This window comes from Phyllopteryx taeniolatus, chromosome 20 (assembly GCF_024500385.1).
Source record: "Phyllopteryx taeniolatus isolate TA_2022b chromosome 20, UOR_Ptae_1.2, whole genome shotgun sequence".
Classification (NCBI taxonomy): domain Eukaryota; kingdom Metazoa; phylum Chordata; class Actinopteri; order Syngnathiformes; family Syngnathidae; genus Phyllopteryx; species Phyllopteryx taeniolatus.
Genome location: NC_084521.1, coordinates 11,674,568 through 11,818,746, shown reverse-complemented (window position 1 = coordinate 11,818,746; position 144,179 = coordinate 11,674,568). Strand labels below are relative to the sequence as shown.

The window sequence follows — 144,179 nt, the reverse complement described above, 5'->3', positions numbered from 1 at the left end:
ATTTCATTTTTTAAATTTGGAAATAATTTAAGCATTCAAGAAAGAAACGCAAGAAAGGCAAGGAACTGGAGGATGGATCGGAAAAGCAACCCCTCACAACAAGGTCAAAGGAAAGATGTGCATTTTGTTTTCATACAGTGGAGCAAAACAGTATTTACTCAGCCACCAATTGTGCAAGTTCTCCCACTTAAGAAGATGAGATGCCTTTAGTTTTCATCATAGGTATACCTCACCTATGAGAGACAAAATGAGGGGAAAGAAATTCCAGAAAATCACATTGTCTGATTTTTAATGAATTTATTAGCCAGTTATGGTGGAAAATAAGCATTTGGTCACCTACAAACAAGCTTTCTGGCTCTCACAGACCTGTAACGTCTTCTTTAAGAGGCTCCTCTGTCCTCTACACGTTACCTGTGTTAATGGCACCTGTTTGAACTCATCAGTATAAAAGACACCTGTTCACAACCTTAATCTCCACTATGGCCAAGACCAAAGAGCTGTCAAAGGACACCAGAAACAAAATTAGAGACCTGGACCAGGCTGTGAAGACTGAATCTGGAATAGGTAAGCAGCTTGGTGTGAAGAAATCAAGCAATTATTAGAAAATGGAAAACATACAAGACCACTGATAATCTCCCTCAAGGAGATTGACTGACGGGTATGGTCACTGTCACATTGCCATAATTTTGCACACATCTATTGATGATTGATCCAAATTACCAAACTATTGCACCTTTTATTACTTATTTATTACTACATTTTCAACATATGTTTAAAGCAGGGGTGTCCAAACTATAGCCCATGGGGGTCATTTAGTGACATACACTAAAAATAACATTTGACACTGCCTGCAATACTATTTATAAAAAAAAAAAAAAAAAAAAAACACTACCACTAACAGTTGGTTTTGTATAGAGCTTAGATTCGCAAAGATGCAAAGACTAACTCAAATAAATGACTAAAATATTTACAAAATAGTAATTTGTTACCTGCTGTTTGTTACTAACAAAATTTCTATTCATAGCCATAGAGCTTCCCAAATTAGTGCTGACCTGATAAAAACGTTCAATATGAATACAATTAATTACTAAACTGTGCATTCAAAATGAGTTTACACACATGATTTATTTTACTTTTTTGTGTGGTAAATATCACTGGCAGTGTGTTGTCTTTTTGTTTTAAATACAGTTCACAGATTGTACTGGATCACTCATAACACGCGAGTGGTCATAACAATGTGGGATTACAGTGGTTATACCGTTTTTAAGACATTATAAAAAGTTTATATATTGAATACTTGTTAGTTAACATGTTAATGGTTACTACATTTCTGCGGGTCATTATTGAAGATACTTTAATAGGATTGCCCTTCATAAACATAAAACTTGAAGGCTGCAGTGACCCAAGCCTTTGAACTTGCCATCAAGTTTAATGATTTTAAAAAATTATGAGTAACCTATAAGAAAACTCTTTAGAAAGGTAACCTTACAGTAGTGATGCCACTATTTCCACAAGAGTTGATGATGCTGCGACTAAGATACAATAGTAACTCTTGTTAAATGGAAGGCAAACACCTTAAATATTCCAAAGATAAGCACACACATGCAGCGACAGTATCAAAAAGAGAGAGCGGCCACACAGCATACATCTTCATCTGAGTCTACTTACAAAAGGTTAGCATTCATCTTGCTCAAATCTTACCTGATAAATGCCTTAGTAACTCAATATTTCCACAGTGGGGGTGCACATTTGTCATCGTTGGGATGGCGTGCAGCATTGGCCACAGATGGGAACCCCCTCTCCCTTGTGCAGGAGATATGGGCTGCAGGTCAGACCAGATGAGCGCATGTGATGGATGACCCTGTTGGCTTGGATCTTAACCACAGAAATGTAATGTGATAACATTTTTGTACACTATAGAAAAGCTGCCGCGGAAATGCTCTTTTGCATTGAAAATAATAATAATGGCTACATTAATTGAAGTATATTAAGAGTTAACATTGACTTGTAACATACAAATTCATTCTTCTTTTGTACAACTACAGCATCAGTCCTAACCTTTTGGAGCAACAAAATAAGAATAAGTGCCTGAACATAAGCACGACTCTGCAGTATTTATGTTATTGTATAAATTGCGTCAAGTCTCGATCTGATCATGATGAAATTTCGTTGAGCTAAGAATTGTAATCTGCTCTGAAAAAGAAACATTCATATTTAAAAAATAACATGATTTCTGACATCAACTGTAGGGTTCCAATAAATTATTATTTTAACAATCGATTAATCTGGTTTTTTTTTTTCAATTAATTGATGAATTGGATTAGAAAAAACAGTTTTGATTTCCATCCCTTTATTCAAAAAGTGGGGATGATTTCAAATTGACAGTGCAGAAAATGCACAAACATGAATTGAATATGATTCAGTTAGTGGCTTGGTCCACATAATATGTCATAAAATAGGCAAAAATATTTATTATTTCCCTAAGTAATAGCAAATGTTTGCAGATGTCTTATTTTGATTAGGCACACAGATACTCAAACTGCTTTCACGGAGCACTACAGAAATCTGAGACTAACTGTTGAGAAGCTAAAATTCTGATTTGGACAATTTTGAATGAAACAATATTTCTAAGCGATTAATCAATTAATAGTTTTCGATTAACTTGACAATCGATTAGTTGTTGATTAATCGTTGCACCTCTAGATAGCTTGCATGGCTGCTTCTGGAACAGGCTCACTAGTCTTTATTGATTATGTAACTCATGATGGTAGCAGCAGAATGAATTCTGAAGTCTACAAACCCATTTTGTCTGGCAATTTACAGAAAAATGCATCAAACTAATCGGGACAAGCTTCATCTTGCAACAAGACAATGACCCAAAACAAACTGCCATTACAACAAAGGACTTCATCAGGGGGGGAAAGTGGAAGGTCTTACACTGGCCAAGTCAATCACTGGACCATAACCCAATAGAGCATGCATTTTACCTCCTGAAGAGGAGACTGAAGGGAGAACCCCCCAGAAACAAACCACAACTGTAAGAGGCTGCAGTAAAGGCGTGGAAAAGCATTTCAAATTAAGTCTGGTGAAGTTAATGGGTCGCAGGCTTGATGCAGTTATAGCAAGTAAGGGTTATGCCACCAAATATTGTTATTATTAAATGAACCTAAAGTGAATGTCTATTCCAATACTTTTGCTCACTTGAAAAGTGGGTGGGTTCAAACAAAAGGTGCTCTGTCCTAAGTTAACATATCTAGATCTAAATACCATGAAATAAAATCTTTTGTCACATATTCATCTTTTGATCTGAAACAAAAAATTATTTATTATACAACAAAAACAAAGGAATTGACCTTGCCACTCCAATACTTTTGGAGGGAACTGTACATGGCCGTTTTGAATGAAATGAAAAATAAATCTGAAAGCAATTCTTGGATTGGAACTCATTAACTTATTGCAATTATTTAATGGTGTGGGTGGTGGGCTAAGTAACATGACCTTGTAGCAAAAAAAGTCAGTGTTTCCTGTTGCAAACATGCACTCCTGAAATGCATTTGAGTTTTATATTGCTTGCGTTTAGCTTTTGACAACAAATAAAAACAATTCCAGTCTAAAACAGTCCAATTTGAGCAAGATCTTTCAAGCAAGCTACAGCAATAGGAAAACACATATCCAGACACATAAACATCAGTTCTTTATCATATGCACATTACTTGGAGGAGATGAACACTTTCTGTTTGAGTTCGAAAACATTGATATTTATAATTGCCATCTGACAAGAACTCATGCAGAGGCTGGACCCAACGGTCAGCAGGGTATGTTATTGTTGTAAAAAAAATGGTAAGAATCCCAAGCAATTTCTTTAAAAATTCAAGTACTTAAACATTGACAATGCAATATTAAAATGTAATGAAGGCCGCCTAAAAATGTTTGGAACCTTTTGAATGGCTCTGTGTTTGTCTGACTTTTTTTTATTTTAAGTGCTCTTTGAGAGGACAGAAATCAGAAGTGCCTTCGTGACAGAGGTCACCAACATCGGAAGTGCCAAGCCACCTTATCTCAAAGACGATATCTCAAACTTTAATTCATCATTGACTGACATGCACCCACTACACTTCGAGTATTACTTGCCCTCACAGAGGGCAGAAAAAATTTAATTTCCAAATTCTCTGATATGACAGCTGCTGAGGGGGAAAGTTCATTCTCTGAGGTTTACTCTCTAATAACGCAGGTGGGGCAAGGCGGGATTGTAAAGGTAAACTAAAGCAGCTGCAGCAATTTCCACCAACTTCACTCTATTTGGTTTATTTGCAGACATTTTCCTCTCTTTCTTCAGTCCCATTTTTTTTTTTAGTTGCGGCTGCCAACAACTGACCATTTCCATTTCATTCTTTCCCAGTCTGTACTTGCATGGATGTTAGGAGTGATGTGTGTTTGTGCATGCTGAAGAGACAACCTCATTTCAATAAAAAATATTTTTTATTAAATAAAAGATGAAGCCAACCTCTGATGATGATCACCTGAAATTCAGCCAGACGAGGTAGAAAACTTTGTCAAAACAACATTTTAGCAACATTTAGTTAACAAGACTGAATGCAGACAGAAAACAATAGCACTTTGTCCTTGTAAATCTAAATCAATGTGCTTAAAAGGTCAATGCTACATGTTCCATTGGTGCCACAAATAGAAATGCCCTCTTCCTCTTTAGATTATTATTTTTTTCTCTCCAAAGGATATGGTCAAATAAGGATACAAATGGTTCTGCTGGCCCACAAATTCAAGCCTTGGCATCTTGAATGAATAAAGTATGAACACAAATTGAAAAGAAAGCATTACAATGTGAACTCTGTCACAATTCAGAAAAAAATAAATCCATACTGTATTTCCTTCCATTTATTATTACAGGGCGTCCTCTGTTGACGACTGAGTTCAGTTCCTACAGCAGTGAGTCTTCTAATTACAGTAAATAGTACAAGTAAAACACTTCTAAACCATAAATCTAAAACTACAATAGAAAAAAGTAATTACAGTGGTAACGGAGCGCATCTTGTTGTGGTGCGTGACAATGTATTATTACGCAGTTGCGCTAATTAGTTTATTGCACGACGTTGGTAACCTCAAAACATCATATATCAGTACCGTTGTAAATAGAGGACCACATGTAATCAAATTAAAAAGTGTATGTTCTATAATTTTCTCCACACAAATGATACTTATATTTTTATTATATTTCAATTGCAGCTTGCTTTGTGATAAGCAGTTGTTGCTAACGTATGTGTATATGTCGTAAAGGCTTCAGTTTACCAGATACTGTGTCTGCGGCACAAGGTGGTATCAGTTATTGTATTCATATTATGGCCTCTTAGTGATGTCATATGTTTGGTCTTTTTTTTCCTAGTTTGGGAGGTCTCGAGCTCAGGCGGCATGCTTGTTTGTTCAAGTAAATGACACATGTGGCGTTTATTTGGGGCACGCAGTCTATTCAAGCAAAAGCCCATTATTGGAGGAACTACGGTAAACGTAAATGTTTTGTTTTGGCCATTTTAACAAATTCATTTTCATGAATAAATACTTTATCAACAACTATGTAAATATATTTAAAACAATACTCACCTGTAAATGGTATCATTGCTTTGCTCTTTTCTTGGCATCGTTATTGTCTTGTTTTGGCCTGGCTGATCGAGCAAATTGCTGCGATTATCAGTCAAGGGCCTTTAACATTTAATAGGTCAATGTTTACACTCATATCGAAAAGCATTTTTTCTTCTTGGCCAATACCTTAAATCATTTTTCTATAGTTATGAATATTACAATTCTAACCACTGGTGTCCTATCTACGGCGGGGGGGGGGGGGGGGGGGGGGGGTCTGCTGCAGCCCCATGTGCATTTTGTAGCGGCCCACAGCATATACTAAAATGCAAATGGCCCATGTCTTTTGCCTGCAATGTACTACTTACTGTATTTTCTAAACCCTGCAGCAAAGCAGAAGACAAAAAAGAAGTTAACCCTCATCTCTCACTTCTTTTTCCACCAATCACACATCTCTAAAATGGAATTAAAATTTCATTTCATAGCACCTTGATGAATAAAGATAATTTAGTAACAGCAGCAAATGGCAAGAATGGAGACTGTTTGCTCTGCTCTGTGTCAATGTCTGCTTAGTACAGATTTCTCTTGTTTTGGTTGTGAATGTGGAGATGTGATTCTGCTGCTGCTCAGTATAGGCGCAGATCTACAGTATTCTAGTGGGATAAAGGGCAATTGGCCACCCAAAAATCCAGAAAAATCCTTGATTTTTTTGCTTTATCCCCAGGCTGTTTTCTTTTTTAACATATCTATATAATATACTTTATATAGCACAATAGAAAATAATTGCTTTGCGTAACTTTCTTACACTGGTGGATTGGTAAATTGTCCGTAGTTGTTAATGTGTGTGCAAATGGTTGTTGGTCTATTTGTGGCCTGCGACCAATTCAGGTGTACTCCACCTCTCGCCCGAAGTCAGCTGAGATAGGTGCCAGGATCCTCACAACCCTAGTGAGGATAAGCTATTCAGAAAATGGATGGATGGAACACTGGCTAAGAGTCAAAGTGAATACTTATGTGTTTATATATAATCCCAGTTTTTTACTATAACCACCAGTTATGTACATTAGGTGGCACGCTGACCACATTGTGTACAAATGACATAATATTAGCTGCTACAACAGAGCAGTTAACATAAAGGATACAACCACGAGGGGTTTGTCGAAGAGAATATAGCCATTGGTTTCCCGCAGGGCTTTTTCAGCACTCTGCTCACTGGAAAGTCCAACAAAGGCCTGCCCTTTCATCCGGCCCTCTTTCATTAAAACCACGTCAAACCTGGTGAAGAAATGGGAAGCAGGGGACCATCGTTAGCGCTCATGGTTGCTGGACACGTTTGGAGGAAAAAATGCATCTCGTTCCTCAACTACACAAAAAAAAGCATGCATTAGCGAGCCAATTGAGGCCTAGGAAACTACAGCTAGCTACAGCTATTTTATGGGACTCCAGTAAGGCCTGAAAATACAGATGCAGGAAATGGAAAAGCTTCACATTTTCTTCCATTAAAAAACAGCCTGCTGTATCCTTAATGACACTCACGAGAGCCCTCAGCCTCAGATTTGATACTTTCGATTGCAAACTGAATGATGCTATAAAGGTAGTAGTAACCACTGCAACTGGTGGAGCACGTTTAATCCTCTCCTGTTTTACAAAATTTCTAAACTGGGTCACATACTCACATTGAACTCTTTACACTAAATATTGTAATGTAGAATTGCACTGCATGGGTGGATCTAATAGGGTGTCCCTTCATGTTGCTAAATAAGTAAACCTAGAAATGCAACTCAAAACTATAAATTTTTAAGGCAAATATTTTTATGTACATCTAGTATTGGATGTGATTACATTGTGCAGGTGTATCTGCACAAGGAGGCACGTGCGCTATTGCACTTAAAATACATTTTATAAACTTTACGTGACATCTCAGCAGGTAAAAATTGCAAAAAAATAAAATTAAATAAAAATTGTATTCAACATTTTGGTATGGACAAATTTGCATTTTGTCACAAAAAAACAATTGTGCTCCATTAAAATTGTGACTTAACATTTTTTTATATTAATATTGTGCAGACTTTTTAATAAAAACCACTGTGAATGCTAAGCAAACCAGACCAATGTAATGGAATGTGCAAAGTATTGTTTTTTAATTTGGCCTGGACCAGAGTTACAGATTACAAGAGTGAACACAACCTAAGAGTGTGGTGCTCAACCCAACAAAAACTCAGTTTGAGGTCCTGGGTGAAATATTCATTTAAAGTACTGCTGATGCACAAACAAAAAAAACATCCCTCCTGATCTGTGTGTCAGGTTGGATTCTTTTTTAATAACGTAGCACAGTGAGCATGCATTACTAGAATCTCTCGAGAGAAAGTGACAAATTGCTAGTCAAAAATAGCTGATGAATAGAAGATGGTGTAAATAAAAGAGATGGTTACAAGACTTGTTTCTTGGGCTGCCATTTTATCAAATCGGTCCTTAAAACTAATTTGTCTCTGACAGGAAAAAAGGACACTTACATGTTTCTTTCAGTTTCTGATGAGGGATCAATATATCTCCCGTAGATGTACTTTAGGTCCTGGAAGATAAATGATGAACAGAAAGACAATAAATAAAGGCTTTAGGTGCTCTGATGCAGAAGAGATAATTCTGGGTTTGTTTTACTTGACATTCAACAACGCAGCAATCTGATGACTTCTGCAATAAACACGCAACAGGACAATCACAAGAGGGTCAAGTGCCAGAAAATAACCTACTTTCTCTTCCACTTGTTTTGCGATATTCTTCACATACAGTCTGCAGGTCGGCTCGCCTGGCTCATAATTCTTAAACACCGACATCCTTTTTATCTCTGTTTTAAAAGAGGAAACGGTGAGGTTCAGGTCATATTTGAGTGTGCGTGCGTGCTTATGTTTGTTTCGTCATCTGTGTTTACCATCTCTTGAGAGACGTCCTTTCTCAAGCTCTTTTCTTGAGATGACATCCAATGGGAGATCCTGCTCTTCGTCACTGTGCTCCTCACATTGCTGGAACAAATGGATGCTGGGGTAGATCTTCCCAAATCCTTCTGCAGCCTCCATTTTGTTGTTGTGGGTAACCTCTCTGTCATCTATTTCTGAAAGATAAACTGGAGTTGAAGGAGCCAAAAATAACTTGATCATTAACTTGATGCTGACCACTAGCAACTGGATTTGAATTAGAATGTTTTTTTTGTCTTTTTTTTTTTGATCGAGCTTCCCTTAACGAAATAGAAGGACCCTCTGTGAACACAAATGGAAACTCAAAATAGAAAACTGGAAGTTCTGTAGATGCTGTGTGACGAGTTGACGGCCGGTAACCATAAATATGAATGAGCAGAAGGCGCCGTGAGTTAGGATGAAGGGCTATGAATGTTATCTGCTATGGTTAGTCGGTAACTAATGATCCATGAACTAGTTGTTTCAGTGAGTCCCAACCACTGAACCACGACAAAGCATGTCGTGAGAGATCAGGAGGTGTGCTGAGGGAAATTTTCCAATTTCAGTTAATGGTCCAAAAAATATTATTTCTTCACTACAAATAACATATCTTTGATCAGCTATGCCAGCTACTTATGGTGACAGGGAGGATATTTAATGCTCTTCCACTTCAGTATCTAAACTTATTTTGGCATATTTTTTTCATGGTGTGCCATGAGATTTTATTTAATGTTAAGTACATGCCTTTGCTCAATAAAGGTTAGGAAACACTACTAGCTTTTGTACATGCTGCTGATACTTATCTATCAAAAGCTAGCGTGATTTGGTTTACCTTTTAACACACTATTTCCTCCTAAAAAATAAACATGAGGCTTATCTGCGATGCATCTCACGCCATCTTCATTTGCCATTAAAGTTAAAGAAAGCAGGTCACTGTTTGAAAGTACAATAAAACAATGATGGATTTTTTTTTAGTTGTATGACTGTTGACAATGATATTTAAAGAATTTGCCAGAACAGTTGTAGTGTTTCTTAATCTGGGTTTGATTGAACACCAGGGGTTCGGTGAGCCAGACTCAGCAGTTCAGTGGAGGTCAAGACACAGACACACACACACAGTGCGTGTGTCCGTTCTGTTCACCCCCCTCGTATGATTCGTGACATCACACTCCGCTTGACCATCATTGTACCGTTTGTTACAACATTTTGCAACTTTATGACTTTGTGAGCTATTCTTTTTGCAGATGGTAAACAAAAAGGAAGGAAGACTGTTGTGAAAATTATGAGTGACACCTGCCAAGGTGAAGCTGCACATTTCTGAGCTTGTCTCTGTCAGGCAACAGCAAAAGGCACATTGACTGGTACTAAATATTCATTGAGCTATGCTTTTGTTTTTCGAGTGAAATTTTTTGTTGTTTGTTTTGTTGTTTTTATTCTTTGAACAGTGATTTTGTATGCAAATGATGCGTTGTTCAGTTTGTATACTAATCGAATTTGAACCAAAAAAAAAACCATTTTATTATTCCAATTACGAAGGATTTGGTGAATGCGCATATATAACTGCGGGGTTGAATACCTCCAACAAGGTTAGGAGCCACTGGTTGAAAAGCTTCATGATAGTAACAGTTGGATTCTGTAACAGATTTATTCTAATTTTAGTGATTTCCTATAGGAACCATGGTTTTGAATTTCGAACAAATCGGAGGTCAACCAGCACCTGAGTATGCATTGTGAAGTGCCACTGAATCCATTCACAATGTATATTTTACCGTTTTATTGGAATGAACATGCTTAGGTTAGGCGATGTAATGGTCATAAAATCCTAAGCAATGGTTGAGTGTCTCTCACTTTTGTTTTTACATTTTATATTGTAGGAATAAAGAAGAGACTAGAGGAGGACACAAAAGCACATGCTGTATGACATGGAATTGAAAGAACCAAACCTGCACAAGAGAAAAAGTTATTACAGATCAAGTGTGAGTGCACTAGAGTGAGGCCTTTTTTGATACTTCCGCTTATCTGTCCCCCGTTCACCCTTTCATTTAAATGGCTTGTTTATCGGACAAAACAAGACTAATCCAAAAAGCTACCTGCCGTCATTTTATTTTCCCTCCACGCCTTAAGGAAATCTGTCGTGCTTGACTTTGAGATCTGTTTTACTTCTCTGGAGTTTGCTGGAGTGTCAAGTTGTAGCAAGAGATAAGGTGTCAAAATAAATATATAAAGGAAAAAAGGGAAAGTGTACTCCCCACAACCACGCTCCACAAATGACATTTCCTCACACTGATAATGGCAACACCTTTTCAGTGTAAGCTGGCTGTTCCTCTGATATACAGTATTGCTGTTCTGACTTCCCCCACAGATAGCACAAGCACAAAACCACTCCTTGGTCGAATCTGACAGTATGAAACATCTTTACATGTCATCTAATCTTGACAGCAAATGCCTAAAAAAAATTCGCAATATGAATCCAATTTAATGGTAGTTTTCTAAATGAATATAAACACTCACTGACCATAAAATTGAACAAACCTGCATACCCCAATGAGATGCATTACAAACATGTTAATCAAATCTGTGTTTACCACAATAAAGCTCACATTAATTTTAAAAGATGACACTGTCAGAGAGGAATTCATTCAAATATGATAGTGGTTACATTGCTTTTGTGATCTGTTACTCATATACTGTACGTGTATAAATTTATCAAACACCTATTCAGTACTAAAACCAGAATAATAAACTTGTTGTTAAATGAAAAGGGCAAATAAAACATTAGCATTATTATGTTTGACGGCAGAATTTTGTATGTTGCATACCATTCTCATTAGATTGTGTCAGTATACTAGTTAATAATAGTTTTATATTTACAGTATATCAAAATGGAAACATTTTTTCAACATTTAGTCTATTAATATATTTGTTTTTTTCAAACAAATAATACTGCAGTGTAAGCTATTTGGTCAGTTGTATTTGAGTATCCAGTCTCAGTTCAACATTAAAATCAAATGTTGATAGTCAGTTTGTGGTTGATGATGAAAAGTGGCCATCCAAGGTCTGAATAGGGTAGTACAAGCCTTACTCATACCTTCATCACACTGCGTCCTACTTCCTTCCACCCTGGCTGCTACCTCTGGAACTGAAATGTGGAATTCTATTTTCTTCGGTCCGGCGGGGTGGGGCTGCTCAAACACGTCTGATGGCTGCATGACTGGAGCACTGAAGACAGCAGAGACAATCGGCACTTTCCTGAGTAGACACCTTTTAAAAAAGAACTCGCAATAAAACCCGGCTCTTGCGTGGCATTAGGGGCCCCGGATTTTCTGGGCAACGGTTCCCAGTCCTACCACATGCAGCCAGGAGACACTGGACATACATAAATTTTCTAACAGAGTTTGTGGCGTGTCGTTAAGGGAGTGTGTGCATGGGAAGTGCCTTCCTAAACCAGCACCAGGTTGTATTTGTGACAAAAAAATACTACCTTTAAGCAAATTGTGATTCTGAATGTATGTGTGAGGATATTCACGAGTGGTTCTGTTGTACCTCTGAGAGTCCGGTTTGGGCACATAGAGGAGATCCTTGATCTTGGGTTTTTTCCTCTTCGAAGAGGTTTTTGGTCTCAGGGGTCTCTTGCATGCTTGGTTGACCAGACCCATCAGACGAACAATCCTGAAGCAAAGCCAGCATTGGGAACGAGACAAGTATTCAGTATCTTCGTATATATTTATATTATTATTTATATAATATATATATATATTGTTATATATTTCTTGCTTCAAATAACCTAAGTGTGAAGTAAAAGCAAAACCTATGAATGGTACATGTTGAGTACACAATGATGTCATTTTGAGAGAAGAAATATATGCTGAAGAAAACAAGGAGTGTGCAGTTGTATTTGACAGTGATCCGTACATATTACTACCAACTACCAGTGGTCACCGTTATAAAGGAATTAGCATTACGGACACATGTGCATGGACTTCTGATTCTGCTCTTGTATGAGACGCCAACTGATTATGCAGATGTACATAATATTGTGACACCAGGGAAACACGCACAAAAAAGTCTGTCTCTAAAGTGATAATGTCCATAGGATTCACATGATGAAAACTAAAAACTAAATAGGTTATGAAAAAGGTCTCCGTAGGCTTATTTCCAAAGGATGGTAACATCCCCATAACGTGACGTCATGGGCACGCCATCTTTTTCAAGGACAATCAAGTTGTCTCAAATGTGAGCGCTTGAATTCTAACCTCTCCTTTTCTTCATCATCTCCACTCTCATATTCAGATTCTTCATCAGCTGACATCTCCATCTCTTCTGCTGGTGTAGGCGGGAGATCAGGAGGCAAGGGGGGAGGCATGGGAATCGGTGGGGCAGTAGGCAGGTGCTCAAACTGCAACAGACAATTTTTTTAAACTGACTTGGCTTACACTTTTTTTCTGAAATGTTCTCCTTCAAGATTTCACTATGACATAACTAATTGCTTGTTTAACGACAAATAATTTACATAGGCCACAAAGGCCTGACAAAACAAGCTCACCAAGGGGGGCCTGGGAGTGACTGGTCCAAATGGACATGGTAAATTCATCTTGTTCATCAGATGCAGAACCTGTTAAAAAGGTGAAGATAAAAACATTACAACAGTGAAGAGTTGTGGTTTGGTTTATGCAATACCTGCAAATATAGAAACACATAGCGCCACCAAACAGATTGCACAGCTTTTGTACTTTCCATTCCAAATGCATGGATCAAGGAGAGATTGAGGTGAGAAGTGTGAGAGAGGTGAGGAGGGGGTGCTGCTGCTGCTACAACACAACAGCGCCACCAAGACAAAAAAGCTACAAACAGCAGCATTGAAAATCCAGGTGGCTCAGCTCCTAGGGAAATGTTAAACCCATAACTCATGCTTCCCACTTCTGGTTTATTATTAACATGCGTACATTGGAATTTAAAAAGGTAAATGTTTGCTGGATGATCTTCAAACGAGGTTGGATGCAGTTCAGAGACCACATATTTTCATTTTATAATAGGTCGTCTCCCAAGGCTAACATGCAGAGACATTTTCTTTCTTACAAATTGCCACGTTTAGCATCTCTTTAAATAGCATGCATAACGCAGAATATGGAAAAATTAGCATATGCATATCGAAGGTTTACAGGGTGAGAAAATAAATATGATGCCATTTAAAAAAAAACGAAACAACGTACTTACTTGAACATAAAACTTGGGCACACAGAGGAGAGCATGTGCAATATTTGTCAACACGCTATTGGAAGGGGGTGGGTACAAATACTTCAAAGTGGGATTTGGGTGATATTTCAACCTGTAATTAACAGAGAGAAAGTTAGAAATGTATGATGAACACAAATATAAATTTTACAACTGAAAAATACTATGTATGTAATTGTAGTAACTTGGAATTTAATAATAAGTCAGAAGAAGTAACAATTGTGCAGTGATCTAACAGTATTATCTTATATATATTGTAAGGTGTGGCACGGTGAACGACTGGTTAGAGCGTCTGCCTCACAGTTCTGAGGACCGGGGTTCAATTCCCGGCCCCGCCTGTGTGGCGTTTGCATATTCTTCCCGTGCCTGCGTGGGTTTTCTCCGGGCACTCCGGTTTCCTCCCACATCCCAAAAACATGCATGGTAGGTTAAACGACAACTCTAAATTGCCCGTAGTGAGTGCGAATGGTTTGTTTGTATGTGCCCTGCGATTGGCTGGCAACCAGTTCAGGGTGTACCCCACCTCCTGCCCGATGATAGCTGGGATAGGCTCCAGCACGCCCGCGACCCTAATGAGGAGAAGCGGCTCAGAAAATGGACGGATGGATATTGTAAGGTTCAGAATGGGATAATGTCAACAAATGGCCCAAAATGTAATATTATTAACTTCATTTCTCAGATTCAATTGACATGGGTAAAATCACTATCATAAGATCAATCAATCTTCTTTATGTGGATGGTTATAAATAGAGGTTTGTGGAAAAACAGTATATTCAGTGAAGAATAATTTAATGAATTTAAAGAAATAATAGAAATAAAAAGACGCAAACCCTTTAAGCATTAGTCATTATCACAATAAAGAAATTAACCATTGTAAAACAACGAAATATGCTTTCAATGAAAAGAATGAGAAGTGTGCATTAACAGTCAGATTAAAGATTTACTCCATGCATTTAGAACAATAAAATAATAATAAAAAGTAGCAAGTAGGCGCGAGCACTCCTCAACTCCACTGAGGAGAGCATGTTGGCTGTTCAACCTCTGAGCTGAATCTGGAGGCATACTTTTGCATTAAATGTGAAGTTTACGGCGAGGATTAGTGACGTAGAGAAGTGGCTCTGCACCCCAGAAGGACAACGTTCAGCCGCACTAGCTACCCAGCCACAGCTCATAGCCGGTGCGGCGCAAGTTATCTTAGTGCCTAGCATTGCGAACGGTAGTTCCGGAGCAGCCAGGAAATCAGGGAGGATTTTATCTGTAACATCTATGCTGATTTTCTTTAGCCCATCAATGGCATGTCACATTATGTTAGCATCAAGATAGCGGACTAACTAGTTTTTTTTGTTTTGTTTTATGTGTCAGCTTGAAACAAGCACATTTGCCTCTTGATTGGAGAATTATTTGCTATTTGTCGAACTGCACACAACCAATCATAAAAAAAATAGAAAAATAACAATACCACAAAGATGCAGTACTGCAACATTCTTCACGGCAATGTATCGTACTTTTCAGTAAAAGGTACACTTCTTCTGTGAGACCCTAGACTGAACCCACGCTGCATGCACTGAAGTCAGGCGTATGCACTACTACAGCATCATTTTTTTATTCAAATGACTCGATTAATACATGGGAAAATCTGTAAAAATACTCGATTCTAAAACTATTCACTAGCTGCAGCTCTACAATGTACTGTAGATCCACCCTTTGTATCTAACTTCGTCACACTGGCACACCACCATAAACTATGAAATAAGTCTCATGCTTACCTGAAATAAATTACTTTTTGTGGAAAATTATAGCACGTTCCATTTACCCTATGTTACACAAAGAAGAAGTGTTTCGGGTGTGCCTAGTTCAAATACATCCACAGATGGGTCTCTAACTCAAACATTGTCAATAAACCTATCAGAAACATCCAAAGAAATGACATCATCATCATGAGTTTTCCCAAATTGTTTAAAGGCATAGCAATCGTACAGTATATAAACTTATGACTTGAAAGAAAGTAATGAAAAATTGCCTTAAAAAAATCCTTCTGTCATTATTCTGGCATTTAGCAAATAGAAATCATTTGCGTAATCCTAATTGACTTCAACAGGAACTGTTTAGTTTGATTTAATGTCAGACGAGGGGGGGGGAAAAAAAAAGTCTATGCGTCTTTTTATATAGTGTATGTAAACATCTGGTTTCAACTATATGTTCAACACTCACCCAAGACTTGGAGCAATGCCGGTTTCTATGAGAGAAACGTTAGGCTGCTTAGTTTCTGGTTTGTTCTGTGCTCCCTTGTCAAACTTATTACTCCTGGGAACAACAGAGACAAAGTGGTTCAGATGTCTGATTTAATTTCACTTGTATATTAAGAGAAATCTGTCCATCTAAGAACAATTGAACGTCTGAGAGTCAATGCAGTCACTTACCTATCTGACACAGGTGGATCCTTTAATACTGTGATGTTATCTTGGCCTTTTGCAAACTCCACAATAAGTTTTCGATTAAAGACCTCTAGCTGATGAAGCCGGGTAAGAGCCTTTAAGATATGTTTATCAGGTAAACATCGAGTGTCGGTGACTGAGTGGAATGGTAGTGCTTTTAAAAAAACAAGCATGGTGTGAGCATCATTATTTCCTACAGACTCACCTTTTGTGCTGCTTTTTCACTGCAAAAAGTTGCAAATGCGGTGTGTTTCTGTGGAGAGAAAAGATCAACTTAGAATGGACAAATTCATTTGAGTAAAAGGTTAAGAAAATCCCAGAGAAGCCCAACATAACCATTATTTCCCTTAACTTTAACTGTACATCTTTTATGAATCATGAGTTTGAAATAAACGACTTGAATTGAATTTAACCCACCATACGGCCAATGTTCGAGAAAACTCTGACAGACTGGGCTCCAAAATACTTGAGCAGGTCCTCCTTCTCATCCTCACTCAACTCGGCTGGTAAATGGCGGACCAACAACGTCTTGCTTCCACGCTTCTCGGTCGAGTCCATTTCTCTGAAGGTCAGCACGGCAATTAGCAACTTTACTAAACACGATAATACCTACTGTGACACAATCATTTAGGAACACTATTCCATTACTGCCACTAATCACCAATGTAGTTAAGGCAGCAACCATCATTGCAGCCAAAAAGGCTGCAGTAGTAATGTATGATTTTTTTCTTGGGAAGTCCTGCAGCCAGGAGATTGGGGTAGTGTGATAGAAAATTGTATTATGTATAATAGACTTTACACCGATTTTATCGGGCTGATCGGTATCGGCCGATATTTAGCATATTATGTTGAACGGCTTTAATGTCATAATTCGCCAATCCGATCAATGACGTAATTGATCGGCTCTGCTAAAGACATTTACTCCGCATCGCCGCGTGCACAGTATATTTGAATCCAAAAGCTAGTTGATTTTGATCTTTGTCTCATGTCTTTTGACGTAGTACTGTAAATACCTGACAGCCAATGAAGTTATTTAGAAAAGAAAAAAAACGTGTTGGCAGTGTGGGACAGACAGGCAACACGTCATTCCCGGATCAGACTAAAAGACACATTTGCTGTTTCACAATGGCACTGTCAGACTACTGCAATAAAATCTTGTATTACGTTTTTTACGATCATTGGGCTTTATCTTGTCAACTCAAATGCGACCGGATACACTCGTTACCGTGGCGACGACAACAAGAGTGGAGCGCGCCGACAGTATTATAAGGACAAAATGGGGGGAAACATGTGTTGGTGGTCACCGGTGCTCAGGACAGGAGAGGACGTTCGTTTCAGGCTTGCTTGAGGTATGTTCACGTACTTTTAATACGATACGGCTCACAAGCAGGCAATAAAATGTTATGTAGCCTAGCAAACTAGTGGTAGTACGAACGGTTGGACGTAAACATGCTGCCATTCTGTCGAATCATGCTCTAAAGTTTCGGTGTGGGTGAATAAATTTTATTAAAAATAAAGTAAATTAATTACAGTAAGTCAGCACCCATTATTTCTGTCATGTAATGTTGGTTTGACCTGACTGATTAGAATACACGATCTGACTAGAGCAGTGATTTCCAACCTTTATGGAGTCAAGGAACATATTTTACAATTGAAAAATCTCACAGCACACCAACAAACAAAAATGCCACAAAAATCGGATACATTAATCACTCTATTTAGTTCCTGCCATTTAATAGAAGACCATTCATTTGTTCTGTCTGTCACTATGCCTCAGTGGCATAAATAGAGGAACAAAGATACACTATTTATTGTAAATATAATCTTTTGAGCAATTAAATACACAAGTATATAGAGTAAATGAACAGGTCATTTAAATAGACACATTCCTCCATCTTGTGATCGGTTTTTTTTAAACTCGCGGATCGGTCCCAAAAATCCTGATCGTGTAAAGCCTAATGAATTTTGTACTTAAGGGTGTACCCCACCTCTCGCCCGCAGTTAGCTGGGATAGGCTCCAGCATACACACAACCCTAGTGAGGATAAGCAGTGTAGAAATTGGATGGATGGATAAATTATTTCAGTTGTGTCCCTTGCTTCTGTGAATTGTGGAAGAGCACCACTTAGTTTAATTAGATTTCAAGGTGACTTGCCTGTACCAATCATGTCTGTATAAAACCTGGAAGCATTAAAGTATGAACATGTACACAAAGAAGACTCACGTTTGTGTTAAGTGTGTTCTTCCATTTGATTTTGTTTCCCTGTGGTATGGTTATTGCTTTTGGATATTTGCATGTGGGGAGGTAAAAAGATTTGTGTTTGGGACCTCTCCGGGGCCAGATATCATTGAGACTACAGGACTCAACGCTGTATCTGTTACCTGACCTCTTTGCAAATATAATAAACTGGGCAAGCTCTTTTGTCTTAAAAATGTTTGTTTCGGGTATTCTCATGATTAGCGAGAGCATTTTTTCCCACAGTAAAGTTCAATATGATGTTGAATTTCAGTCACGCTACCAAAACTGCTTTGTGCCAATCATGTGAAACGAGACGTACAGGAACGAATTACATTGGATTTTTTTTGCCAGTCTGTTGCGACTACCGTCACGTTCCGTTACACGTGGGTGCTTTTATAAAACCCATATCCGAACATTAACGTTATCACAAGCTCACCTTTAGTTGGTTGTTAAGCTAGCTCCCAACTGTATCACGCTGATAGAAAATCAACTTCCGTCCTGCTCTTCTTCTGACCAAAAACGTGTGATCGGTAAACAGCATGTGCACGCCATCGCCCCCTTTGTTCGAGAATGGAATATAATGATCAGTTGTCCCTTGCTTTAATATACGGATTTCTATTAAGATGTTTGAGCATTTATTCGATTTCTTGACATGCAGCTTAAGGTCCATGTGCAAGTTACCTATTTGTCCTCACTTGTAAGACAGTTCACCGCAATAGTAGAACGACTGCGTAAAGTGATTTTCCGTAGATTTGTTGCACTATATCAATTTTAGGCTTCATTCAGACCTCACGAGCGCCATCTATTGCTAGTGGTAAGCCGTGACCGCTAAGTACACGACTTCAAATAGATTTTGTTTACAAATATAAATAAATAGTTTGTTGAACCCCTTTCCAATAACAATGAATTACATTCTATTTTATTTAACCCTGTGAGTTTCCAAATTATTCCTTATATATATATTATGTATATATCATTCTGAGTGTATTAATTATGTAATATTAGAATTTTCCACGATATTATAATTTATAATGCTCCTTGTAATACAACTTGCATCTCATAAAGTTGAAATGTGTTTTTCCTCTGACCGCCAACTTCTTTCATGAAGCATTTATGGACTTTAAGGGACATTCCAAATCAGTTTGTGAAAGATTAGACATCCAAATGTTGTGCACATTTGTCAGTGAAAGTTTATCACAACTGTTGCTTGTTCTTATGAAAAGAACATCATTCTTTGATTTGAATTTCCATCTCAGGTCACTTCACCGTCTTCAGGCAGCCGAGTCTTTTTATTGCTAATAATATGTGCCATACAAACTAGGACTCTGACTTTTTATGACATTTACATAACGTGACCAGGAAGTAAAATAAAATATATTTATGCCCTGTAAGGTATTGATGAAATAGTAAACTCGAATAGAATAGAATAGAATATAATAGAATTGAATAGAATAGCGCGACATGCAGTAATCCACCCCTCGTGCATTTCTATATTAGTGGTCTTGGAAATTGGCATTTTAAACCCTTTAATGTTACTTTTAACCACCAGGTGTCAACCTCAGCACATGAAACATCAGCAGCAGCAGACACGATGTGCTCCAGTGAGACATTTCAAGTTAATTCATGCGAAATCAAATATGATTTAATCCCATGCTCATGTAAGGGTTCGTCAATGAAAATAACACAGTGACCGCCGAATTTAGGAAAATGTACGCGGACATATCTTGTACATTCATATGATTTATTGTAATTTCCGACTGTATGACTTCTTGACACCAGAAGGCCAAGCCTTCTACTGTGAAGCCTCATGGAGGTCTTTTGGCTTCCTCTCTCCAGCCTACAGAAAACTCTGTAACACTTCTCAAGATGCCTCCAAATTCCTGGCCAAATGAAGTCTCTTCTTTGAGGAGCTACGCAAGGGCATTCCTCATCAGGGGGACACAATGCCCCCTTTCACCGTGGATTGACTCAGAAATTTCACAGGTGATGGGAGGAACCGTGGTCACTCGATCCTCCTTCTTCTTTCCAACGTAACGCATAGGAGGGAAGGGAAGAGGAGAGAGGTCGAAGGGGACTGGCTGTCTGGGAGACAGACAGAAAAAGGAGTTCACTGGAGGGTTCTGAAGCGTGACATGATTGAAACATTTCTGAGGACAAAGCTGCAGAGTCAAGGCAAAATGAGGGGAAAATATAACCTATTTAATGACAGACTAGATGGTGACAATGACGCACACATGCAGTCAGAAAAAGTGTCACAACAGAGGCTGCGGACCCGGGGGGCCACTGGGGGTACATGCCTTCACCCCCCTGCCCACACACACTTTGTGGCCTGCCTTTATTTTGCCCCTTTGCTCCTATTATAACGTATGTTTTCACACACTTTATTTATTGTACTGCACCCTAACACTGCTGATTGCTGAAAAATAAGCATAACGTGTTTTTTTTGTTTTTTTTAGATTTTAATTATGAGGCTCAAAAATGTTCTTTTTGGGATGAGAGTACAGACATCTCCATATTTTGTGCTGTTCTCGATTCCTGTAGGTGTAATGGACAGGTATCCCAACTTTTGTCCAGATAATCTATTTCATTGACCCTGTTTCCCATTGTTGGGAAAAGTATGCAATCACAAATACATTACGATAAGGGAGTTTTTGTTGTGACATCTTATTTTTTTTTAACTTTCATGTTAAGTACAGGCAGCACTGGTTAGAGCGTCTGCCTCACAGTTCTGTGGAGAGGGGTTCAATCCCCGGCCCCACCTGTGTGGAGTTTGCATATTCTCCCCGTGCCTGCGTTGGTTTTCTCCGGGCGCTCCGGTTTCCTTCCACATCCCAAAAACATGCATGGTAGGTTAACTGAAGACTCTAAATTGCCCGTAGGTGTGAATGTGAGTGCGAATGGTTGTTTGTTTGTATGTGCCCTACGATTGGCTGGCAACCAGTTCAGGGTGTACACTGCCTCCTGCCCGATGACAGCTGGGATAGGCTCCAGCACGCCCGCGACCCTGGTGAGGAGAAGCGGCTCTGAAAATGGATGGATGTTAAGTACATTATGGTCATAATAATCCATTCATCCATGGATGCCATTTTTGCATTCCTTTCTCTTCCTTATTGTTGTGTCATGAAAACTGATATTAACTGAGGCAACGGAGGCCTGCAGTTTTCTAGCTGTTGTCTCAGGTTCCTTTGTGACCTTCTGATGAGTCGTTGCTGTGCTCTTGGGCTAATTTTTGTAGGCCGGCCACTTCCAGGGAGGTTAACTGGTGTTCCATGTTGTCTCCATTTGTGCGTAATGTCTCTCACCTGTCATGTGTGTGTGTTCCGGGTTTTGTCTTCCCCCCTGTTTCACACACACCTGCTCCTGTGAGGATCTTCACCACCTGTGCCTCGTTCACTCTAATTACCTATTGTATTTAACCTCGTGTCTCATTCCCTCTCGTTGCCAGTTCGTTGTACCTTGTCGTCACGTTCCAGCATTCCTTGTTTCCACGTCCCAGACTCACAGTAAGACTTGACCCTGTTCCGATTATCGACTTTGCCTCATGTTTTTGGATACTGTTGCCTTTCTTGGATTGCCTGCCTGTGTACCGACCTATGACCGTCTATTAAACCTCTCTTTTTGGAAACTGTCCATTTGTTTTGGAGTCGTGCATTTTTGGGTCCTATCCTCTGTTCCGGTCATGACATCACCGTGGTTCGCTTGGAGTGGTAAAGCTTTCGAAATGGTTTTGTAACCCTTTTTAGACTGATCGGTGTCAGTTACTTTATTTTTTTGGATCTTGACATTTTGTTGAAGCTTTTTTGACATCTTTTGGCCAACTTCACTTTGTCAAACAGGTTTTATTTAAGTGATTTTATTTTTATTTTTTTTACTGAACAGGTCTTAAGGCAAACAGGCTTGAGTGTGTTCGGTGAAAATCAACTCAGCTTTCCCAAAAATGTGATTAGCCACAGTTAATTCTACTTACTTTTTTTTTTTTTTTTTTTTTTTTTTTTTTAAATATACAAAGGACCTGGTACTGCAACTTTGAATAGTTTTTGTTTCCTTAATATATAAAATCACAATTTAAAAACTACATTTTATGTTTACTTAGGTTATCTTTGTCTGGTATTTAAAGTTGTTGGATGATCTTAATCATTAAAGTGAGGACACTGCAAAAAGAAAAAAAAACTTTTTCACTACACTGTAAATAAGATAAGGCTTCATAATCAATCAGTTCTCTCTGCTATCAAACGCTGTGGCCGTGTTTGCTGAATGTGTTGAATCTATGCCCCGCTGAACTGGAACACAGATCTTTCTAATGCCAACACATCAGTACAAGTTTAAGCCGTAAAAATATAAAGCGTGACTAATGGTGCTAGCTCTCAAGTTAACCGGGGTTCCTCTTGGCCGACGACACCGAGCTGCACAATTGCGCCGGATGACCGCTAATGCAAACAAAGGCAGTCAAGTTCTTATGTAGTGGGGAAAGGGTGATTTATGCTAGCGACACTAATGCATCACTTTCAGCCATGCCCCCCAAAAATGGGAAAAGTGAAATGCTGAAAAACAGTTTAACGCTATACAGTATCTCCTCAAATGAGTACTAGATGGTCTTTGCACATGATTTCAGCAATTCTCTTCAAATACTCATGTAATTAGAAGCAAATCTCTGCATTCACTTTACATGGTCTTTAATAAAGGTTTTATGATCGGGACAGGACCGCGGACCAAATTATTAGCTGCTCTGTGGTTGACCAGCTTCTCTGACTGAATTATGTTGACTTCTTATTTCAGCGTTGACTGTGCATGAGTCTCAAAATGCAGTCCTATCCTACTTAACAAAATGTGGCTATTACGCAGGTGGCACACTACTGTCTTTCAGCAGTTGGCTGCATCTTTTTAAAAACCGTTTACGTTCACCACTTTTACATGTGACACGTCGCTATCTCACGCGAGCCAACTGAGGGACTTAAAAGTAACAAGTAAGGCTCTGTATTGGCAAACGTTGAAAAAGCAAACTCTGTCTCACACACGCGCACACAAACACACACACACCTACACACGCATATAAAGAAATTAAAAAAACAATTGAGTGTCACTTGTGTACATGATTTCAATAGGGGAGGTGTTTTCATTAACTGGGTTCATTTTCCCTTCATTCATTTTCAAATGTACGTACAGTATGTATCGAAAGTGTGTGTCTGATGTCAAAGGGCTGCATAAACGTTTTTATTCTAGTCCATAATACTTTCTATTTGGAGAAACAAATATTGGATGTTTATGGAACCAAATGTGTAGTCTTTCATAGTTTTAGAGAATCTCCGCCTGCTCCTTCAACAGGGTCCTGCAGTCCATTTCATGCCCCTCTGGCTTGTACAGAGGGAAGGCTACTACCCCCTAGACAGTAAACTCAGCTTGTGTCCAACCTCCAAGCTTTTAAATGGACTCTTTCACCATTTGAAGCGATGAATGTCTTGGGTATTTCCAGCAGCCTGCATGGAAACTCAAGTCCTGAATACATCATATGATCTGCAAATATACTACAGAGAAATTGTTTGTCCTGGAAGGAAACTGGTTTGCTTTCAGTGGACCATGCATTTTTAGGATTTATCATATTCAGCTCAAGCCATCCGTATTTTAGCAATAAATAGTATGTGCTATATGACCAGAGTATACAGTATGCCATATGACTTAAAAAGCAACTGGAGTCTGACTTTATGCTTTCTTAAAAAAGTATTCGAACGAGGCAGCCGCATCCCATCCTCTTCCTGCTTGTCTTTTTGACCATGTGCGTGCGAGTGTGCATTTGACAAAGCCGATGTGTCAGATTAGTGTGGAATGCCAATAAGTACTCATGTCTCAAGTCTCCACTTTGCTCGCTCACTGAACAGCTGTGATCCTCAAGCGTCAGCAGTTGTGAAGCAGAAGCATACAAGTCGCACTAATTGTTGAGTCTATATGTTAGCAAACACGGAAGTAGGGACTTTCATCGTGAAAGTTGAGACATTTTTAGCATTTGCCTACTATTTATGCTGTGGCACAGTTGGTAGATCCCTTCGGTCCCCGAAGAGTCACCGGTTCGAATGCCGCCTTTGACTGTCTGCTGTCAAAGTGTCCTTGGGTTAAACACTGAACCCTAAATTGCACCCAGTGGGCCTCTAGCCCCTTGCATGGCAGCAGCCACCCAATAGTGTAGGAATACCATGAAGGGATATATTTATTTATTGACAAAATAGCAATTTATTTACAAAAGCAGATGAGTCTTAAATAAATTATAAAAAAAAAAAATCTTCTGTAAATTAGCTCTCAGGTTGGCCATTTGGCTGTGTTCTATTTCTGCGTATGTATCAAAATTGTTTGATACATTATAATGAAAAATAATAGCATCTGTTCATCATAGAACCTTTATCAACTGTACAGGCAGAGGTGGTGCCATGGATTTGTGGCTGGTTGAAAATATTACTTTGAGCAACACTACTTAAAATAAAGAGATTAGATCATTTTAAAACGGTCCCCGTCTATGGTTGTTCCTACATATCAATTTTCTCACCCCTGTATACAGGCAATGTTTTAAGTTTAACATTCTCAAGTGTCATAGGTAGTCTAAAAAGAAGTTAACCACTGTTAATATTAAGACATAACACTTTTAAGGTTAATGATGAATGTAAGTGTAATTTGTCACACAGTGAATTTAACCCGCGGCACGGTGGGTGATTGGTTAGAGCGTCAGCCTCACAGTTCTGAGGACCCGGGTTCAATCCCCGGTCCCGCCTGTGTGGAGTTTAGATGTTCTCCCCGTGCCTGCGTGGGTTTTCTCTGGGCACGCCGGTTTCCTCCCACAACCCAAAAAACATGCATGAATTGGAGATTCTAAATTGCCCGTAGGCATGACTGTGAGTGCGAATGGTTGTTTGTTCCAATGTGCCCTGCGATTGGCTGGCAACCAGTTCAGGGTGTACCCTGCCTCCTGCCCGATGACAGCTGGGATAGGCTCCAGCACGCCCGCGACCCTAGTGAGGAGAAGCGGCTCAGAAAATGGATGGATGGATGAATTTAACCCAAAACTCATGTAACTTCTTAACATTGGTAAGTGATGATGCATATGGTTAAGATGGAGTCTTACTTTTTTAAATGTAGGTCTGATTACGTCACCTAACGTCTGGTGGATGATTTTTATATATATATTTTTTTTAAAATAAATAATAAAATAAAAAAAACACTAAAAATGCCAAAGATGACCTAAAATGTGCTCAAAGTGAATCCTTCGATGTTCACTGTAGTCTATGGGATCTATTTTCATAGACAGCACATCTGCAGAGAGGCACAAATGTTGGAGGATCCTGATTTTCGTGCAAGCGCGGGGTTTGCAACGCGTTTTTGCCAATTTGACAGAGCGGTCTGCGCCAAGCTTGGTGACGTCTGGCTGAGTTACGATTTGGTAGCACAAAAACAATCTAAAGTTACACCTGCTCAGACAACGTCTAAATCCTGGCATTGGTCTAACGCGAGTTTGGTGAATTTGATCGGGGCACAGGCTGACAGATGAGCTCTGCAAACATATTGAAAGTCACCAGCGGTATTCACCAGCTCATTTTGTACTTAATAAGAGTACCCGTTCACATTATCTGTTGCCACACCATGGCCAAAGCAGTGACAATGCTCTACTCATGCACGGATTGCTACAACTACGTATCATCCTCTTCCACACAGAGAATGGTGCTGTCTCCATCGAGACTGACAGTTGTGCCAGATATAAAGGGAATGAGAGGAGCCACTTTGATCGGTGGCGACCAATTCGGCTGTAAACAATCCCACAGTGGCGCAATCATTTAAAAAAAATTAAAATTTCAAATCAATTGTTTTAAAATGGCAATGCTTTTCACGTTACAATGACTACCTGCAGAAATAGGTTAGAAACATGTCTTTTTCCAGTATTCTAATTAAATAAAATATACACAATATTGCTTTGTTTTGATTTTTGAGGGGGGTGGGGGGGTCTTACCGTATGTGAGGAAAAAGACACAAGTTGCTGCTTAAGTTGCTTCTAATCGGTTACTTGAATTTTCATCAGGGATGGATGAAGTATTCTGATGACCATGTTCTGTAGTAAGATCATCCGCCCAGAAAACGTCTGTATCTAAAACATTCAGTCAGACCTGACGTTGAAACAGAACTATGGTATTACATGCTCGTGTAAATGTAATCCAGTTTCATTTGTGCCAAAAGATGTAAAAGCTTTGCTGCTGAAAAACATGTGAAAGCATCTGAGCTTTATATGGGCTGCAGATGTTCCATCTTTTGACAATTATCATTTCATTATAATTACATTTATCATCAGATTCTAACCGAGTTAAAGGTTTACCGCACATTCACATCCCCTTTGTGCAAGTTTCTGCTTGTGTTTTTTGCCAGACAGAATGACTCAGAAACACTGGAGGGAATAAAAGCTGTTCTACAAAAGAGGAAGGATGGGTTCAAAGCTATCGAGAATAAATGTCAATGGGAAAAATAGTTAATTACCCTGGTAAAGGGTGGATTGTCAGCGCTTTGGATTCTCAGGAAGCTCAGTACAAAATTAGACCAAACAAACATGCAAAATAATGAACGGTGATCTTTTACTGTTTTATCAGCACATCCTATTAAAATAAAAATGTACTGTGTGTGCGCGCGCAGGTTAGAGAAGCTGTGTCAACCAAGTTGAATCTGGATTTGATAGGGATAATGCATTTAGCACCAATCTAATTGTAAGATTGGAAATCCCATTCAATATGGTCATATGCTTCAGCTTACATAATGTCGATGTACTTTGCATATGATCTTTAAATCAAGATCAGAATATGTTCTAATAATAGTGTGTTGCGCTTTTTTGAAACCACATTTCACATTATTCTACAACCTTCGTTTATTAGCCTTTTTTCTGATGACGTACAGTATGTCATTAAATTGTTCAGGTGAACTTCATGTTACAGTCGGTGGGAGTACACAATACGTTACAGCACAGTATAAACTGAGAAACAAATCCATAAGGCAAGATGAAAAAATACCTGTACAGTAAGTAGGGTCTATGTCAGGGCTTGTTTTGGCTATTGGATTTTGGCTGAGTGTAACAAGGTACATAGGCCTTCACAGTCAATAGATCTTGGAACCAATCTCTCTTAGAACATCTCTATGTGGAGTTGGAATTTTTTTCCCCCATGATTGCTGGGTTTTTTCCAGGTACTCTGGTTTCCCTACTAACCCCCCAAACTGATGCATGACTCCATATTGTCCATAGTTGTGACAATGAGAGAGTGTTGCCTATATGAGTCCAGTCCAGGGTGTACTCCACCTCTCACCTGAAGTCTTCTGGGATCGTCTTCAGTCACCCGTGACCCTAATGAGGACAAGGAATATAGAAAATTAAACAGAGAACAAATACCTTTGTCCATTGCACACAATTTTGCCTTTAGCCTTTTCTCTATGAGGTGGCATGGTGGAAGACTGGTTAGCACATATGCCTCACAGTTCTGCGGACCGGGGTTCAAATCCCGTCCCCGCCTGTGTGGAGTTTGTATGTTCTCCCCGTACCCGCATGGGTTTTCTCTGGGCACTCTGGTTTCCTCATTTGTTACATTTGTGGAATTATGCCTTTCCTTTGTGGGACATCCAATTTATTTGGTTGACAAAAGCTGACACATTGTGACATCCATCCATCCATTTTCTGAGCCGCTTCTCCTCACTAGGGTCGCGGGCGTGCTGGACCCTATCCCAGCTGTCATCGGGCAGGAGGCGGGGTACACCCTGAACTGGTTGCCAGCCAATCGCTGGGCACATAGAAACAAACAGCCATTCGCATTCACAGTCATGCCTACGGGCAATTTAGAGTCTCCAATTAATGCATGTTTTTGGGATGTGGGAGGAAACCGGAGTGCCCGGAGAAAACCCACGCAGGCACGGGGAGAACATGCAAACTCCACACAGGTGGGGCCGGGGATTGAACCCGGGTCCTTAGAACTGTGAGGCTGACGCTCTAACCAGTCGGGCCACCGTGCCGCCACATTGTGACATGATGCTGAGATATTTGGGATTTCAATGGCATACATATTACACCTCAGCCTCTTTTGTGTTGTGTAATTATTAGTATTTGCAATGGTGCTAATGTTATTGGTCAGCGTATGTGTCGGCTGTACAGGAGCAGTCTCCCCTATTCACCTTGTGCGTTCTGTCCCTCTGTCTGTCCCCTAAAACCCTTTTCTGTCCGGCTGCATTTTCAAGACATCTGAAGAATTTAAAAATTTAAAAATAAGCAGAGGGAGTGGTTCAATCCCCGGCCCCGCCTGTGTGGAGTTTGCATGTTCTCCCCGTGCCTGCGTGGGTTTTGTCCAGGCACTCCGGTTTCCTCCCACATCCCAAAAACATGCATGGTAGGTTAATTGAAAACTCTATTGCCCGAATGGTTGTTTGTTTGTATGTGCCCTGCGATTGGCTGGCAACCAGTTCAGGGTGTACCCTGCCTCCTGCCCGATGATAGCTGGGATAGGCTCCAGCACGCCCGTGACCCTAGTGAGGAGAAGCGGCTCAGAAAATGGATGGCTGGATGGATAGGAACCTGCATGTGTCATTGCCGTGTCCTGTCAAATGGGTCTGTATTCGCTTCAAGGCCACTCTGTACTACTAGTGTGAAACCTAAAACCAGGCTTCATGTTGAATCATAAAGCTGCCTCTGAAGGAGTCATGATTAACAACCTGTCTGACGGCCTATTAAGATATCTGTCTTCAGACCACCAGTGCATACGCACACTAAGGCCGCCCAACATTACTTGACAGTAACCCTTCTATCTCCCCATTTAGCCTGCTTGTGTCACCCCTGCTGTAGCCGGCACTCAACCGTCTGGCCACATGAGCACACTTTGACGTGTGAGTACCAATTTTTAACGTTTTATATTTTTCTGAAAGTCTGAAAGTATTTGTTGCACAAAGTGACCAGTGTCTTTTCTCACTTGCAATTTCTCCCTACGTTTTCATACTGGGATCCTCACATACCAGATGTGAGCTTACAACTTTAAATACAGGCACATCCATTTTTATAACTGGCCCGAGGAACAGAGGAAGTGTAGTTGAAGAACTACCACATTACACAAAGGGGCAAAAAAGTGTAGTAATCAAGCTGTCCATCAGTGATCCCACAAATCACATCATGCCTCACAGCACTTCTGTGAACTTTCAGAAATCTCATTAACGTGATGTATTTGACATGTAAAGAATCATCTACTGTGGATGACTGGAGTGGAAATATCAAGAAAACAGGCAGCCAACCAAGTTTAGGACACATTAATTGAACAGCATTATACAGTATCATAGAAACTTATACAATTATCAGCTGAAGCCATCATGTTAAAATGACTTTCAGCAGCAGCGTTCTCACACAATAGGACATTCCCAAAGTTTGGGGACAAATAAACAGCTTGTGGCATGTGTGGCTGCTGGACCGCCTCTTCCTTTCATGACTTCAAAATTAGGCTGCAAAACCAGCCCTGTCAGACCTCAGTTTAAAAATCCTGCGCCGTGTGTGACAAAGACATTCTGGTTTGTGTTTGTGTGACAAATGAAAGCATACTTATAGTACAGTACGGTGCGAAAGTATAAGACAAATGTATTACCAGTATTATGTAATAATTCTTTAGAAAACAACAAGAAAAAAAGAAGGAAATTACAAAAAGCTCAGGTATTTTGCATGATCTTTATTCGTCATGTACATGTATAGCACACAGTAAAATGTACCTGAATACCATTTCTAAAACTGATTTTTGCTCAACAATGTAGTTAAAGCAGCCTGCCGCTCTCAAACTTAAATGATGGCACCAAATTAATTTAATCGAGAAAGGCACTTTTAATTAAATTAAATTTAACTAAAGGTTTGTATGCTCTGCTTGAATGACGTGAGCAACAGGCTATGTGGACGTGGTGTGAACAGGTGATTTCCCGGCTTAAGCAATGCCATGGTTCCCCACACCCGGGATGCTGGCAATGTAGTCAGCCCAAAACATGGGAACCCAGAATTCATTGTGGTGATGTTTTAACTGTAGTTGTAGAATATCAAGTTAAACATTGCTCTTTAATTTAATTTGTTCCTGTAGATATTGTTATGAGTGAGTGCATTACCTAAAGTTGGTATTTGTAAATTTATTTCATAAAACTCTTGACTGTGGCTTGTGTTTTAAACAGTGGCTTTCCAGTCATGTTCTTTGTATCCTCAAGCAATTTGGTGAATTAAGGAATGGATGACATTACTGCCACATAAAAAAAAAATCATATAGCCAATAAAGCTAACTGTGTCAGAGATGCGCAGGTGAGTAACTGTACTACACTGACCCAGACACACACAAAAAATCAAAAATCTGTACTGCACTGTGTCAGGAATAAGTGAGCTGTAATATAGCGAGGGATTACTGTATGTACAGTATATATATGAATCATTTCAGGCTTTTAGAACTCAATCACCAATCCTAACAACAGCCAACAATCCAATGAATAGCTATCATTTCTTTAGGATTTAAGATAGAATGAGCTGTACAAAAGACATCAATTGTGGTCAGGATTTGCTACATCATACAATTAATAGGACAAAATAGGGATAAGCAACCAATAAAAGACATTCAGTCCTATTGCCTGCTAATTGATGGAAGATAGCATATAATGTGTTAATGCTCAAATACTGTATGTGCATGCCCAAAAATGTATATTATCCAAAGTGTGGAAACCTTCTCTTGCTGCTACTAGACTGTGGACTGAAGTGAGAGTGAAGACTCTCCCATGTGCAGTGTGTAAACAGTGACAGACAGTAGCCGGTGACTGGCAATTGGTGACATACTTGTGAAAAGTGCTTTTCCCAGGACACCAACACTCTGAATGTATGGCTATTTACAAAATAGTACAGTGGGAATAAACGATTGACCATTATTTCACTGTACAATGAAAATATGTTTAAAGTTTTAATTTTATGTTTGGGACTTGGGTAACAGAAGACTGAGACTCGTGGAACCCCATAAGTGTATTGTCTTCAATACCTATCTAAAGGTCAAAAGGTGAACCGGTAACATGTGACAACATTGTGATAAATGGGTATAAATAAACGTATTGCAAGACTATAGTCATTTACAAGATCGGATATTAAGAGGTTTATCACTTTGTGAAAAGCTGCTCAGTCAAACAGTGGAAGAGGAAAATATTTTATACCTTACAAGTGCAATAATTATATGGATTGCACCATCTGCCTGCTGCATTGACTGTTTGTAGAAAACAGGTTGCAAAACACCCTGCGACCGACTGGCGACCAGTTCAGGGTGTAGTCCGCTTTTCGCCCAAAGTCAGCTGGGATAGGCTCCAGGGCCCCGCAACATTAACCAGGAGAAGCGGTGTTGAGAAAGGATGGATGGAGGTTGCAAAACATCACATTCTACCTCAGTATTCTCTGTCCTCCAAAGGAGTCTACCTCAACGATATAATCCAAACTCAAGTCACAAACATTCTGGAAACTACCAATTGCCTGCCACTGGGATCCGAACATCAGCTTCATAACATCCTGCCACTAACTTCTCCCTATGAATGCAGAAACAAATGGAACCTTTCTATAATGAAAGATTCACTTTGATTTTTGCCTGAATATCAGGAAAGTTACAACTCAGAATATCATATGCCATTGATTCAACTAGGGTGCCGTGGCACATTACTGTGCCCTGGGAGATCATCCCGGGTGCTACAGGAAATGATTCAATTTTACTTAATTTGTGAACAATTGCTATTAATGAATTACAAATACATCTATCTTTGCCAGCAACCTATAGTGACAGGCAATAAATCCATATATCGACCTGTTGCCATGAATACAACTAAGTAAGTCATGGCTTCTTATGAATACTTTACATCGGCTTTGTGTTCAATTAAAGAGGCCCAGATTTCACACTGAGTAACTCAATTTGTGAGTGAATTGAGGCGAGATCATCACTGTTTCAATATTCATTCTTTGTGTGCCATTTTTTCTCGTGCTGTGGTGTGAGATTTTGTAAAATGTAAAATGAGTCCTGTAAGGTTGGGACAGACCTTCAAATGAAACAAACACAGTATTAATAAATTGTAACCGAGCACAATATTTACAATCATATTATCTCCACATGAACGTTTGTTGGAGACCAGAGTTGACTTGTGATGATGGACTGATTTCTTAACTCATGCAAGGACAGGATGTTTTATTATATGACCAGACAATTCATCCCAGGAAAAGAACTCTGTTTTTATAGCTTGAGGACATAAAGGACTGCACATCTGATACTGTTTTCATTGGAAACTAAGGGCCAAGTCAGGGCTATCCCTTGCCCAGTGATCAAGCAACACAAGGAGTTACATTAACTGTCACCCCATTTGCCTCTTAAAAAAATGAGATTTATATTACATTGGGTTAATTTTTCCTCGAGGTTGTCAATCTGAACTGTATGCTTTGGTCATTTTATCATCATCCCGTTTGGGATTTTGAAACTGCAATTCATACAAAGATTTATTTACACCAGTGACTGATAATTCATAACACTATATGTACACCCGAACACTCAATTGAAATCCAACACAGAGCAGTCTCAAACATTCTGTGTAATGTATAGTGATGCTTTGGGTTAATGCAACTTCCATCTATTTTTGACTTCAGATGTCCTCGTGGGTTCAGCTGGGGCCTATCCCAGCTGGCTTTGGGTGTGAGTCGTGGTTTGCCTTGGACTGGACCATTGGAGGAAGCTGGAATACCGCTAGAAAACCCATTCAAGCATCCGGAGACCATGCTAACTCCACACAGGAGGGCCTGTGCCGACATTCAAACCCACGACCGCCTCGACTGTGAGGCAGACATGCTCACCATAATGCTCAATAACAGATGCAATTGCACCTAAAGAGGTGAAGTTTGGTATAAGATTGTCGGTGATGTGCCTAACTCCATTGTTATTGCCCTATCACCACCCCCTAACCATAATGCTCAATGTAGAAAAGTACTTCGCAGTGAAATGCACTGCATCAAACCGATGAGTGTTCATGTTTGGTATACCATCTATTGGCAAAATGTAAACAGAAAATAGACATAAATACTTGGGCTATACCTAATACTGTATGACAATCGATGCAGACATGGCAGTCTTCAGGTTTATGCTACAAAGTTAAAAATGAAGAGGCATTTACTTTTTCTTAAGGGGTACATTTATTCATGCTCTTCCCTAATAGCATAAAGTAACCCCACCCTCTCCCCCATGACTGTATAACAGCACCATTCATGTTTACCCACACATCCTTTCCATCTCAGTGTTCTTTAGGGCAGATCATTTCATTTAGCAATGACCAATAGATCCATTGATCTATTTTCATACTACTTGTTCTCATTGTAATGGCATTAGTTGGACAGCTGTAGCAACTATTTTGCCTTTACGAAATGTACAATGATATTTTTTTTAAATGACACTGAAATGACAGGGAGGTATTCATTTAACAATGTTTACCATTGTGGTGGCTCTCAACAAACTACAAAAATTAACAGTGTCAATTAAAGATGATCATTATGTTTGAAAAGGCAGACTTTTGACGTGAAATAGTGGGCTGGATTTTGGAAAAAGTTTGTTTTTTGGGGGGGGGGGGGGGGGGGGGGGGGGGGTTCAAAACAAGTCCACATGGTCAGGTCTTGCGTCTTGATGGAGATTTTAGAAAGACATTTATCACTCGGTGTGATTCCTTTGCAGCTCCTTGTTAACTTTGCGCATGTTTGTCTTTCCTCTTCCCTCAGACGCACTCTGCCGGGCGAGGCCAGGGCGCGTCGTGAGGCCGATGGGTGGACCCGCAGGAGAATTTGCAGCCCCGTGATTTGCTAATCAGGGGCTGCTTCCCTTGTCATTCCCCCCCTCTGCAAACGTAGCTCTGGTTTGTGGATTTTGCCCAGCCCTCCTGGCCGTGTACTCACCAAGTGTAGCGACTGCACTCGGTGCGTTTCGGTTAAAGCCCGACTCCCCTCACTGGGAATTAAGGGTGGGCACTGGCAAGGAGGACCGGGGGCCTCGTAGCGGCTGAGAGAAGAGGCTTAGAACTCATCACACATGGCTTATTTGTAGCACAGTTTCCATCATCACTTGGGATTGTGGAAGGGACGTCACTTAGAAATCACCTTGAAGTCGGCCCAAAGTTTCATTGACGGCTATGGAGATGCAGAGGTGGTCCACAAGGTGGAAAACGAAAAGGTGGCTTATGGATTCCTCTGTAACTGCATTTGTTACGTTAACCCTGGTTCTACAGACTACCGGTGTCTCAGCAGGTAAGAATACTGGCACCCGAACGTTAAAAAACAAATACATAAATAATTAAACAAAGCCCGACCGCCGGCACGCTGATGATGGAGATTGGGCTGTTATCAGATTGATCCGGACACTGCATGCGTTCACCTCCCGTTTAATTTGCATTTTGGAAGTTGCGACCCATTAAAACGCGTCTTTGGAGATCGGTGCGTAATGCTGAGTTGTGCGCACGTCGTTTGTCGGCTTTATCGAGGAGCGCATTACAACGCGTGGGTGGAAAATTCAAGTCATCCTCGAGCACTTGATGCTCAAGAGTGTCCGACAATTTAATATCCACTTTTAACACTTTCAACTTCTCTCTTTGTCTAATCCGAAGTCCTCTTGATGTCGGTTTTGTGAGTATCTGTCATGCTCGATTGGTTGATGTGCGCCGTGTTGCTAGTTGAGTTGTGATAATTGACTGCAGCGTGTGTATTTCTGTGTTCTGTTCATCATAATTACGATCGATCTGCAGGTGTGACAGATAGGGAGTGATGCTTTGTTCAGTAAAACCTGTCATGCTAAGAGTACAAAGCTCCGAAATGTCTGCAGGGGGCTCATTGGCCAGGCAGGTTCACCCTATCACCACACTGACCTGGTCCACACTGAAGGCCAAAAGCTGCCCCCCCACCGTGAACCCCCCCTCCCCCCCTCTGTGCCCAGCTCCTCTTCTTCTTCTTCTCAACTTTGCTCTTAGATGTTGTTGTTATTGTTTTTTTGCTCAGCCTCCTGGACAATGTGTGTCTTGTGTGGGAATGCTTCCCCTTTAAGTAGTGAGCAGTTATTTGATGATGGTCCTTGTTGCACTTCCCTATGATTTTAAAACCTTCAAAGAGCAGGCACGTATACAGGCCGAGTTGGCAGCGGTGAAGGCCACAAGTCACCGGGTTCAGAATTACCATAGGCTCTTCTACACCGACGCATTTATGGATAAGTTATCAATTTCGGCACCTTATTTTAGCTCTTGGCCTTCATATTGACTCCATAGATGTGCCAGAATTTAACACCAATGAATGTAATGGATCATTTCAAAATTCTTGAATCCGTTTCCTTTTTTAACGAACTGTTCTCGAGGCTCTCTGTCTTCGGCGGTTTTTACGACAGTCGAAGCTGTTTCTGCAGGGTGCCCTCTCCATCTAGCAGTGTACTGACACGTTTTCTCAGCCCCTGGGGCGCAAGTTCAGATGTGCATTCCACAAGACAAAGCTAGCATTTCCAGAGTCCTCTGCACATAATGTGCTCAAGCGGGAAACAACGGCTAATCAGCTCCTTGTTTTACCTTTCTTGGAGGTCTTACCGAAATACAGTCAAGAAGATTGGATCGTTTGAGTATCACTGGAATTTTCAGAAGAGCAATAATTATCTTTTATTTAAATATTCTCTGACATAATACCGTATGTATGTGTTTATATTGATATGAAGGATTATAGTAAAGTGGTTTAATGAAGCAAAATGCAAGGAAAGGTTATTTGAAAGCTGGGTCGGTCCCGCTGACGTTTCCTTGGTATAACACCTGCATAAAGCTGTCTTGTTTGAACTGACGGGATGGCGGTTTGGAAGTTTACGGAAGGCAAGAGGGAGAGTGTAGGAGAAAAGGGGATATAGACAGAGAGCCATTCTTGCTGAAGATATTATTAGAGTCTCAGGGAGCTGCAGGTGAAAAGGTCCTCCTCCATTTAAAAGCTAATTTCTGTAAAAATATGGTGGCTGGAAATGACACAGCAGTACATTCATGTTTTTGTGTGCTCGGGTCTTTTGTGTTTCTCCTGTGATGAGAACGTTAACAGCAGTCATGAAACCTGTAATGGCCATGATATTAAATTTGTCCAAAAGTGATGCGTCATATCGCAACTCCTCTTCGCCACGTGTCTAAGATTTGCATAAGGATGTCAGAGTAATAGAGGGAGTCTTGCAATTCGTCTTTCACCTCCAGCCTGTACAGAGAGTCTCCCCTTAAATGCCACCCGAGCTCTGGTGGTCGTTAAGGGTCCCTGTTTGCTTAGCCCCCAACTCGCCCTTCAATGTAAACTCACACCAGTGCATCAGCTGCACTCTTAAAATTTCTGCAAACTCATTGTGCCACCTTAATACCGTAGATAGCCGTTATTGACATTACCTCAGCACCAAAGTGTGAGGGTTGAAGACCTGCCAAATTGCCACATCTGGAACAAGCGAGCAGTGGCGTTTGAACGGAGAGCAACTCTGCAGGAGCTCACAATGACTTCCTCAGTTCACTCTCCAAAGTAAGTAGCTGGTCCATCCTCAGTTACGACCAGTTACAATTTTCAGTGATGAGATCCTTCCTCTTGACTTGAGCTGTTGTGTTCTGTGTTTGATATCTATACCAGGGGTTCCCAAACATGTTAGACTCTACAGCTTAGAAATTAGATACTACTTTCCTGGGACTCAAACTAAAAAAAAATACATCATCAAAGTGTGCCTAGTTATTACAATTACTGTACATACAGCATATTACTCTGAAAATCTATGACCCAATAAGAAAAACTGGCATGTTTTGCTCCTGGTTACTTAATGCAAACGTTTGTATGATTATGTTGGTTTGAAAGTGAAAACTCCTTTTTATTATTCAGACTCAGGGGTGACCTTATCTGGTGGTTGTTTTTAAACTTCAGATTTTGTCTGTTTTTGATGGGCCATACATCCATTTTCTATACAGCACATCCTGTTCAGGGTCACTGGAGTGATCGCTTGTCAATCACAGGGCGATTAATCCCATAACAGTCAGTTATGTGAACCACTACATGGACCAGGTCAAATATGAATAAATAAATATGCTTGGATATTGTTAGCTGGTATGCGTTTGGAGCCCAGTTTCATTCAAAATGTTTCTATTTTGACACTTTGAACAAGCTCTCTTTGTCTTACAATGTATTGCATCTGGGCAGAGTAACCATTTGAAACTTCTGAGTCGTGTGCTCAAATCTGCACAATGTGAAATAAGGATAATGTGTGTTGACGACACGTGAGGCCATGCTTTCTGTTTGAGAAGTGCTTGCATCACCCGTCATATACACTGGGATTAGATTCATGTTGAAACAAGGACTTGTGCCAAAACCACATGCTTTTCTGAAGAGAAAAGCAAAGATCCCCTTGTATTCGGCAGTTAAAAAGACCCGTACAACGATTAAACCTCCACATGCCAACCAAAAAGGGGCTACTTGGCTTTCCACCCCCTTTATAGTGAGAACGTTTGTTTGTCTGTGTGTGTATGTGTGTGTGGGTGGGGGAGGTGGGTGTCATGTCTCATGTATATTGAAAAACTCACTTGGACAAGAGAGTGTTAATATACAGGGCTGGTCTACCACTCTTATGTTGATACTGAGAGGTTGTTTTGAAGAAGAAGCAGGGTCATAGTGCTTTCACATGGGTCTCAGTGGGTATGACTGTGCGACACAGGCTCCTTTATGCGCAGGGCATCAGATGGAAGAGAATAGAAAACTCTGGGAGACCTCTTATCCAGGTAAACCTACACTGGTGCAAGAATGGAGCTCAGTTGGCACATTGTTTGTTTTGCCCTATGGGTGCCCTTGCAGTCTTTCAGGAAAGCAGGAGTGAGGCGCTTTGGGGTGTTTATGCCCCCTGAGAAATGTCTTAATTGCAATAAACTCTACAACAATATGACATTTTAAGTACAGCCGTATGTTAATGTGTGTGATATTGGCTCAATGGGACACTTTGTTTTATGATGTAGTGTAATCATAAAAGTCAGATGTGCTTCACTACGAGATGATTGTTTCTTGACTCTGACTCTCTTTTCATGGCACTGCCTTCTCATTACTCCTAGTACCACTTCAATATGAATAAATTTTTGTATTCATTATAGACTCACGCAGTGGTTTTAATCAACACAAAAAGCAAGTCCTAACTGATATTTCATTTGTGTCTCTTAACAGCACAGCCAGTGGATGTGCTAAAAGTATTAGAATTTCACAATTACCCAGAAGGAGTGACAAAAACATCAGGATTTTGCACAAACCGAAGAGCATCAAAGCCGGACGCTGCTTACAGAGTTGGCAAGCAGGTCCAGATCAGTTCCCCCACCCTGCAGCTATTCCCTGGTAAGATATACTTCTCTCTCTCATTGAAAATTTTAATGTCTCCTTCTACTTATTTCATTCGCATATATGTTGCTGTGCTCCATTGTTGATGTTTTAAATTTGATTAGAATTTTAAGCATACATTTTCTGGGAATATTTGTAAATTAATAATACATCATGACTGTGAGATGAATATTTAAAGGCAACATGTAAATCTTATCTTGTTACCATCCTGCCAATTTTTACATTTTACATTTCAATAATTCTTTTGCCATTGTTTTAACCATTGAAGTAACAAATTACCATTATGGGTATTGCATGTAACGCAGGGTTGGCACTCGAGTTCCATCCATCCATTTTCTGAGCCACTTCTCCACACTAGGGTCGCGGGCGTGCTGGAGCCTATCCCAGCTGTCATCGGGCAGGAGGCAGGGTACACCCTGAACTGGTTGCCAGCCAATCGCAGGGCACATACAAACAAACGACCATTCACACTCACAGTCATGCCTACGGGCAATTTAGAGTCTCCAATTGAGGCATGTTTTTGGGATGTGGGAGGAAACCGGAGTGCCCAGAGAAAACCCACGCAGGCACGGGGAGAACATGCAAACTACACACAGGCGGGTCCTCAGAACTGTGAGGCTGACGCTCTAACCAGTCGCCCACCGTGCCGCCGCACTCGAGTTCTATGTGGTAATTTTAACATCACTTGAACAATGACTCTAATGTTGGTCTGAGACTTTGGTGCAGTACTGTACATCATAGAAACAATAAAGGAGTAAAAAATCTAGATTAATGGAACAAAAGTAAAAAAGAATTGATCTGACACCTCACAACACTCTCGCAAACTTGTCTATCTTTACAGAAGGTGCTTTCCCTGAGGACTTCTCCATCCTAACTACAGTGCGCCCCAAGTCTGGCCTACAGTCCTTCCTGTTGTCTATTTACAATGAGCAGGGGGTCCAGCAGCTGGGGATTGAAGTAGGACGCTCACCTGTTTTCCTGTATGAGGATCAGAACGGCAAGCCAGCCCCGGAGGACTACCCTCTGTTCCGTACACTGAACCTCGCTGATGGAAAGTATGTCAAATCCCAAACATTTCCATAATCATACACAAAAACGGACCCAGAGTTGTTATGACTTTAACCTCGAGCAGAGGGAATCAGTGTGCAAGCCTGTAAGGGGTGTCAAACTTATTTTTGTTGCTGGCCACATTGTAGTTATGGCTTCCCTCGGAGGGCCGTTATGACTGTGAACCCATATAAAATATTGTCTCATAAAATGACATATACACAACAAATTGATGGATAACTAGTTTTAAAATCAGAAGCCAATAAAAAGTGTTGAACTTTTTTTACATTTATTTCAAAAAGTGGTGGTAACATGAAATGCTTGCAATATCTCAACATTATACAAGTAAAGACACCAATTTTGGTATTTTCACAAGAAACATGAAGTCGACACACATGATTTGCTTTCGCGTGCCACATAAATTGATGCTGCGGGCCGGATCTAGCCCCCGGGCCACCACTTTGACACCTGTGCTGTAAGGGGTGATGGAACGTATCAATATTAGAACGATACCCTGATAGAAGAATGCCATTACACGTTCAAGATTGCCATCACAGTCTAACTGTACTGTTGCCGAAATACTTAAACATTTTCAATTTATGGTAATAATAATTTTTAAAATCAACACGATTCAAAATGTTACCACTGGAGGGCTCATTTGAAGTATTATATCATTCGCAATTAATGGTTTGTACTCTATCGTCTAATATTCTCAATCAGTATATTGTTAATTTGTATGTTACCAAATAAATAAGGGAGGACATGCGCGTGGGTTAAGTATTCAGTTTTGGCACAAGTGAGTATGGCACAGCACAACATTGATCGTGCTTCTCCACGAAAGTGTTCATTCACTGCACAGCTATAGCATCCAGCTGAGTCACATTACGTACAACTCTTCATTCATATATATATACTGTACTTATCTTGTACATGCTGACAAAAAGTGTACAAAAGTAGATTTTCGTGCCATCGCCAACTACTGGCCTGACATGCAGATAATTTTCAGGATTGTGTGAATGGTGTTTGTGATTGTTGAGATAATATCGCCGTCTGTACAGTCATTTTATTTTCTGTACCGCTTATCCTCAGTAGGGTCGCGGGCGTGCTGAAGCCTATCGCAGCTATCTTCGGGCGAAAGGCGGGGTACACCCTGAACTGGTCGCCAGCCAATCGCAGGGCACATATAAACAAACAACCGTTCATACTCACATACACACCTAATGGCAATTTAGAGTCTTCAGTTAACCTACCGTGCATCTTTTTGGGATGGGGGAGGAAACCGGAGTACCTGGAGAAAACCCACACAGGGACAGGGAAAACATACAAACTCCACACAGGCGAGGCCGGATTTGAACCCGGGTCCTCAGAACTGTGAGGCTGATGTGCTAACCAGTTGTGCACTGTCCCGCTCCGTCTGTATATGAAATTCAAATTCCCATTTTTACGAGGCGTTGTCATGTAAACAGTCCCAGACACTTTCTGATCCCCAGTGGTTTGCTCTATTTTTTTTATAAAAGCAAGAAAACAATGTACTGTAGTTCTTCCCATTGATGCACCATAGGTGCTCATCACTGGATTATCCATCTCATCGGGGATCTTCGGGCACAGAGACAGGCGAGGGACTCTAGATTACAGGGGCACAGCAGGGGCTGCAGTGGGCAACCTGACCTCATCCATGAACTCACTGCCTCTGTTATTTTAGAGTGAGTGCTCACCCAACCAGGAACAGTGCTCATAACCTTTTAGCATAAAACTGATTATCTGCTCCCGGGTTCAGAAATCCTCAAGTTCTCACAAAGAGCTTTGCCTTAGCTGACATGAACCCTTGTGCAGGGATAAGGGGGAATAAATAAACAGAAAGGCTGGTGAGAAATGCATTATAGGTATATTGTATGATGCCTTACAGTGTTTCCAGTGTTTGTGTAAAGAAGCACATTGTCTCCATGTTACTTGACTATTTTAATTGAAGAACAGATCAATAGAATTGTTGAAACTCTGCTTGATTTGCCGTAGTTTGAAAATGACATTTTAGTTCAAATGGCACGGAAACTCAGACTTTTGGAAACAGTGACACAGACACACTTGCCCTCTTCCTAATTAGGTATTATCAGTCGAAAACCATCCTGATTTGGGACAGCAGCCCCCTTCTCGTGACCTGAAACACCATAGGCCAGTTAATGCTTGTGAAGTCTAAACATCTTTTTTAAGTAATACGTATCTCATGTTTCAGACATTTTATATACAATAGTTCTGAAATTTCTTCCCACTCCGATATAATGCAACAGTTTGTCAAAGTCGATGAAAAAACCCATTGAAGTTACCCTTTACGTATGTGTCATATAATGTGACAGGTAATCCTTCCGGCTACACAGCTAAGCCTGGAGAGTTCAGTACGGCACATTTATTTTCCTCTAAACTGTGTTGTTGGAATGTGTTTCTATGAGTCTTGTTCAAAATAAATGAACATTGTGACTACAAGATTTATGAAAGGAAATTAACTCATACATGATCAGATATGGATCTGTGCCTGTGATTAATGCCTTGTGTACTCCAGCTTGAGCTTTCATTGGTGCCAAGTCTCATCTTCCACAGAACAATGTTTTGACTGTATGCCTCCTGCTCTGGTGAGGCAGGTCTTCCTGAATCCTGACACACACTTTCCACAATGTTCACCATGTCTGTCATGCCGAGTAACCCAGAAGAAGGATTAAGTTTGGAGTTTAATGAGTGTAATCCTGTGTTAAACAGGGCCAAAGTGTGGGGGCAAGAATGTGGTCCACTGCTGCCTGGTATGCAATAGCTCTTAAGCGCAGTGGTAAATGGTCCAAAGTGGAAGGAGGTGTCATACTCACGTGTGACCCCAGTTAGCCTGTTGTAGCTCGAGATGTTCCTTACCAAAATAAATATTTTTCTTGCTTGGATGAGACTGCAATGGGAGTATACTGTATGTTTTGCTTTGAGGTATAGTCGTACTGATCTTCCATTGTTTGCTGCTGTTTTGCTTTTGAACAGGTGGCATCGTGTTGCTATTAGTGTGGAGAAAAAGACAGTCACCATTATTGTGGACTGCAAGAAGAAGATCACCAAGCCTCTCCTCAGAAGTGACCAGACCTCCATCAGCACCAATGGCATTACTGTGTTTGGCACAAGGATCCTTGATGAAGAATTTTTCCAGGTAACATTCTCAGTGCCTTCTTTCAATAATAGATTTACATTAAATCTATTCCCAAGTAAATGCGGTAGAGGGACTGTAGCTTCAATGTAGCCGGTTGTCCTGAAACGTGAATCAATCAATGATGGGAATTCTTCAACTCATATTTATTCATGTGTTTTACATCTCTGTCATATCATCAATTGGACTCCTCTTCAGTTGATAACTGCATGTGGGGTGCTTTGATTTCATGATGAGTGCATTATCATATATATTTCAGCTTCATGGCAATCTTAGGTGTGGTAAAAGGCCCAAAAGGTTCCAACAGTTAGCTACTGTTTTCTACATCACACAGAAGTCGGGAGACTGGTGTATGTTTACGAACTTGTTATTAAGAGTCACTAGTCATCTCTAGAGTAGAGAGACTACAGTATATAACAATCTGTGGCTGGGTCCTTTGCTTTTGAATGCATGTTGTCATATCTGACTATACTGTATGTCAATAGTTGGTCATACGACATTTTTGTTTGTTTGTTTAATTGATCTGTTTTGCGATGCCCATGTGGGCTGCAGGTAGACGTCTAAGAGCTTTAGCCAATGCTTCTTTCTACCCTGTAATTACAAACACTAAGGTACTGTAGAAAAGTTAAATATGCCTACTTACCGCTGGTATCTTCACTCGTGAGTTTTTTTTTTTAAATTTACTGTTAATCTGTAAAATTGCATTAGTTTGAAGCAAATTGTATGAAGTGACCAACCAATGATGTGTTGGTATTAGTTTAATGGGAAGTATTTTACATTTAAAGTGGATTGTGGCCAAATTAAAGGCAATGATCACTGTCTAAATACAACCCCAATTCCAATGAAGTTGGGTCATTGTGTTAAACATAAATAAAAACAGAATACAATGATTTGCAAAGGATGTTCGACCTATATTTAATTGAATACACTACAAAGACAAGATATTTAATGTTCAAACTGATAAACTTGATTGTTTTTAGCAAATAATCATTAACTTGGAATTTTGTGGCTGCAACACATTCCAAAAAAGCTGGGACAGGGTCATGTTTACCACTGTGTTACATCACCTTTTCTTTTAGCAACATTCAATAAACGTTTGGGAACTGAGGACACTAATTGTTGAAGCTTTGTAGGTGGAATTCTTTACCATTCTTGCTTGATGTACAGCTTCGGCTGTTCAACAGTCCGGGGTCTCCGTTGTCGTATTTTGCGCTTCATAATGCGCCACACATTTTCAATGGGAGACAGGTCTGGACTGCAGGCAGGCCAGTCAAGTACCCGCACTCTTTTACTACGAAGCCACGCTGTTGTAACACGTGCAGAATGTGGTTTGGCATTGTCTTGCTGAAATAAGCAGGGACGTCCATGAAAAAGACGGTGCTTGAATGGCAGCATATATTTCTCCAAAACCTGTATGTACCTTTCAGCATTAATGGTGCCTTTACAGATGTGTAAATTACCCATGCCATTGGCACTAACACAGCCCCATACCATCACAGATGTTGGCTTTTGAACTTTGCGTCCATAACAGTCCGGGTGGTTCTTTTCCTCTTTAGCCCGGAGGACACGACGTCCACAATTCCCAAAACAATTTGAAATTTGGACCCGTCGGACCACAGAACACTTTTCCACTTTTCATCAGTACATCTTAGATGAGCTCGGGCCCAGAGAAGCTGGCGGCGTTTCTGGGTGTTGTTGATAAATGGCTTTTGCTTTGCATAGTAGAGTTTCAAGTTGCACTTACGGATGTAGCGCCGAACTGTATTTACTGACATTGGTTTTCTGAAGTGTTCCTGAGCTCATGTGGTGATATCCTTTACACATTGATGTCGGTTTTTGATACAGTGCCGCCTGAGGGATCGAAGGTCATGGCCATTCAATGTTGGTTTTCGGCCTTGCCGCTTAAATGAAGTGATTTCTCCAGATTCTCTGAACCTTTTGATGATATTATGGACCGGAGATGATTAAATCCCTAAATTCCTTGCAATTTTACGTTGAGGAACATTGTCCTTAAACTGTTGAACTATTTTCTCACGCACTTGTTCACAAAGAGGTGAACCTCACCCAATCTTTGCTTGTGAATGACTGCGCAAACCAGGGAAGCTCCTTTTATACACAATCATGGCACCCACTTGTTCCCAATTAGCCTGTTCACCTGTGGGATGTTCCAAACAGGTGTTAGATGGGCATTCCTCAACTTTCTTAGTCTTTTTTGCCACCTGTCCCAGCTTTTTTGGAACGTGTTGCAGCCATAAAATTCTAAGTTAATGATTATTTGCTAAAAACAATGAAGTTTATTAGTTTGAACATTAAATATCTTGTCTTTGGTAGTGTATTAAATTAAATATAGGTTGAGCATGATTTGAAAATCATTGTATTCTATTTATATTTATGTTTAACACAACGTCCCAACTTCATTGGAATTGGGGTTATATAACAAGTGTCAAAAAAGTAACTGTCAATGTTGTTTTAAAGCTATGTTTTACTTTAAACTGTTTGACAAAGAGTTTAGCATTCTACTGTTGTATTGCATCTGTTTGCATACTTCCCTGCTCACATGTACCACTTATAGCACACCGCAGAATACATTTATTCTATTAGAATTATGTTGCCTATGTGACGGTTTTAAAACAAAATTTTTAAATAGGCTGCCACAGTCTGGTAACACTTTTGGGTTCATGTGAGGATAGAGGGCTGAAGAACAATTTAATAATGGAAAAGACACTCTTGGTTGTCTCTGGTGGGAAGGAAAGGTCACAGAGAGGCTATGTTTTGAGAGAGGGCTGATTTGTTTATGAGCAGCCATTATGAGGACGCCATTTTTGAAAGAATGGCTTGTATTTATGGTATGCCTTGTCATTGACATTGGGACACTCAGAGCCTTAAATATGCTGTGTTTGCTTCTATACCATTAAATAAAGGGATCCAGGCACATTTTTTGTTAAACTCTGGTTTCATAAACTGATATTCTTGCATATCTTGTCAGTTTTGATTACATTTATGAGAGGGCTGTGAAGGCAGCATCTGTAAGAAACAGTGTGTCCAGTCAGAGACTGACAAAGTGGACACGCTGAAAATAGGAGCCATAAGTCTGCCAACAGGGTCTTCGCTGTGTGGTTTTTGGAACAGGTCTCCTGTCTGTTCTCTGTCCCTGCTCTCTGCACAAATCCACAGGGCCCATTGCATGCTGGGATGTAAAGGGGAAGGAAATACCGAAGTCTTAAGCATACATACGCTTACGATGAGAAAATAAACAGTGTAACCAGTTCACTCAAACTATTTTTGTTCGTCACAAGGATTGGGGTCTGAGCCACATTTGCATTTTTATGGTGTAAATGCTAAGTGTATGGTGTACTCTAAATGGCCCCAAAATAAAATAATACTGCAGGTCAGTGGTTTTTTCTGATCAATAGAGTACTTGGTTTTCCACCTACGTGACATTTTAATCATCAACATCTGCTGTAGGTACCTCTTTTAAGGAACATTTGTTTGTACTGTACATCAAATAATATTAAAATGGCATGTATTTGCTCTCAAATTTAAACTGGCATCATATTTTGCAAACTGACCTGTATTTTGCACAGACGTCCATTCATAGCATATCTGGCCTAGGTTTGAGGTGACCACCTTTGCAAAAGAATCTGCTTCAGATGAATGGAAGTCTTTCATTCCCCGCCATCACTTCCTCATCTCCTCCCCTCCCTGCGTATTCTCCCCTTCCCGCCACCACCTCCTCCCTCTCCTCTCTCCCCACCTTGAGGCCTCCCCACCGTGCCAAAGCAATGAGACCACCTATTCATGCAAGGGTGGCATTTCTTGGCTGAACTGAAGACATTAGTATACATACCTGTCTGTTCCTTAAAAACACACTGATCCTTGCTCTCATCTGCAGAGGTAGATGGCAAATAGGTATTCCATTTCCATTGTATTAAGTGTGGCGACTTGACTAAGTGTATGTTCGGCCTTAATTTCAGTACAAATTCAGTCATGCGCTATATTCCTCCAAATAGTGTGGAAACTGCTCAAATTTGACACAGAACTATGTATTGTACCATTATTTGGAAGCACTTTAAGTTAGGAAAGAAATACATATATTTTCATATAATGAAAAACATAGCCTTCCCAAGTATTGCAGAATTGTCACTTCTCTGCTAATTAAAGTGAAGTACGTTTTATTCAAAACAATTAATAAAGTAATAACATTTTGCATAATTCACATTTGACAAGCAATGTGTATGTACATTCTTTTATTGGTGCTATTTCAAATGAGTTGTCTTTTGCTGCTCTTTGTGTCATGCCACCTCTGCTGTGGGATCAGTCACTTTAGTTACTTTGGTGTACATTGGTATTCTGTGCGCTTGCAAATCTACTATTCTGTAAAGCTCAGTCTTTCCATGTCATATGACTTGATTAAAGGATTCCATTATTAGGCCCTGAGAGGGAAGGCAATTCTAATTGCTCAAACATCGTGTGCATGTTCTCAGGAGTTTCAGGAGTGATCAGGCTATCTTATGTGTGTCTGTATCTGCCGACCTTTTAAGGGACTTGGCTAATTGTTGTATGAGGATGTCTAATCATAGCTGACTATGGTCGGACAAAAGGTTGCCCTGGGCTGACATTTAATGCAACCTGAGGCAGAGCTATGTCAAAGGACCTACTGTATGTTGATGAATGCTTGTGTTTTGATTTGGCCAGTGTTGACCAACACTTAGATTGTGATTAGATGTACAGTATGTGATATGGCCATTTTTAAGATTAAATGTAATTGAATATAGGTGTAAATGCCGTTTTTCGACGGGCTCTGCTATAGCTAACCTTTGACTGGTGCACTGTTTATTTACGGTTATATATCTGTAGGCCTTTGTTGTTATCAAGAGTTTAAAAGGCAAGTTTCACTGTGCCCATCAACGGTATCCTGAATTGTAATGTTGAATGATTTCAACAATTTTCTGTCGTATCTGAGCCCAATGGAACAGGATCAAAGCTCCAGCTAAAAGTAGGTCTTTCTTTTAGCATGGTATAACGGTGCAGCACTATGTATTTCCATTTTATAGTACTAGCAACCTGTTGTACTTCAGTCATTCCCCACACAGCCCCAAAGGATGCTGTCTGAGCAGTACTTTGCAATGCTGTAGCCAGGAGGGGCATATTTTAGGAATTCTGGCTTTACTCCAAGTTGCCAAAGGCTTTTTATCTCAGCAGTCCACCATGGAAGACAGACCCAAACCCTCGGCATAACCCTCCCCAGGTGTTACCCTGCACAAAACATCTTTTAGCATCACAGCTGCTCTCTCTAAACCCCTGCTGCCTGCCTGTCTGTCTCTGGGTTCCTCTTGGTGTTCCCTCTCCTGAGTTGGCAGTTTTTAACCTGTCTGGTCTTGATCTTGTGAATCGGCTTGGCTTTGCCAAATGGCACGGCTACAATGTTTTTTTTCCCTGGAAAGAAAGGTCAGTGTGGCAAATGGGTTTCCAAGAAGCAAGTAGATTTAATGATCACATAATTTTGTCGTTTCTTCTGCTCAACTTCCTTACAAATATGGTCACGTCACTGTAACTGCCATATTGCACATATAATTCTGTGATATAGTCCTATGATTTTGGGGAATGGCAATGATTTTGTCTGAGGGTTGAACACAATGCCACCATAGTCTATTTGTGTGCAAATGGGTGGCTCACAGAGTGGACTAATTAGAACTGACTCTAGGCCGGATTCAAGCATTCACTGTTGGTTTTAGGATGACACATGAAGTAATACACGTCAGCTTGAGTCAGGGCAAAGCTTGATCTATCTTTTCCTGTCCAATTTCCCCAAATACATACAGTTGAAACCAGAAGTTTACCTACAATATATAAAAAGACACTTGTGCTTTTTTTCCTCACTGTCTGACATGAAATCCTTTCCTGTTTTAGGTTAATTTAGGATTACCAAAATTATTTGTACTTGGTAAATGCCAGAATAATGAGTTTCTTTTGGTTCTGGTTTTTAGACAATTTTTCTCTGCTTCGACTTAGAGTCAGAAGTTTACCTACAATTCATTAATATTTGATACCTTTGACTTTGGTCATATATTTTGGATATAATGCCACAAGCTTCTCACTATAATTGGCAGTAATTCTGGCCCATTCTTCATGACTAAACTGCTGTAACTGAGCCAAGTTTGTAGGCCGCCTTGCTCGCACATGTCTTTTCAGGTCTGCTCATAAATTTCAGAAGGATTGAGATCAGGGCTTTGTGATGGCCACTCCAAAACATTGACTTTGTTACCCATAAGCCACTTTGTAACTAGTTTGGTAGTATGCTTTGGGTCATTGTCCATTTGGAAGACACATTTGAGCCCACGTTCTTTCCTCATGATGCCATCTATTTTCTGGAGGGCACCAGTCCCTGCTGTAACAAAACAACCCCATAACATGATGCTGCCACCACCGTATTTTACAATTGGGATGGTTCTCAGGCTTGCAAGCTTCCGCCTTTTTCCTCCAAACGTAACAATGCTGATTAGGGCCAAGCAGTTCAATTTGAGTTCCATCAGACCACCGGACATGTCTCCAAAATGTGTGGATTTGCGAACTGTAATCCTCCTTTTTTATGTTTCTTTCAGAGTAATTGCTTCTTCTTCTAACGTATGCGCCTTTTTATATATTGTATGTAAACTCCTGGTTTTAACTGTACACTCACCTCAAGATAGCGAGAGCTTGTCAGGCTTGCCATGGAGTTTTTACTACAGTCATGCATCTGCTTTGAAGGGTCATTTTATGTTTCAGGTCATTTGGTAAACACAGGATGTACATCTATGCCCTTTTAATAAGATTGATGCATAAATGTTGTTTTAAAAGTTAACATAGAATTTAAGAGCTTTGGCGAGAAACAAATGGAAGAGGCGCTGGTGATCCAGTCTAAACTAGTTTTCAGTCTAAAGAAGAACATCATGTCAGCTGTGGTAAACTTTGCTTTCATCCACCCTATGGCAAGTCCTCCAGACAGCATTATTCTGCTTAATGCAACACTGGCAGTGCAACAGGAGTTCAGAACTTTCAGAGATAGATTTATACCATTCCACTCACTGCAGTAGAGATACGGCAACACCTGTTGGACAACATGCTTTGTCACTGAACACATTTAGAGATGTGGTTATTTCTAGGACAAACAATCATGAGTTAGTTTCCATGGCAAAAAAAACCAAAAAAACACAAAATTTATTAGGTACTGTGTGAGAATGGGACAGAAGATAGAAAATAAATTAATTGGAAATGCTTTGTGTAATACATTCTTGCCAGTAGAATATGACTTTAATTTGTAGAATACATTGTATAACATTTTACAATATAGGTTGTTATCATTCATAAACTACAAAGGTTTCATCTATAGAAAACAAAATTAGGTGATGTCCAGATTACACTTTATATTTATCGCAGGCATTTAACTTGACTAATAAATGTACTTGACTAATAAATGTAGAATAAGATTATGTGTTTGGCATCTCCTATTTGGCAAATGAATTGCCTGACAATGCATTATGGCAGGAAAGGGTATTTTCGTTTGATACAATTTGGTTTGATTTTATGTTAGTTATTCCTAAAATGGCAATTAATACCTTAATAGCTGTATCTGTTGAGAAATAAAAAAAACATTTTTAAAATAGCATTACACCCACCCAGAGGCGCGCAGAGAGGAATTTTGAGTGTTAAACTGAAATGGTGCAAGATGTTGATGGATGGTTGAACAAAGAGACGTTCAAGGGGCTCTGCAAGTCTTAGCAAATAAATGTTTATATGAAGGTACATGTTCAGGATCCATAGATCACATTTTCATGCAGGTGGAATACATGCTCACATTCTCCTGACAAGTTACAACCTGCTTCAGTCCTCTCATTTTTAACTAACAATCATCTACTATTTGGCCCTTTCACACCAAGGGGCTGGTTTATTAAAAGTTTACACATGCAAAAATCGGTGCAAACTAGACTGCAAACAGATGTGGCCGCTGATCTACTCCCGGGCACAACTAACATTGTGTCTGCCAAACATACTAAATTGCCAAGCACATTCATTTTGCACAATGTGGGAGGAGTATTTGAAAATTTATTCATTTAGCACCCACAATGTGATTTAGCAAACCTGAGACAATCTCACTGGATGATTTTGTTTCTTTAAACATCGCATCTGAAAGGTTGCTGCAAACCAGCACGCAAAGCAGACCAGAAGAAAGGTGGTAGGGAGACCTTTTTCGCTTGTGTAAATCTTTTTTAAATGCCAACAAAAATTATCTTTCCATATCATCTATTCAGCAATGTGTGGTGAATGAAAGACTTATTTCAACAGTGGGTATCCAAAGCTCTTAATCATTGTAAAAATCAATTAATTGAACACATTGTTATTATCATTATTGTATTTTTTTAAATCAATCCACATACTGGCTTGCATGCAGCTATGGGGATAGGCAGGGTGAATGGAAATGAACGATCGTTGGATGGGATAGATAAATGAGGTCTGGAGACATATTCAAGTTGCCAGCGGTTTTCACCAACTCATTCTGTATTTAATAAGGGTACCCGCTAACCTTCAATGCTCCAGTCACTCAGGAATCGCTGCGTCCTCTTCGGCATATCGAGCCATCTCCATGCGAGACAATTTGTGCCACTTTTAAAGGGAACGAGAGAAGCCACTTCGATTGGACAGGATTGAAGTCGACTGTGATGACGCCCAGACCAGTGTGGAAGTCCCACTTTTAAATGCGCTGGGGGTACGCCTGCCCACAAAATTACCAAAACTGGGTCTAGCCCATCTCCTCGCAGAGTTGCGCCAAGTGCAGCTCTTAACTGGTTGCCCATGGCTGCCCCAACAGTAATATGTATTTGTCAATATTATAGGTATTGTGTATGTGTATGGGTGTCAATTGAATCATGTTATAATTTGCACTAGTTGTCTAAGAATAAAAAGGAAATAACTGCAGAAGAACACACAGTCACAACTGCTAATTATGTCTTGATGGCAGAACAAATATTGGTATAGTTCCTGTGTTAAACCCCCCTGCATTGTTAATAATAATAGTTTGAAATTCCTCCCTGCATCATGTGAGTTGAGTGGTGTGTGTGTGTGTGTGTGTGTGTGTCTGTGTGGGTGTGTGTCTAGCTATTTTATTTTACAAGGGCTTGTGTTTGTACTGCCAGACGCCATAACTGTAAAAGTCCAAAGAGATATCACCGATAATTTTATATTGTACCACTCCACCCAATACGTGGGAGTCTATGGGCAAGATGAGACCCGAGATCACCTCTTACATCGTCATTCAAGCTTGAAGCCTCGTCTTGTCTTGTCTGTGGAGTGTTTTTTATTTGCCAATTAAACATGAACATGAGCTAACTTGAGCATATTTTTCTCTTTTCCACAGGGGGACATCCAGCAACTTCTGATCGTTTCCGATTCCAAAGCAGCATACGACTTCTGTGAACATTACAGCCCGGACTGTGACACTCCCCACAGTGAATCCCTGCAGGCCCAGCAGCCTCAGGAAGAGGTCAGCCAACCAGGGAGGGTGGGAGTTATTCTGCAAAGTACTTATTTAGGACCATAATTTGTTTTCCTACTACAATGAAGACATTTACTTTGTTTCAGCATGTTTCACAATTTCAGCATCCACACACTTTAATTGAGTTACTTCAAAATATTTCATTTGCTTATTGCACACAAATAGTGCAAGTAGTGTTATTTGGCACTCTTGGGCCAGTGCAATACTATTATTACGTATTTGAAGCAAAATGTCGTCAAGTGTACAGTATTTATTTTCTCTGCCATGGTTCTTATCCATGCACTCATTACCAAACTATAAATAATACTGTCGATGGGTCACGGTTGAGAGGAGCATTAGTATAATTTTGTATTTATTTATTAATTTATTTATTTATTTCAGCTCACTATTCTCTGGTTGAAAGCTATCTAACCTGCTTTTCAACCAGCACCATCATTTAAATCTGTGAATGCATACAGGTCGGCCAGGTTGGCATTGCAAATAAAAATCTGTTGTTAGTTGCCTTACCTGGATAAATAAATAAATAAATAAATACACATAGATAGTTAGGCCCATTTATATATCCATTGTGTCCTTGATTTCCTGATGCATTGCACAAACCACTTCCCAAGCTGGTGTCATTTAACCTTTTCATTAATTTCCAATGAGTATTGCACACTTTATTTATTCATTTCACAAAATAGAAACAATACATGGGAAACCATATTTCGAGTTATATATACTAAATAACTAAAATATATATTATTTCATGATAGGTATGACACCTTAATTAAGTGTAATAAAAATGTTTTCAAAAGCACAATGACCGCAACTATTAGGGTGTGTTCTGTACATATTCATGTGTGTTTGCTACAAATAAGTGCTGCACTAAATACACAGCTACGTAGCATTCCACTCGTCTGTGATGTCATAGAATGTGCCCACAGTCAGCTGTCAAAGCATGCTGTTGCGTATACCTGGTTGAAGGTGTTTCCAGATGTGCGCACATGCACGTGATTGAATAGGCTCACCTGTGGACAACGGCGCAGTGTTTGGAGTCGGACTGGGAAGACCGTGTGTGTACGGCTGCAGTTAAAGTGCTAAGAGAATATCAGGTTCATCTTTTGATAATATTATAAGGAGTCATTTGGATACAAAACAGATGATAAAGCTTCATAACTCTGTCTAATGATTCTTTCTTCATTGTGATTACTTACCCCTTCTGTACTTATGAAAGCACTGACAAACTTAATTAACCACACTGCAAAAACTCAAACTCTTACCAAGAAGATTTGTTTTATTTCTAATCAAAACATATCTGATTACACTTAAAATAAGACCCATAACACTTAAAATAAGACTGATAATCTAAAAGTAACTTGTTTCAAGTAAAAGAGAAATTTGTCATAAAACAATCCAATAACATTTTTTAAAATATTTATTTCAAGTAAAAATTAGCTTGAAACAAGTGAAACCTGCCTAAAAAAAAGTTACTTTTTAGGTGATGAGTTTTATTTTAAGTGTAATCAGATTTGATTTGCATAGAAATAGGACGAATATTCTTGGTTGGCAGTGCAGTGAAGCCAATTGTAAGATGTCTACCTATGGGTGAAATGAGCAGGCAGCAGTCATTGCACAGTGGAATATGTTATTGTCATTACAGATCCATACATCAGTGTCAACTACTCACTGATCCAAACATGCATACATTGGATTGAAGAGCAATCAATGAACTGCGCTTATGATTTATTGTTTCACCATAAATCAAGCAAGATCAAACTGAGCAGCTGTGTGCACTACAAGATAATTTGGAATGTGTTCTTCCCCGCAACATACATAATTCATGTTTAGGATCTAGAATAAAATGTTGACTGGTGTTAGGATGTGATTACTTTGACAGATAAATGAGTGAATTTCATCTTTTGGTTTATTTCCTCAGTGTGGCTCTGCATGCTTCTCGTCAACTCATCTTTCGTTTATGGTTGACCTTAAAAGCCCTGAAGCGCGAAATTACATGCTTTCATTAAGAAAGCTCCATTGCAATGTGCTTAAAATGCAGCTGGCTTTGAAGTTTGCCTTTTGTATTCCTCCACTTTATGAGCTCTTAAACATCCCATCTGTTAGCATGTTTGGAGGCTGATACCAGCACAACTTGTTTCTGCATTTCACTCATCTGCTCACCACATTCAAGCCATTACCTTATTCAGTAACACCTGGTTCTTATTATTTATTTATTATTACGCAAAGAATAACTATATTCTTCCGTTACACATAATGTACTATATGGATACATGTAATGTTATCCAAAATGAAAAAAAATATATCTACTGTTTTTATTCATTGTTTTCCCACGCACAAATAATGCAATTATTTGGTTTTAACTATGTAACATGCTCGTGGCGATTGCATTAAATGCAAGATCATCTCACTCTGCATCCTTGTTGCTAACTAACGTTAACCCGTTCATTCCTTCCCTTTCTCCCTCTCTCTTTCTCCCCCTTGGTCAACATCTGTAGTACACTACTGATGATTTAGATTACTCTCAGTTCTATGATTATGCTGAGGGAGCCACTGACATCGTTCCTACTGATGATGAGTATTCTGAGCCGAAGGTAAATGAAAAAAGGAAAAGCAATGTGTCGTCTCTCTTTGTTCACAGTCCCTCTTTTGGTTTGTCTTTCGTGGTGTCTGTATCCCAATGTTTATATGCACGTTGATATTCCAATTACTGAATTTAATAAGGTTTGAGATGGGCTCCGGTAAACTGCTCTTATGCTTTCAGAAAGATTATCGTGCTCTGTTTTGATTGACACTGTTTAGTTACCTTATATGTATATCTAAAAGAAGGTGGGAATCACAAAATAACTCACAAGATTTTATCACAATATTATAGTGTTGACACAATCAATGATATACCAAAAGCAATATATCTATGACTATTATAAAATTTGAACATCCATGTAATTGAATGAATGTGTTCATATTCATTAATTGCAAATAACTTGCATGATTAAATAAATACAAAATAGTGGCAAAAAAAAGCATAGTCAAATTCGAAGCTCATACGTCCAATACATTTTTATCAGTGCGAACACAATTACTCTGAAGTATTTGATCTATCTGTTCACTCAGTACTGGTTGGAAAGTCTGCCTTATAGTTACCGCTTGGCTCGGGGCCCCCATTGTGAAAATTGCTCAGTGTTATTCCACATTCCAAAAATATGCAGCATAAGCAAAGAGTCAAAATTTACAATAGGTGTGAATGTGAGTGTGAATGGCTGTCTGTCTGTCTATATGTGCCCTGCGACTGGCTGGCGACCAGTCCAGGGTGCGCTCCGCCTTTGGGCTGCTCCCTGCCGCCGTGAACAGGATAAGCGGTGTAGAAAATGGATAGTACCATGACAAATAATGATGTGACATCATCAAAAATGCATTAAATGAAACTTGACATATTTTGACAATGGGCAGTGACAGTTTCGATATCCACTGCAAACTACAATCACGATACTATAGATTTTGCTGCATTAATACATATAGCATATTACAGAGTCAATCAAAACTGAACATTATTATCTGATTAAAGGAGCATTTGTGTTGGATCTCATTAGATTGTGCAGGTGTATTTAATAAAGCGTCCTGAAAAAAAAAACCAACTAATAAATATTGATATAACACCAAAAATAATCAATCAAATCCATAATGAATAGTTTTTTTTGGACCAGTTGTCGTGACTGTGATTTTGAGATGGTTGAGCTAAAGTTGTTAATGTGCATGTAAACATATTCAGTGTGTCAAATGTCTTTTGTCTCTTTTATGTGGCTTCAGTTTTCTCAGACTCAATCCCATTTTTGAATTCCAGCATGTCTTTAATACTATTGTTTAGAAATTGCAGCAGTCACAGAAGGAACCAACCCGGCTATTTTATTGTGCTGCAATAGCTCTAAAGATCTGCTGAAAAGCAAATATCTAAATGTGCATCCGTCCCAAAATCATAAATATGTGTGTTTCATGAACGGCGCAGTCTGTGGTTGTTGTACAGCATCTTCCATTTGTATTATAGTGCATATTCTTCTAATTACAGCCCAAGTTCTTTTTGTGTTGCATGTGGTTTGAACAATCAAGCACACGATGGGCTGTTATTGGGCTGTGATATTTGGGTTGCGAAAGACTGGACACCATTCACAGATTGTGCCTTTAAATAATTTCCACTCTTGAATGTTTGTCTTGGTGTTTGTTTTGTCGCCGTCCCCCTCTTCCAGAGAACCAAACGTAGTGTCTCCATGAAAAAGAAGAGGACCCGAAAGTCCCTCAGTAAAACTAAGGCCAAGCCCTTAAAGTTCTTGGCTACCAAAAAATCACCAGCTAAAAAGTTTGCCGCTAAGAAGAAGCGACAGATGCCAGGCTACCAAGCCACAGCGCCAGCACGACCCCGAGGCAGTTTTAGGGTAAACGATCAAGATGAGAAAAGAAACAAAACCCATCAAGATTTTGAAGAGAAAATCTGTGATGGTAGCCTGTGAGCTCCCTAACCTCTTCCGTGTAGAAGTAGCAGAGTCTGTAGTCAGCTTGGGAGGACCCCTATAGCAAATAACCACTGGTTCAAACCTTTGTGGTAACCCTTGCTTTATTCTTCTTTCCTTTTTTCAACATGACTCAGCTAAACAATGTAGGAGATTACAATACAGGCATTGACTACGGAACTGTAGATGATTCTCAGAGTCAGTCTCCCTTTGCCACGCATGGACCCAGTGAGGTAATTTTTAATCTTCATTCTCATTTTATTTTAATTTTAAAAATAGTTGAGGGGAAATGTTGTCCAGGAGGATTTTGCCCAAGTCTGGTATGGTACCTGGTATGTAAAGACACAGCTATTTCAGTGAAATTGGTGCGTCTTTTGGGTTGTGCCCTCCATTAGACAAACAGCTTCTCGGGATGCGTTGCATTCCTAAAAAACATGCAAATCTTGACGCTTGATGTCTAAAGATTTTAACCAACTCTAACTTATCTTTGGTTGGTTGTTGTTGTTAAAATCTTAATTTTAAACTATTAGACTCTGTAGGCTGTCTGGTATGATCGCCTTGCTAATATAATTCAACAAAGCGGAATACACCCTGTACATCTATTTCCCTAAAACAACTTGGGGAAAAAATGAGGTGAATACAAGCCCAATGGAAATTATTTGTTTTAAGTCTAAATTATTTTGTTGCTTTTTATTAACCACAAAAATTTAAAGTAGCGACTGATACGGCATAGTATTATTGAACAGCATATGCGCTATTTCCCATCAATGAAGAAGTTTGGTTTTACGTGTTCTGTTCAGAACTATGATCAACTAAAACCAAAGCTTCCCCACAGCCAGCTATCAACTTGCTTTGCCTACCGCAGCGTATGATGCAGTGGATGTGATTACACAGGCGCCTGCAAATCTATCATTTGGCTACCTGGATTAGTGCCAGCTAAACCTGTGTAATCACATTCTTCTTCTTGCTCTCCAAAATTGAATCCTCAAGTTGGAATGAAAGAAGTGATTGTGCCAAGTGAATGTGGTTTACAAGTCATATCCAAATTTGTGAATTTGGTTAAAATCCTGAATGATTGCGCTTTCAAAAGGACAGTTCAGACATTCATTCCAGCCTTTTTTGTTTTGGTATCAGTAAATTGTATGTGATAAGGAACAAAGGAAGGCTGGAATAGTTCTAAGTCTGTTGCGACATGTATGTATTAACACCTTTTTGACTATATATAAAGCTATAATGATAACACCTTTTGTACTTTGTAGTATTTTGGCATTTGACGTTAAAGGTGAGGATTTTTGACAATAATCCTATATAAAACCCAATAAAATCTATTTTGAATGCTCAAGGTGTTACCATTGTTATTATAGCAATATATTTGCATATACATGCTTTGATAACTTCTAAAAATAAGGTACACAGTTTGCTCAACTAACACTCTGCTGGCCATTGCTTCCTTTCTCCTTCGCTTTTGTAACAACCCAAGGCTGTGGAGGAGGATGTTGTCGGTGATTATGTCACTGAAGCCCCTCCCGTGGCTCCGGAGCCCGCCGTTGTCCCAGAAACAGCGGAAAACGTGGACACTGGTCTGGAAGCATATGACTTGAAGGAATATGATGACCTAAAGGAGTATGACTTGGGAGAGGTTGACAACAGGTTGTATGACTATGGGGCATACGATGAGTATGGCCCTGGCTCCTCTAAACCGACTGCTGCAGAGGAAGAGGAAGTGGGGCCCGGGGTGGCTGCTGAAACTGAGAGCACCGTAAGTATCCACACCCCGACTTGGAGACTGAGGGGTGTGTGCATGAGTGCACGTGTAAGGGGCTCATTCTTTCTTACAGTGCACATCTTTTCTAGTTGGCATGATTAATGAATCATTGGCATGTTGCGTGTGGAGTCGGTCCAGGCTGATGGTTTGCTGGTGATTTGATTGACCTCTAAGAGGGACGCGTGCATCTCATTGTTTGGGTTTGTCAGAACAGAATGTTTCTCTTCATAGATTCTGACGCACTCATTGCAAATGATCTCATTTGTCTTGATATCTCTCCACACCTAACCGCCGATAAGTGTATGTCAACCCACATACCAAACTAGCCCTGGCTCCTAGATCTTGGCGATAAATGATGATGAGTAATCTATCACCAAGATTTGTTTCGGCCATTGCCTCTCTGTAAAATACTCCTTGTCAATTTTATAGCGATTACGGTAGGCCATTAATTCCACTTTAAGTGGTTCAGCAACCACTAATACTTCTAAAGTGCTCTCTTTTTGTGTCTGAAGTGTTTATTATTTTTACTCTGAATCCTTGAACAGACCGACAGATCCTCAATCCTTCCGGTTGTTGTGTGATTTATTATACAATTCACCAACTAAGATGAAACTTGATAGCAGTCTCAATAGAGCTGATCAGTATAATTGTTTGGATTCCCATTCATCACTTTTGCATGGCCACTTGTTGCTAGGCAGAATTGGTAGGGCATTACCAATCACAATGACCAAATGACATGCGCCAGTCATGATTTCTGTGCTGTATCTTGGCACACTGCTACCACAAACATCAGGAAAAGACACATGGACATTTGTAACTAAGGTCCAAGGGCAGAAAAGTATTATGTGTACTTACAGTTGCACTCAATTCGACAACAAAAAAATTTAACCGGTACAACTTTGCATGACAAAATCACATTGTAAAGAAAAGAGGAGCAAGCCATTTTAGCACCATATTTTCATCTACAGACTCTATTGGTACGCTCACTTTTCCTTAATTCAAAATTGCCATAGATGGTCATACAGTATCTCTCAGGATGCTTTTAAAGTTCCTCTACACACTTAAAGAAAAGCATTATCTACTCTCCACTTCTCCACTTCCAAAGCACCCCTAAACATCACCACCAATAACCAAATCCAAATCATGTTGTGCCCAAATAAGAATGCAAATGCATATCTCCTTATTTTTCTCTGTCTTTGGGGTTTGCATGTCATCAACAACTTGTTCAAATGGGATATCGTTCTAGTTGATCGCCATTAGCCTTCCTGCACGGTGCCAGTATAGTATAGTGCATTGCTCCACTTCAAGCACATTGAGTCCACTCTTGCTCCAGATAACTAACATTTGCCTGTTTAGTCATTTCACTCCAGTGTGTTACTCTTAAATCCTCCTTCTAGGTGCCATGTATACATGACACCCAGTACACAGTCCTGATGGACCGGGCAAAATGTGTCACCTCTTTGCTGTCTTTGTTACCGCAGGTTGCTGGAGCTGGAGGAGCCTTCGGCCAAAAGGGAGAGAAGGGCGAGCCCGCTGTGATCGAACCTGTAAGCCCCTAAAATTTGGTGCTCAGGGTTTCCAATGACAGAACATTTCTTTCTGGAAAGATTTTACTCTCTCTGCTGTAATGTAAAAAATTATGAATTGAAGTAAATCTTTCTGCTGCCAGTGTTGGTGGTGTGATACAATGTTTGTTTTATAAAGGGCATGCTGATTGAAGGACCGCCAGGACCACCGGGCCCAGCTGTGAGTATATATGATTAAAAGTAAAAGAAACCAATGGACAGTTTAAAACCTGAATTGTCACGTTATGCTATTTGTCTGCTAATTTTTTTTTTTTTTTTTTTAAAGGGTCTCCCTGGTCCCTCAGGCCTACAAGGACCCCCTGGTGGTGCTGGGGATGCTGGTGACAGAGTGAGGTTTTTTTCGGGGTTTTTTTTTTTTTTTAAATGTGACTTCTGCCACCTCTTTTGACCGCTAAAGGGCCCACATTTGTCACTAAATTGGATGAAATCTTTTTTTTTTTTCTAAATTTATATGTTGCGGTGGAACCAGTTAGCACATCTGCCTCACAGTTCTGAGGACCGGGGTTCAAATCCCGGCCCCACCTGTGTGGAGTGTGCATGTTCTCCCTGTGCTTGCGTGGGTTTTCTCCGGGTACTCCGGTTTCCTCCCACATCCCAAAAACATACACGGTAGGTTGATTGAAGACTCTAAATTGCCCATAGGTGTAAATGTGAGGGCAAATGGTTGTTTATATGTGCCCTGCGATTGGCTGGTAACCAGTTCAGGGTGTACCCTGCCTCTCGCCCAAAGATAGCTGGGATAAGCTCCAGCACGCCCGCCACCCTAGTGAGGATAAGCGGTACAGAAAAGGGATCAGACTGGAAAGTTATATCAATGGGAATAGGGTTTGTGCTCTGGTTATGAATTATGCATATCGAATCATTTGCTTCCTGGACTCAGGCTGTAAAACAAACGTATGGACAAATGCACACCATCTTACTTTGGGTGTTTGTTTTGGACTGCAGACAGATGCTTAGGAATGGACGGGGTTGGTTGTGTGCAGGAGGAGGGGCAGACTCCACTAACAAACATTAGCCTCCAGCATTGACTTTCCTACCCATGTGTACAAGTGCAATTGAATAAGTAATTTAGTTTTTTGACAGAGACAATTTAAATATAGTCGCAAGACGGCATGAAACTGAAAAGAGGTTTTAGCTATTCCCAGCTACTCCAGTCTCTATTTGGACTTTTGCATTCATTATAATTTTGGGGTGCATTTACTTTCAAATTTAAAAAAAAAACACAAAACATTGATATAGATATGCAATTAGAAGGGGTTCTGTTCCCTTAAGTTCTACACCATTCAATGTCAAACTATACCGTACATAGGCATTTAATTATATTTTATAACGATTAGAGAAAAGCCTCTCATTTACTCAAAGCACCACAATTCCACTGATAAATTTCCCTCTCTTGACATTTGACATAGTTAATCATTGATTATTCTTTACATGTCATCCACTTCAGGGTCCTCCTGGTCGTGCTGGTTTGCCTGGTGCTGATGGCCTGCCTGGGCCCCCCGGTACTATGCTGATGCTGCCAGTAAGTTCGCCGAATATTAAACACTTTTAAACCAGAGTTATTTCTGTCCCACCAAATAATGAGGGACAATTAGTAACGCGCTGAGGAACCTTTTCATTCGTGTGTCTATATTTGTGTGTAACAGTTCCGCTTCGGTGGCGACGGTGAGAAGGGTCCAGTGGTGTCAGCCCAAGAAGCCCAAGCTCAGGCCATCCTTTCCCAGGCCAGAGTAAGTGGACCAGGACATAAAGAAAAAGAGTTGGAAAGATGAAGCACGCAGTAGTTTGGGGAGAGATTAGGAGAGGTATGATGGCTTTTACTGGGTTTTCAGGATTAAAAAGAGATATGCTGAGTGGGCTGAAGCGCAACAACGTAAAGAGGCCACTTGGAACAGATGGGCAGTCAGGACAGACTGTTAAAAATACCCCAAAGACTCTCAGCCTGGGGTGGCCGAAAGTGACAGGTGTAGAAAATATGTCTGCGTGGCTTCAGGGTTGGTCTTGAAGTTTAAAAACCGATACCATAGTGGAAAAAGTAGCCATAATGTGGAAATATTGGATGCATCCAAATATAGCAATTGCAGTATATTTATCAATATTTATCTTATAAATCAAATGCACAGGATATTGCATCTTGTCACGAAGGTATTTTTCCCCTATTGCAATTTAGATTCAAGGTGCACTGAAAAGGTTTTAATTAAACATGATGAAAATAAAGTTATACTGCCTTTTCATTATTGAGAATATGATGATAACTACACATTTATATTAAAAAAAAAAGTTGTGTAAAAAAATTTTTTTCTGGGGTAACATTTTATATCTATGTTTTTGAAAATGTGGTAAAAGTGGTCCAAAATACAGATTGTCTTCTGTAATTTCTATATAGATATTTAAATAATATAGTGTGGTGAATTTCATTTCATGAATTTACATTGCAGCTGGCTATGAAAGGACCCCCAGGGCCAATGGGCTTGACAGGAAGATCAGGGCCAGTGGTGAGTAACTTTTATTTGAATTATTCACACCTTTTTTTAAAACACATATTATCCCTATATTTTTTAACCTCCTTAACAAGTAAAACCCGAAAAATTATTTTCAATGAAACATGATCATGTGTTACTATTTCCATTGCACTTAAATGAGGTAATTATTGCATTTTGTGATCATTTCATCGTGTCACTGGAATCATGCATTGTGACACAGTTCAAACCAGATGATTTGTTTGTGAATGTCGTGGCATCAGCACTTTGTGGCTCGGTGACACCATGCACACCGCCTGCTTGTTACTATCTAGGTGCTGCCAGCTGCCTAGGCAGTGTACTTCTGTCCACCCCCCAGCTTCCACCTCCTCTCTGTTGGGCTTGTTGATACACGATCCACTCATTATCGACTGCAAAAAGCACACTGACGGGGCCTCTTTGAAATCTGCCTTTCACTGGCTTCAGTCCAAGTGTAATCATCAAAAATGAAGCATGCTAACATCTTGCTGTATTGTGTGTGGGTTTGAATTTGAATATTTAGACCTAAGTGTACAAAACATAGTTTTACAGCGTTTTGTGCCCTTATTTTGTTACTTCTAATGCTTTTGGAGTCTTAAGGTGTATGTATATAGAATATGCATGCAATAATGATTTAATTACATACACATTAATTAAGTAAAATAGTTTCAAATCAGTATTTACACATTTCCGGGACATTGTTCCTTCCTAACAGTCTTTTCAAGTAGACCATGTGTCAATCTTCTCGAGGCCCATACAGAGGGATTTGTTGTAGCTAAACACTGCCCCCTAGTGATGATGTTTAAACAAACCCTGCCTTTGTTGAAGAAAAGTGGTTTGGTGACGATTTTAGAGACAACTTGTTTGGTTTGTCCTATCTCCTTTCAAGGGTCTACCTGGTTCTACTGGACTGAAAGGTGATGGTGGTGATCCCGGTCCTCAGGTGAGAAGGATGTGTTTAAAAAAAAAAAAAAAAAAAAAAAAAAGTGAGTGAAAGTCCCATCCAAGGTTACTGTTGCTCACTGGGTGGTTTTCTGCAGGGGCCCCGTGGCGTCCAAGGGCCACCAGGACAAATCGGGAAAGCTGGCAAGAGGGTGAGTGAACTCAGTGACCCTGGTCCAGTCACACTGTAGTGCATGTTAGATTACCTCAGTATTTGTTTTGTGCGGAGTTGTTTGTACCTGCTGCTCAAACGCTAAGAGGATTTTTTTTTTTTTTACAACCCAACAAACATTCGCTTGACAAGCGCTTAGAAGCCCGTGCGGCCTCCAATCCTCGGATCAATAGCTGGCCTGTTTAATCTGTCTGAAAATGTCAAAGTGAGTCAGAAAGCGAATAGGGGAGGTGCTGCTCAATTTGTGTCAAACGCCTTGACCTAATTGGTTACTAATAAACATAAACCAGTTACAGACATATCACTCATAAAATCTTATTTAATTGGGCAAATGGGAGGCATTAGGTGATTTTTAATATCCTAAAAAACATACCCATTTTCAAGGATATGTTATTGGACCCACTCCCACCTTATCCTCGGAGTTTGTTCTCTGATGTCTTTTTGTAATTTTCATCACAATGAAACAATGCTTTAATGAATGTTTTCACACTCCTGCTAACTATCTGCTGGTACCCACAAGACAGAATAATTTCATTTATGCGTTCCTATAACAGAAATCATTGCTCAAACATGTTGCAATATACAATATGTTCAAGGTCTGTTCTCATGTTTCTAGGGTCGTGCCGGAGCTGACGGTGGACGTGGGATGCCCGGAGAATCAGGCAGCAAGGTACCAAATACTATTAGCAATTACAATATATTTGCAAGTTGCCAAGTTTTGCTCAAAAGCTGGTGCAACTCATAATTACGTTGCCGTGAGTTGCCGTTCTTGTGTTTTTATATAACAGGGTGACCGTGGCTTTGATGGACTCCCCGGACTGCCTGGTGAAAAAGGGCACAGGGTAAGTGCAGTTACATTTCTTTTTGTAGAATACTTTGGAATTTCTTCCCCAAAGTTTTGGTTTTTCCTTTGTAGAATCAACTTCATATGAAGGATTTGTCTATTCAAAGTAAATTATAAACCTAATATCTGTAAAATAGAATACAATATGTTCATCTATTACTTTTAAAGATTATTGGCCATCGCCGATGTTGCTCTATGAGATAATTTTCAAAAATTTAATTGAGACAACGTGTTCTAGTGACTGCTGGTAGATCCTCATCGTGTTACAATATATTTGTTAATCATAATCTGTGTATTATTTCAATTAGTAGTAAAATTCTGAAATTACAGAGTGATGGGTGAGAACCTGTAATGTCATGAAAAGCAAAAGTCTTCACATATGCCCGTGCATGAAGTTATGTTGAAATATTTTTTATTTTATTTTTTTTCATATCTTAATTGCCATTTGTAAACTGTTGAATACTTGCAAAACGTTTGCTCAACCAGTCATCCGTAATCGAATTTTAGATTCTGGATGACTTGTTAAAATTCTTATACCGTATTTCTACAGTTATGCAATGCAAATTAAATAGTAAAAATGATTAGAGGACACATATCAATTAAGGAAAAGATTTTGATTCTTAATCTCCCTCTATTTGTCAGGGTGAGCCAGGACCAATGGGACCCCCAGGTTCTTCCGGAGAGGATGGACAGAGAGTAAGTCCTTTCAATTTGTAATACACATTCTTAACAACTTGCTGGAAAGAAAGACAAAATAACACGCAAAACTGATATAAGTCATGCACTGATATTTTGAGTCACCAAACTGTGGCGTAGCGCAGGTCCGCCTTCAGGTTGCGTGAGGAGGCGGAGAAAATATGAAGGTGGGAGGCAGGCGGTCATGTTTAACCTTTCCTCCTTATGAAACTCACTACTCCGCCACTAAATACCTGTGGCTGTAAATATAGTCAACCATGCTTGGTTAACCAACATTTTGTTCTATTAATGCAGAAATGTATTTTGAACTGCTTATATCACCAATCATGAGCTAGCAAGGATGCTTTTTTTTCAGTTCAAGAAATAACTAAGGACTCTGTTTCTCCCCACAGGGCGAGGATGGAGAGATCGGGCCTAGAGGGTTGGCTGGCGAGAGTGTAAGCTTTTTTTAATATTTTTTTTTACAAGACCTAATAATCCGATATTCTGACTATTCCAAATGTCGTTGCACTTAATTCAAATGAATATGATCATGCTTTACCAAAGGTATCCACCAGGGTCACATGCTTTTCTTATCGAGTAGAAGCCATCGGTATTTTTTATTTTTGTATTTATTTTTTCAGCATCGATAACATGTGAGTTCTTCTCATTTTCTTGTAGGGCCCAAGAGGTCTACTGGGACCCCGTGGTTCTCCAGGACCCCCTGGCTCACCTGTATGTACCATCAGCTCCCCTACTATACATCATTATATCACTTCATGATATTGGTAAATGGTCTGTATTTTCCCTCATTTCTTTCTTATGTATCCCTCACAGGGTTTTGCTGGAGTTGATGGGCCTCCAGGTCCAAAAGGAAACATGGTAAGAACATAACTTTGTCTCTTTGTAACTTTGAAATGTTTCCTCTGAGTTCTTAAGGCCACATCATTTGTGACGGGAGTTGTCTTTAACTGTTTCTGTAACTCTGCGCTGTCTACGTTGGGCTGTTAACATTCCTTTGGGATTCACAGCTGTGAGGTCAGAGGTCATCCCTATGCCGCAAAAGACCTACAGAGGAGAACCGTCATTTGTTTAAGTTCTACCATGTGAGCAAGATGGTATACCATATTTTTTTTATGGCATTTGCCGTAAATAAAGATCTTAAGGATGATCTACAGGAAGAAAAGTTCACTTTAAAGCCATTAAATATATTTAAGAGCCACTTTTCCTGTGCACTTGGTGCAGTTTGTCATGATATTGAGACATTTCCACGGCAGATAAGTGCAGTCATTATTAAAATGTACTTTATTGTGGGATTCCTGAGAAGGGCAGGTTCGGTTCCATGTAAAAGAGACAAGTTTGGACTACTGTATAGAGTTGAGTGACTTTTCTAGTTATTTTCATATTTACATTCTATGCTGCACTGTTGTCAACTTTATCTTGGTGCTAGGTAAAGGTTTGGATGACACTTCCTTGCTTGATGATATTAACGTGAACAATCCAAGTGGCACTTTTTAATTTAATGCAGGCGTTGTGTTGTGTTTGCTTTGACCTCTATTCTTCATTTTGTTTAGGGACCACAAGGAGAGCCGGGACCACCGGGCCAACAGGGGATATCAGGGACTCAGGTAAACTCATTAATCACACCCTGTCTTGCAAATTTACATCAAAACAAAGCGGGTGTGTGTGTAAAAGCGTCCATAAAAGTTTTGAACCCTCGCATTTGAAGTAAAAGTAAAAGTAAAAGACATTGCCAAGCCATCCCCCTTTTCTCCCTCATTTTTGGGTTATTTTGGGGAAATGTTTTGGTGTTGATTCATTTAATAGCATCCTATTCGTGTTAGTGGAATTCCTTCAAGGGTGCCACACCCTTCTTAATCTTAACATTCTTTCACCAGCTCAACTCTTCACAGTCCCGACATCCTCCACATTGATTTTATGTGTGTTGTCATAGAAACCAAGGCTCATTTCTATGTATGTATTCACTTCATAGGGCCTTCCCGGTCCCCAAGGCCCTATTGGACCACCTGGTGAAAAAGTATGACTAATTATTTTTTTATTGTTTTTATTCAAGTATATGTGCATAATTTAACAGGGAAAATATATTTTTTAACCAATCTGGTACTAATTTTACTGTCATCCAAAATCCTCATTGTTGTGTTTTTTTTTCTCATCTGCAGGGACCCCATGGGAGGTCAGGGTTGCCTGGACTTCCGGGTGCCGACGGACCCCCTGTACGTGCTCTGGTTACCTGTATACTGTACATGCATCCAGAATACTGATATTCATGCACATACTCTGCAGCCTCCAAAATCCTGGCAATGAAAATATTGCAATTCTATTGTGATTATTTTGGACAATATAAAATTGAAAACAAGTGTAGACATCTGTTTGTTTGTCGTATGTTTGATGGCGTGCACTGTATAGGACATCTTCCCTTCACAGTTGATGGATGGTATCTCTGATTTCAATATCATCAACCGGATTGTTACAAATCTGTATGTGGATGTATGTTATTTCATTAGGGCTGTCTATCTTCTTCAAATTATCAAAAAAAGAAAAAAAAACTGAACTTGTATTGGTGTTACTTGGGCTGCACATCCATATCACTTATATTGTCCTGTGTTTTTCTCAATTCCATTGTCAGCTCTTTGTGTGGAGCTGCATGAAATTGATGAAGAACTAAATGTCACACATGTTCACATGTCTGCTGCACAATCAAATTAGACAGAAACAGAGCTGTCATGCTGTAATTTTGCCATTTTCAGATCGATCCATTTGTTCTCATTGTATGTAGAAGTCACAGAGTGGCACATCATAAAAGGTCGAACAGAAATGTGCTACCCATCTTTTTTTTTTTTTTTTTTCTTCAAAGCTGTATTATAAACCTCCATTATACCTACCGCGAGTAGGTACCAGAGTCATATGATTATTTAAACTTTTATAATGAACCGTTGTATCTGATTATGTTTTTACAGGGTCATCCTGGCAAGGAGGGTCCAGCCGGAGAGAAAGGAGCTCAAGTAGGTGCCTTTAGGAAAGCGGTGTATATACTTTTACATAGATACAATAAATACAAATATATGTCTAAAAAAAGCCATGCGGTTACGATGCAATAAAACATTTTAGGTGGATTGTATTTGAGGTGTAAATTTGCAGAGAGGCTCATTGCCTTTCTTTGTTTTTGGCCCTGACTAATGATTTTGTATTGTATTAGTAGTACTGAAGATAGTCAACCATCTGAATGAAGTTACATTTGTAGAAAAAAAAATTGCTTTAAGTCAGCCAGTTGTAATTTGAAGAAACATTCACAGTATTTGTAAACATAATGCCAGGTAGTATGATTCTATTTCTCTACCTCTGGATCAGTACATAGACTCTATCCCAAATATTTCTTTAGGATGTTTTAACAATTATCAATATTATGGTTATCTTCTTGGTTGGATAGAATATTATCCTTTGCCAAGAAAAGAAAGGATGTAAACGTGAGCCTTGTCACATTTGTAAAATAATAAGTTTTCCCAACATTTATTGAGTCAAAGCATCCATTTTACATTAGAACTCTCCTGACAAACCACTAAACAAAAAGTCACAAAGAGTATACATACTGAAATAATGATGATCTCATCTCAATTTACTCACAATTTGACTTAGTGTAAAATTTGGGCCTCTTTATTTGAACACAAAGCTATTTTTCTGTGGTATGAATGGCAACAGGTGGCTACACAGGTTTATTGTCCCTTAATTAATAAATAATAACATTTCAGAAAAATTATGTGGAATTGGATCATTTGCCGCGGCACCTTTGATGATCTCTCACTACACACTAGTTTGCAATGGCACCATGGTTGGGAACCATTGATCAAAAGTAACTTTACCAAATAACCTAATATGACAAGCCATTTTCGTATACTTATATGCAAAGCTTTGATGGACTATTATTATTCTTTCCAGGGTCCAGTGGGTTCTCAAGGTCCCATCGGCTATCCTGGGCCTCGTGGTGTCAAGGTAAGCTCCTTCAGGAATATAATAGACCAGCAATAATAGTATAATGTTCAAATAATATGAGTCAAACAAAGTCTGCATAGCTTCAGTGAATGTATTTCCTGTGCAACAGGGTGCTGATGGTGTGAGAGGGTTGAAAGGTTCAAAGGGAGAAAAGGTAAGAACGAGATACAAAATAGTTTTAATAACATGTAACTAAAGTGAGGTGAGTGAATTCTGTATTTTGGAGTTAAATACTGTGGTAGCTTTGCATTGGTGAGACAATTTTGTTAACATTTTATTATGCATCCTTAGTTTTAAAAAAGCAATGCAAAAGGATGCATGTCACAAACAAATACAACAACAGTGCTTTTGGAAGATTGTTGGAAGATGTTGAGTTTAATAACACTTTCCTGGGACTATTCATTTACACCACGAAAGTAAGCAGAGGAGACACTTCATTTACAATATATACATCAAATGTTAGCGCCGAATATACACTAATGTAGTATTTTGAAAAAAGGTTTTCAAAAGACAAGTGAGACCAAGCAGTGGGTGTATAATAGTGTAGCATTTATTTGGAAATTGAAATTGCCAACTACTGGCCTGACATGGGCATGATAGCATTTTGACAGAAAACATGTTTCGTCTTTAGCTGACTCTTTTCAAGAAATGCCCCAAAAAAAAGGTTTCTGAGGGGGATTAGACCATTGAAACAAAGTTTTAGGAGCCACCTGGTAACATATTCAGGCCACCGCTTCTGTAACTTGGACCTGTCTTTGCCCTCCTCACGTCCGCTTGAATCCTTTGAGCTATTGCCTAGTTGAGGTCAGACGATGGCCTCCTTCGGCGGAGACAAAGACTGTGTGAATGTGAAGCTGTCGTGCTCAAGGCGTCTCACTTTCACAGAGCAATTCACGTCAGCTCCAGCTGTTTGAAGTGTTTTTCATGCGTGTCGCCACGCAGAATTTAAACGAACCCATCTTTGAAGAGATGGTCACTTGAGATTGAGACTAGATTTTATTGTATAAAATACACCATCTGCCTGCGTGATTGTGTTGTTTCCATAGTGGCAGCAATGCATTTCTTCCTGAATTATTAAAGCATGCGATCCAAACCCTGAGTCTTGGGGATAAAGGTTTTGTCATGAATAAGGGATGGGCTTAACCTCATGTGTGTGTATGAGCGTATGAGGGTGTGATGGAAGAAGGCAGTTCTAAATTATCTAGCAAATAATGAATGATAATGGATAGGTGACACAAAAAATTTGTGCCAAAGAGACAGGGACTGAGTCGTGGATATACATAGAATTCGTGTGTTATTATTAATGCAAAACTTGAAGTGCAATACATTGTGTAGAATACAGAATCCATAGCATCAGTATGTCCTAAATCAATTGCTGCAGGGGAGTCAACTCAAAACCTTTGCACAGGATCACGTGATTCTGTTTTACAATATGACCTGCAGGTGGAAGCATGAATTATTCAATTGATAGAGCAAGTATCATTGGAACAGTGACTGGATATGATCACTGATATGAAATTATTTTGTGTTACGTGACGTGTTACGTGCTAGCAAAGAAGCAATGAGCAATTCTAGAAACATGCTGTAGGTTGTTTTTGTTTTGTTTTAGGGTGAAGATGGTTTCCCAGGTTTCAAAGGTGATATGGGAATCAAAGGAGACCGGGTGAGGAAAAGTTCTTCCATCTCCGAAAATGAGTCATATTAGGTGAGCATCTTGATTACTGTATTTAAATTGTATTCAAGGGTGAGGTTGGCATGTTGGGTCACCGTGGAGAGGATGGTCCTGAGGGTCCAAAGGGACGAGCTGGCCCCAACGGAGAGTCCGGTCCCATAGGTCCTGCTGGAGAAAAGGTAATATGACAGGTGTTTGTCTACATCTTTCTGAAAATTGTTTTGAGTTATTGTGCTGCTCGATATAATGATGATTTAATATTAATCAGGGTAAACTGGGAGTACCAGGATTGCCAGGATATCCAGGAAGACAAGGACCTAAGGTAAGTTAGTGTTGAAATAAATCACTCATTTTAGCATACAAGGCTAAAATCTTTACTATCAACCCCAAGCTATGTTTTTTTTTTTTTTATAATTGAGAGTCAATGCTTTTAATTTTTAAATAGAATAAAACAGAATACCTTTGTTATTATTGCAATACAACTGTACTGTGTAACAAAATGAGGGTATAAGCACCAATACAGGTAAGATAGGGGGAAAAATGAAAATGAACAATTTAACAAATATGTACAAGAGTAAGCAAATGCTGTATATTCTAAAGAGTATGTGTAGGTATAGCTTTTGTATTTCCAGGAAACGACGTGAAATGATCAAAGATTGTGTGACTCATTTGCACTTAATGTTTCCAATGTAACTTGATGTGGGCGTCATGTTATGGTAAGATGGTTTTTAATCGCCTGATCATGAAATGTGGTGTAACATACAATTATGTTCATTTGTCTTTTGTTTTACACATACACTCTGTATATTTGTGGATGTATTTCTTATATGTTCATTTAAGATGTTCTCCTCATTTCGTTAGCCTTACAGCATAATTGCCCAAATCATTTTTAACATTTTCAAATAACAAGAAAGAAAAAACAACAACTAATTCAACAAACAAGAAGAGTACACTTTTTTTTTGTTATTATTATTATTATTATTGCGATTGTGACGGTAAATTAAAAAGACTTAGGGAATTATGCTGTCAGGCTAACTATACAGTATGTTCAATTTAGTGCTGCCATGTTGACCAACTTTACTCGGATTCAGAATTTAAAGTGGCACGAAAAAGGGCCAAAAAATATCATGTAAATGCAACACACCACAGAGAATAGTAATGTTAACAAGCCTGCCAAATGTTGATGTTCAGCTCGCATCTGCGTGTGTCTTCAAAAAGTCAATACATCACTTTTTTATTTCCTCATTTTTTTTGGAAGCTTAAATCATTCACCGAACTGTTTTGTAAATTGAGGCATCCAGCGAAGACGCACTTTCGAGGTGTAGCCATCGTTAGCCTGCTAACTGCACGCTATAGTGGTAAATGGGCCTTGTTCTGGAAGCTTAGCACTGCTAACTCACAACTGAGCAGCGTCGCCAAACGAAACGAAACGACATCACTTTGTCCTTATATAGTGGGCAAGGGAACTCGAGCTAGAAAGTATACGCCCCAGCCCAGTGACATCACTCGGCTGTGTTTGAGCCCCACCCACAAAATCAGGAAAATTCTAACAGTGAAAAAGATGCTTAAGCTATATCTCAACAATTCAACACTGTATTGTTATAAGTCTTTGCATACGTTTTCAGCACTTCAAACATATTTAATGCATTTTGAAACAAAACATGGATATCTGCTTAGTGCCACTTTAACTTTAGGGGCATGGTTTTAACAGGTACCATCTAGGTAAATTCTGGGTGAAACTTTACAATAATGGATATTATTTATATTTTACATGATTCCAATTCCCAATACAGGATATAATAAAATATATCAAATAGAATAAACCCAACAAAAATCAAGATTCACATTTTGAAATTAAATCACTACAGATATGCAAGGAGTAAAGCTCATTGGTACTGATTGCCATGCTAAATTCATGTAATTGATCATGAAACATTTTAGCTGTGTGATTAATACATAATGAGTTCTCTGGTGTCCTTCTCCTGCTATTTTGACAGGGCTCCAGTGGTTTCCCTGGATTCCCAGGAGCCAATGGAGAGAAAGGTGCCAGGGTAAGAAATGCACTGTGCCCCAATGTGTCATTACAGCATCATATCTAACACAAAATAACATTCATCTTCATTCTCTTAGTGGTATTATAAGCTGAACAATGCTGGCTAGTGACAGATGAGCATTGTATCTCATCTTGTTTCATTGATGGTTTTTTTAATAGGGTGTTGCAGGCAAAGCTGGTCCAAGAGGACAGCGAGGTCCAACGGTACGTAACAATCACCCCAGGTTACCTTAATTCTCTTTATACTTGAAATATAGTACTTTTTTGTGTTTACGTTGGTTTTTCTCATGATTATTTGTTTCTTTTCAGGGTCCTCGTGGGGCTCGAGGAGCCAGAGGCCCAACAGGAAAGCCGGGCCCCAAGGTATAAGATTCAGTATTGGTCATAACATACAAGAAACTCTTCAAGGATTGTAGTAAACGGGCTACATTTTATCAACCACAGAAATGGCAACTTCAAATAATATCTGTGCAATGGAAATATTTTGGGATAAGAACATGAACACTTTTTTGGTGTTGCGTGTTGCAGGGCACATCAGGCAACGACGGTCCTCCAGGCCCGCCTGGTGAGAGAGTAAGTCCACGGTGCATGAGTCTGATCAAACACAGGGTCAAGAAAGGTGCAATTATGGCAGTAGTCTTCTATAATTGCCATTTGTTCATGATTCCTAAACTACTCCTCATTGAAAACCATTTTTGGGCAGGAATGAAAAAATATTAACATACTTTACCAACAGAATGCTGCTGCTAGTTGAATGTACTGTTACATTTAACACACATTACCTTTTACTTTTTTACCCCTTTGTTTGCTGTCGACAGAGATAGCCATAGTGCTTGGTCAATAACTTTTAGGTGGGTAATTTTGCTGTCTAAAAAAATACAGAATCAAAAAAAAGTTAATTAATCCTGCAAGCCTTGATACACATACACTTTATGTGTCGATAAAATGAAGTCTCATGAAATGTGTTGGCCAGGCAAACACACATCCAGTATCTTGCTTGGAATGAACCAATTGATTTCAAAAGTACTTTTAACTGAAGGTTATTAATATTAAAGTGAATACATTTAAAGACTTTAACTAAGTTCATGTTTGACCTCTAATTCCTCTCTCCAGTTACCTTATTTCATTTCTTTAAATAGCTCTGTATAATTCCAACCTCTTATTAAATATAGTAGTGACATATTGTAATGACACGATTAAAACTAAATGGTCTGAACTGTCTAATCCTCAATGGTCATGTTTAGGATTATTAGGAACCAAAGAATACAAATTTATTAATTTGTTTAAACAGCACATTTTGTTGCATCTTAATCTATGGATAGTTTTGTTTAAATGAAATTGTTTTATTATCTTTGTTTTGCATGAAGGAGACACATAATTTCTACATCTCTGTCATTGGTCTGACTGTTTCTATATTTACTACAGGGACCTCAAGGACCTCAGGGTCCTGTCGGCTTTCCTGGACCAAAGGGTCCACCTGTAAGTATTTTATATATACTTCACCACTGAATGTAAAACAATGTACTTGTAGGCAAATATGAATCATTTCATCACTATATTGTTTATTAGAGCACTAACCCAGCAAGATGATTTGAGAATTCCATTCACTACAGTGGTACCTAGAGCTATGTATAATTCTGTAAAAGGAACATTTGTCTAATTTAAGAAAAATGATGATTAGGAGGCAAGACCATTCCCATTAATTCTTTCAACCCTATTATAGTCACGTGGATCATTAGTTGCAATGTTCTTGTCAAGACAGATATTTCTTCTTTTGTGTGCACCATATGGTGTGCTTATAAAGCATTTATAAAATGCTGCAGTTAAACTAAAATGAATAATTTGGTGTTATTTCTTACTGATGATGATCAGTGTCTACGTCATGAATAAGAGTGTTAATTTCCTCCAAATAGGGACCACCTGGAAAGGATGGACTGCCTGGACATCCAGGCCAGCGTGGCGAGACAGTGAGTACTTCCATAATATATATTTCCATATTGCTTTCTGTATGTTATTAGACACACAGTATGGAGCAGTCATTTGTGATATATTTCCAAAATTAAGTTCTTGGTATGACAAGAGATAGTAACAATTCATATTTACACAAGAGGCTATATTTCTACCGACACGAGATTAATCCAACAATAAAAAAGCTAAGTTGGACCCTGTTGCATTTATTTGCAATGGCCCGCTCGCAGCTTTTATTCCATACTTGAAATGCATCACCAGTTGCACAAGGCTCAGAGGGCTATAAGTTTTTCTAAAAGCTTGCACATTATCTCCTCCATATGATACCTTAGGTTTCTGCTATCTGAACAACGGTATACTCTTGATTAGGATTTTTAAGGTCCTATATTTATAGTTGAAGAGCGCGCTCTGCAGGCATCCAATATGTGGATTGATTACAGCAATAAACATGCTGATGGGCGCCTAGGTGCATCAGCACAAGTTGCATTGCAGGAAGTGCATATAAAGATTTGAGTCAAGCCAAATCTCTGTTTCCACTACATGATAGTAATAAACCGGCAGCAGTAGATCATCTGTAAGGACTTGGACTTTGGAGCCGGTGCAACTGCTTTGAGTCCTGTTGCATACAACAATGTAAAAATGCAACCCTAGCTCAAGTGATGCAATATCTTTCTCTGAGGGCGCTATTTTCGTAGACAGCGCATCTGCGACGGGGCGCAAATGCTGGAGGGTCCTAATTTTCATGCAAGCGCAAGCCTCGTGTTTGCCAATTCAGCAGACCGGTTTGCGCCAAGCTGGGCGTTCAAGCGCGGCGAGGGAGTGTCCTTGGAGATCCGCCTGACGGAGTGACAATTTGGTGGCAGAAAGTCAGTCTAAAGTTGTACCTGCTCAGACCCACGTCTAACTGCCAGCACAGGCTGGACCACTGGTCTAACACAATTTTGGTGCATTTGATCGGTGTACAGGCACAGACATTGAGAGCCGCAGGCGTATTTAAGTCGCCAGCAGTTATCACCAGCTCATTCTTAAAAACCCGCGAACAATGTGTGTTGCCACACTATAGCCAATGCTCCACCCACACACAGATCGCTGCAATTATGCATTGTTCTCTTTATAAGCCTGGTTATGTACTGTTGACTTACGAGACACAATATTAGGCACACTTGCACAATCTAATGATCTGCGTCCAAAACTCTGCCTATACAAATATATGACAAGGATTAAGTTAGGATAATAGAAAGGAACAAGCTGATGCATAAAAAAAGAATAAATAAATGTGCTCGCCATTGATTTTCCCATTCATTTGTGTATGTGCTGAGGGGGCGGGACCACGGTATGTCGAGAATAATTTTCTATTCAAGAGCAGTATCGCGGTGACGTTAGAAAGCGCCTCCTATAGGAGAGGGGCTGGCGGAGTGATTCCTGAGTGCTATTCTGGCAGACTTGTATTGTAAACAGCGAGGGGAAAATGGAGGAAGTCATAATGAATGTGCTATTCCACTATCCCGAGCTTTGGGACAATAGACAAATGATATTCCGAGACTTATAGGCTTTCAAACTGCTGCCTGAAATACACTTCAAAGTACTCTTTGTGGAACTGTTGATCACGATCGAGCTTAAACTCTCCGAGATCCTGCCATGAAGTTAGCGTGGGATGCACCGTTACAATTTCTTTTTTTTTTTTTTTTTGCTGCTGCTCATCTCCTCTTCCTCTTTAAAATAAGCAAAGCCAGGCCTTTCTTTTGCAACAATGACAAATACATAATTGCCAAGGTGCTGTCTTCATCTACCAGCAGGGAAAATCCTCGTTACTTCCTTGTATGCTGTTACATCAGCACTTGCAAATATGGGCATGGTTGCACCAGGGTGCCATCATCTTTGTGTGCTACCACGGACCTTTTACCCTGTGCCTTTTACATTTGACTGTAAAAGGTTTAAATGTATATATGTGCCCTGCCATTGACTGCTGACCACTCCAGGGTGTACACAGCTACTTGCTCAAAGTCAGCTTGGATAGGCTCCACCGTACTCAAATTAAGGACAAGTGCTGCAGAAATGGATTTTGCAACCACAATCATTTTTATTTAAAAATGGGGGAAATCACAAAAGTTAGTTTGCCCTATGAAGGTGTAAAGAATGTTTAAGCATAGCCGAAGGGAATACTGCTGCATAAACCAATCAAGCATGACTGTGAACTTATTCAGCAACTTTTTTCACAACTAATTGTTCAGTACCGCCACTCCCAAGAGAACTCCTGTGTGTGTGTGTGTGTGTGTGTGTGTGTGCGTGTGTGTGTGTGTGTGTGTACACGTGTGTGAGTGTACTCCTTTATGATGACATTCAAACTGTTCTTGACAAGAATCAAACATCCTCCTGAGATTATGCAAAGTTAAAAAGGTATTTTAAAAGAGTGTGATGCTCTATCTAGGCATTGTATTGATGCTTTTAAAGAAATACATCAGAAGCACACCAGTATCAGTATGCAGCAGTATGGTGGGCTAGTGGTTATGAAGACTGAATTATCCATTGGTTTGAACGTGAGTGTGAATGTTTGTTTATGCCTTGCAATTGACTTTGTACACCCCATCCTGCCCAAAGTTAGCTGGGCTAGGCCCCAGCTCACCTGTGAACAAAATTAGGACAGATGCGATAGAAAATGGATTTACAGAGAACAGAGGATTTATGTTTTGAATTAACTATGATAAACTATTTAAGTATAGTTTGAATACCCATTGTTTATTCAGTACATTCATCCTTTTAGTCCATATGTTTATTTTTTTGTTTTTTTCTTAATTAAAATCTCTTTATTTTCTTTCAGGGTTTCCAAGGAAAAACAGGTCCACCAGGCCCAGGAGGGGTTGTCGGACCTCAGGTAAAAAAAAAGAAAAAAGTATATTAATGGATTTATATAAGATTCTCTGTAAAGTCACCTCTACTTCTTGGTCTTATGTTACAATAAATATCCTATTCAACTTTGTGATGACATTTTAGGGACCCACTGGAGAGACCGGTCCTGTTGGTGAGAGAGGGCACCCCGGACCTCCTGGTCCACCCGGAGAACAGGGTCTCCCTGGAGCTGCTGGCAAAGAGGGAGCAAAGGTAAGTCAAGACACCATACGTATATATTGGTAATCCAGTAAATTACTTTTAGACAATAGTCTGTTCCACTACTCCTAAAATTTCAGTAAAAACTTTCACATTTCTATATTAGTTAAGAATGTTAAAATATTACTTACAATTCCTGTGCATTTAATTAAGGGGTTACAGTTTGAGATTGGAACAAATTGTCCTTCCTTAGAAACCTTCTTAGGAAATAATGGAAGTATTAGAAGATTTTTCCAAATCTCAACAATTTGAAGGTTTACAGTGTCCACTGTACATCTTTGGTAACACATTGCGTATGACATGGCCAAATAGCCTGGAGAACTGTCTTATGTTCCTGGCAAAGCAATGGAATCGCAAACATCAAAAGACATCTTCGTGATTTATCTGCTGTTGCTGCTTGTATTTTCGGATGAGGTTGCTGTGTTTAAAATTTAATTATTGCATGAATATCTGAAAAGTTCCATGGGTTCCTCGGTTTCCAGGGTTCCCAACATGGGACATTCGGAGGTTACGTCGCATGGCACAAGAATGCATGCTAAGTGTGCACCGTACTTAGCGTTTTTCATTTGATCGTTTTATATTTACGGCCTGTCAGACAAATATTTACTGTAATTATGACTTAGCAATTGCATTAGAGAAGGACTATGGCGCCTTCTGACTTACATAATATTTTGGGGTTACCTCACTGTCGTAGTACTTCAATTCCGTCGTACAACAATGACCCCCAAGTACAGGGCACTGTACTAACAAAAGAGGCTGTGGCTATTGAACATTCAATACATATACAATATGTATCATTTGAAACATTCTGTTTAAAGTCTCCCCTCGGCCAACATTTGCGAGCCCATTAGAGAGAGTCAGAAGACATTTCGTAGAAACAACTGCCTTGACTTTCTGTAACACATACACTCCCTTGTGTCCCTCCTCTTTCCAGTCTTGTGCTTTCATGTTCACTCCCATCTTTCCTAAAACAGACAATCTAATCAAGTCTGTCAGCTAACTCTAAACACTTTACTACTCTCAGACCCATTTCTCTCCCTCGTTTTCATTCGGGCCTCTGGTTTAGTATGCCAGAGACACGTTGTTGAGGGCCAAGCAGCAGAGTCTAAATCCTTTTATAAGCCCCACAGGCTCTCCTGCGGCTCTGCCTCCCTGTTTGCAGCCTGTTCAATGAGAAGAACAAAGATGGAAGAAAAAAAAATCCGATTTTATGTCATTGATGAGTATGCTTCAGTGTGGCTGCAATAGTCCTGCAAAACGTCCTGTATTGTGTGTATGGGACTTTGGGATGCACAGAATTGGGTTGAAATTCAACAAATTGTTTGAAAATCAACATTATGCTGCATGTTCTTCTCCAATTCCCTGTTATAGACAGGAAACCTGGTGAGCTAGTGGTTAGCACATCTGCCTCACAGTTCTGAGGTTCAGGGTTCACATTTTGGCTCTAGGCCTGCTGTGTGGAGTTTTTTAAAATCCCAATTCATTTGATGGTTTCAAACTTTGAAAATGTATGCCAGCAATGTTATTAAAAACTCATATACAATACACAATAAGATCAGGTTAGGTGTCGCACTGTTATCCATCACTCCATATTACCAGATTCCATGTATCTTAATGATGTTCTAAAATAGATGATTGACAGCTTTCTTTGTCACGTGCATCAACTAAAGCATTACTTGCTGGGTAATACAATAACCAGAATGACCATGAAATGACATCAAAGTCCCATAAAAATATAAGCCATTACGCTACCTACAGTTAACAACATGGCATTCTCAATGAAGTCAAGATAATAATAAACTGAATTAATGGATCTTTGTCTATGTCTTGATTTGTATGTCAACTGTTTTCTAACACATAACAATGTCGTAATGAAGTATTCTTTGCAGAAAAATGTGTCAGACTTACCCCAGGATTTTTAATTGTGTGTTCAGGGAGACCCCGGACCCCAGGGTTCATCTGGTAAGGATGGTCCCCCTGGCCTCAGAGGTTTTCCAGGAGAGAGAGGTCTACCTGGTGCCACGGTAAGACTGTCACTCCACACGGACATATTCATCACTGCTTCCCTCTACCCATGTTTGCTAAGAGCAGGTGACAGAACTTTCCTTTGTAACAAATGAACCAGCACCCATCTCCAGCTATTCACTTATTTAGAGACAGGAGTTCTCACATTTAATTTTGTGTAGAGGAAATGCAAGGTGACATGTAACAAATGAAGACTTCTGCTGCTTCTGAGCTGAAAGAAGCATACAATTGATGGTGCAGTGTTTCAATAGTGTTTAATTGTTCTCTTGAAAATGTAAATGTAAAATACAGAATGCAAGTCTTCCTACAGGATTTGATATGAAATGTTGTAGTCTAGCCGGCATGGTGCATGACTGGTTAGCACATCTGCATCTCCGGGCACTCCAGTTTCCTCCCACATCCCAAAAACATACGTGGTAGTTTGATTGAAAACAAAAAATTTGTACTACTACTACTGTACTGCTGAAGGGAATAATCTACTTCCTTTTTTTTTTATCCTCAGGGTCCAGCAGGTCTGAAGGGAGGAGAGGGGCCCCAAGGGCCAACTGGTCCTGTTGTAAGTACTTTGATATCAGCGAATGCATCAACATATTTTTCACCAGGATAAGATTAATGAATAGAATAATGTGTATAGTGGGGAATATAATAACCATGGCAAAGTTTTAACAGATTTTCATCCTTTGATTGAGTTGAATTTATACTTACCATACGCCAATCTAATCTAATATTGAAGGCAACAAAGTTACACACATTTTTAGGAAACCTTGCCTGAGAAGCCTGTCTGACTACCGTCACACCAATACCATTTAATGAATGCTAGGTTTATATGGTCTCATTGCAATGAACAGAGCAGTTTTTCATGATCACATATGGTTAAATATGGCGTCTTCTGGCACACAGATGTAAAACAATCAAGTAAACACGCAACATAGACAATAGAACATCTCTAGGTAATTAAATATGTCTCAATATTGCTTTTTGCTTTTCAGTTGATGCAATATGTTCAGGTTATACTTGGTGGACTGACTGTGAATGTGACTATAATCATTGAGAATGATGGAGAACCAGTATAGTAACAAAGTATCTAACTGAATTAAAAAATATAAATAAATAACATACCATACTTACCATACTGCCATTAGCGTTTTGAAAGTTACTGTTACTTCATTTCGAACCCATGAGTAATGTACAGCTCGTATATTAATGCTAAATTGTTCAACTAAAATAATTTGATAAATCCAATTTAATGAAGACGATGAGTTCTTTCGCTGTTCAACAGTTGGCCCACCTTGCTTGTTAAACACACAGGAGAACCTGTCTTGAATTTTATTTACTCTCACATTCAATGCATTCAGTTGGACATTACATCACCATGCTTCGAAATAGTGTTGCTTTGGTGAAGCTTAAAACCGTTTTATGTGTAACATGTTTTGCTCTTGTGGAGGTTTATGTATTGAATAATTGGAAGTACTTTTAATAAGGACTTCTCCAAAGACTTAACTTCACCATTATCATCTTTTATTAATGAAAATCCAACAAACAAGACATTTAGTTTAATGCCACCACTCCTGTGCAGATCACATCAGCTTACATGATATTTTGTATGGAAAATATAAATGCTATTTGTATTCCAAATATGTGTATTGGGTATAAAAGGAGCAACCCCGAATGGCTCAGCTGTTCATAAGCAAGGATGGGGCGAGGTATGCGTGAGCAATTAGTCCAACAGTTTTAAAACAAAGTTTCTCAACGTACAATTGCAAGGAATTTATGGATGTCATCATCTACGGTCCATAGTATTATCAAAAGATTCATAGAAACTGGAGAAATCTCTGCATTTAAGCGGGCCGAAAACCAACATTGAATCCCCGTGACCTTCGATCCCTCAGGCGGCGCTGCTTTAAAAACCTGCATCATCCTGTAAAAGTATTGTCATGTGGGCTTACAAACACTTTAGAAAACCATTGCCAGTTGACATAGTTTGTCGCTACATCTACAAAACTCTACCATGCAAAGCGAAAACCATATATCAACAACACCCAGAAATGTTTCTGGGTTTCTCTGGGCCCGAGCTCACTGATATTAACTGAAGCAAAGTCGAAAAGTGTCCTGTGGTCTGACAAGTCCACATTTCAAATATTTTTGGGAAATCATGGACGTCGTTTCCTCCGGGCCAAAGAGGAAAAGGACCATCCGGCTTGCTATCAGCGGAAAATTCAAAAGCCAGCATCTATGGCGTGGTATGGGGGTGTGTTAGTGCCTATGGCATGGGTGACTGTGAAGGCACCATTAATGCTGAAAGGTATGTGCAGGCTTTTGCGGAACATACCTCTATGCTGCCATCCAAGCAATGTCTTTTACAAGCACGTCCCTGCTTAATTCAGCAAGACAATGCCAAACCACATTCTACATGTGTTACAATAGCATGGCTTAATAGTAAATGAGTGCAAGTACTAGATTGGCTAGCCAGGAGTCCAGAGCTGTCTCCCATTGAAAATGTGTGACGTATTATGACGTGCAAAATACGACAACGAAGACCCTGGACTGTTGAGCAACTGAAGTTGTACATTCAGCAAGAATGGGAAATAATTCAACCTACAAAGCTTCAGCAATTAGTGTCCTCAGTTCCAAAACACTTGTTAAGAGTTGTTAAAAGGAAAGGTCATGTAACACAGTGGTATACATGTCCCTGTTCCAGCTTTTTTGGAAAATGAGTGAATATTTGCAAAACAATTTTTTTATCAGTTTGAACATTATATACCTTGTCTTTGAAGTTTATTCAATTTAATAAAGTTTGAAAAGGATTTTCAAATCAATGTATTTTGTTTTTGTTTACGTTTTACACAATGTACCAACTACATTACAATCAGGGTTTGTATAATTGTTGATACATATGTACATATGTATTTTACCTTATTATTTTTTTACTTAGAATGTCTTCCACTCTTCGTGCAGGGTTCTCCTGGTGAAAGAGGTCCTGCTGGTTCAGCTGGTCCAATCGGCCTGTCTGGTAGACCTGGCCCTCAAGGTCCCCCAGGTCCCGCTGGAGAGAAAGGTGCACCTGTAAGTATTGTTGAACAATTATTGATACTATTGTTGAACAATTATTGACACGATTACATTCTTCCATTCTCTTTGTTCATTCGAAAATGATGCAAACTAATGTCTTGGTTTCAGGGTGAGAAAGGTCCTCAAGGCCCAGCTGGTCGTGATGGCGTCCAGGGTCCTGTGGGTCTGCCCGGACCTGCCGGACCCCAGGGTCCGCCTGGAGAGGATGGTGATAAGGTTAGTAAGCCACATCCCAGTAGTTAACACAGTTTGACTCCTTTGTTTGCCTCATAACATAGCTTAGCTCTAAACATAGTAGACAGTTCAATAACTGTCACTGGTGAAGATATTTATTTGAGACAGTTGACTGATCTTTATGTGGTAATATCCTAGGGAGAGGTTGGAGAACCGGGCCAGAAAGGAAGCAAAGCTGATAAGGGAGAACAGGTGGGTTCTGCAGGAATTATATTCACATTTACATAATCCATTGCTCATTTTTAGGTATAACTATTCATGTGTTTTTGGTTTATGTTTATTAGGGTCCTCCTGGACCTGCAGGTCTTCAAGGTCCCATCGGTGCTCCAGGTCCTGCTGTAAGTATAACTGCTTTGTCATGAATGAAACTGTCATTCTTATATATAGATCATGTTGAATCAATGTGTATTTACTATTAAATTAATGCATCTCTGACAGTGAGTAAAAACTGAGCTTTTTGATGTACTGTAATTGTAAGATGATCAATGGAAACTGTTGCTAATATTTAGGAAATCAGACACGGTGCCATAAACAAGTGATGTAAAGTGGGATACATTGTGGTCATTTAAATGTTCTTCATGTTAGTTGCCTTATATTTGTAATACATCTATATTACTGTAACGTATTATTGTACTTGTATTGTTTTGTTGTCATATTTTAAACTGTTGGTTCTCAGGGAGGTGATGGAGAGCCTGGGCCCAGGGGTCAGCAGGGCATGTTTGGACAGAAGGGTGATGAAGGAGCCAGAGGTTTCCCTGGACCACCTGGTCCCATCGGCCTGCAGGTTAGAGCCATTTATTCATATCCCTGAGTCATTGTTAGGGCAAATTCAATGTCTATAGAGTATATAATAAGGTGGTGGTAGGTTTTGGACATTGTTTAATATATCTGGAGCAAAGCATTATATATGCTTTACATAAATAATATATGGACTGAGCGGAAACACATTTTTATCCCTACATAAAATGTGCAGTGGTCTAACAAGTCTTATTTGAGACCTCATTAAATTGTTGTCATGAAATTATTGATTTAGCAAACATTGGTAAACTGTATTATACTCTGCAATGGGTTGCATTTAATTGACTTTTAATTAGGATTCATTCACTTCTTTACTGCCTTTGCATTAATTGCAGCAACTAACCTTCTCCACTCGTCTCTGTTTATCACATTAAGCATTCTGCATAATTAGACCGCTAACGATTTAATCTCAGAGGACAATTTGACACCGATGAGATGAGATCTCAGCATCGGAAGAATCTGCATGGATTACACAGAGGTTTTGTCACCCGATGAATTGACTTACATAGTTTTAGGGCACTGCACACCTCTGCAATACATGTTTTCTCAATATGTTGCTGCAAGCTATTACTCTCAAAATACTGGCATTTCCCCACTGTTGCCACAAAGGTCCGGAGGATCATATAGTGTCTATATATTGTTGTATATATTAAAGTAACCTAGTCATAATATCTACTGTACATCTGCCTATAATCAATACCTCAGTCAAATCGATTCAATTCAATGAAGTTCAAAAACCTTTTTGCATTAACATAACATTTACAGACCCTAGCAGAATTTGTGAAATATTGGAATTAAAAAAATATATATGACTGATGACCAAACAAGGACCACTCTTTATTGTAATGCTTTTTGTAATGATTTTACTTTTCTAAAATGCCTTATAGTTTAATTTGATTAATTTATTTAATTTTTATTCATAAATACAATTCAACGTGTTTCGCGTGATCCTACGTTTTTGTTTTAAGAATGGTACACATCTTAGAAATTCTGCCAGGGTATATTTTATCGATAGGGGTATAAAAATCGATCATTTTCTGAACTTTCTCCCTTTCTTCGTCTTTACTCTGCTGGTAATCAGTGACATACCGCCTTCAACGCAGACTCAATAGGCAGAGTAAGGTCACGTGGGGTGGCTTAACTTGCATGTAATTGGTCTGTACGTTTCGTCACTTCCGTAAAGCCTGTCATGCTGCGCCACTGAACCCAGCACTTTATGGAACAAAAATGAACTGTAATTCAACGCCAGAATGAGCGTGTTCTCAAAAACGTTCATCAGGCAGAAATACACATCATTCAATTCATGTTCTCCCAAAATGAGAACGAGATCATGAACTTTTCGTTCATTAAACTCGTTCAGGTACAACACTGATGATGATGAAATCAAATAAAATAAAAAAAACTTGATTAAAGAGCTATTCACAAATCAATGTAAAAAATAAAATCCCTTTTAACTAATTTCATGAAAAAGGTCCAACTTGGACTATTTGAGAAATTGCTCCGCTAAACCGTCCCTTGAAGTTACTTGAACTTTTCTGTCCCTTTTCTATCAATTAGTTATTAGGAATTAATAAATTTATTAAATGGGATTTTCTATTTATATGTGATATGACATTGTAAGATACATATTTATTTTACATCCTCAGGGGCTTCCAGGACCTCCTGGTGAGAAGGGCGAGAACGGAGATGTTGGCCCCATGGTAAAAAAAAATAAAAATAAAAAATGCGACTGCTACCTTTTATATAGTTAAATAATAATATATCTATATATTGTATATGCACAACCGTGTTCTTTTCTGTCTGTAGGGTCCTCCTGGTCCCCCTGGTCCTCGAGGTCCTCAGGGTCCAAGTGGAGCTGATGTACGTATGATTAAATTAGAACAATTCAGACCGACTAGTGGCCATGTTTGACAATTATGATATCTATACAGCTATAGCTATACAGTTATCAACAGGTGTTCTCCAAGGTAGAACTCATTTCTCTGTATTACAGGGATCCCAAGGTCCTCCAGGCGGTGTGGGTCCCGTGGGTTTAGTGGGAGAGAAGGTATGAGTCAAAACAGGATGCGGTACCCTCATTGGCACAACAAGCGTTTTAGTTCGCTGAGTCTTGTCTTTTTCCAGGGTGAACAAGGTGAGGCTGGGAACCCTGGACCACCTGGAGAGTCTGGCACTGGGGTAAGCTTTATTTTGTACACAGCAAAATGTCATGAAAAAATTGTATCGCAATACCTATATTACTAGCTCAACATAAAAGTGAATGTTTATGTGGCCGCAATTAATCAATCAATAATATTGTGGTATTTTAGTCTTATGAGTATTTTAACCCCGTCCTGTTCCAAACATACCACCAAACAAAATATTGACATTATACCCTGTGTCGCCCTAACTGCCACAGGGACCCAAAGGCGAGAGAGGAGAGAAGGGTGAGGCAGGACCTCCTGGTGCTGCCGGACCTGCTGGCGCCAAAGGACCCCCAGGAGATGATGGTCCAAAGGGTAACCCTGTAAGTATTGTCAAATGGGCTAATTGACTTATGACCTCATACATTAGACCTAAAAGACGTTTTTGATCATAATTTATGATTGCATGCTGATGCAATTGCAGTAACAGTATTGGTGACATTTTCTTTAAGACCATCATTCCCATTTTTCTTATTTGGTGGTAGCAAGGCACAATAGATGTCGAGCATGTTGCTTCAGCATCATTATATCTGATCTCTTTTCCTTCAATGACACAACTTGTTTGTCTCTCCCAAAAGGGTCCCGTTGGATTCCCAGGAGACACTGGTCCTCCCGGAGAGCCAGGTGTTGCTGTGAGTATTGAAATCCTCAGGCAAAATTCACATATTTAAAACCGATTTTGAATTATGCTTGGGGAAAAAAAATATTGATCAGGCTGTAAAACGTATTAAGTGGGGCTGATCATTTAAATTAGACAAAGTATTTGCATTTTTAAAATATCTAACGTATTTATACTCTTTAGGGCACAGACGGAGAACCAGGAGAGAAGGGAGAAGATGGTGAAACTGGTCAGGCAGTAAGTTGTTAAAACCTATAATGCAGGGTTCCTATCTCAGCTCAGGACCTCCTGTGTGGAGTTTGCCTGTTGTCACCGTGCATGTGTGGGTTTTTTTTTTTCAGGGTACTCTGACTTCCTCCCACTTTTCAAGAACACCGTTCATGTTAGGTTAATCGAAGACTCTAAATTGTCCATAGGTATGAATATGAGTGTGAATCGTTTGTCTCTAAGTGCCCTGTGACTGTCACCCAAAAATAATTGGGATCCTGCTCACCTGCTACCATAAGAGTGAAAAGCGCTTTCAAAAATGGATGGATGAAGGATGGATGAATAACAATAGTAATAATAGTACAAGTATTTAATTTGGAATATCCCATTTTAATGTGGTTGTTATAATTTTAATATAGTCCACCACAGGTTTAGCCACCGTTAGTGTTATGCTTCCTGATACTTTTAAAGCCATGGCATTAGCAGCATACACTTGGCTATTGCAGCAAATATACATCCACTTTAATGATAACAACGCCTTATTTCTCATCACAAACACTTTTTTCACATTTAACGCTCAATGTTTTAAGTCTTCTGGACTTACCGTTTTGAATGTGCTCTTAGTATTACTTTCATTCTGCTGAGATGAATAGAAATGTAATTTAAATTCATCAGTCTTTTGTTATATACCGTATGCATACTGTATTCTCCCGCTATATCGCGGTTCATCCTCTACCCCTAGCAGATTTGTAGCGCAGATTTCATGATGAATGGGGGGTTTACTGTACATTAATAACATAACATAACATTGTGTTTCTTTGCTTATCTCAAGGGACCCCCAGGTCCATCAGGGGAAGCTGGCCCACCTGGACCTCCTGGCAAAAGAGTAAGTTAATGGCTATCATGGTGATTGGTAATACGTTTTCCTAGTGATGTTACGAGATTGTGCCGAGTCTTCGAGGCGTGTGTCGAGTAATGGCGGGGGCGTTTCCGCAAAGCGCGTATCGAGGCTTGCTTCATTTAGGTGTGGGCCCGGAAGTGATGTCGTCCGAAGTCTCGCTACCCGGCTGTACCACGTGACCGATTGGGGAAGCGCTTCAGGGTTTGCCGTGAGGTTTGACAGCAATCTCCGCCCTTCATGCAGGCTCCATGCAAAATGTGTGTGTGTTTTATATATAGAGTTGCAGTCAGCTCAGTTTGGATAAATAGTTTGGAGTGTTATTTTATTCATGGGGGAAAGTATTTGTTGTGTTCACAGAAAGCAATGTAAAATAAAACCTCACTAGGAGAGGAGAAATTACTGTACCCAAATTTTAAAATCTTGCTCTTTCATGAATCACTTAACAAAAATGATGATAAACTGTTATTTCTAAATAAGCACTTTGAAAATCCTCTACCCTCTTAAACCCATGCAATTTTTCCAAAGTTACAGAAAAACATTATACAACCTGCCATACCAGTGATGATGAACATTTTAAGCACACAGAATACATTCAAAAATAAAATATTTTACACTTTATGTTGGGAAATTACTTGGTCAAACATTGTTTTGTAATACATAGTCATTCACGAGAGCCAAAAAGATGCAAAAATGCAACGCAGCACATACTGTATGTGGTAAAGATACAGTTGCCTGTGATTATGCACATTTGCCAGCAGGTGGTTTCGTGTCCAATGAAGCATCAAGAAATGAACCATTACTCCAACCAATGGCTGAAGTGTTACAATGCTTCATGAAGCTTCAGCTCGCCATCACTACCTTTTCCGTATGTCCCTGGTAGTAATCCAAGTTTGGAAATTAAAATGTATAGCTCTGGAGTGACTTCTTATGAATGCTCTCCAATACATGTCGTTCCCAAGCGAATGCGAGCGCCATGTGTTGTTTTGAAATAAATGAGCCAGCGGCTGTCGTCCTCAACAGCTCGGTCATGTCACGCTTGCACTTAAGCACGGGTGATTCATTTTCATTAAAAATTTAAGTGGGGATAACAAAGGTGGAGATTTAAGGAGAAAATGCTGCTGTGAACTAAAGATGCTCCGAAGCCTAATGGGAAATGAGCATTGAGATTTCAACATCAGGAATCCTTTTTTTTTCCAGACGCAGAAGAAATGGAAAAAGGCTTATCAAGAAATTGAACCTTGATTCCTTTAAATCCTCGTCAAAATGAGAGCCATTGCAAATGTGACACATTATTGATTCCATACTGCCGTCTGAAAGCTGGGGCAAAGCGGAGTTATAACATGGATGTGGAACCATTTCCAACAGGATACATTATATGAGTTGCCTTACGGAGAGTGAAACAGAATATGAGTAGGTAATCATTTTTGGTGGTTATGCTTTTTGGATTGTTAATAGCAGTCTTTTAGCAATCCTTGTCAAATTAAGCCATTCAGCTGTATTAAAAGTTAATGCTATGATTAGAGGTGCAACGATGGATCATTTAATCTACACATTAATCGATAATTATGTTTGATAATTGCTTAAACCTGATTGTTTTTATATTAACAACATTTATGGTACACCGTCATATAATTATACCAGTGGTTCTCAAACCTAAATAAAGAAAACAATCATTTCTTAAAGGTTAAATGCAACTCCATTGTGCTAAAAAGTTAAATACAACTGAACTGTACACAGGCAGTGGTTCTTGTGCGTACCACTAGAGGGGGCCTGCATACCGCTAGTGGTACTAGTACCACATTTTGAGAATCACTGAATCAGAGGGTACCCAGTGTTAATTTGTGCAAGTGAACACAAGAAGCAGAGAGAAGCTTTCAAAGCAGGTGGAGCTGAATGGGGGTATTGGAAGGCTCAATTTGGGCTTTCGATCAATAACCACTCGGACTTTGGTTGGCCACATGAATAGAGCACGTTGGTCGAGGAGTGAGCAAAGAAAAAGGATGACCTTGCAATGTGGACATGGGTGCACAACCGTCTTTTCATTGAAGTTCAAGCAGACATAACCAAGTAACTCGCATTGATCTTGACACAACTTAAGTTGTGTCCATGGACCCTGGAATATCAGACACTTTAAATTGTGTGCTCATGTTTGTCCTGGTTAGTGTCTGAAATACACTAAATAAAAAAAATATGTGATCATCAGACAGTTTTCTACAATGGTTTAAGAGATGTCTTTGCCTGGCCACTTGTTTCTAGTCAGAATTTGCCATACGCCCCACGAGTGAAGACTATACAAGCCTTTAATTTATACACTTTTTTTCAAAATAGAATCACTACTATTTAATAAATATCATATAGAGGGTACTATTGCAAGAAAAGAAAAACATGCCCTCTATTAAAGGTAAACCAAAAATGCTAATGTGACAAATGATCCAGCATCCCTTCGCCACGTTTACATTCTAAATTTAATTTTTAAAAAATAGCTTATTTTTGTTGTGGGTAGGTTTTGAAGAGTCCTACATGATCAACCACTTGTCTGCAAACAACGGCTACATAATAATGTTTAAACGCTTAATATAATCCCGCCCTCCTTCCCAGGGACCTCCGGGAGCTGCTGGTGCTGAAGGCAGACAAGGAGAGAAGGGCGCCAAGGTAACAAACAGTTAATTACATTTCTTAGTTTAAAGTGACAAATTTCCCACATTTGCATCAACTTCCTGTTTGTCTGTTTACAGGGTGAGGCTGGGTTCGAAGGTCCAGCAGGTAAAACAGGACCCGTTGGGCCTCAGGGACCTGCTGGAAAACCTGGTCCAGAGGGTCTACGTGGAATCCCTGGCCCTGTTGTGAGTCTAAATACCAACAACAAATGTACCCATTTATACCCATACCCACAACCAATAACAAGCAACACCCAAATGCAAATGATGGCTGTAGTTTGACGCAGATTCTTTTTCTTTGTTGACAACAGATTAACTAGTTGATTCATTGATTGTTAAGAATCCGGTCAAATGTTTGGAAATGATTGTTGATTAACGATCACTACTTGGATGCAATTTGGGCTGTTGATACAGTCCAGACTAGTTTGTGGTCTAAAGACAAAATAACTTCCTTTGCACAGAATTATTGTTATTTATAAAATACTGGCATGAAAACAGAAGCATTCAGTATCCCTATTCTGAACACAGAAAATGAGGAAATACAAAGGCTCTAACGTTGGCATTTTTTTTTAATTACAGGGTGAACAAGGACTTCCCGGTGCCTCAGGACAAGATGGCCCACCTGGACCCATGGTTAGTATATGTCACTTTGGAAAGAGGTTATTGAAGTTTGAAGTGCTGAAGTTTCTTATATCAACTGTGCGTCATGTATCCAGGTTGAAGGTTTTTGTCTGTTTTCTTCTGTCGTCGTCATTATTTTGATAATACTCTTTTTTCCTGCTAAATTCCATACCTTCCATCCTGTTTTTCAGCTTTTGTTTTATTCAGCTCCAAGTGGTCCTGTTTTAACATTTTCATTTCTACTTTTGCTCAGGGTCCTCCTGGACTTCCTGGTCTGAAAGGTGACCCAGGCTCCAAGGGTGAGAAGGTGAGCGTTGCCCTTTTCTCGGATTGACTTATTTATACTGTATTATCTTCAATAGAACACTTGGAAAAGAACAATATAGCATCCAAGTTTGGCTGCGGCCATAAACAACTTCCACAAAGTTCCCATGTCTTTGAGACTGTCCAAAAGCAATATATTTAAGAGTAAGAAATGATGGACCTATTATTATTTTTTTGGGCCACAAGTGGCTATAAAGGGAAAACTCTTAATGGGATTCAGTAGTGTGATGTAGCACTCTAATCGTATCCTCACTGCCTCTGCTGAATTTGCTGGTGAAATATAAGTACTGAGGAAATTGTGACAGCCCACATTACTCCATCAAAATTGCCTCCCACACACTGACACGATGGCCTGAGACAGAGCAGTTTAAAAGTACCGTGTGAGGAAGTGTTGTGTTTTGTAATGCTTTAAATGCATAGTGTCTGGTTGGAGCATACCTATTTCCAAACCATTACGACTATACTTCAAACTGGTCTTTTTTTATATGTAACAATGTCTAGGGATTTGAATTCTAATGAAATGTCAGCCTCCATACCCCTATGTGTACTTTTCATATATTTTTGTGGAAAGAAAGCAATCATAGTGTGGCTGACAAGCATACCTTTTAAAGAGAGCATTTTTGTTACTGTGCTTTAAAATTTCTTTTCCAGGGACATCCAGGTTTGATCGGTTTGATTGGACCTCCTGGTGAACAAGGAGAGAAGGGAGACCGAGGTTTGCCTGGACCCCAAGGGTCATCTGGGAGCAAAGGAGACGGTGTAAGTAGTTTATGACGAAGTATACAAGGCATCAGTTTTCATCAAATTATTTAACTGACTTACTGGAAAAAGCTAGACAAATTTCTTGGGACACAAATTATAATCAAACAACTATTAAGGGTCTGGTTAGACCACTTTGTGCCAGATGACCCTTAATTACTCAAGTACCAAGATATTTAGTCAATAATTGCAAACTAGCTCCATAATCCATATCCATATGTACTTCCATAATAAGGTATTGTTCGGTGAGTTTGATGCAGAAGAACATTAGGCCCTGACCTGAACAGCATATTAATTCCCAAAACCTTTCAAAAGAAAAATGTCTTGTAAATTTGACACACCAAAGAGAATAATGTTGTGACAAGCCTGCCAAATTTGAATGATTTTTTTTTTTTTTTTTTTAAAGGCAAGTATATAAAATGAGGCTTCAAAAATCGTGTAAAATCAAGCTATTCCCACAGCTCTCAGACTCTGCTGAATGCACCGAAACCATGCCCCACTCAATTGTGAACTGTCAATCAAATATGTTCTGTGTAGCATCTTTCTCATGCCTACATCCCTATATGTCCCTGTATGTTCATCCCTATATGCTTGATCTACGAAAATATATCCGCTTAAAGTCCCATGGCTGAAATACTGTATATCCAGCCGCTGGCTAGCTTGCAGGCTGACACGCTTCCAGATGCCACAGACTGTTACAGTAGCCTGAATAACACGCAATACATAACACTGAATTTAAATAACTACACCAAGGTGTTTTATAAATTGTGGCGTCCAGGGAAGATGCATTTTTAGCTAACTAGCTAGCTAACTGCACGCTGTAGAGGTAGAATTATTTTTAAATGAGCCTTGTAGAATGACCTAATATACTACTCAGTATGCATAATTCATCATTGTTCGAAATTAATCTTAAAAGTAGAGAACACAGCTTAAATGTGCAGAATTTTACGGTTTGAAGAAAGTATCATAAACTATAAAATTCACAACACAATTCTTGTGAACTGACAACCCTTCTGTGTCTGTTTCGTATTCATGCCATGCACTAATGAAGTTTTTCATTCTCTCATGACTCAAGTATCACAGTAATGGCTGCCTCTATCTCAACTTTTTGTTAGGGTATCAGTGGATCAGCAGGTCCTCTCGGTCCCCCCGGTCCTCCTGGTTTACCTGTAAGTCTCTTCAATGATTGGATCAATGATTTCTGTGTAGTGAATGCCAAACTTATGCCCCTATGTCCGATCTCATTCAGGGTCCTCAAGGTCCAAAGGGAGCTAAGGGATCAACTGTGAGTGCAATCATTTTAAATAGGCTTGAAAATAACTGACCGTGATACTGTAAGTCTGGAACTTGGTTAACATGATTCATGTCTTTCAGGGTCTAGCTGGTTCTAAAGGAGACACTGGTACCATTGGTCCTCCAGGTCCTCCTGTGAGTAAATAAGGATTGTGCAGTTGAATTGTGTTTTAATGAAGAACAATTCACGTCAGACATCTATAACACACCCCGTAGGGCCCACCGGGTGAGGTCATTCAGCCACTGCCCGTGCGCTCCCCCAAGAAGACCAAGCGTTCCAGCGACATGCAGTCCGATGCAGCCGGTAACTTTATGGACTACGGCGAAGGAATGGAGGACATCTTTGGCTCACTCAATAACCTTAAACAGGATATTGAGCGCATGAAATACCCCATGGGCACGCAGAACAACCCAGCCAGAACATGCAAAGACCTGCAACTCTGCCACCCGGAGTTCCCTGATGGTAGGTCCAAAAGGGAAAAGGCTACACAGTGAGGTTGAACACATTTAGTTGTTTTGTTTGGATTTAGAAACACATTTTTCCATAGAAAATAGATGATTTGACTCATTCATCGCAATTAATAAAACATTAATTCTACTGCTAATATTATAACTTTTAGTGGAGAGGGGAGATTACTGCTTGCTCACATAAACACGTAAAATGACACGTAAACAATTGTAGTAGCCTGTCATATCTTCAGACTATGTCTAGTGTTGCACTATTACATTTCCATATGGCTATCATTTGACACGTGCTTTTGATTCTTCTCAGGTGAATACTGGATTGATCCAAATCAAGGTTGCTCAGGGGATTCTTTCAGAGTTTACTGTAACTTTACTGCTGGCGGAGAAACCTGCATCTACCCAGATAACAAGTCCAACGGGGTAATTTGCTTTTCTCTGAAATCCGATCATAGTATGTCTCGTTAGCAGACTGTCCCACACACGAAAAAACCTTTGCGTCAGGGCTAAAGCACTCACAACCAATAACAAGCAACACCCAAAAGCAAATGAGAATCATTTATTGGAACTAACATGAAAAAGAGCATATTGGTTCCCCCCAAAAAATAGCATGTCTTTCTCTTTTTCCACAGGTCAGAATATCCTCATGGCCAAAAGAAGTTCCTGGGTCATGGTTCAGTGAATTTAAGCGTGGTAAAATAGTAAGTGTTTTCTCTTTCCCTTTATCCCTCAACCTCCAGTCAATATTGAAACGGGACCAGAATATTTGTTCCATTGCACTACATGTTCTGTATAAGTGGAAGCTGCTACTAATAAACAAATAAACATGTATCATTCGGGATTTTCCAAAGTTGCTCCACATAGAGAAATCTCAAATTACTTTTAAGAAATACCAGCAGCTTCCCGATACAAATGTGTTCTATGTTTCAGTGAGCTTGTGCACAGTTCAATGCAATGCAATTCATAGACCCCTATGAAAACACTGCACTGATATAACACCACCATCGGCCTTACTTTGCCCTTAAACATGTAAAACTGTCCCGTCGTAAACAACACGTCCTGCTCAATCAAACTGGTGCCATATGGGTGCATCGAGGACAATCTTTATAAGACTGACTATTACACGCACACACAGTATGCAGTTTTTTTCTTTTAAAAGTACTTAATTTGTTTGTTCAGCCGTAACTGTTTCAGGCGAGGTGTTACTTTTTTTCTTATTTGTTCTCATTATTTCTAAAATTCAATTTAGGTAGGTAAGATACATTGAAACCATTTACATCGTAAATAATGGACAGAAGCTGACTTCGTGAATAAGCTTTGGTGTGACTCACACTTTGCAATTTGTTGTATAGATTTATCTTTATGTATAACCTTTTCTAGTGACTACAATTCTCTGATAAGTTCCATCTAGCACGCAGCTGTATTTATGCAGCTAAATGTCAAGTGACAGTAAGCAGGTGGATAATCAAATCAAATTTCCAATGTTCAGTTTTCAGAAATGTCACTTACTCATGGACTTGGCTCTCTCCACAGCTTTCCTACGTCGACTTAGATGGCAACTCAATCAACATGGTACAGATGACCTTCCTCAGACTACTGACAGCCTCAGCAAGGCAAAACTTCACCTACAGCTGCCACCAGTCTGCGGCATGGCATGATGCCACCACTGACAGCTATGACAAGTCACTGCGCTTCCTAGGAGCCAATGATGAGGAGATGTCCTACGATAACAACCCTTACATCAAGGCCCTCTCAGACGGCTGTGCGGTAAGGCTCTTCTGTTTAAACTTTGGACCCTGAAGACCCAGGTCCAGTGCATCCACACTGCAAATAAGTACACGGGGACAGTCAAAAAGTAATGAGCTCAATTTAAAAGAGCCTGATTTGAGTGACCTCCGTCACAAGCAAAGGAGCAGCAGACCATCCTTGGCGGTTAATCCTGGGAATAGTGCTAGGCTCGTGTTCTTTGGCTTTGATCCTGGACACCCACTTTTTGACCGTGCTGGAGCCTATTGCTCTTTAGTGGCGGGTCCCCTTCCAAAGCAAGACATTCTATAAAAAGCTCTCTGCTTCTGACAGACATCCAACATTGACGTCATTTCCAAAATGGCTGACAGGCTTAAGCAAAAATAATTGGGCTACTTTTTGACTGCCCCTCATATATTGAGAAAGAACTTCAATGGTGTAAAAATATAGCACTCCTGCACAAGAAGAGCTACATTCAAACACACGTCATCTTGGAATACGCCTATGGTATTAGGGACGAATAATTCCGTTTTAAAATCTTGGTTTTCAATGTACTGTATTAAAGTAGTAAGCTGACAACAAACAACTATTTTGTGCAAATAACCTTTCTGAGCCTAACAGTGGCATCACATGCTTGTACTTTTGGCACTATTCATGATGGGTATGTCAATTTACCCACCTCCCTTTTTAGTTAGCCCATAAATATGAAGCAGGGTATATACTCGTATGACTTTTTTGGCCTGTTGTCAGTTGACAAAATGTTTCTATTTCGGGATGTTTTTGTCAAATCACTCTTTCTCTCTGTTGCAGACGAGGAAGGGCTACGGAAAGACTGTGATGGAGATTAATACTCCCAAAATCGATCAGGTTCCAATCATCGATGTCATGTTGACTGACTTTGGGGACCCAAATCAGAAGTTCGGGTTTGAAGTTGGGCCCGTCTGCTTCCTTGGCTAAATAAAAATGACAAGAAAAAAAAAAAAAAAAAAAGGACTTGATGGGGTCAGCAGAGAAAGTCAAGTTGAGGCATCCCTATCCCCCCAACTACTCCCCCACCACCCCAGGCTTTTCTATGCCACATGCAAGTTTTGAATAAGAGATGCTGTAGCAAACATGTCCTTTCCATGTATGTATGCGTAACCCAGGAGAATACTTGTTGCCCTTGTAGGGCTCGAACCACATGACTTAACCCCATCACGGAGCAAAAGGTGAAGGACATTTGAAAGCTTGGCAGAGGAGGGCGAATAGGAGTGAGCCGAGACAGGCGGCGGTCAGGTGACACAGGTGGATACGGACCTCTGGATTTCGCCAGGTGCTGTACGAAAATCAATGGTGCTTGTTCAAAAACACACTCAAAAGGAATATAGAGGTGCTAAGAAAAGAAAGAAGGTATATTTTGATAATAATTAAAACTGTAAGTATTTTGTACATTACTGTAATTTCTCAATCCACTTTCAAAACTTGCATGTGTTACATTCTGCTTCTGACTCCTTTATTTCAACAAAGGAATCTACATTTGAATTCTGCTATTGTTTACTAAATACTGTGTACCTTTCACGAGGCAAATAAAGTGAGCATCCAAACAATTCTCCATTTCCAAATTTAGACTTTGCCCTTTGTATATATTGACACTCCAAAGCTTGAGGTTATTTGCCCTGGTGACCGTTGGTGAAACAACAACATGGCGACATCTCCCACTAATGTTGTGATCCTGTGCTAGTAGCAATCATGGCATTCATTTAATTAATTTAATTCTATTTGTTGTTTTTTTTTTCTGTTTTGTTTTCTGACAGGCTTTTAATTTTGGTTGTATACCTCAGACTTTCTTGATAACCTTTTAGGATGCAAGGATGTTATACCCTGTATATACCTTGGTTAAACAATTAAGTTTATATATTTTGGGTGGGGATTGTTTTTTAAAGAGAGAGTTCCACAACTGCTAGACATCCACTGTTTAAACCCGTCTGTGAATGCAATGAGAAACCCTTAAGGTTTCTTTTTTGTAACTAAAGAGAAAATGTTTTAATGTTGCTTTTTATAGTTCAATTAAATATTAAAACTGGATTCTAAACAACAGTGAACTGCATGTCTCAGTGGTTTGTGTAAAAAAAGTAGTAGTCCACCTACTGTTCATGTCAAATGCTTTATATCGAGGATATGTTACGTCAACTAAAGACTTTGGGCAGGTGCAATTCCATCTCTCTTGAAACCAATAAAGTTCCATCTTACAATATTTTCCTTTCATTCTTGACACATGGAAACGTAAATAAAATGTCACCTTTTATTTGTCTTTTGAGGGAATAAAAAGGCTTATTTAAAGCCTTTTTAATTTGTTTGTTCCACCGACAACCACCACCAACTTAATATTCTCAACACAAAACAGCAAATTGGTGCACATAAAAGGTGAAATTATGGGTAATGCTATACAATAGGTTGTGCTTTCACATCTTGGCACACTATACTAATTATGTTACATCGTTCACTGCCAAAAAGCCCATTTCAAATGACAATGTACATGCTCAAATGTTTTAATATATTTTAATATATTTTCAGTTAAATGGTTGGTGTTAGGGTGGCACAGTGGACGACTGGTTAGCACATGTGCCTCACAGTTCTGAAGATGGGGGTTCAAAGCCCGCCCTCACCTGTGTGGAGTTTGCATATTCTCCCCTTGCCTGTGTCAGTTTTCTCCCACATCCCAAAAACATGCATGGTAGGTTAATTGGAGATTCCAAATTGCCGGTAGGTATGAATGTGAGTGCAAATGGTTGCTTTTTATATATTCCCTGCGATTGGCTGGCAACCAATTCAGGGTGTACCCCGCCTCTCGCCTGAAGATAGCTGGGGATAGGCTCCAGTACGCCCGCGACCCTAGTGAGGAGAAGCGGTACAGAAAATGGATGGATGGATACCCCCTTTGAACATATAAACTGCACCGAAGGAGGACATTTATGCATTCAATAAAAGCGATCAAACAATCAAAAATATTATTACAGATGCTGTTGCTGCAGGTATGATAGCTACAGTCTGATTTTGCCAACAGTGTAACGTTATATGTATTATATTTGATGTTCCCAGGGAAACTGTTTATGAATGTTCTTCAATATAGTCTGTCTGGAGGAAACTGCATGACGGGTGAGCACATTACATATTTCACAGATATTAGATTCTGTTATTTATTATTTTATCAGCCACTTAAGCAAAAACGAACTATGAATCTATAAATCTTGCACACAAGCTATACCACCGAGATAAAAACAGTTCTGAATACTGTAGATAAGAAATAGAATAGTCTGCTATATCGACGAGCGAATGACACAGTCGACTCATGACCTATGAATATTGATAAGAAAGAAACAAAACGAACGTTTTTCAGTAGTTCTCAACTTAATCCACAGGAGATGATTTTATACAACACCTATAGCAGACAGGACAAGGTTGGCTACAATAATCTTTAGTCTTACCAAAGTGACCTCTAGTTGCATTATCTACACTTCATCACTCTGTCCTTTCATTGTGGAATGATAACTGCGTAGATTAATAATACACGGCATTTAGAATGGATTAGACTGGTTTTGAATGATGATCAATTAGTCATCATTCAAAACCAGTCTAATCTATTGATTATAACGTAGTAACCTGATAACAGATTATGTTAGATCGATAATGCATCAAATTGATAATTGATCAGATGACTCGGACTGCCTGTACTGTAGTGGTTCTCAAAGTGTGACACCAGCACCAATAGTGGTACGCGAAACAGTCACTGAATTAAATCTTCAAACTAGGCATAATGTTACAGTTGCTTACAATAATATGACATATTTATTAGGAGTAAAACCACGTAGGCCTGTTGCGCTACTGTATTTTACTGTTGCCATGATGATAGCACCTGGGGGAGCTGAGTGATGTACTCGATGTAAAAGATTTGAGAACATTCACACCTACAGACAATTTAGAGTCCTCAATTAACATAACAGCATTTTTTTTTTTTTTATGTGGGAGAAAGCAGGAGTAGAACATGGAGGAAATATGTAAACTCCATACATGCGTAGGAAGGACTGAGACAGGATTCAAACACTGAACCTCAGAATTGTGACTGAGGCAGACATGCTAACTGTTTGGATGCAGTACATTCTTATATTTATATTGGATTAATTGATAATTATCGATCTGTCAAACAGACCCTACAACCCTCACAACAGTTCTCTATTACTCTCCCTCTCTTTGTCACTCTCGCCCTCACCCTTATAGTCCCTTCCTTGGCTCTCACTGACTACCAAGGAGAGGTGGGTGTGATGCCGGTGAGCGAACGGACATTTATTCGCGAGCAGAGCTCTCTTCCAGCTCTCTGCGCGCTCCAAGAGTCTTAAAAAAAAAGCACAAGCCGCTGTGGGACTGCATGTGATGAAGGAGGAATACAGCTCAGAGCTAAGTGGCTGCACACAGGCAGTCAGTATGCGGCTCCTGTTGAGCATATTGTACTCCTTCCTATCTCTGACCATCTTCGGATTGTACCCAACTATGGTGAGTTTTATTGCAAATATTTTTACTTCCTTACTCTTCCTGCATTGTTTCTTGTTCAAGATTGCTCCTTAACAAACTGAGATATAGTTTTTAAGCGTTCCCTCCCAATACTTAATATATACGTAGATACCATTGGAGGTCTACTACTAAAATGGCACCTTTAAATGAAAATAACCATTAGGAAGATACATGTAATTGTAACGCCAATGGAGTTTTGCTTGTATATATCCATTTGAATGTGAATAATTACAATCCATGAAGCTACAGGTTTGACGCAAGCCCTTAAAATCAGAACTCAGTTTGAAATTTTCACCTGTTTGTACACCACAATTGAAAATCCATCCTATTTACAATCAACATTGCTTTTGTGGAAACATATCACATTTAAATAAATGTTGCCGTTTTAGATGCAAAATGACTTGTGTCATCTGTCTGAAATCATCATTGACTACTCACTTGCCATTTCTGACAATGTAAGGTCCACAACATCAACAGCACATAAATCTGCCAGATTTAATGCTGAAGTTAAACGCATGCATCTGTTTGATTTTAACAGTGCAGGTTCTGCTACTAGTCATCTTACATGACTGTCATCTCGACCCTACAAAAGTCGAATGATTGTGGCCATATGCACACATCCAATGGTCTGTTTCACTGAAGAGTGATAAAAAAAATATATATATATTTCTTGTTGAATGAGGAGCTGTCCATGCCCTGGGGCTGAAATCCTAAAAACATCTGAATGGCTTGGAACAAAAGAGCAGCAATCATCCACCCACTCAATGACTGATCCATTTTGAATTCTTTTGACTGTAGAATAGGAGTTTACAGGGCAAGCATAATCATTCATTATTTGTGTTTAAATCAATCAATAGCCCACTCCCATTGGGCAATATCTCACATTACTGGTGCATAAACTGCATGCTAATTGCTGGGGGTGCCTTACAGTTATATGCTTCAGTATTAAAAGATGAGTTGAAAATGAAAACCTTTCATGGAATTACTCTAAGCCTCAAAGTATTAAGCTGTCACACACAGGCTGCTAGACCTTTCTCTCACACAGCTTTGTTCCTCGATGTATTGAATAGAGCAATTTAGCTCCCTCCACTTCTGGCATGTAAATTAATGTGTTAGAACTGCCCTTAAGCACATATTCATTTTGATATAAGCCAGTGCCATCCAGGGTGAACAAGCACCAGTGTATCTTGCTTCCGTGTCTCTGTTGCGTGAGCCCCAACAGAGCCTTTGTGAGCTAATCAAAATATTTGCATTGCACAGTTTTCCGTCTGCTCCATGCCAGCCAGGTAATTACACTGTGGCTGCTAATAGAGCATCATGATCAGAATGAAGAGTGGAGTTTTTGTTGTGTATGATGACACAATAGGCACTGCACCTGGTTGCATGTTTTTTTGAAAAAATACTTGTTTCCTATAAGGTGTTCATGCTACATCTTGGGAAATGTAGAAATTGAGTAAATAATAAAGAAGGGCGAAAGAAATTCCGAGAGAAAGTTTTCTTATTTGTTGACCACATGCAGGAAAGCTGTTATTAATGTGATTCACTTTACTGCGCTTTCAACATTTAGGTTTAGTTTCAACACACAAATAAAACTAATATGGTCATTTTGATCTTAAATTGAAAACTGCTGCCCATCCATGAATCAACAATTTCAGGTGCCCTTTGTTAAGGTCGGCCAATGGCCGGAGAATGGACCATCAAGCAGATGAAAAATGTTTGGAACGGTTACACGGGTATTCAAACACAGATGGACAACAATAAAATACAGTAAATGTATAATGGAAACAACAACGACAAACCGCCGTCGCGAAAAACAATAACACGAGGCTACAAAGGTAACACGTGTGCAAAGTACTATAATAACGGGAAACAAAAACAATGGTGACCAATGGTCGCTGCGAGAAATAAGACAAAGGGAGCGCGACACCAACAAAAAAAAATGGTGGACAGAGCCACAGTGGAAGCAAGGTTCCAAAAGAGTGAAACAAAAAATATCTACACAAGATAGAAAACAAAACAGAAATTCACAGAAGTACTAAAAGACAAAAAAAAAAATTGAACACCTAGATAGAGGAAACAGACACAAAATCACGGAACTACTTAATAAAAAAAAAAGCGTAAGTACTCCTGGAGCAGACGAGACGTAGTCTAATAAACAGAATGCAAGGTAACCAAAACGGCAACCAATACAATACCCCAACACCTTGCTTCCCCAGGAGCCACACCTAAATAGCAACCAAGGCTGATTGCAGGCAGCTGCAGCTAGGGGACTCAGCCAATTAACAACCACCAATTAACCAGCCCACAATGGGAACAGAGAATAAGGCACATTGCCAGCAGCCCAAAACACAGAACATGACACCCTTGTGATTCTAGAAGTTATGTGTCGGGTACTTTATGCCACTGATAGGGTCTCCCAAGGTAAATTGGTCCTCTGTGATGGTAAAGACTAAAACCTGTGCTACACTTTACGACTTTGGCCGTGTCAGACAAAATATTCACAATCATAAGGAAATTCAGCCACTGGGGCTGAAAAACACTGATTGTACGCATTACAGCGAGACAATGGCAAAAATGAAATATAGTCGTCGCCCGACCAAAGACGAGCTGTGATGATATCAAGCCGTGTCAGATATCGAGAGAAATCCTCTCAAAGTGTGTCTACCTCTCTGACGGTGGAAAAAACAAACAAACAGGAAAACATTGTGAAATGTTTTTTTTTTTTATTTATTTAATCTTCATTTATCCAAGTGAGGCAATTGAGAACAGATTGTCATTTGCAATGTCAACTGGGCAGTAAACAGCAGAAAATGACGTCACCGCATCCTGTCATAGTATCATCAACAGAAAGTATGAAATAACTAAATAATAATGGAATGAAATGACAAGGAGAGAGAGGGGAAATGCACATCCACAATTTCAACCTAGGATTCAATTTATTGGTTACGTTATGGCAATAAAGGCCTTGTTTATTTGACGTTTCGTCAAGGGACTGCCATGACTGCGGGAGTTTAATAGTCACTCCGTCAGAGCCAAGATTCAATTCAAGCTCCATTGCACAGTGTGAACAAGCAGTAAATTGGTGAGGCAGCCATTTCACGTTGTGCAATGTCACCTGCTTTCAACTCATCCAGTGGAGCAAAAACCTTTGTGTAATCTCTCATCGAAACAACAACGGCAAGAAACCACATCTCGCCCAGACGCAGGACACTGGGACCCCTCCCTGAATCCAGATCAGCCAAATGAGCCACATGAGTTCATTCTCTCTGCGACCGTGATGGTCCAGTGCTATCTAGGCAGTTGGCAGTTGAGTTTTATTTGCCAAAGGTCTTTGTAGGGACATGGAACACTGAGATCGGACATCTACTGTACATATTTTAGGTGGCTCCAAGACACTTCACTGGTGTTCCAAGCATGTTCAATTTGGAGGAGACCTCGGAGCAGACCTACAACATACAGGACAGACTATGCCTCAAAGTTGACCTGTGAATTCCTGGGTGTTACCCTGGTGGAACTAAGGGGGGAAGGAAAGTCTGGGTATCTGTGCTGAGCCTGATGTGCACAGATGCAAGCAAATGGAGTAATGGACTGATAATGTTGAACTATTTCTGGACAGTGTGAGGCTCTCTTCAGTTTTCCTTAATATAGCAGCAAGCACAGCACGAAGGTGAGAGAGGTCTTGTGCCATTTTATTTTCTGAATGAATACACAATGCCTACACAAACATTTTTTTAAAATTCAACTTTGTGATGGGATGGCAGATGTTCCGAGCAAGAATGTATCACACTGTTGATAAGAATCTGAATAAAAATGTGGATAGAGGAATTACAATGGATCTGCTCCCTCCGCAGCAGTCTTTTTAACACTGTAGTAGCTTTTGCACTGTCATTCAGCAGGAAGTAGAAAATACCTTGCAATTTAGCATATGTACAGAAAAACAACAACAACAACAAGAGGATGATAGATGACATCCTCAAATAGGGTTGAACTCGAAAACGATATTGTGTTTTCGTAGAGGCCTGTCTGCCATGTTTGTGCTGTGTGTTATGATAGGACACATGATTGTTTTGGGCGTATTATAATGTACAGCTCTTTTTAAAATGGATGCACTTTTGATAGAGGGTACTCAAATGAACTTTTAAAAAAGGTCGCTTTTCACACATGCACCTACATTTTCATCAGGGGTATTTCGGAGAGCACTTTCCTTGAATGTGTCCGTTATTCAGTCATAAACACTGTGAGGGACGATAATGACCCATATCAACCACATGAAGGAGTGAAGCCACTTCAGGTTCCAATCTGACCTGAAAGCTGAACAAGTACTGGTAGAAGTCACATCAACAACTTTGGGAGCTATTTGCTCAACCGACTTCAGCATCAACAGGCCCGTCACGTCAGTTGCTCGTATGAATACTAATTTCAACTCTAGAGTTACAATCATAAGGTTAATATGGTTACTGTGTTCCGGAAGATTCGTTCATGTACTGTTACAATTTGTGTACTGCAGAAGATCTGAATCTGAATGGGCTGCCCTCCTTCAGAAAAACACATTCCGGTCTTGACTGAAGTCAAAGACGACAAGTGTGCGGCACACCTCTAGGAAACTAATCTTCCTGCACGCATTTCATCAAAGTCCCATGTGGGATGAAGGATCTTGTCTTTTGGTCTCCACGCTATGAAGTGTTCTCTTTGTCAGCGTTATTACTGCAACCTGTTGCGAGTGTTGCTATCTTTAGGGCGTTACCATTCGTCATGGCTCTCTCCGACGTCTGCTTTAGTCTGATTACAGAACTGGCTGCACATTCAAATTTCATCTTCCTCTGCCATTAGAGCTGAAGTGTTCACTCCTTTGGGCTGTATGATCATCCATAACAGTAGAGCACATTAGACCGCGGTGGCTTGTTTGGACAGGCAGATTGACAAGTAGATAAATAGCATCTGCTTCAGTCTCCGTCTTTAGGTTAGCAGGTTTGTGCACTACTTTCACTGGCATTGTCCCAAACATATCTTTTGATATGGTTTTAGCACATTTACATCTCTGAGTAGAGTTCTGTTCTTCCTATCAAAAAAAAAAAAAAACACCTACCTTAGTTTAATTGAAGGTTCCCATCAGTGCACATTTGAATGTGAATAGTTGTTTGTTTGTATGTACCCTGTGATTGGTTCGCGGCTAGTCCAGGGCAAAGTCGTACAAAACCAATTCTGGACAGTGACATGCACGGGCCCTATATTGTAACCAAGCTTGATCTAACATCGCTACGCAATCCATGCATCCATCCATCCATTTTCCGTACCGCTTCTCCTCACTAGGGTCGAGGTTGTGCTGGCTGGCGCCTATCCCAGCTGTGTAATGCAATTGACTATTCCCACAATTGACCATATGTAGGGATATTTTTGTCAATGTCAGCTAGGGTCAGCTACCCTGTGGGCGTGAACAGAATAAGCAGGATGCCTCAGAGGGTGTTATGCATTGACAACATTAACCTGGGAATTATTTGTGCAACGCATGTATTTTTAATAACAGATATAAAATAAAGGTGGGACTATTTGTTCACTCCAATGCTTGTTAAAGAATGTGCCCACTTGGTTTGACTGACAAACAAATACCATTCCCTAATTTGCTAAATGAAGGGCATTGTAGTCTCTTCAAAGATACATATAAAATCATTATATTGATGTGTGATTTGTTGGCTCCTGTATTTACCAATTGTCCTATCATGGCACAAATGCTTGCATTTGATTACTTTTCATTTACACGCTGCACCTAGAACCTAAAATAAGACACTGTGTTGTGATGGCGGTGCAGTGAAATGCTCCTGAACCTCCTCCATGACTTATTCTGTATACGTGTGAAGAAACTTCAGCATGGTGAGCATCTAAATTTCACAAATCGACTTCTTGTTTGTTTGTGTTTTGCATTGCATTCGAGTTATCTTTTAATGTTATCTTTTAACACATTTTGTAAGGACTTGAACTTTGTAACTGAATAATCACTGTTCAATTCCCGCTGTGGACGAAATGTAAACATGGCAACTAGTGTTTGGAGAGATGCTAGTGTGCTTTCTTGCTACTGTCGAGGTGCCCTTGAGCAAGGCATCATCAATCGCCCCGCTGCTCAAGAACTGTTTGCGTGCCCCTTTCTCGCTGACATCGCTCCTTGCATGCTTGCAGATGTTATTCGGGTGGTGTGCAACAGAATAAATATACAGTACATACAGCAGAAAATAAAAATTAAATTGAATTTACCCTTGACAGATTATGATGAGTATAATAAATTCAATTTTAAAAAAGTATCACAGTGAATAAAGGTTTTATGATGGCAACAGTGTGGTTTTAAAATCTGAACAATTCGGAAGGTGGTCACTATCCTGGAATGGTGTTCAACCCCAGTATTCCCTTTAATTTAACCTTTGATAGAAATAAAGCAGCACTCCCCACTCTAGTCCTATCAAGTTATTTACATTAAAAAAATTAATATGCGTTTGATTGTGGAAAAAAAAAACAAGGTTCTGAAACTACAAGTAGGACTAAACTCTGCGAGCGTATTCTTTAAGATGCAGTCGTTATTGATCATATAGAGCATTGGACAAGAGCAAAATAATCCATCCATCCATCCATTTTCTGTACCGCAATGATAAATTATATTCTGCTAGTACAGAAGAAATCTCTCTTTTTTCAGTACTTGTGCTGCAGCATTTTAGGCCATTTGAAGAGCCCTTGGAGACTTGTTGCAACATTGTGACAAGAGAGAGTTTTAGAGACAAAAAAGCAGACAAAAAGTGTGGTAAATTACAAGTTGATTGCAGCATTCTCCACACGACCTCGAAAGGTTACACCAGGCTCAGTGGTACTCTAAGATAGCGCAAGGTGTTTTGCATACAGTCAGCACATTGGGTCGTCTTCCTTTGTGCAGCATGTTGACTGTGAGCAAACAAAGACAGACCACCTTGGAGACCAGCTAAAATTGGAAGCTCTTCTCTTGTTTTACAATTCAAGATTGGGTACAAAGGCAGAATAAGTGTGCAGGATATAACGGCATGCAGAGCTGGCAGAAAGGAAAGTTCCCCTGCAGCACAAAGCGTACTGTGGCTCATGTAAGCACTAATGAGAACATTGTGCTAGTGTTCCAGAAAAGGCTGTGTTCACATTCATGTGTTGAATGGGCAAAAAAAGTCGTAATTCAGCGAGCAATCTGTGTGCTACACTGCAACAGATGGAGATATAATCAACAATCATCATTCTGTGGAATCTGATTCCTAAATTCATCTGAACTTTAAATGAGGCTAAATGAGAGTTCTTGAGGTCTGTCTGAAGGTTAAGGCATGGACAAAAATCTCCTCTGTGTTGTGGGAAGCACTGTCTAGAGCAGTGATTTCCAACATTTATGGAGCCAAGGCACATATTTTACAATTGAAAAATCTCACGGCACACCACCAAAGAAAAATGTCACAAAAAGTGGATACATTAATTACTGTATGTACTTCCTGCCATCTAATGGAAGACCATTCATTTGTTATTTCTGTCACTATGCCTCACTGGCATAAATAGATGAACAAAGATGCATTATTTCTTGTAAATAAATAATTTTTCGAGCAATTACGTGAAATTTGATAATTTCCCACGGCACACCTGAAGAGCGCTCACGGCACACTAATGTGCCCCAGCACATTGGTTAAGAATCACTGGTCTAGACACACTCAAGGTTGCTGAAACCAAATATTAGTCTCGGCTGAGCCCTGGAGTGTATTTTTGTGGATAGTGGGTTTTGTCTTCCATCACGATTGAACTGCAACAGAATGAATGGGAATAATTAATAGAGGAATCAGTTTCCAGGTTGCTTATGCAAGTGCAGTATCTTAAGTGACTGTTTCTTGTACTTTGAGTCAAGCATATGCATTTTTTTAAGTGTGTGAGTGAAACATTCTGTTTAGTGAAGTTACTTCATGAAAAAAAAGCAATAATAGGGAGTAAAAGAAACTCTGACCTTGGCTGTACATGAATTTATTATAAAGAAACTAGAATAGCACCCAGTAGAGCACAGACCTCTACCAAGGGTAAACTATTAACAAAAGAGGCAAAATTGTGTGACGGGACAAATTTGCATTTCTTTGCCCAACCACTTACTGTAGTGGCAAGTTGCAGTTTCTGCAATCAGCAGCATGCACGCCAACAAGGTTGTCGCAATAACAATAAATGGTCATTTTTGTCATGCTAAAACGATTGCAGGACAACCGGTCCTCAGACAACTGGTCCTCAAAAGCGCATATCAAGGACATCTGGTCCTCTAGGACCACCTTAAATGATCAACTGGTATATATACTGAGATTTCTTATAACTGTGATAAATAGATCTGATTTGTAAAAAAAATAATAATCATTAAAAAAAAGTGTGATACAGTTTTCTTTGTTATGTATTAAAGTGTGAAAAACCTATCATACTCTTATTTATAATAAAGATTGATTTGTTAGCAATTTATAGTCTTTGTTTTTTTGTAAAAAAGGGGGAAAAAGTAAGTTTAAGTTAAGTTGTTAAATTTGTAAAACAAAAAAAAATTTTTAAATGTTAAATTCATTGTGAGGACCAGTTGGGCACATTTCTGAGGACCAGTTGTCCTACGAACGCACTTTTGAGGACTAGTTTTCCGAGGACCGGTCGTCCGTCCACCCACTAAAATACAAAATACTATATATAATTTTGACATCCATCCATCCATTTTCTGAGCCGCTTCTCCTCACTAGGGTCGCAGGCGTGCTGGAGCCTATCCCAGCTGTCATCGGGCAGGAGGCGGGGTACACCCTGAACTGGTTGCCAGCCAATCGCAGGGCACATAGGAACAAACAACCATTCGCACTCACAGTCATGCCTACGGGCAATTTAGAGTCTCCAATTCATGCATGTTTTTGGGATGTGGGAGGAAACCGGAGTACCCGGAGAAAACCCACGCAGGCACGGGGAGAACATGCAAACTCCACACAGGCGGGGACGGGGATTGAACCCCGCACCTCAGAACTGCGAGGCTGACGCTCTAACCAGTCGGCCACCGTGCCGCCTAATTTTGACATGTTAAAAGATATTATTACTCGACATAGCCTTTCTATAGTGGATGACGTACAATGATGGGGTAATACCTGTTTTTTCATTCTGAGGTAAAACTCAAAATCTCAAAGAGAAAAAAAAGAAAAGAAAAAAGAAAAGAGCTCATTCCAACATTGGAATTTTTAAGCAAATACAGAATTATTATGGCAATGTACAGTATGTAGCAACCAATTTTGATTATTCACTGAGTAAATGTGAAATGGCGACAGTTTTGTGCTGCAGGATGGCATACAGTACATAATGAATTATTATGAATGCATTCTGTCAGCATCTCTTGTTTTCAGCCCTACCTCGATCTGTGTGTCAAGCTGCTTCATGAACGCCTAATTCTCTCCTGAGGACATGCTGTTGTCCTCTGTCACCATCACCTCATCATCTAATGCTTCTCAGTGATGTAATGAACTGAGAAAATAGACAGATTTGCCCATTCCCTTATTGGCCTTCATTTTCCTTGTTTAATTAATGTTTGCCAAAGCCACCTTTACTTTAGCTACATCATTAAAGCGGTTTTGTGCTTGCAGACTATCGGGCCAAAAGAGGGCTGGCAGGTGTACAGCTCGGCCCAGGATGCCGATGGGCGTTGTATCTGCACAGTAGTGGCCCCAGAACAAAATTTATGCTCCAGAGATGCTAAGACCAGGCAGCTCCGCCATCTTCTAGAGAAGGTAGGCACATAGTGCAATGTTTAAAACTGAATGTTCTCCAGTAGCAGCCTAGACCTTCCTAATAGTGTTTATCAAACATTCACATCACAATGTTGTTGCGACTTGATGGGTTATAGGTGCAGAACATGTCTCAGTCCATTGAGGTGCTGAACTTGAGAACCCAGAGGGATTTTCAGTATGTGATGAAGATGGAGAACCAGATGAAGGGCCTGAGGACCAAATTCAGACAGATTGAGGATGACAGGAAATCCGTCATGGCCAGAAACCTCCAGCTTTACCATATTCATTCCTTTGTGATTAATAATTAGTCATTTCTCTATATATAGTGTGTATATATTAAATTCTCTTACCGTCACCTCCCCATTGCCATCTTTCATTTAGGAGCTTCAAGACAAGATGGAGCAGCTGAAGCCATTGATCCCTGTGTTGGAGCAGTACAAGATGGATGCTGCACTCGTTTCCCACTTCAAGGAGGAGATCAGGAATCTATCAACAGTGTTAACAAGCATGCAGGAGGAACTTGGAGTCTATGACTACGATGAGCTCTATCAGCGGCTTCTGCGACTGGATAACAGGCTCCGCAGTTGTATGGGCAAATTAAGTGAGTGAACTACATACACTATTCCAATTTTATTACACATAAGACATGTCTATATTGTTCAAAATGGTCATGCTGCTAAACCCAAAGTTGACAGTTCAATATAAGCACAAAGGGTAATGGGATTTGTCATAATTTTTTAAAAGAGGATGTATCATGGAAAAGTGTCTTTTTAAATACTGGTATACACAATTGGAGTGCTGGCTCAACAATCAAGTGTTAAATTACACAAAGTACACATTGTGTGAGCTGTCTATGTCAGAAAATGTGTCTTTAAGTAAGCCATTCATATTTTTGCCCCTACTATGACATCAACTCATTCATATAAATAATACCGCCAACACACAGGGCCTGATTTACCAAAGGTTTGTGCAATAACGGGCGCAAACTTGATTGCTCACACAAACAGATGGGAAATCTTGAAAACAGATGCGGAAGGACGATTGTGGTACTTTCCCAAATGCTCCATGGTGAAAACCAACAGAGCTACCTAAAGCGCAAAACTCTCCACCACTTTTACACCTGTTGACAAAAGCTAACACAATCAGTTAGACTGACTACACATGCAATTGTGCACCTGCTATTTGGGATCTTCGTAAAAGAGAGCAATGTAGTAGATCACCAACAAGCCCAACAACTTCATTTTACAGAGAGCGAAACGTTTCCCTCTTTACTGTAAATGTGGCTATTAAAAGGGGATCCAAATAGCCAAGAAAATTATTTGTGACATTCAGATCTTCAGTAACAGCACCCATTATTTCTGCTTTAATGTCTTCAGGTCATTCATGAGTCCACTCATGTTTCCCGACATGATTTAATCTTCGGATAATAAGAACGCATGCATAAAGACAATTCAGTGGTAGCATATCATACCATATTTGTTGCACCTTTCTTCTGCAAGGTCTTTTTATTTCAAATTGGTTAATACACTGTATACCAAATTGACACTCATAGGAAATGTCATAGCAACTCCAAGATGGTCCAAACAAGTACACACTCTCCTGAAGCAAACGCATTCTCAAACACTTAATCAAGTCCAGCACTTTCATTTGACTGCGCCATTTCTTTATTAACAGCATGCGGAAAGTTAATGAAAATCAATGGGCCTGTTACAATAAAGACCTCTGGAACCCGCTTTGGGGCATGGATGACTGATTCACTTGTATCTACAAGATACAACAGAGTGAGTTAAATGTTCTTTCTTTGGAATTATAGTTTAACACCATGTGTTTATTTGCTCAATTTGACATTTGTTATACTTTTATGACTGACATATGTAAAGGGTAGAGCTCACATACATCAAGCAATACCATATATCAATAGTATACCATGCAGGATGCAGAGATTGAAAAAAGAAAACAATCAACAATACATCCCAATATCTATGTAACTTGCACACTGAGCAAACAAAAATAAAAAATGCAATCTATTTCTAGACACACTTTATTGTTTCATTAATACTGTATTGTTGTTGTAATATGTCGTGTTGGATATTACTGTGATGTCCACCGATTCAACCTATTTATCAAAATAACCCTCCACCCATCCATCAAACATACCCACTATTTATCCACTCATCTGTCCAACCTCAATCATCAATCCCTGAACCAATTCACCCAACGCCAACCCATTTATCAATGTCCACCCCTACCAACCCTACCATTCATCAATCCAACCCTCTTATCAATATATCCACCCATTCAATCTCTTTGACATAGGTTTGGTACATGGACGGTTATACCAATAGTAAGCTCGTCCGAGAGTTCAAGACAATGGAGGACTTCACGGCAGGAGTGGTGGCTCGCACTTACAGCCTTCCATTCAAATGGGAGGGAACCAATCACATTGTTTACAATGGCTCACTTTATTACAACAAGTACCAGAGCAACATTATCGTCAAGTACAGCTTCGAGACAGGCACCGTGCTGGCCCAGCGAGCTTTGGAGTTTGCTGGCTTCCATAACATGTACCCGTACACGTGGGGAGGGTATTCAGACATCGACGTCATGGCGGATGAACTGGGAATGTGGGTTGCATATGCCACCAACCAAAACGCTGGAAATGTTGTCATTTCCCAGATTGATCCAGACACACTGCAGGTCCTGAACACTTGGACCACAGAATACTCCAAAAGGAATGCAGGGGAGTCATTCATGATCTGTGGGACGCTCTATATTACCAACTCTCACCTGTCAGGAGCAAAGGTTTACTACGCATACTCTACAAAGACTTCAACATATGAGTACATAGACATTCCGTTTTTCAATCAATACTTCCATATCTCCATGCTTGACTACAATGCCAGGGAGAGAGTGTTGTACGCCTGGAATAATGGACATCAGGTCATATTCAACATCACTCTATTCCATGTCATAGACACCGATGATGGTGCTAAAAAGTGAAGAGTGACACAAACACCATTTATATTTATCGTAACGAGTAATTGTAATATTGTAATTACAAATGTATAATTGTTTTGTTAAAGTTGGCTAAAGTTGTAGCTCAGTTTTCTAATTTTAACCTCAACTGTGGAATGGGGCATGGATACCAATGTCTTAATACCTTTCTTGGAAAACATCCATCTGTCCATCCAACCTTTTTCTGCTTGTTAAGTGTCAAAAGCTGGAGCCGGAGGTTATCCCGGACGACTTTGGTCAAAAAGCCAGGTCGCCAATGCAAATGAGAATCTGCTCTCAATTGCCTTACCTGGATAAATAAAGGTTATACATCAATAAAAAATAAACTGTATAGTCAAACAACCATTCACACCGCAACAGAGTGGGACTGAACTTGTATGGTGCCTGCACAGATGATCATAGATCATGATCAAACATTGCTATATGTATTGTATATGCCTAGCCTCTTATTAGTTGGTGCATGGATGCCTAGTGTGCATTACATTTCAAACAGATCGTTGGGATTTGCTTCTTAAGCTTGCTATCACTGCAATTTAGCATATTTGCTGCAATTTAAAGTCCATGTTATTTTTATTATTATTATTTGTGTGTTCTTTTGATGCATTTTTAATAAAACATTTGTTGAAAGTAGTGGAAAGCCCCCCCTTCCCACCTATTAAAACACTGTACATTTAGTTGAAATGACTCATTTAATTTCTTCATTTACACCTTTGGTTGTGCCACCCACTTGAAGAAAAATGTATCAGCTTTCCCCCTGAGGATAAAAATAGTTTGACATGACAAGTGATGAAAATAAATGTGAATTAGTAGACATCACATCACAAAATAAATACAGTGGTGGTGTTTTATCTTGATTAGTTCTATAATGTATTTTATTTTAAAATGTTTAAACATACATAACATTCCATCCATCAATCCATTTTGTGCACCGCTTATCCCCACAAGGGTCACGGGCGTGCTGGAGCCTATCACAGCTATCTTCGGGAGAGAGGCGGGGCACACCCTGTACTGGTCGCCAGCCAATCACAGGGCATAAAGAAACAAACAACCATTCACACTCACATTCATGCCTACGGGCAATTTAGAGTCTTCAATCAACCTGCCAAGCATGGTTTTGGGATGTGGGAGGAAACCGGAGTGCCCGGAGAAAACCCACCCATGCAAACTCCACACAGTCGGGGCCGGGATTTGAACCCCGTTCCTCAGAACTGATGAGCTAACCAGTCGTCCACCGTGCCGCCCACAACATTCCATTTTATTATATTCATATTATTATTTTAATAATACAACGTATTCAGGACTTGACATTCACCTTTTTGCCTACCAGCCACGGTGGCTGGTGGTTTCCCAAATATTACTAGCCACTCAGCATTTTCACTTGCCAGAATTATGCAATGCAAGACTGCAAGCATGCTCACACCCACACAACTGATTGTTATTTTGTGTAGAAAGTGAACTTTAGGCCAACCACAAGCACTAGTACAACATAAAAAAGTTAGCCAACAAATGTTTCATTGAATCCAAAGTTTCATGTGATTGCTATTGATCTTTGGACTTTTCCCAGCAGAGCGCAACATGCCGAGTTCCTATAGACTCTGAGGCAAATTTGATTTGCCTACATGCCACACACCTCCGTTGTAAGAAACTCAGCCAGCTCGATTATTTCCACCTCGTCTATATACTGTACGTACTATCACGCAAACTGACTTCGTTTTCAAAAGGTCACTTCAAGACATTCTGAATTTTTTTCTGAACGTGATGAATTGTATCATTAAAGCAAAAATCATCCAGTCAGCTGACAGGATGGACAAAGGTTTCAAGATGTACATGTCAAATTACAACCCCAATTCCAATGAAGTTGGGACGTTGTGTTAAATAGAATACAATGATTTGCAAATCATGTTCAACCTATATTGAATTGAGTACACTACAAAGATAAGATATTTAATGTTCAAACTGATGACATGTTTCCTTTGACTTTGAAATAGTCATTTTATTGACACGCCCCAATCCCCCGTACCCCCACCCCCAATACCGTCCCAAAATACCAGGAAAAATAATCATACAATGCCCAGGATCAACAACCACATCACACACAAAGGGGAATCCAACCGGACTGGATTCAAACTGAAGACCTGAACTGGCTGTCTGATGCAAAGATGAGACACAGGTAGGTAGAATGCATGGGAATAATGGCAGCTGATTGGTTGACTCAGACGGAGCTGGGATGAACAAAATAATCAAAACGAATAGAACATTTATCGTAAACTTAACACTTAAGGTATTTGCAGTCTTCTCAGAATACAAGCAAGACTAAATGAAATGAGTGTCAAGATTGAAAACACAGTCATTTTTCCTCAAGATTCAATCCAATATAAAATGTGCCTGTCATTGCAAATATTGATGAGTGCCCACATAAGTATGTTCGTTTTAGAGCTAATGTTTTTTTTGTTTTTTTTTTCGTTTTGGGGCAAGCCGCCACAGGACATCAATATGTTTCACATTTGCAGACGACCTGACAGCACTGTGACTTAATGTGCGGTCTCAGTTGAACTTTGTTTTCTTTACATTGATTTCTGTCAGATTTATGGACGACACAAGAAGCATCACTGTCAATGAACTTTGCGAGTACACATACACTTTGCCAAGTCACATCATGAAAAAAATGTCTGTGAAACATTTATATACATACAAACTTTTTGTTTTAATGTATTTCTTCCTTTGCCTTTCCTGTTATTCTACTGACTGTATTAAAACATGCACACACTACAGTATTACTATGAATAATTACATATATTAATGTTAAGCAGTGATCATGCTCATGCAGTATATACCGTCCATTTTTTATACTACATGTCCTTATTAGGGTCACAAATGAGCTGGAGGCTATCCCAGCTGACTTTAGACAAGAGGCGGGGCACACACTGTGCTGGTCTCCAGCCAATTGTAGGGCACAGAAAGACGATCTACCATTTACATTCACACCTATGAACAATTTTGTCTTTAATTCAACTACACGCATGTTTTGGAATGTGGGAAAAGTTCTTGGGGAAAACGTACGTAAGCATGGGGAGAAAAGAAAACTCCACAGACTTACCAGATGTTCACAACCAGAACCGCTCATCTGTGCAGACACATGTGCAACATGTACAACAGCGGCACAGAAAATGAATGACTTAATGAATGATTTCTTTTATAAATAATTGCTTTTTTAAATTGTACCTTGGATTCAACTTTTACATCAAATTCCTCTTTAGCTTTTATGTGCCCTATACCTGAAATTACATATAGTACTTCTGATTGGGTAATATGGCCTAATAATTTGGGGTTAGTTGGTCAGTGGCGGCTGGTCAATAGAGGGCGCTAGGGCACCACCTTACCACACATGGTCGTCACTGTATTACTTTTCTTGAAGAAAGAAAATATAAATATTGATAAAATATTGATAGTAGAATAAAATATTTGAGAATATATGTACAGCCTTTATATTAGCAGGATAAATAGTATATAGGTAACCTATATACATATATATATATATATATATATATATATATATATATATATATATACACTCTAAATTGCCCGTAGGCATGACTGTGAGTGCGAATGGTTGTTTGTCTCTATGTGCCCTGCGATTGGCTGGCAACCAGTTCAGGGTGTACCCCGCCTCCTGCCCGATGACAGCTGGGATAGGCTCCAGCACGCCCGCGACCCTAGTAAGGAGAAGCGGCTCAGAAAATGGATGGATGGATGTTATATTGCAGCCATTTGCTAAAATAAGAATGTACACACAGCACCCCATATTGACAGGAAAAAAATGTAATTGTTGGATTTGCAGATTTATTAAAAAAGAAAAACTGAAATATCACACATCCATAAATATTCAGACCCTTTGCTGTGAAACTCATATGTAACTCGGGTGCTGTCCATTTCTTCTGATCATCCTTGAGATGGTTCTCCACCTTCATTGGAGTCCAGCTTTTTTTTATTATACTGATTGGACTTGGGCGGCACGGTGGCCGACTGGTTAGAGCGTCAGCCTCACAGTTCTGAGGACCCGGGTTCAATCCCCGGCCCCGCCTGTGTGGAGTTTGCATGTTCTCCCCGTGCCTGCGTGGGTTTTCTCCGGGTACTCCGGTTTCCTCCCACATCCCAAAAACATGCATGAATTGGAGACTCTAAATTCCCCGTAGGCATGACTGTGAGTGCGAATGGTTGTTTGTTCCTATGTGCCCTGCGATTGGCTGGCAACCAGTTCAGGGTGTACCCCGCCTCCTGCCCGATGACAGCTGGGATAGGCTCCAGCACGCCCGCGACCCTAGTGAGGAGAAGCGGCTCAGAAAATGGATGGATGGATGATTGGACTTGATTAGGAAAGCCACACCCCTGTCTATATAAGACCTTCCAGCTCACAGTGTACGTCAGAGCAAATAAGAATCATGAGGTCAAAGGAACTGTGTGAAAAACTAGTTGCATCATTCCCAAAAAGGCTCATGGCTGTATTAACTCAAAAGGGGGCTTCTACTAAAGACTGAGCAAAGGGTCTGAATACTGTGTGATATTTCAGTTTTTCTTTTTTAATAAATCTGAAAAAATGTCAACAATTATTTTTTTTTCTGAAGTGGTGTGTGTCTTCCTGCAAGTATATCAGCTTTGTGTTTGATGAAACAGGCCCAGATTTCACACAGAGCGAGTCAATTTGTGAGTAAATTGATATTAACTCATCTTTATTTCAGTGTTCATATTTTTTGTGGCATTTTTTGTTTGGTGGTGTGCCGTGAGATTTTTCTACTGTAAAACAGTTGCCTTGGCTCAATCATATGTTCGGTCTGATACTGTTAATTTACACTGTTTATTATCAATATCCATCATGAATTCTACTGTATCATACTGATTTAGCTTCATCAGAGAGTCAAAAAATGTTGTGAACAGCATCTAAATATCTGAATGATGCAATGCAGTTTGACACCATTGTAAACTAAAACCACAATATTAAACAGTTTAATTTAGTTAATTTGGTTCCTGGGCCTTCTGTGGCGACATGCCCAACTGAATCCATCCCTTTTATACCACCAGTATCATGTGTCGCAATTATAGAAACTATCATTACTACACAAAAACGCACTATAAGCATGTAACTGTGCCACGTACATGTGGCACAGTTAGGAATAAATATTTATCCAATAAGATAACAAAAATATAAATAGTTTAAATAAAATACATCATATTCAGACTATTCACCAGAGATGCTGATTATCAAATTAATTAATGTGAGCAGATTGCCACATGTGTTTTGTTAGTTGAACTTTGTTAAACCTTGTTAAATAAATCATGTATTTGTGTCACTGTCATGTTTTTAATTAAATGTGTAAACAAATAAATTTTCAGTTAGTGTGCTGCCTTGTGTGTAAGGTACAATGGAACATTCCTGAATTTGCTAATCAAAAGTAATCAAATGTGCATGTGGATGTACTGTATTTACAACATACTACTTGTCATTATGATGGATTATTACAGTTTTGTACAGTAGTCTATTAGATTATTATGAATCTGATGGCATACATTTGAACTGGGTTTCTCTGATGCGTAGGTCAACAACACCTCCAGGATTCACATAACTATTTGTATTGGGAAGGGGGCATCTATCATTATACTGTATATAATCATTATACTATATGGTATATGTAATGAGAAAAATATCGCTGTATAATATTTTACTTGATTAAACATACTATAAGGACATAATTAAACAAAATGTAAAGATTTCAGACAGTTTTTGCCTCGTTTTTTTTTTTTTGCTTCAATCCAATGGACGTTGTGCTGCTGCTTCTTGTGTGCGTGCCTTGGCCATCCAGAGGCAGTATAATACAGACATACGGATATACATGGAGATGGTGGTCACAACTCAGTAAGATGGAGTAATATTAGTCATTCTTGGACGAAGATAAAAAAATATATGCCTGTGGGTATTTTTATATTATCTGTCTTTATGTGTTGCTTCACCGTTGTGAGCAATTATCCATTGCTTAAAGGGTTATAACACCCCAACACTGATGCGATTCGCTAGCCCGCCTATGGCATTTTGCATTGTTTGTTGCAGTTCATTAGGATAAACCGACTTGTTAGCCGACGCTGAGGGAATGTGGTCTTTCTAAATACGTCTAATTCTCTTTGTTTTCTGTTTAGTTTTACAGTAAACTTCAGCAGGGGAATGTCAATAAACAGCTTGAAGCTTCTTTTTTGAGGAATTGGTCGCAATCTGCCAAACCTTCTGCTTGTTGTGAAGTCAGTTGAGTTGCAACAATACAGCATTAAACAAATTATCCACATGGGACATAACATACTGTATTTTATTACAGCGACTTTGGTTTCCAAAAAAGAATTTCTAGTCACTGTGCCAGAATGGGACTTGGGCACCTGTCTTCAAAATCCCAGCGTGCATCATAGTGCATCCTCATGATTCGGCACTGAACAATGTAATCATGCTGAATAGGAGAACAGATGTTGTGGGAAGCTGCTTACCCACAGACACTGCACGGTGTTGATAATGAACAGTTACTGAGTTACTGCAACAATAAAAGCCACTATTGCATGCTTCTTAATGATAATACTTTACTGAATGATATTAATGGGATACGATTGTGTTTTGTTCTGTTTTACATTATCGGTTTAGCCACACTCCTGTAAACAACATTTATTTGTGTTTACAGTTGCTGATCTTCGAAATGTAAAAATGATGGTTCATTATTCTCTGTAAAGAATATATAAGAAAGAAAAATGCCATCACTGCTACCCATTTATTCTAATCCTAAAATGCCACAAGTCATAAAAAAAAAAGATGCAAATCTTAACTATTTCATATTTACCAGAGACCCCAAATAGAAGTTGCCACTAATGTCACAGACCGGTGCCTTGCAAGATACACAATGGTCATCTATCGCCATTCAATTCTAGTTTTTGCCTTTTTTTAATTTTTATTTATTAGTTAGTCTCTGGGCCTTTTTGTTATTAATATCAGCTGTGCATAGGCATTAACCAGCTCTCATTCCGGCCTCCTCTTGCCATCTATGTCTCTTGTCATATACACCATAAAATATTGCACCACAAAATTGTGGCTATAATGTACATACTTGAGTTTCATTGCAATCTTAAATTCATAATGTGTGTCTCTTGAAATGAAACGTAATATTATTCATGGTCTGCGAAGGAAGCCTACAAGCTACAATGTGCTATTGATAAAATATATCTTTTAAATGAGAATCTAGGAGTCAATGAATATTGAGTAGTGAATAGGCATTCACTTTACAACTAGGCATGACTGTATCCTAATACATATTTCACCATGAATTATAGTTTAGCCATTAAAATTATCTGCCAAGCAAATAAATCACAAAAAGGCGGCCACGTCCAGCCTGTCACATTATGAACATGAGAATAATAAGAAAAAGATTTTTCCATCATTCTTCACCTTTGGGCCATGCTGCGTTGCTTGGCTGGTGTGCGTGAAAAGTAAGAAACTGATTGAATTGATCGCATATTTCTATGCTTCAGTCTCTCAGGCACACACATTCTACCACAGTTTGAGAACAACAGGCGAGCTCGAGTTTTTTGAATCAATATGAAAAAAAATATAGTCAAAAAGGCACCCTGACGCCATGTCGTATTATCAGTATGGATTCCGTTGTTCATTTCTCAGAGTTGGCACCTCTGAAAAGAACATCAGAATGGTCAAAGAGAGCCATTTGTCAATGTATTTCTCCCATTAACCACACATTGCAGCAAAACACTGGGGAAGTGTGCTCCTTTTTTTATGTTGTCTTGTGCTGTGTTTTAGCAATTTAGTGTATGTGGTTTAAAGTTTACGGAGCATTGTCGTGGATAGCAATCCTTTAGCCTCAGGCTCCGTCGCAATCACCCAGATCCCTTTGTCTGTCAGTCCATATAGTATAGTGTAGTAGTACAGTAGTAGTAAGAGGCCCCCAAACGTCTCTGAAAAACTAATCATCCTGCTTCTTTTGTGCCCGCCTTGGCCTCCTAGGGGCAGTTTGGCGCACGCATTCAGATAATGCGTAGATTTGGTGAAGGGTGTCGTCACTGAGCTGCGGTAATATAACTCGTATATGCCTGCGAGTGTTGTTGCATCATCTGTCTGTGTTGCTGCACTGTTTGTGTTTGAATATTTTAAAGGCTTTAAAGGTTGTGGTAACACTGCTATCAGTGTCAGTCTTGGAGGATGCAGTAGAGATGAAGTGGAGCATGACACCGTTGACATGTATTCACAGAGGTATGAGTACTGAAACAGGTCAAATGGTGAACTATATAAAATGTTGATTAACGTTCTTATTAATTACAGGTAAAGATCTGAGATGGTTCACTTGTTAGCTAATAATCCTTAAGGATGGTACGCCAACTTTCTCAAATTCACACATTTTAGTTGATGGATGATAAACATTAATACTTAAAAAATCTCTGCAGAACATGGATGTGGAGGGCCCCGTGACTGGGTTTACCTTGGGCTTCCAAATGACACTGTATCCCATGAATAATGCAGTACAATTGGAGGTTTGTTTTGAGGAGACAGCAGTGCAAAAGACAAGTAACACTGTAAAAGAAGCCCCTTGAACTCATAAGGACGGTTTCAGACACGGCGCAAGCCCAACGCCATTCAACTATAATGCTCACCTAAGCTTGCTTCAAATTCAGGATCTTGTGGTTGTACAGTACAGTATTGACTGATTGAAGACATATTCTGCTCATGAAATTCTTGCTTTAATGGATCTATTAAATTTCCCTCTAAATACTCATTGAATCAGCAGCAGGGTGAAATAGTGGTGAACGCTTCTGGCGAGCATTAAAGCACTAATTTTGTCTAAATGAAGATTCTCCTCTCATGTCAACATATTTCATCGGCACCAAAATGGCGCTACTTTAGCCTGAGCACCAACACAGCGAATAGGAGGGCAAGGATTGGTTTAAAATACTGCAAATGATAAGTCAGCAAAGTGAGCGTAAGAAACCACCTGATGTCACACCAATGTCAAACTTTTTGACAGCGTGTCAAACATAAGAAGTGTCAGTGATGAACTCTGACACCCCAATGAACCACTGGTGCCCTTTCATCAACAGCCGTGGTGGGCCTGTGAGGGACTGGCATTCTGAATAAATCATGGAGCGCTCTAGATCTAAGGATGGGACGACGTACGGCACGCACGCACACGTGCACGCACACCTAGCACCCTCAGGCTATGTTGCAGGGATCGCTAACTGTCAAACCCAAAGGAGTTACAAATGTGCTGACAGCAGGAATCAAGCCACTTAAACCCAAGTATGGCCTGGCTTTTTTTTTTTTTTTTTTTTTTTTTTAATATAATGGCTGTTGTTCTCTTGGAAATTGGCACCAAAGAGTTAACATTTAGCCTTCTATACAATGTGTCTGATTTGTAAGTATTTTCAAAGAATTCTCAAATCATGAGCTACAACCGCTACAACAAAATCAAAGTCTCCATTGCATGATGACTTTTTGAGACGGTGTGATGAAATTCGCAGCAATCACAAGCACAGTTTTCGGAATGATGCTGCACTGTGGCGGATAGTTGTTTTTTTGGTTGTTTTTTTTAGATGTTTTAATGAGGACACTGAATGAAGGGAACTCATTCCAATTAGACATCCAAGTAAAGCCACGTTGCAAAACACCAGAAGTCAGATGCTGAAAGACTGCAACAAATTGCATCAGTGAAGCTCACTGAAACGCCTAAAAGTGTTTCTTCTAAAATCATACCACCTTATTTCTTTGAATAGTGGCCTTTCAGGACGGGTATTCGACCGATCAACCATCGGGAAAATTAACGTTCAATTCATAGTTGTTGTTGTTTTTTTTTATGCGTACTGATGTCATGTTCTTCTTCTGGCCAAAGGTCAATGTAACTAGCTGGTTGAGACGAAATCAACAGGGCTTTCTGCTGGATTCAGCCAAGTAGTATACTCCATTTCGCCTCCATTGCTTTCAGATGGATGCGTTGTCTCTTTCAAACTAAAAAACAATAACTCCAGTTAATCATATACATTTTAAGCAACCATCAATATTCATTTGTGGAAAAAACTGATACAAATATAAATAAACGGTGTTTAACAAACTTATTAGACTACTACCCAATATAAAGTTTATGCCACCAATGCCCTGAATTAACAGCATTGGTAATTGCCTAAATCATTTTCATCATCAGTATGTAGAAGCCATATCACCAAAAGCATTTTTAATGGTAAAACAGCATTTCTATTGTTATCCATTCATTTTCAAATGTTTTATTCTACCAAAAAAATAATCCAGTCAAATATGAGTTATTTACTTGAATTCCTGAACAGAAAATTTTAGTTTTAGAGGTTGAACCTTGTGCTTTATTCATTTCTGAAACCCAGTCAGCCGCTTCACTAATAAATGCCTGGTTCTCTCTATAGTTCCGTTAATAAACACAACTGGGCACTATATGAGGAATACAGCGCTTGCACTAAAATCTTGATAGTAAAGTGGCAGTGGTTGGAATGTCCTATTTTTTTTCCTCGCCGCAACCAGAATTTTCATACATACATACCTTGAAACTGTAAAATAAATAAATAAATAAAATTAAGCCATCTGATACGTTAAATGTCTGAACGGAACAGAAAGACTTAAAACATCGGACAATGCTGAAGTTCAACTTGAAATGATTTCTCCTTATCTTTCTTTGAGAGCCATTCTCTCTGGTGACTTTGAACTCCTCTTTACAGAATTATCTGTTACTACCTTTGCCCTTTTCCTTCATCCTTTTTCAAAGTCATTAAATTCTGAAATTCTCCATTAATTTCTTTGTGGTTCTTATAATCCGAGCAAAATTCTACACTGCAGATGTTCTTCACTTAATACCTGCTACCACAGGCAGTTATTCTTTTCTTTCCAGGTTAAGGTTCTAAACATCATAAAGGAGCAGCTTTCATTTCCCAAAGTGTGTCTTTTATTTCTCTTCCTCCTCCACCTCCTTTGACATTTACATGTGGTAGTTGCCCCGAAGGTAATTTCCATTTCCTCCTTTTGACTTGCAGCCTCCTCTTCACCTGTTTTTATTTTCTCAATTCAGTAATCAGTAATACAATGAAGTAATTGCATGAGGACGTCTTCCAAACAAGGCTTTTGATTTTTATTTAGCCCTAAAGTTCCACTAGAGACTGTGAAATGTTTTATTTTTTATTTTTATCAGTACTGTATGGCAATAATAGAATTCATGGTTATACAAGTACTTCATTATTGGATTTACGACCACTTACTCACACAGCTATTAAACAGTGTTTTAATTATTATTTATTATATTTTATTGTATTAATATTATTATTTGTTGTGAGGTGCATTTTTAAGAGTACAGTATACTTGTCAAGTCCATTGTCATGATCGAGATGGGCAAAGAGGAAGAAGAGAAGGACCACAGGTGAAAAAAATCTTCCACGTACTTACTTTCTCACGTACATTATTTGAATGGTTCGGGGGGAACCTGAAAATGTATGTGTCTGTCTCCACATTCACAGATACTGTAACACCGCAGTGGTTAGAGACTTTCTCTCACCCATTTTATTTAACGTGGGTTTCAACAGCTCTATTATACACTACGTTGGTGTATATTCACCCGCGGGGAGATGGGGACAGTTGGACTCGGCACAGCCTACGTCATACCGAAGTGATGGACTGCTTTGTTGTAAAGCTGAATTCCACGAGTAGGGATGCCAAAAATTGCGGATTGTAGCTTTAAGCCAAATTGAATATATAGCGCTCTATTTTGGATGGTGTACAAGTAAAATGGTACAAACATGTACCCTTTCCTTCCCAAAACCTGTCCCGTCTCTTGTGTACTAAAGGGTTAACATTTTTCACTTGACACCATCTTGGAAAAAAAAAACTTATTTGATGGGACCTATACGACGACCAATCAATCACGTGTGTGAGCAATCGATCAAATGATTACTGGTTGCATATTTAAAAGCCAGACCTGACAACTAGAATATGAATCAAATCATCTTTTTTCATTGGACCGTCGTTTAAAGTCATTGACGTGTGATGAAGGTTCTGTTCATGTTGCCGTCAATCCTGTTTGTCCACTCAAAAGAGAAACTACTTTGTAAAATAGCTTTCTAAGTCAATATGAAAACCTCTCCAAATATCTGCATCCAAACTAAATCTCCTAATCCAAACCTCATTCAAATTTTCTCATCCAAACACCTTCATCCAAACCTTTATATCTAAATTTCCCAACAAAACCACTTCATCCAAATGTTCTTATCCAGACCTCCTCAAAATCTTCTCAGCTATACTTACTCATCCAAACCTTCTTATTCTTACATACTTATCAAGCCTCTTTAAAACCTTCTTATCCAGACCTCTTCAAATCCAAATGTCCCCAAAACCTTCTCATCCAAACCTTCTCATCTAAATCTCCTGATCCCAACTTGCTCTCCAAGTCCCTGTTGTGATGACATGTTGTTGACTGGGTGTCAGCCCCGGTTCAGGAGGTCAACATGGAGCTAAGTGACGAGGCCGTGTTCTGCCGGGCTGATGGCGTCTACCCGGAGCGCCCCCCCCCCCCCCCCCCCCCCCCCACACACACACACACACACACACAGACGCCTGGCTCTTCTACAACAAGACAAAGATATAGCAAACGGATTTGGGTTTCTATGACGTGGAGAGCTGGGTGCAACTCAAGGCTGCAGGAAGCATCAACGTGGACTTCATATGTGACGTGAGCAGCGACGTGAACAGCAGAAGAGCTCGGCTGAAGGTTGAAGGTGCATACGACCTCATCTACACCACCCAATCACTACTACAGTAAACCACAGTGAAACCTCCACTTCCAAATCTTCGCAAACAAAACTCTTCATCTGAATCTCCTCATCCAAACGTCCTTTGCAGCCACCATCCACGCAACATCCGGCGGCGAGGTGAAGGTTCCGTGCAGTTTCCCGGGCGAGGTTGACACTTTCGAGCTGATCTGGAGGATCCATCGCTCGGAGCATATCCTGTCTATGAACGTGAGCGGCCTGCAGTGCCACCTGACGCTCTCGGACGAGTGGAAGCGCCATGTGATGGACGTACGCTCGGCATTTTTCAAAGAGGAACTGTGAATTGTCAAGGCAAATTCTCAAAAGGTGTGCGTATTGCAAGCATTCCCAACAGCTGTTGATAAGTTTCATTTTTGGGGATCTTACACAATTATCAGCTTTTGTGCGTACAGTACGCACACATTTGGTTGCAATAACGCACTCTTTGATGAGTGAGGCCCCAGTTTCACTTAATATCAAACATTTTGCACTTTGTGTAGGTCTTTTTTTAAGGATGTAGCGAATGCCTTTCTAAGTGCCCCTTGGGTATATATACTGTGTTTTGATTGCAAAATTGTATTTGGGGTGTGGCGTGCGCGTGGGAGCGGAGAGAAATCATTATCCCCTCCAAGCTTTATAGAGGAATAAATGAAAAACACAGTGTACTTCTTTTATTTTTTTAAATTGGTGTATTTTGTTTGCAATAAAAGATTGAACCGTGCTTTTCCAGTTTCATCTGTTAGCCATGTCGTTGTCTCCATTTGCGACATTAGGGCACTGAACTGAAAAAAAAAAAGCCCTTCATTTTATCATCGGTTGTACATGATTAAAATGTGGTAAACATACATGCATAATTTCCCCTCTTCTCCTCAATAATAATAAAATATAAGTACATTCAAAGTTCTTTTTCCCCACAGTAGTAATAGCAGTAACACTGTCGAGTAAATTCAATGGGAGTCGAGCAAACTCCCTACAGGTTTGCCTGTGTGCGTACACATGGTTTGATAGGATTTTGGTCGTACGCCGTTTTCAGCTTTTGTGCATATGGACACTTCTAGTAAGAATCCTACTCGCTCTTTGATGAGTGAGTGAAATAATATGACAAATAATATTTATTGCAAATTATTTTTAGATTCAGTTTGAGTACCGCTGTCATTAGGGACACAAATTCTAAATGATCGGGGAGGTCAAATGAATGAATTTGAGTCATATTTAGCGTGTTATGGTTTTTAATCACGTTAATCTAATTGTTAATCTTTGGCTTTAATGTTTCAGTATGCAAATTACCTTTTGATAAAATCTGTGATTGGGATTCTTGTGCTTGAGTTGTCCATCCATCCATCCATTTTCTGAGCCGCTTCTCCTCACTAGGGTCGTGGGCGTGCTGGAGCCTATGCCAGCTGTCATCGGGCAGGAGGCGGGGTACACCCTGAACTGGTTGCCAGCCAATCGCAGGGCACATAGGAACAAACAACCATTCGCACTCACAGTCATGCCTACGGGCAATTTAGAGTCTCCAATTCATGCATGTTTTTGGGATGTGGGAGGAAACCGGAGTGCCCGGAGAAAACCCATGCAGGCACGGGGAGAACATGCAAACTCCACACAGGCGGGGGCGGGGATTGTACCCGGGTCCTCAGAACTGTGAGGCTGACGCTCTAACCAGTCGCCCACCGTGCCGCCTGCTTGAGTTGTGCTATGAGCAAATCTGCGACCAACAGTTGACGAATGTTCTTGCCAAGTGGATCGCAATGAACTCCATAAAGAAATAAACATAGTGGATGATAAGGGTTTAACGTGTTGCAAATTGCGTCCATTGACCTATTATACAAACCACAGTGCAGCACTACAGTGACAACCCAAATCAGCAAGATGTACGACGGCGAAAGGAAATTTGCATTTGCATTGACCGTTGTAAATACAGAAACCAGGCACTTTTATCGGTCTGTTTTATTTTATCTTATGTGAAGAAGATGAAAAGCAACAAGTTCAGTGTTCAATACTTTTATTGCTTAGAAAAGCGTTCTTACTATTTTTTTAATGTGTTAAATTCAGCACTTTATATGGACCTGATGTTTAACTTTTTTTGTAATTGTTTGAATATTGACAAAACAACACAACAATATTCCCCCTGATGGTAGAAACTAAAGGTGGCAGGCAGCACTTGGGACTGGTCTCAAATACAGCGGAATGTAAATGGCGAGGCCTGCATCTGTTCAAGTATGCAAAAACAATAAATTACTTTATAAAGCCATGTTTTTCTGTTTTGTATCAATCTTTTGACCTGCCAAAATAATATAATGAATTTAAATGAAATTACCTCAAGTTGAGGACAGTAATTTTTATGTGAGATTCAACTTAGACTCATTATCTGTAATTAATCAAATTCATCTCTCATTTTTTTAAATCTCTTGACAGCACTATAAATGATAATAGTTAGCCTTATTAAAAGTCTCTTAATGAATTTGCTAAAGTTGTGCTGTGTTTGTACATGTTTTTTATTATCATTGTATGATGCTGCTTCTTGAATCGTAACCTCAAATGAAAGAAAACAAGCCACACAAGTCAAAAAAAGCAGAACAATTGTGAATTATGTGTGTGCATGTGCGTCACAACAGCCGTGAGTTGTCCTCCCTGTAGTTGTGAGCATCTCCAGCGAAGGGCAGCGGCGGCGGGTGATTGTAGAGGCCCATTAGGAAGATGATGATGGTGCCAAAGATCATCACTGGGGTAATCAGGAAAAGGCAAAGACGGTCCACGGTGCGAGCGATGCCGCTCCAGTTATCCTTCTCCTGCGCACAGTAACAACAAAACAGCAGACGTGTTTGTTCGTTTACTACACAACGATGAAAACGGGTAAACATAACTTCCTTCTGGGCCCGGATCAGATTTATTCTAATTCCATTCATTTCAATGAGACACAGTGCTTTGTTTCGTTAACAGAGTCTCGTAAACAGATTAAGTTTGTGAGACCAGGTTCCGCTCTACTTCAGTTCAGGGGGCTTTGTGATGATGATGTCATGAGTAGGGTTCCAAAAGGGTGGAAAGTTTGTAGATTGGAAGTGGCCACTGAGTTTAGAGTGTCATCAGCAGGTTGCAACACACAGACTGGAGGAGTCACAGAAAGGCATACAAATGGACATTGTAATGGAAAATTTCACATTCGATGCTGTACAACTGATGTCAGCGTGTTTTTGTGCTTTCAATAGTGAAACTTTTTTTTTTTTTCCACAACAATGCCCTTGAAAATTTTCATTGATCAAGGGTTAGGGATAACCCTAAAGAGTGAACAGTTGGACATGTGCACGAAAGGTTTACAGAAGGTTAAAATGTATTTCACCTGGAATGGTTGTGGTGCATTTTAGGTTAATCGTGAAATTTCACCCCCAAACCGAACATCCCTCACTTTTTGTGACATCATCCCATGACATGCTCACCTCATTGTAGTCGTTCTTGTTGCGCATGTGTTTGATGATGTAGTTTGCTCCGTCCACCGCCGGCTTGATTTCCCCGTACAGCTGCTCAGTGACGCCACCCTCCTCCTGCAGTTTTTTCACTGGAAAAAAAAAATATATATATATATATGCATAAATTATATATTTAAATAGCATTCCTAATTTAGCACCTGGTTGGCGGTGTCCATAATTGCGTACCTGTGGCGTGCGCGGGCCGGGTCACGAGCCCGTGTCTCACCGACTGCCTCTCGAACATCAAGTCGCTGCGGGACTTGACGCTGTAGTACTCCTCGGCCGACGCGATGTAGCCCGCCGAGCTAGACCGCCGCTGCAATGCGCCGTTCCAGTACGGCTCGGACTCCGCCGGCCGGGACATGAGCAGGAGGCGGGGAAGTCGCTCCAGGAACAACTAACAAGCACATCGGTTCCATAGCCACTGAGCGCGGGAAATTATCCAATTTCACGTTATTGTTCGGAAAATTATTATTTGTTTACGAGAAATAATGTATCTTTGTTCATCTATCTATCTATGCCAGCAATGTATAGTCCATCCATCCATCCATTTTCTGAGCCGCTTCTCCTCACTAGGGTCGCGGGCGTGCTGGAGCCTATCCCAGCAATCATCGGGCAGGAGGCGGGGTACACCCTGAACTGGTTGCCAGCCAATCCCAGGCAATGTATAGTGACAGGCAGTAATATTACATTCTCGTCCACTAGTTGGTGACGGAGCAGGATTTCCCTTCCGGTGTGCCTTAATGTTGCTATGTTGTGGATTAATGTCGTTATGTTATGGCGTTTGCAGTTGTTGTGACCTGTCTCAGCCACCGTACCCTTGTCTTAATAAAGTTTGCTAAACACAGGAAGCTTTGAATATGTGCGTGCATGCGCATGTTACCCTCTTGGTCCACTCAGACATGACATGTGTGCTTGGGCTCCTAAAGTGCAGGTTGAGAACCACAACACAGTTCAAAACCACCACTGTCACCAGCACCATGATGAACATCAGGTACCTGAGAGATCAGCAGTATTATTTAAAAAAAAAAAAAAAAAAAAAACATTTTTACACTTTCACACGTGTGCATGTGTTTGCCTTACTTGACAATGAGCGGGACGGAGATGGAAGTCTCTGGAAGCCTTTGAGAGATCAGCAGCAGGAAGACAGACTGAGCAAGCAGCACAGAGATGGACAACGTCATCTTCTCACCACCTAACACGCGCGCACACAAACATACACAAACAATTCAATTTTTTAAGGAGCAGAGGGGACACTAAACCAACATGAAACTGAAGATGTCTCATGATGCTTACACTGATGGACATTTGGAAGAGGAACAAGAAAATAGCAGGAAGAGAAAGAAGAAAGGGGAAAGAAAACAAATGAAAACAACAAAGGCGAAGGTGAAAAGGAAAGAAAAGGGGAATAGAAGAGGGAAAATGAAAAAAGCAGGAGGAAGAAAAGAGGACAGAAGAAAGAGCAAGAGTAAGGGCCAAGAGAAAAGTGGATGTTTTTTTTTAAATATGGAGGAATAAAAGAAAAAATAAAGGAGAACAAGAAGACCAAAGGTGAAAGACAAAGGAAAATGAGTGAGTGGAAAGAGAACGCGTAAAGATTTTGAAGCTGGAGGAAGAAGAATAGAAAGAGGAGGAAGTGGAAAATGAAGAGGAAGCGAAAAAGGAAAGAAAGAGGAAGCTAAAAATGAAAAATAAGGAGGAACGAGAAAGGGAGGAGGAATCATAAAGAGAAAATGAGGAAAATTAGGAAGAAAATTAATGAAAAGGCGAAAAAGAAAGAGAACGAGACGAAAGAAGATATAGGGAAAGGGAAAAGAGCAAGCTGGAAAGGAAAGGTGAAGAGGAAATATGAAAAAGGAAGAGGAAGAAAGGAGAGGATAGAGGGGGGGGAAAAAGAGAAAAGAGCTAGAGGAAAGAGGATGAGGAAAGATTAAGAAGATGGAGGAGGACCAGAAAGAGGATGAACAAGAGGAGGAAGACGATGAAAAGGAACGAGAAAGAGGACATGAAAGAGAGCAAAGAGGAAATAAAAGGAAGGGAAAGCAGAAAGGGAAAAAACAAGAGGAAAACAGAAAGAGGAAGTTAAAGAAACAGTAAAACGGAACAGAGAGGAAGAATACAACCTAGTTAAAGGGAAGAGGAAAGAGAAAAAAGGGGGTGGGACAATACAGAAAAGAATACAGTATGAGTAATGACTGACTGTCGGCGGGCAGGTAGTAGACGAGCGACGCCAGGAAGGAGATGAGCACGCAGGGGATGATGATGTTGACGATGTAGAAGAGCGGTTTGCGTTTGATGATGAGATAGAAGGTGATGTCCTGGTGCTTGTTGCTCTCCATGGGAATGTGTTTGTACGTGTTCCTCTTGGCCGGACGGTGAATCACCTCCCACTCGCCGTTCTCTGACGGCCAATTACAGCAAAGATGCTCAGTTTCACGACATGTCACAGCAAATCAAACCTTGAGGCGTACGCGTGAGGCGCTTACCGGCCCAGCTGGCCGGATCGATGATGATCCACTCGACTGTCCACTTGTTGCCGTCGTCGTCCGTTTCCGTCTTCAGGAGCATTCGGATCTCTTTGGCGTTGTACGTCAGTGAGCTGCAAAGACGTGGACGGACACATCAGTTCAACAAAGACCGATAGACGCACACACAGCAAAGACATGGACGCCAACTTCCTCATTACAAGAGAGTCAAAGGTTCACATGAAGGAAGTGACCGTTCTCTGTCCACCAATCAGTTTCTAGCTTCAGATTCAAATCCAGAGCCTGGGAACTGTGAAGCAGACATGCTAACCACTAGGGTACCATGCTGTGTCCATCATAATGGTGTTAGCGATCTTACGTGAACTTGAGGGTGCAGTTCTGCCAGTCGAAGGGGAAATAGTTGACGTTGATGGAGCAAGATGAGCGGAAGATGGCTGGGGGCAACCAGTAGCATAGCCCTTCATAGTTAACCAGCACGTTGCTGTAGTAGGCCACCTGGAACTGCGCATCATTACTGGACAAGGGAGACAGGGGGCGCACTCTCTCAGGCTTTGCCAGGAATCATGACCTTATTCCCTACTCCTTAATTGCTATAAAGACATTTTTATAAAACGAACTATGAAGTTGAGTCTAGGGCTGAAACGATTAATTGAACACTCCCTAGTCCCTGCCGTAACTAGTGAGTGATTCCCTAACAGCCTCATTCTCTCACTTGTTTTCCAGCACGATCTCGGGCAGCCACACCATGTTGGACGGCAAGCGCAGCATATCTATGCCGTCAAACTCGCTCGTGTTCCACGTCAGCCTGTAATCCGTCCACGTCTGACACACACACACACACGCACACACGCAGAAATACAGGAAGTGTTTGAGTGCGTGAGGCAACAGTGAAGCAGCTCAATGCAGCCGGTGCGTCTTCAACTTCAATAACTCACATGGTCGATCCAGACGTTGGTGAGCAGAGTCTCGTCCACTTCTTTCTACACAAACGAGCGGTAGAAGAAGACTCAACACAAAGCTCAACATCTGTCATTTTTCAACCTATCAATCCTACCATTCACCTACCAATCTGTCTATTTACAGTATCTATCTAGCTATCCATCTATCTGTCTGTCTATCCATCCAGTCATCCATCCACCCACCCAATCAGACGCAACCATTCCCATGTTCTCATTTTGGGACAGAGGGAAATTTGGGGATTATTGACCCCAAAGGGGGCAATATATGGTAGAAGGAATACATGGTAGATGCAACATTATGGTCAAATGAACTAATAAGAACCAATAGACAGAAAGAACATTTTAATAGAGCCAGGTCAGATCGTTTACTCAGTGAGCTTCCTTTTAAGAGAATATCCACACTCATTGTTTGATTTTTTTCCAAGAAAGGCTGATGCCCGTGTCAATACCCCGTGTTAGTAAAAAGATCCGATCGTCACCTCCAATTGTCTGTGTCTTATTTGAGCCACCTATTGATCTGCGAGTCCGCAATTTGTCTACCTACCTGTCCATCTATTTGCTAACCCATTATCTATCTATCAATCTATCCAACCATCTAAATATCTTTCCATGTCTTTGTGTGTGTGTGTGTTTGTACCAAGGAGATGAGGTTTGAGAGCGTGAGAGCGAGGGTGACGTTGACGGCATCCTGTTGCCTCTCCACGGGACGCAGCTCCTTGTTGTATCCGCGTTCCTTTAACAGGTAGTTGATCAGGCGCTCCTCCTCGTTCCTGCACAAGCACGCTACACACACATAAACACAGACACTTCAAGGTTACCGTCAATATAATAAGACATACCACAACAACAACACCTTTGAATGTGACAAATTAACATGTTGATGTTGTTGAAGTTGTACAGGGGTTCTCCAACTTTTTGAATCCAGGGACCCCTCACAGAGGCAATTTTTTTCCAAGGACCCCCTAACAATCCTAATGTCGATTAACTCATTCACTGTCTTGGACATTTATATTTGTCAATTGAAATCCAACTGTTTACTGCCACCAACATACAGTATATACTGTAAGAACGTTTCAACGGGTAGGCGGGGAAAAGGGTCTCTCGCCCAGCTTGTCTGTGAAATTCAGCTTTGTAAACCACTGTAATGACTAACAGATCCCTGTAGATGGTGGCTTTATATCAGTTTGGATTTGAGATCGGTAATGCTTTTGAGTAGAAGACAAAGATTGGGCAGTGGAACTCGGGCTGTCACATCAATTATAAGGGATAAATATCAACTCGTTGGAAGTCGGACAAGTTTAGGCACCTCACAGTGGTATTATTACATCTTTAATTCTGGAAAAGTATATTTTATTGGCTCGTCAGCGCCCATATGCAGTGATGTACTGCTTTCAATAAATCAACATAATTTATTGCAAATTATTTTGCAGAACCCCAGTTTGAGAATCACCGGTGCAGACAAACAGCCTCCAACATGTTCACAAGCTCTAATTTCATAGAGACAGCTGCTCCCTCCCCACTAACAGACACACTCAGACCTCCGCCAACTTCGCCAAGGCAGACATTTGCTACTGATAGTGATAAACAACAACAAACAACAACCTCAACATAGATGTGCTGAACATGTTACATTTGAACAATGAGCTTGTTACGTTTAGACTGCCACCTAATCTGGATCAGATCTGGAATCAATTCAGTTTGACGGCACAGCATCCACATTGCAGACTTCACTTAAATCAGACAGCATTCGACAAATATTAGCATTAATGTAAGCTGATATCTATCAATTTGGACTAAAAAAAACATCACATTAAACACATTAATACCGTTTCAGTGTAAACACAAACTCAATGATGGGGGCAATTACTGGTTCTGATGATGATAGCTCAATAAAAATACAATGTAAACTGACCAGGCCATAGCAGCGCAAGCAGGAGCACAGCAACGACATGCGGAGGCTTCATGTTGAGCTTGAGTTTTGTCGGGAAGAACTCGGTCGCTCATCCGTCCACTTCTTGACCTTCTGCCAAAGTGCATTTGATTGACAGTCAGCAGCTGCAGAAACACAGGCAGCAGAAAATAGAAAGCAGCAGCAGCACTCGGTCACTCTGTCCCGGAAAAAACAACAGTTGCATCAACACTCACTAAATGTCACACTTCAAAGTCAATTGAACACTTTTTAAGATGTTAAATTTTACTATTATGCTGCTCCCACGCCAAGAGGAGATCTACTCGAGCAGTCTTCTGAGATGGGCCACAAAGATCTGGGATGACTCCCACCCAGGACACAATCCATTCTCCAGCCACTCTTCTGGTAGACTCAGAGTCATGAAAATCCGCACCAACAGACTGAATAGCTTCTTCCCCGTGGCTGTGAAGAAACTGATAAAGGAATAAGGAGACCCTGCAACTGCACTTTATTGAACTAACCTTTTGAATGTGATTTTTTTGTTTTAGCTGTTAAATGAGAGATGCTACAAAATGACATTTGGTTGTACTCTTCTTATACAATGACATTTCTTCTTCTTTAAAGGGACCAAAAACATTGACCCACAACCTAAAAAATGCTAACATTTTTCTTCCATTGTTTGTTTGTATGTGCTCTGCGATTGGCTGGCAACCAGTTCAGGGTGTACCCCCGCCTCCTGCCCGATGATAGCTGGGATAGGCTCCAGCACGCCCGCGACCCTTGTGAGGATAAGCGGCTCAGAAAATGGATGGATGAATGGATGGATTTTATAGAGCATCGCCTAATGTAAATATTCACAGGACGGAGGGAAAATTCCTGATATATCTGGTATAAATAGCCCTCTTGCATCATGCCACAGCATCTCAACCAGGTTGTGGTCAGGACTATGACTGGACCACTCCAGAACACGTATTTTCTTCTGAAGCCATTCTGTTGTTGATTTGCTTCTGTGTTTTGGATCATCTTCCTGCTGCAATACCCATCCTCTTTTGAGCTTCAACTGTTGGACAGATGGCCTCAAGTTCTTCTGCATCAATATCTTGATAAACCTGTGAATTAATATTTGTTGCAAGCTGTCCAGACCCTGAGAGAACAAAGCACGCCCATTGCATAATGCTCCCTCCACCATGCTTCAAAGTTGGGATAAGGTTTTGATGTTGGTGTGCTGTGCCATTTTTCCTCCACACAGTGCATTATGTGTTCCACCCAACAATGCAACTTCAATTTTTTTGTCCACAGAATATTTTGCCAGTCAGCTGTGGAACATCCAAGTGTGTTTTATGTGCACCAATGTTTTTTGACAGCAATGGCTTCCTCCTCTTATGAACACAATTCATGTTTTATATATGGTAAATTTCTCAACAGAGGTGTTGGCATGCCTGAGTCTAGCAGCAGTTCTGAAGTTTCTCCATTTGTACACAATTCATCTGTGGACTGATGAACATCAAGACTTCTAGAGATACTTTTAGAACCTTTTCCAGCTTTATACACGTCAACAATTCTTAATTGTAGATCTTCTGAGAGCTCTTTTGAGCTAGGCATGGTACACATTTGGCAACACTTCTTGACAAGAGAGAATTCCAACCTGGTGATTTTTTTGTAGCCAAAGCAGCTTCAACTCCGTCCTCAAAAAGGCCCAGCAGAGGATGTACTTCCTGCGGCTTCTGAGAAAGCATGGCCTGCCACCGGAGCTGCTGAGACAGTTCTACACAGCGGTCATCGAATCAGTCCTGTGTTCTTCCATCACAGTCTGGTTTGGTGCTGCTACAAAAAAGGACAAACTCCGACTGCAACGGACAATCAAAACTGCTGAAAGGATTGTCGGTACCCCCCTACCCACCCTTGAGGACTTGCACGCTGCCAGAACTAAGACAAGGGCGTGCAAAATCCTCTCGGACCCTCCCCACCCTGGTCACCAGCTCTTCCAGCTCCTTCCCTCAGGTAGGCGCTACCGATCAATGCAAACTAGAACTAGTAGACATTCCAACAGCTTCTTCCCTCTTGCAATCAACTTCTTGAACAGCTAACTTACAATTCCATTACAACAAGCTGGCAATTTTTTGACTTGAGTTCGTTGTCACATTTCTGTATTATGTATTACTCGTGCACTCACTGTAGTTGTCTCGCCGTGCTGCACTATTTGCATATAGTGGCCACTCATGAGTAGTATCTGCTCCATTTGCACACTGATTGAGGAGTATCTGTAACATTTGCACAACCATTGTCCCAGATTATCGCAGTACTCGTCACTTTAAACCGCATACACTCCTTGAAGTCTCAGTGCCCTTTGCACAATGGTCATTGCACCGGACTATTGCGATATTAGCCATTCGAACTGAGGACTCTGCATCTTTTTGCACAATTGTTGTTTGTTGTTGTTTTTTGTTAATGTCTTTATGTCTCCAAAGTGTTCTGTAAATTGACTGTCTGTTGTACTAGAGCGGCTCCAACTACCGGAGACAAATTCCTTGTGTGTTTTGGACATACTTGGCAAATAAAGATGATTCTGATTCTGATTAAGCCACACCTCCAATCTTGTCAAATTGATTGGATTCCAGGTTGGCTCACACCCGACTGAAGAGAGAATCCGTAGCCTAGAGGTTCACTTTTTTTTCCTCCGTCCTGTGGGTGTTTGTTGTTTTCAATACACACGAAAACATATACCATAGTTTGTGTACTATTAGTTTAAGCAGTTTGTTTATTCTTGTGATTTAAATGATAAAAATACAATTTATGCAGAAATTTATGGAATGCCAAAGGGTTCACATATCTTTTCCTCACTGTAAATAAGATTTTTTTTTATTGACACTCACCAACACAATAATAAACATACAGTATAGTTACATTCATATACATTAAATGTATTTATTAAATACTAAAATAGTTAAATACATTAGGCAGTCATTTTAATTAAAAATGATCTTTTTTTTAATCTTTTTTTGTTGTGTCGTTTCATTTGTTGTTTTTGCTGTTGGTTTAGTTGTTTCTGTTGTTGCTACTGTTGTTGCTTTGGATGATCCATTGTAGTTGCTGCCGTTGTAGCTTGTGATGTTGCTCGAATTGGTGGGTATCACAGCGAGAGGTTAACATCTTTCTTCTTGCCGCTGCTCATGCTGTGAATCATGGCAATCATGGCCGAGTGTTCATTGAGCTCGTCCTCGCGCTGCTTGAGCTTGGCCTCCAGCTGACTCTTCTGCAGCTGCAGTGATGATGCCTACGCACGGGCAAAAGTGTAAGCACGAGAAACTGGGAAGGGAGACATCGTGGTTACCTTGATGCTGGCGTCCTTCCTGGCCTGCTCAGTCTTGCTCAGCTCCTTCCTCAAAGCATCCAGCGCGTCCTCCAGCTCCTGCCTCTGCAGCTCCTTCTCCTGCCCCTTGTCCGCTGCTTCCCGCAGGTCACCTCGCAGAGCTGACGCCAAAATGTAACTCGTGTGAGGCAAATTGCTACTGCTAATATGCTATATGTTAGCGTAATACGAATGTGTATGGGCAGCTCTGACCTGCAATGTCATCATCCTTTAGTCGCATGTCTGAACGCAGCGATGTGATCTCCTCCTCCTTCTCCTGCAACAGCAACGCGGTCCTGACCACAGCGAGCAGGCCCAGTAAGTCATATGCATGCTAAGAAACCAATGCAAATGCTAGCACAAGAGCCAAAATGCTACATGCCAACATGTCAACTGAAATGCTAACATAAGACCCAAAATGCTTCATGCTAAATAGGGCTGTCAATCAATCATATGATTTTGAGTTAATTTAGGATTAATTGAAATTTTATCGCACATTTTGTGTGTGTGTGTGTGTGTGTATATATATATATATATATATATATATATATATATATATATATATATAGTGTAAACTAAAAAGATGGTTTTCAAGTTTTTAATACTCTTATCAACACGAGTGGACAAATATGCGTAACAAATATATCTTATTGCAACATTTCAAATTCACGCCCAATAAAAAAGTTGGGCATGCACCTGTAAGATTGTTACTATAGTCACTGTTCTGTACTGTAAAACTAAACACAAAAAAATACACATATTGTACATTTAAATACAACATACTTAATTGTCAAGTTCAATGCTAACGCAATGTAAAACCACATTGATGGACTAACAAAGATTAGCTTCAAAGTTGCAGTAGTCATATCCCCTTAAATAATGAATAGTCACACAAATGCTGTAAGAACACATGCAGAAAGAAAATATCAATACTCACAGGCATACATCCTTCCTACTCTGTGAAAATTGAGTTTTACTAATGCAGTTAAATTGCGACTTTCTCCTTCTGGCCATCAAATACAATCTTAGGTGTGTTATCTGCTTGTGCGCACCACACTGCACTTAAGAGGCCAAGGCGCCCACAGCAGGAACACCACAATAGACAAGGCATACACAACAGGCACAGTACAAGGGTGTTTTAAAAAAAAAAATGTAAAAAAAAAATAAAAGGTGGCATTCAACACATGAGACTGATTACTGTTGAATGTTTACAATATTACCATATAAATATTTGGACATATTTCCTACTTGTCATGCTGCAGCTGCAGAGCTTGGTGGTTCTTCCTCAGTGCATCGTTGGTTTTGTTGAGAGTGGCATAAGCTGTCTGAAGCTCCTTCAGCAGACACTCACCTTCATTAAACCTGACAACAAATATCATTCAGTCATTACCTCCGCCACGGTTCTGACGTAGGGCTCAGCGGCCTTGCATATGTCAAGCAGACCAGGAGAAACTCATCCATGCTTTTATCTCAAGTAGACTTGACTATTGTAATGGTCTTCTGACTGGACTCCCCCAAAAGAGCATTAAACAGCTGCAGCTCATTCAGAATGCTGCAGCTCGGGTTCTGACCAGAACAAAGAGGTCAGAGCATATTAATCAAATTCTAAAGTCTTTACAATGGCTTCGAGTCAGCTTTAGAATAGATTTTAAAGTTCCGCTACTGGTCTATAAGTCACTTAAACGGTTTAGGTCCTGAATACATAAAAGAAATGCTAATGGGATACAAACCTAGTAGGGCTCTGAGATCGACAAACTCAGGTCAAATAGTGGAGCACAGAGTCCAAAGCAAATATAGTGAAGCAGCATTTAGCTTTTATGCTGCACACAAATGGAGTAAGTTGCCAACAGAAATTAGGTCAGCCCCAAGTGTGAATGTTTTTAAGTCCAGGTTAAAAACTTCTTTTTTTCCTCAGGCTTTTGAGAGCATTTCCACTTTTAAATGATATTTCTTGCACTGTACGCTGTTTTAAATGTATTTAAATTGTTTTCCCTCCTCTTTGTTTTAAATGTTTATAAGGTGTTTTTTTCCTTTGTTTTTAAATGGGCGGAACGGTGGACGACTGGTTAGAGCGTCTGCTTCACAGTTCTGAGGACCGGGGTTCAATCCCCGGCCCCGCCTGTGTGGAGTTTGCATGTTCTCCCCGTGCCTGTGTGGGTTTTCTCCAGGCACTCCGGTTTCCTCCCACATCCCAAAAACATGCATGGTAGGTTAATTGACAACTCCAAATTGCCCGTAGGTGTGAATGCGAGTGCAAATTGTTGTTTGTTTGTATGTGCCCTGCGATTGGCTGGCAACCAGTTCAGGGTGTACCCCGCCTCCTGCCCGATGATAGCTGGGATGGGCTCAGAAAATGGATGGATGGATGTTTTTAAATGCTTTTAATCATGTAAAGCACAAAGTTACCTTGTGTATGAAATGCGCTATATACATTTTTTGCTTTGCTTAAAATAAAAATGTCAGATTTATCTCCCCCCCCCCCTTTCTTATAGAAAAAAACCCAAATTATTAAAAACAAGTCTTGAGCTTCTTTTTTTTCATTTTGGGATTTGCTTTATTTCTCCTGATACTGAACAAGTTATCCCCCCTCCCCCGCCCCAGAGCGTTGGTAACGGCTGGCTAGGTGAATACTTTATTCATCCAGACAAATTCCAGCAGTACCACTATGGTCACGTGACCATAATGAGCCAATCAAACCGTTTGTTGACACTTACTCTTGTGGGAGAAAAAAACCACACAAACCTTTCAATGGCAACTGACCGTGGGTCTGCATGAAGCCTCGACCAGACTGACATCCGCCATTTGAGGATGGCCGGTATACACCATGTTACTTGGTATCAAAGGTATTCAAACTGCCACTGTCACAAAGTTTTCTTCTTCTTTTTTTATCACCACTATTCACTTAAAGGTTATTTATTAGACAAAAGGGTATAGCTACACAAATACCCATGGGGAATCCTGCAAAATATGCCAAATGATTGTCAATCGGCATTTCTAGGGATGTTCACAATTTTACACCAGTTAAAGGCAGGACATGTCCCCCACATAATGCATATTTTATTGACTATATAGTACAATAATTATTTGCGACATCCTCCCCTTGCTGCATCCCGCTCCTGCTGATACACACGAGTTCCTCCTGCTCGTGTAGTGACACAGTAACATTTTGTCAAAAATCTAAACGTGCAATATCCCGGTGACGGCCTATCACCTGCGCCTATGTATTCAGTGTTGAGCACAGGATTGCTTATGAATGAAGCTGAAGCTGAATGAATTGAAGTTGATTTCAATGGCATTCATATTTCTCAGGAAAACTCCACTTTCGAGGAATTATATCATCTCTTGGACTTCAGTGAGTCACGCTTCTTAAGTCATTTCGCGCAAATAAGCCGGGTAGGTACGGTTGTGTGGCAGAAGTCATTGGGGGAAAATCGGCGCACCTTGAGGGCATGCAAGCCAGGTGCTAAAAAAGACACCTACGCAGGAATATTGCCAAGATTTTCTTTGCGTTTGGTAGAGTGAGCGCACCTGTGGAGCAGGGAGTTGTAGGTGGCTTTGAGGGCCTGGTGCTCCTCTGAGGCCAGCTGCAGTCTAGCGTTGTGCTGCAGCAGCTCCTCGGTGTCAGCCTTGGAGCGCTGCACCTCCTCCAGCTGGACGCCCAGCTTGCCCTGAAGGTCTTCACGCCGCCGCTCTGCGTCCTTCAGAAGACTGGCCAGCTTGCGGGCCTTCATGTTACACGAACAAAGTTTGACTTCATCATTCTCCCAGCAGAGATGGTAAAAGATGAACATGCTCACCTCTGCCTCGGCATGAGCTCGCTGGAAGTGATGCTGAGCAAGGAGGCGGTCGGCTTGAGACAGCGCAACTGCCTTCGCTTCCAGCAAGTCCTGAAGGCGACTCTCCTCAGACTGAAGACCAGATTAGGACTGAACAAAAACTCGGCAAAACTAAAGATGTAAAAATGACTAACAGTGGAAGGAAAAAGTATGTGAACCCTGAGGAATTTCTTAACTTTCTGCATAAATGTTTCAACAAATGTAGTCTGACTCTGTCTTGAGCTAAATCACAAGAATAAACTATACCACACAAACAATTAGAATACTTATTATAATTATTCTTGTGATTGAGATGATCAGACTATAGCTGATGACAAATTTATGCAGAAATTTAAGAAATTCCAAAAGAGTTCACATACTTTTTCCTTCCACTCTGAAAGTAACTCTTCCTCTAACTGCATTACTATTACCAGCTATGCCATAACAATGATGCACACCTTTAAGGGTTCAAAAGTATACATAAACGTTTGAGTAACAAAGTGGAGTACCAGTGCATATGTGCTTCAAAGGGGACATATGATTTAAAAGTGACTTTAAGTCATTCACTGCCAGCTGTTTTAAATCAGAGCATTTTGACTGATGTTTCAAGACCCACAGAATATTGTGTTGTCCTGCAATAGAAGAATACTGCTTACTGCGAGTGCAGCGAGCTTCTGTTCGTAGACGTCGATGATGTCAGACACGTGCGCGTCCTTGGCCTGCTCCTGCAGCTACAAACCACAAAAGGACAGCACTCAGCACGCCATCACGATCAGAGGAACAGAAATGAAGTAGACAGGAAATGCGTTCAAAGACCTCCATGGCGCTGTGGAGCTTCTCCACGAGGCTGTGAACACCGTTGGATGAGGCTGACACATCCAGTCCGCGGGTGTTCGTACGAGGAGGCTGGACTTCTTGCACGGCAACACGCTTGACGGACAGCTTGGCCTCCCTCTGCCGGTAAGCGTTGTTGGCAGCCATGCTCTCTCCGAGGCTGGAGAAGATGACAGTAGACTTTAAAAGAGTCCTACGCATTTACAGTGGAACCCCGATTTAACGGACCGGGTACCAACAAACTTCAAATTTAACAGACAGAAAATAGTGTCCGATTGGAACTCAAAACGTCCCTTTGTAGCAGGACAGAGTCTGTTAGTTCAAGAATTGACCAGACAGTCAACAGACAGAGACTGGTACTCGTATTTCCGGGTTGCGCTGCTGTTGTCACAGATACGAAGACTAGATCCGGCTAACCGACATGCCCTACGTAGGGGTGTTCCCATCAAGGGAAAATGCATGGACATTAGCTTAGCATCGCCATAGGCAGGCAGCTCAAAAGGTGTGTGTCGTATGATATACCTATTTATAGCTTTTGTTTAACCAGGTGCTCGTTGTGTACATCTCTCAAACATGCTATACTGGTTTTGGTACAATATGCATTTTTTTTTTTTTTTTTGGTCAAGCGCTTCTCTATTGCGTCCAATCGTAACAGAGGTAGGAAAAGGAAGCGTGACAACCTCGCGGCTCATGAAAGCGACCTTTGACTTGCCGCCATCACCACCACAACGACATTCTCCCACCAGCTGCATGCCATTATCGCTCCTTCCAAGCACCAGCGATCACAGCACGTTCACTCACATTTATTCACAATAATTTTGCACTATGCTAGGTGTTTTTAAACCATTGAAGAAAGTGATTCAAATTAACGGACAAGCGGCTTTAACGGACAACCCCTCCACCCTATTAGTCAGTTAAATCGA

General features: G+C 40.0%; 5 protein-coding genes across 15 annotated transcripts in view; 2 read left to right on the top strand and 3 right to left on the bottom strand.

Annotated features, from left to right (window-relative positions):
* Nucleotides 1-277: 277 nt before the first annotated feature.
* rnpc3 (RNA-binding region (RNP1, RRM) containing 3) lies at nt 278-19,027 on the bottom strand. 3 transcript variants are annotated; one of them, XM_061758670.1, is made up of 16 exons: nt 18,882-19,027; nt 16,625-16,769; nt 16,413-16,460; nt 16,193-16,302; nt 15,984-16,076; nt 13,755-13,866; nt 13,084-13,152; nt 12,794-12,936; nt 12,084-12,209; nt 11,629-11,759; nt 8,519-8,698; nt 8,340-8,434; nt 8,103-8,161; nt 6,732-6,864; nt 5,614-5,691; nt 278-4,520 (listed from the first exon to the last, which is right to left on the bottom strand). In XM_061758670.1, the coding sequence occupies exons 2-15, from the start codon at nt 16,763-16,765 to the stop codon at nt 5,626-5,628; spliced, it is 1,506 nt and encodes a 501-aa protein (XP_061614654.1). In that variant the 5' UTR covers nt 16,766-16,769; nt 18,882-19,027; the 3' UTR covers nt 278-4,520; nt 5,614-5,625. The 3 variants fall into 3 exon arrangements, with proteins under 3 accessions (XP_061614654.1, XP_061614653.1, XP_061614652.1); XM_061758669.1 differs by having other exon boundaries at nt 4,461-4,791; XM_061758668.1 differs by having other exon boundaries at nt 4,461-5,691.
* Nucleotides 19,028-34,237: 15,210 nt separating this feature from the next.
* Nucleotides 34,238-98,509, top strand: col11a1a (collagen, type XI, alpha 1a). Of its 6 annotated transcripts, XM_061758251.1 has the most exons (68): nt 34,238-34,742; nt 38,676-38,840; nt 39,685-39,898; nt 42,903-43,065; nt 52,454-52,579; nt 55,087-55,182; nt 56,830-57,015; nt 57,228-57,323; nt 58,571-58,849; nt 60,337-60,402; nt 60,560-60,601; nt 60,707-60,769; nt 61,889-61,963; nt 62,088-62,171; nt 62,880-62,936; nt 63,829-63,882; nt 63,980-64,033; nt 64,670-64,723; nt 64,842-64,895; nt 65,540-65,593; nt 65,986-66,030; nt 66,254-66,307; nt 66,410-66,454; nt 67,147-67,200; nt 67,566-67,610; nt 67,753-67,806; nt 68,551-68,595; nt 69,527-69,580; nt 69,690-69,734; nt 71,190-71,243; nt 71,324-71,431; nt 71,521-71,574; nt 73,250-73,303; nt 73,465-73,509; nt 73,615-73,668; nt 73,834-73,878; nt 74,731-74,784; nt 75,219-75,272; nt 78,092-78,145; nt 78,265-78,372; nt 80,313-80,402; nt 80,906-80,959; nt 83,359-83,466; nt 83,581-83,688; nt 83,845-83,898; nt 83,991-84,044; nt 84,383-84,490; nt 86,151-86,204; nt 86,311-86,364; nt 86,498-86,551; nt 86,629-86,682; nt 86,903-87,010; nt 87,266-87,319; nt 87,490-87,543; nt 88,346-88,399; nt 91,013-91,066; nt 91,150-91,257; nt 91,651-91,704; nt 91,946-91,999; nt 92,668-92,775; nt 93,891-93,944; nt 94,025-94,060; nt 94,150-94,203; nt 94,285-94,531; nt 94,841-94,953; nt 95,163-95,231; nt 96,064-96,297; nt 97,087-98,509. In XM_061758251.1, the coding sequence occupies exons 1-68, from the start codon at nt 34,628-34,630 to the stop codon at nt 97,231-97,233; spliced, it is 5,616 nt and encodes a 1,871-aa protein (XP_061614235.1). In that variant the 5' UTR covers nt 34,238-34,627; the 3' UTR covers nt 97,234-98,509. The 6 variants fall into 6 exon arrangements, with proteins under 6 accessions (XP_061614235.1, XP_061614238.1, XP_061614236.1 ...); XM_061758252.1 differs by lacking the exon at nt 56,830-57,015 and having other exon boundaries at nt 34,259-34,742; XM_061758254.1 differs by lacking the exons at nt 57,228-57,323; nt 58,571-58,849 and having other exon boundaries at nt 34,258-34,742.
* A 1,959-nt stretch (nt 98,510-100,468) lies between these two features.
* On the top strand, nt 100,469-114,271 carry olfm3a (olfactomedin 3a). Of its 2 annotated transcripts, none has more exons than XM_061758841.1 (6): nt 100,469-100,803; nt 110,439-110,582; nt 110,699-110,875; nt 110,964-111,183; nt 112,257-112,363; nt 112,899-114,271. In XM_061758841.1, exons 1-6 carry the CDS (start codon nt 100,684-100,686, stop codon nt 113,580-113,582), a joined length of 1,452 nt encoding a protein of 483 aa, XP_061614825.1. In that variant the 5' UTR covers nt 100,469-100,683; the 3' UTR covers nt 113,583-114,271. The 2 variants fall into 2 exon arrangements, with proteins under 2 accessions (XP_061614825.1, XP_061614826.1); XM_061758842.1 differs by lacking the exon at nt 100,469-100,803 and adding an exon at nt 104,115-104,488.
* Nucleotides 114,272-128,425: 14,154 nt separating this feature from the next.
* On the bottom strand, nt 128,426-135,393 carry chrnd (cholinergic receptor, nicotinic, delta (muscle)). The gene is made up of 12 exons (XM_061758941.1): nt 135,262-135,393; nt 133,987-134,132; nt 133,326-133,370; nt 133,103-133,212; nt 132,749-132,904; nt 132,391-132,503; nt 132,105-132,305; nt 130,988-131,099; nt 130,788-130,902; nt 130,091-130,301; nt 129,875-129,993; nt 128,426-129,229 (listed from the first exon to the last, which is right to left on the bottom strand). The coding sequence occupies exons 1-12, from the start codon at nt 135,311-135,313 to the stop codon at nt 129,047-129,049; spliced, it is 1,563 nt and encodes a 520-aa protein (XP_061614925.1). The 5' UTR covers nt 135,314-135,393; the 3' UTR covers nt 128,426-129,046.
* Nucleotides 135,394-138,099: 2,706 nt separating this feature from the next.
* Nucleotides 138,100-144,179, bottom strand: part of cip2a (cellular inhibitor of PP2A) — a 15,412-nt gene continuing 9,332 nt past the window's right edge. For all 3 annotated transcript variants that reach the window (XM_061758938.1, XM_061758939.1, XM_061758940.1), the window contains 8 exons: nt 143,239-143,416; nt 143,079-143,153; nt 142,405-142,515; nt 142,136-142,332; nt 139,856-139,969; nt 138,821-138,903; nt 138,590-138,729; nt 138,100-138,532 (listed from right to left, as the gene is read on the bottom strand). In XM_061758938.1, coding sequence (XP_061614922.1) covers nt 138,389-138,532; nt 138,590-138,729; nt 138,821-138,903; nt 139,856-139,969; nt 142,136-142,332; nt 142,405-142,515; nt 143,079-143,153; nt 143,239-143,416 — 1,042 coding nt within the window. In that variant the 3' untranslated portion in view covers nt 138,100-138,388. The remainder of the gene's footprint in view (nt 138,533-138,589; nt 138,730-138,820; nt 138,904-139,855; nt 139,970-142,135; nt 142,333-142,404; nt 142,516-143,078; nt 143,154-143,238; nt 143,417-144,179) is intronic.

Bases quoted from the DNA above. Each gene is read 5' to 3' on its own strand.
- rnpc3 (XM_061758670.1), bottom strand. From the start codon at position 16,765: ATGGACTCGACCGAGAAGCGTGGAAGCAAGACGTTGTTGGTCCGCCAT. The intron at 8,699-11,628 runs GTATGAGTAAGG...TTTATCTTTCAG, and splicing joins TAGGACGCAGTGTGATGAAG to AAATAGATGACAGAGAGGTT. The intron at 8,162-8,339 runs GTAGGTTATTTT...TTTATCTTCCAG, and splicing joins CAAAACAAGTGGAAGAGAAA to GACCTAAAGTACATCTACGG.
- col11a1a (XM_061758251.1), top strand. From the start codon at position 34,628: ATGGAGATGCAGAGGTGGTCCACAAGGTGGAAAACGAAAAGGTGGCTT. The intron at 91,258-91,650 runs GTGAGTCTAAAT...TTTTAATTACAG, and splicing joins GTGGAATCCCTGGCCCTGTT to GGTGAACAAGGACTTCCCGG. The intron at 92,000-92,667 runs GTGAGCGTTGCC...TTTCTTTTCCAG, and splicing joins CAGGCTCCAAGGGTGAGAAG to GGACATCCAGGTTTGATCGG.
- olfm3a (XM_061758841.1), top strand. From the start codon at position 100,684: ATGAAGGAGGAATACAGCTCAGAGCTAAGTGGCTGCACACAGGCAGTC. The intron at 100,804-110,438 runs GTGAGTTTTATT...TTGTGCTTGCAG, and splicing joins TCGGATTGTACCCAACTATG to ACTATCGGGCCAAAAGAGGG. The intron at 111,184-112,256 runs GTGAGTGAACTA...CTTTATTAACAG, and splicing joins CAGTTGTATGGGCAAATTAA to CATGCGGAAAGTTAATGAAA.
- chrnd (XM_061758941.1), bottom strand. From the start codon at position 135,313: ATGAAGCCTCCGCATGTCGTTGCTGTGCTCCTGCTTGCGCTGCTATGG. The intron at 133,371-133,986 runs GTACAAACACAC...TCGTTTGTGTAG, and splicing joins TCTCAAACCTCATCTCCTTG to AAAGAAGTGGACGAGACTCT. The intron at 133,213-133,325 runs GTGAGTTATTGA...TGTGTGTGTCAG, and splicing joins CCAACGTCTGGATCGACCAT to ACGTGGACGGATTACAGGCT.